Source organism: Strongylocentrotus purpuratus, unplaced genomic scaffold, assembly GCF_000002235.5.
Source record: "Strongylocentrotus purpuratus isolate Spur 01 unplaced genomic scaffold, Spur_5.0 spur5_scaffold_11, whole genome shotgun sequence".
NCBI classification, from domain to species: Eukaryota; Metazoa; Echinodermata; class Echinoidea; order Camarodonta; family Strongylocentrotidae; genus Strongylocentrotus; species Strongylocentrotus purpuratus.
This window is the reverse complement of record NW_022145596.1, coordinates 23,205,054-23,349,232: the sequence shown is the minus strand read 5'-3', so window position 1 is coordinate 23,349,232 and position 144,179 is coordinate 23,205,054. Positions and strand designations below refer to the sequence as shown.

At 36.9% G+C, this 144,179-nt stretch overlaps 10 protein-coding genes and 1 long non-coding RNA gene across 12 annotated transcripts in view; 10 read left to right on the top strand and 1 right to left on the bottom strand.

Moving 5' to 3' along the window:
• The first annotated feature begins 38,043 nt into the window (after positions 1-38,043).
• Positions 38,044-61,548, top strand: LOC757009. Its single transcript, XM_001197213.4, has 2 exons — positions 38,044-38,611; positions 58,993-61,548. The coding sequence occupies exons 1-2, from the start codon at positions 38,427-38,429 to the stop codon at positions 59,942-59,944; spliced, it is 1,137 nt and encodes a 378-aa protein (XP_001197213.2). The 5' UTR covers positions 38,044-38,426; the 3' UTR covers positions 59,945-61,548.
• Positions 61,549-63,817: 2,269 nt separating this feature from the next.
• On the top strand, positions 63,818-72,658 carry LOC587971 (aqualysin-1). The gene is made up of 8 exons (XM_787675.5): positions 63,818-63,966; positions 65,244-65,384; positions 66,259-66,391; positions 67,413-67,531; positions 68,095-68,236; positions 69,331-69,515; positions 70,284-70,455; positions 71,436-72,658. Exons 1-8 carry the CDS (start codon positions 63,859-63,861, stop codon positions 71,576-71,578), a joined length of 1,143 nt encoding a protein of 380 aa, XP_792768.3. The 5' UTR covers positions 63,818-63,858; the 3' UTR covers positions 71,579-72,658.
• Positions 72,659-73,215: 557 nt separating this feature from the next.
• On the top strand, positions 73,216-74,973 carry LOC115922295. The gene is made up of 3 exons (XR_004063409.1): positions 73,216-73,601; positions 74,032-74,158; positions 74,863-74,973. It is a non-coding gene; the product is annotated as an uncharacterized LOC115922295 (long non-coding RNA).
• Positions 74,974-76,221: 1,248 nt separating this feature from the next.
• LOC100888481 (aqualysin-1) lies at positions 76,222-81,566 on the top strand. Its single transcript, XM_011683232.2, has 6 exons — positions 76,222-76,379; positions 77,390-77,502; positions 78,241-78,382; positions 79,259-79,443; positions 80,511-80,682; positions 81,244-81,566. The coding sequence occupies exons 1-6, from the start codon at positions 76,274-76,276 to the stop codon at positions 81,375-81,377; spliced, it is 852 nt and encodes a 283-aa protein (XP_011681534.2). The 5' UTR covers positions 76,222-76,273; the 3' UTR covers positions 81,378-81,566.
• A 1,815-nt stretch (positions 81,567-83,381) lies between these two features.
• LOC100888410 (aqualysin-1) lies at positions 83,382-90,489 on the top strand. The gene is made up of 9 exons (XM_003729711.3): positions 83,382-83,551; positions 83,762-83,888; positions 84,751-84,891; positions 85,320-85,452; positions 86,303-86,415; positions 87,008-87,149; positions 87,722-87,906; positions 88,970-89,141; positions 90,033-90,489. Exons 2-9 carry the CDS (start codon positions 83,781-83,783, stop codon positions 90,164-90,166), a joined length of 1,128 nt encoding a protein of 375 aa, XP_003729759.1. The 5' UTR covers positions 83,382-83,551; positions 83,762-83,780; the 3' UTR covers positions 90,167-90,489.
• Positions 90,490-94,965: 4,476 nt separating this feature from the next.
• On the bottom strand, positions 94,966-95,706 carry LOC105446439 (salivary glue protein Sgs-3-like). The gene has a single exon (XM_011683301.1). The coding sequence runs from the start codon at positions 95,704-95,706 to the stop codon at positions 94,966-94,968; it is 741 nt and encodes a 246-aa protein (XP_011681603.1).
• A 9,003-nt stretch (positions 95,707-104,709) lies between these two features.
• Positions 104,710-113,971, top strand: LOC100893108 (endochitinase A). Its single transcript, XM_003731694.3, has 2 exons — positions 104,710-104,918; positions 112,384-113,971. Exon 2 carries the CDS (start codon positions 112,387-112,389, stop codon positions 113,401-113,403), a length of 1,017 nt encoding a protein of 338 aa, XP_003731742.1. The 5' UTR covers positions 104,710-104,918; positions 112,384-112,386; the 3' UTR covers positions 113,404-113,971.
• A 6,594-nt stretch (positions 113,972-120,565) lies between these two features.
• LOC105446442 (predicted GPI-anchored protein 58) lies at positions 120,566-121,138 on the top strand. The gene has a single exon (XM_030980200.1). It carries the CDS (start codon positions 120,566-120,568, stop codon positions 121,136-121,138), a length of 573 nt encoding a protein of 190 aa, XP_030836060.1.
• Positions 121,139-128,275: 7,137 nt separating this feature from the next.
• LOC105446444 (sporozoite surface protein 2-like) lies at positions 128,276-128,899 on the top strand. The gene has a single exon (XM_011683322.1). The coding sequence runs from the start codon at positions 128,276-128,278 to the stop codon at positions 128,897-128,899; it is 624 nt and encodes a 207-aa protein (XP_011681624.1).
• A 4,732-nt stretch (positions 128,900-133,631) lies between these two features.
• LOC115922116 (syndecan-3-like) lies at positions 133,632-134,087 on the top strand. The gene has a single exon (XM_030980199.1). It carries the CDS (start codon positions 133,632-133,634, stop codon positions 134,085-134,087), a length of 456 nt encoding a protein of 151 aa, XP_030836059.1.
• Positions 134,088-139,533: 5,446 nt separating this feature from the next.
• Positions 139,534-144,179, top strand: part of LOC577107 (WW domain-binding protein 4) — an 8,608-nt gene continuing 3,962 nt past the window's right edge. For both annotated transcript variants that reach the window (XM_011683253.2, XM_777357.5), the window contains exons 1-5: positions 139,534-139,593; positions 141,034-141,106; positions 141,800-141,934; positions 142,603-142,702; positions 144,103-144,179. The exon at positions 144,103-144,179 is cut by the window's right edge and continues 136 nt beyond it. In XM_011683253.2, the coding sequence (XP_011681555.1) occupies positions 139,592-139,593; positions 141,034-141,106; positions 141,800-141,934; positions 142,603-142,702; positions 144,103-144,179 (387 nt within the window). In that variant the 5' untranslated portion in view covers positions 139,534-139,591. The remainder of the gene's footprint in view (positions 139,594-141,033; positions 141,107-141,799; positions 141,935-142,602; positions 142,703-144,102) is intronic.

Genomic DNA, 144,179 nt, shown 5'->3' with positions numbered 1-144,179 from the left:
CAGTGTCTCACGCTTGAATATTCCACTTTTTAATATAATTTCCAACTTAACAGCGCTTGTGATTTGAGGATTTCAGAATATAAAATGGTCTGAATGAGAGAATAAATGCATTTCAGCTATTCAAGGATCTCACCTGGGTGTTCTTTATAATATTCCTAACAAACTAACTCGCAGGGGCCTAAAAAGCGGTAAATAGAAACGTGCTTCTTTAATTACATCGTCAACAACATTCCGATTTTTCTGGTGTAGTACACGACGGCATCTTTACTTCATTTACAAAACCTCCTTCGCCTGTAGAACTGTGTCAACATGTCATCAGCCCAGATGAGACCTCAGGGTCACGCTGCATTCTCATGAAGTGATACCACGATGAGGAGAAAAAGATGTGCAGTCGTCACCTGGGACTATTCTCGGCAGCCTCGGTCACATTAGAAACAAAAGACTGAGTAATTGGACTCGATGGGGATCTCGCCGCGACACAGCGTAACTACCATACCAACCGAAGATGTCGGGATCCGGGGTCGGGATCGTGTTGTATACATACATGGACCGGGTTATATTGACACAGTGTAGTTACTTGATTTACAGCAGTGGTGTTGCCCGTGACCCTGGTATCAAAATAGATTAAACCAAACCGAGGTAGACCAAAAATAGGGGAGCACGACGGCCAAGAGATATTCAGCAGTAGTCAAGGTAGTATACTGGAACATGAGCTTGAGGGCAAACGAAGGCTGAAAAGCTGTATTTCTTTTCGCGAACTAAAATGCTATTCAGCATACATGCATTTTACAAAAACAATGGTATTCCAATGAATTATTCCATTCTAAGGGAAGATGATGCTCCAATAAATACATACTTAGAACGTCTTGGGTAACGGCATGAACATGGCCTGGTCACGATGATACATATCCCAAACTCAGCTGAATGGAGCAAGCAACTGATTTCAACACATATATGTAAAGATGAAAACAGTTATCAAGTCGGCTACAGTTCTCACAACGGATGAAACCACGAAGAAACGTGAATAAGGGATATCATTTATTAATCCGATAGCAAATCCTTTGCGTCGAGATTAATATCACATGAAACAAAATATAGCGAAGTTCTTTACAGACCATGTACTTGGCTCAAAGGTGTCTGTTTAACGAGTAGGTATAAACACTATTGTCTGTTTGCATTCATTGCCATAAACGGACGTTTCGTTTTGAGATAAAGTGCCCTATACAAAAAATGTCACCGACGTAAACGTAGACATCCGTTGATTTTGCTGAGCCGTGAACGATTGCAGAGAACGAGAAAGATATCAATGGCCGCGTTCAAGTTGTTATTTCCTCATTGTCTATATTTCCTTCCTTTCTTGGCCCGAGTTGGTTCAGTTCATTCTCAAATACATAGTCACATTCACCATGCCTCCAATAATGTTTTATCAAATTGGGGCCACGACACAGCGTTATATATAAATCAATGCGATGTTGAACTTGAAGGGGAGAATAAGTTTGCGATTAGTCAGCAAAGTCTAGCTCCAGATGTAGAAGATTTAAAGAAATTCCCGGCTGGCCGAACGGTACTTCGATCATTGCCTCGAGCCGCCAGCTGCGAGCGCCCCAAGGAGTAGAGTGCCCCTCTCCAGGAATCAAACGCCAACATCCACTCGTGTTTTATGAGAGAAACATATGGATGCAGGAGAGAATCTGGCTCGAATGAGCGGTAGTAGTGGTGGCAGTGATGATGGATCGCAGATTGGTAATTCGGGAAGTCGTTTGCAGTCTGCGCATCACAGTTCCCTATGCGTCCAATGCGAGCTCCAACTCCGAGCCTCGCATGTGCAGACCACAACGCTAGCTGTTTCACTTTCGGCGATAGACGTGGAGTTATCAGTGGCGTAGCGATGGTTGAGGTTAAGGGGGGGGGGGGGCTGGGGCGGGGCAGGGATGAATCAACCGGGGATGGGAGAGGGGGGGGGGTCTGACTGAGGTCTCATCAATTTCTCTAACATTAAAGATAAACTTTAGTACTGGTAATGCGATTGCATTGTGAAAGAAAAGGTGTGAAAGGATCAGAAACAGTTGATCATGTAGCATGTAAGTATTGGTGTGCACTGCAAGGTTCTGGAGTCATCAAAATCATAATAAATTTGACCGAGTCTTGGTAAAGTAACAAGCACTCACATAGAAAGCTATATATGGGACGTCACACATGGTGTCGGGGCTAGTACTACCTTGATTTCCTTGTCTTTCTATGCTCATTACTCAGCCAGTATACATTTTCTTCCAGAATTGTTTGGCACATGTCATTTATTTGTAATCTTGAACATTCAGTGTAAGTTTCGTTAGATTCTGTAAGAATTATTATTATTATTTTACCAGTACTGGAGTTTATCTTTAATACTGATCCCAAAGAAACGATATCAAACGAGATGTAATCAGATAAAGCCTTCTGCGCGATATCAAATAGCTTTAATGCAATAAACAACTACTATTAGATTATTTATACACGTATCATTTACACATGGGACTGCACAATTAGGTTTAAAATCGTGAGAAAATTTCACTTTAAAAATTGTCATTGTCATGGGACTGTCGAGATGAATAGTATTTCTGAGTGAACATGATGAAGGTTAGAGCGAAGGGGGGGGGGGGGGAATTAACAAATAAATATATATATTACAAGTGTCTCTATCGAGCGATCTTCGTGGGATGGGTAACTATTTCTTACATCACAATACAATCTCATTTAGGTTACATGCTAAAGCCAGTACCCTCTGACTCTGTCGATTTCGAGACTGGTTTGCAAGAATAAGGAGGATTCCTAGCGAACTGCCAACCCCTCTCCTCTCCCCGATGCCCGACGGAGACCAGACGAAGGGGGCGTGGCCAACGGGACAATGCCCATAAAAGAGTGTTAGCTGGAAGAGCCTGTGGCTGCGAAGTACGAAGGCAAGGTCAAAATCGAAAGGCTGGCTAGCACCCTCCGAGGTAAGAAATCAAGGTCGTGTTACGAAAGCTGTGAATGGGTATCACAACCAATTTGAAGTAATCAAACTCACCGGGGAGGTGGGACCATTTAGTGCCTTTGTAGGCACTGGTATAAACTTACCCAGAAGTTCATCGAATTCGGTCTCCCTCGTCAGAGGTGGATCCAGGATTTTTGATACCGAAGGGGCGGGCGAGGAGCGTCCGCCGCATCATACTGCAAACATACATGGGCAGGATCATGGACCTTCAATTTCAGTGGCGTATAGTCCAGTCACTGAGCTGAGGGGGCACTGGCATCAACATTAGGAGGGGGGGGGGTGGGGGAGCATAAGAAAATTAATTGCCAATCTACTAAATCTAAAATGTTACTCATGAGGGGTGGGGGTGTGGAAGGGGTCCTATCGTTTTCTTTTTCTCTAATACTCCACTTCCGTTCCTTTTACTCTCATTTTCTACTATTCTTTCCCTTTCCTGTAGATTCAATGGTGGGGGTAGGTGTCTTCATTACTCCTGTAGCTTATCCACTGGTCATCTTAGCTCCATGGAGTAGAACTTTCATGAGAGGGGCTGGTCAGCAAAATACAAATCCTTGCTAATGTTTTAATGTGTGAGTTCTTAGAATTACAGGGGAAGGGAAGTATCCTTGTAATCCGTCTCTGCTACCAATGTTGAGTCACACACGTTTCCACTGTACAAACACCCTATTCAAACAGTATTAGTCGTAGTATTGTTCCATGATCTAATTGTGCTATGTCCTTTTCGTTTCTGGGTTTTCTCAGTTATGACGGAACAGATTTGTTTCATACAGGGTTGTATATAAGCATATTTGCAGTAATTCTATCAACATGGTGAATGTATAATTTAAAAAAAATCTTAAGGAAAAGTAGGACATTTTGCCATTTTGTGTTTGATTGATCGCACCTTCAAATATTTAAATAACTTTCTCATTTTTTAAATCGATTTTTACACAAACTTACACCGACATGTTTCTCTCGTTTAGCTTCTATGAAAACTAACTTGATATCTGAGTGGACACCCCCTTTAATACATGTACAAACTACATTCTGCGCGTTTACTTCCTCTCCATGCAAAAGACAGCATTTCCTAACTCTATCAAACATTTCCGCTTCAAAGTTGTTAAAGACATCTATGCTTTATCCAAAATTCACACAAAAAAGGAAAATATTCACGTCCCTTTAAAAAATGATGACAATCACGGAGTGTCTTGAATAAACATGGTTGTCTCGTAGAATGGGTGCACAACAAAAGGTCGTGTCGCACTCCACGTATCCAGAGTCAGCATAACAAGCGTTACACATCACCCCCATCTCGCCTCGCATGGTGCTAGAAGTCATTACGCACAATATCAAATCAAAATAAATTCATAACTTTTAGGACAATCAGGCCATTGTTCACGTGTGAGTATATTTTGACATGAAATGGTAGCTTGTTTATTGTCAAAATAAAATGACCCTCCTTAGTTTGGTTTGTATTTTAGGGAGTTCGGTCGTGTTTCCCCTCCATTTGTGCAATAACTGATGACGTTCTTTAGAATGCAATAAGCAATATAGCTGCCCATACTCAGACAACATGCTTCTTGGTCGATTTAGCATCTTTAGTTTCTTAAAGAAGATGTCGAGTCATAGATTGTGTGTGACCTAAATCCCGAATAAAAATCAGCAATACTTGGTATGAATTATATGAATAACAATAACATCCTAAAATGGGCACGTACAAATGTAGATGTAGGGCTATACTTGTCTAAAACTTTACAAAGGCTTAAAACTTTACAAAGGCTACGGTGACGTTTATGAAGTACAGTAAGTTGACAAGAATCATAATTTGTTTACCTATTGAAATAGAAGGTTGAGTTCTGGGCAGAGGTGAACAAATAATTTGTGAGCGATTTCATTGTTGTTATGCAAGTGTGGAAGAATATCAGAGAAACAATGTTCCTGAAAAGCATGGCTCTTCAAATGCCTTCATATTCTAAATATGACATGTAACAGCTTAAACATTTTGGCCTCATTTTATGCCACATGTTTGTGTAGTCCCATATACACCTTTATGTGCACAGTGCTTGTTACTTTTACCAAGACTGGGCCAAATTTCTTATCATTTTGATGATTCCAGGACCTTTCATTACACACCAATACTTATATGTTGCATGATCAACTTTTTCTGATCGTTTTCACACCGTTTCTTTCACAATGCAATCTGCGCATGACCTGGCACATGTATCACAAATCCTTTTTTCAATGACAAATGACAAAAATCAGTAACAAATCTGCTGATAACCAATCAGAAGCAAGGATTTCAGTAGCTTATAACAGAAACTGTCATTTGTCACTGATGACAACTTTTGTGAAACGCCCCTAGAACTCAACCTTCACACGATCACAACGACTTTCGAGAAATCCTCTCAAGGCAATATCAATAGCCTTGCCCTTCAGCTATCAAAGTGCGCAAACATTTCAAAGACGTATTACGCAATCTGAAAAGGATTTCTATTTCATAATAGGGTACAAATATTGCCGCCACACGACAACGACGTATTACGTAACAGGAACACGATTTGTCATCTCTCGAAACTCTTGTCTTCACAATCGTGTATATATAGAGAGGTATATGAACCTCGCAGGTATCACTTTTGAAATATACAGGTACCTGTTTTTAAATCAGTTTTACAAAAGTAATGTAAAAGCTAGGTTTCGAGAAGCCAGAAATCATAATGGTAGAAGTCGACATAAACTTTACCTTACAAAACGTTATTAATTTTTCAACAAACTTCACAGAAAGTTGCAGACATATTCAAAAATTCCAAACTTGTTAGAAATAAGTCGAGCATGTGAATTGTCCTATCACTATCATAACGATATAGGAGAGATCTCCATGGTCCTATTCAGCACGTATAGGGCCATACATACTGAATTACACGCATACATGTATACATGTACTCGTGTGTAAATACAAAATCTTAACCGAATCGAGTACAATGGTGAATAGTCGACATTTGGGTATTCATTTGAAAAATGGTGAAATATAAAGATGATTATACTGAATTGGGTTGATATTAAATTGACGCAGCTCGGAAACTAGAAATCTCAAACACAACAATTCAAGATAAAATTGAAATCGGGTCATGCGATTTCATTGTGAAAGATACTGCCTAGAAATGGAAGGAAAGGGTTGATAATATAGCACATGTTAAGGATTGGTGCCTAGTACGAGGATTTTGGAATCATCAAAATGATGGGAAATTTGCCAAGTCTTGTTGAAAGTCACATGCACCATACACGGAAATAAAAATGGGACTACAAGAACATGTGGCATGAACACCGTTGCGTTGTGGTCCACAATTCATAGCTGTCACTTGTCATAACTATTTCGAATATGATGGTATTTTGAGAGCCTTTCTTTTAAGGGGACATCTTTTCTATGACAGTCTTCGGCATTAACATGTAACAAGAATGGAAAGGCTAACAACTTATGTTTCATCTTTCTCAGACCTAGCCTTCTCGTTAACCACACGTATTGACAACACCGTCGCATTATGTCACGCCCCAGCTATTATATACATATGATAGCCGTGTGCGTCATTGTTAGTGTGATTGTGAGACTTATTTTTGATCTGTTATTATTGTATTTTGTTGTATGTTGGAAGCTTGTCGAAGGAAAATCAATCAATCAATCGACATTACCTGAACACGATTTCTGTAGGCAATAGTAACGCGCGTGCAGAGAATGGAATCTTCCATACTTAGATTACAAGAGTGAAAAAGCTCTCAAATTAATTGTCATCTTTTTAAAAGCCCAATCGTCTGCTTAACCACTAATGTCGACACCATCGTGGCATTATATCCCGCCCCAGCTATTATAATTAAAAAGGTGATCTATCGCCTCGTGCGCCATATTTATGACAAGTGGGAACATTACAATGGCATAACCATGAACCAGCACATGATTTTTGCAGGCAATGCAAGGGGATAGAGAATAGAATCTTCCACATAAACCGAGTGAAAAAATCTAACCAATTAATTTTCATCATTCTCAGAGACTCAGAACCTAATCGCCTTTTTAACCACTTATGTGGACACCGCTGTCGCATTATACGCCGCCCTACCCAGCTATTAATATATGCAGGTGATCTAGATTCTACACTATAGTCTTGTTCGTTATATTATGAAAATTGGGAATATTACAATGACACAAACTGAGCATGATTTATGCAGGCAATGCAAGGGAGTAGAGAATAGAATATGCCTTTAATTTGATTGTTTTAAAGTCTTTGAAATGGCGTTGGATAATTTTTCACCACATTCTTATTAGGGCCCAAGATATTATTTACTTTCCCGCGCGTGTGAAATTAAAACCTTTCCTAAAACAAAAGGCATTATCATCACACATGCTTGTCGAGCCGGAATTAATTGTGTATCTTAGGAGGCGCTTAACTTCGATTTATCTACTACCCCCCCCCCCCCGACGCCCATCATCCTGTCATCGTACCATCGGTATGTCACATGGTTTGAAATAGGTGGTCATGATTGTTTCAATTTGTTAGACTATTAATTAATCTATTGCCCCACACCGACCCCTCACCCCTGACGCCACTATCATCCTGTAATCATACTATCGATATATTATATCGTATGGTTTAGAATAGTTGTTCATGTTTGTTTTAATTTTTTCAGACTACCGGAAGATGGTTTGCCCTCCGCTGAATAGTAAATATAGACATAAGTAAAATGAGCAATAACGTGATCGCATGGACTTTCGAGAAATCAACACCCTATTGCACTGCTTCTAGAGTTTACATTTGGATTATGCTATTGACACATACAAAAGAGTTGCACAAGGCTTAATTTGCTTTCCTTAATATGTTGATTTTCCCAATGTCTTGGTGATCGTGTTAGCTATAATTATCTAGCAAGCGTAACAGATGAATTTCAACATAAGTTAAATGCGCCCTATCCTTTCCTTTCAAGAATGAAAATTTATATAAAAACACCCACGAAACTACCAGCGTGGCCACTAAAAATAAGCAGACCGTGACCACTTGTGTGCTATTGAAAGTCTGAAGGTGGAATTCTTCGGTTTGGAGAGCCACTTACGGACAATAATTGGTTAATAGGATCTTTTTTTTTTAAGACGCCATTGGTCACGATTGTTTACAGACAACAATTAAGGAGTTCTGGTAAAGCAATTATTTGTGATGTTTTTCCTTCATTTTATGTCAGTTTGAAAGAGAATAATGATAGACATGTCCACTTAAAAGAGGATTGCTCTTCAATTAAAATCCCACATAGGCCTATTCAAAATACGTCAAGAAATAGTTAGAGGCGTTTAGACCAAACCGTCACGCCAAGTCTGGGTGTAGTCCCAGAAATACATTTCAGTGTGCGGTCCATGTGCCTTTTCAATGAGAATGGGTACATTTCTTATTAATTTGATGATTCGCAAACATCTCACAGTACAAGTCTGTGCAGTGTGGTACTACAAAACCTTTTCCCCATTTCTTCTAGACATTTTCTTTCACAAGTATATGATCAAGGCCACGTAACATAAAACTTAGCAATGATTATGGAACGATTGATTATTTTGCGACTGAATGAACAAAGAGAACACTGTAATCAATCTCACTTGTTACGGTACCCACATTAGGGACCCGACATTAGGGACTTTTAGATTCGCACGAAGGCGATGGGGATTGCTACGGTCGACGTCCCTTTAATACACTGCCTTGAATGGACGTCACACGTATCAGTCCACGCAAATCTAAAAGTCCCTATTATCCATTATGTGCACCTCTAGAAATGGATTTTATGAGTGTTATGTGCCCTTTTATTTCGAAGATTTAGGCCTACACGACAATGAAGTCTGACAATGAATCGGTTAATAATGATACCCGCTTATAACTTATAGGACTTATATTTCAAAGACGGAAAAGGGGATTGCTTAGCTGTAACATTCCTGTATATTCTTCCTAAGGAGTTGGGTAATATAATAATTACACGCACATCCTACAGTTGAATAACAAAAAGCTAAACCGATAAACACGTCAATCATTGGTCCAACGCCAGTCGATTTGTTGGTTACTGTATCATTTTTCACAACAACAATGTTTGTCGTTTACAAAACGTATATACATTATACGGTATCATAAACATCAACATTAAACATGAGCAAGAACATAGTCGCGCATTAAGAGGTGATGATACAAAAGGGCTACAACCTAAGCATAGCTAAGCATGTAGTTTGATATGCTTGCAGCCCAGAGACATTAAGATCATAACAAACTATATCCAGCATTCCAGCTATCAATGGAATTGCCAACCATTTCACAGGTTATAGTAGGTTCAAACTTCAAGGAGGTTCAATCAAAATAAGTCGTGGCAGGTAAATGTTTCATAAATGTACAATGTTGAATTAGCAGGTACAAAGTAAGTACACCGTGTAACATACTGTACATAATTCAACAACATACAGTTTTTCGTTTGCTTAGCAACGATTTCACCTTTACTTTAGAATTCGCTTCCCAATATTTGTATTCATGTTGCAGATTAGTATTCCTTTCATGTTCCTCCCCTCTCTCTCCCTCTCACTCTTTCTTTCGTCTTTCTTTACATTCAGCCAGTCAGACTGTTTGTATTTCTGTCTGTCTTTCTGTCTAATGGCATACCTCTGTTGCTCTCTCCCTCTTTCTCTCCCCATCTGTTGTTCCATTTACATTCCACTTGTACGGATGTGAATCCAATATGGAAATGTTGTGCACATGCGAGCCATGTGCGGTTCATAGAAAATCAACCAACCATATCCGGTTCAACGTCACATTTGGCCCCAATCACGACAATACAAATCGTTTGAAATCATATTTGTTCATACTTTATGAGGGATTCAGGCGGCTTGTTCAGAACAGATGCCGTGGTCAAAAGTTCACTTCTTACCACCTGTTTCCCCTGCAGCATTATTTGAATTAATATTTCTCATCATTATGTGTATTTGGTTGAAATCGAACCGTTATACTCAAGTTCGATTATTTTATCCAAACATAATTAACATATCTCCAAACCTGATTAAAGCTCATCTTGATCTCTGGTATGGGCATCGTATACCGAGAGTAAATTTACTACCAATGATTATGAAGTTTGAGCACCTGACTAAACCAAGCTCTCATACCTCTGTTTATAATGATGTACAATTGTTCTGTGTTAAATTATTTTGTTTACTTTATCTAACTTTCTTCCTCTTCTTCTAATTGAACCTTTATTTCGTCTGTCCTTTTCATTCCCTGTCTGGTCCATTTCCTTGTGATTTTTTTTTGGCAGTACTATTTTGTATATTACTGTATTACATCGAACCATTTTTTGGGGGTAAATCTAATTTGTTTTAGTCTTTGGCTGCTACTTCGAATGGATGTTTTAATCAATGAACCAGTTCACATCAATTCAAATCAAAACTTGTGTTTCATGAAAAATATGGATTTCATCATTTGTGTTTGTTAGATAGTTTGTTTGTCATAATAAAAAATGACACGATTAGATGCAACTACATGGCTGCACATTCCTTAACTTAAAGATCACCCCCCCCCCCCCCCACCGTCATGTACAAACTTAGACATGTCACATACTGCCGCATTCCAATATAGATTTAACGAAATTGAAATGTCATTTTTTAAATAACTTTCAAATGAGAGTAAACTGTAACGTTACACCTACACGGTTAGCGGTACAAAGCTTTGTACATACAGGTGCCACGGTCAAGTTTGTTTAACATGCCATGCCTGCCGTGTGATGAAGGATAATTAGTATGTTAAAGGATCACGTGCACTCCACAGCGATTGGCTAATATTTCATTGATTTCTCTTTAGTTTTTAATAGGAAAGCACTCTAAAGCACAATTAATGTCCATTAATCAGCGATTGGCTGATATTCCACAGCTCCAGTCTCACCTCAGGTGCATTCCCCCTCTCCCTAATAGAAAAGCACTTTTGTATACATGTAAGAATAAAAAAAAACGCCGCTCAACGAATATCCAACTTACTTGCATCGACAGAGGGCGCTATGGCACATAACATTTGATGCAACAATGATTTCTTGCCAAGCATTCGTAGTCAGCTTAGCAAGTCACATTGTTTTTGCCATAATGACAAGAGCGAATGAGTATACCTATGTCCATTACAAATGAGGCGTCCGTATTCTTGCTGGGGTGACGTATGGCTGCGTCAAAAACTGGTGCTGCGTCATACGAGTGTACGTGCGCTATCGTAAAGAAAATGAATACAAAGAGAACCATGTGAACATTGCGTTGAATCACTGGCGCATGCACTAATTGGCCGTTATGAACATGATCAGCGTAAATAATAACGCATCAAAATGACGCTTCATGTGTAACAGGAATTAGATTCGAGGACAATGACGTACAGTAAAGACCTGGAAATTAAATACAAGACAACCGTAGAACAAAATGTATAGTAAAGATTATTTTGCGATGGTACGTAGATCGTGTCGATGGAGGCGCCTTGGTGGACAGCCGCCCTTTTGACTATTCCCTTCTTTTTTCAGATTTTAAAATTTGTTATGTAGCCCTGTGTTGTGCATATTCCATACTTTCGGTAGTGGATAGGAAAATAAAGAGAGAGAAGGGGGGGGGGGGTCCACATGAACACCTTTATTCATCCCGACACTAGTTTTGTTGTGTAATGCCTTATGAACGATGTCAGTTTCTAGTTGATGAATATTACGTTCCCAAGCGACATCGTGTGCCATAGAGGGCAAAATGATCAAGCACCAGTTTGATGTATTTTTAATAGATAGACGTTATTATATAAAACTTAAGAAACACATTTCCTGAATAATAATGGTTAAAGCCACACTGTACTACTTGTAGGTACTTGCTCCCTCTATATAGAAAGCAATGTCTAATCGGTGACCATAGGTCCCCCATGATCCTCTTTTTCTTATGTTAATTAAGAGCTGAGTTGATGAGATAACCACCTGTCCAATGATCTTGCAGGGGGATTAATCCCTCCTATAAACTAGTACAGATAGCAATTGTTTAAGGGATATATTTCGTGATTTGGATCTAGTTTGATTTAATATACATAAAGGCAGAATAAAATAAGGAGGAAATATCACTACCACCAAAAGGCGCTTCCTGGTACTATGAATAACGTGGGAAATGACGAACTTCTGGAAAATGAGAAAAGATAAAGTCACCGCAAACGATATCGAAGCAATCATCCAAAGAAGAACAAAATAATGGAAGTGTCAACGAAACCCTTGACCAAGAATAGAAGGCAAGAGGAAGCGGTTTCTTAGTCGACGGAAACAAGCGAAGTTGAAAAATAGAGAGGACAGGTGAATATCTGACACGAGGACTCTGGCAAGTTCACAATAAAGTGGATTTATTTCATACAAATATGGATCTCTGTCGATGAGCTGAAAGCATGAAAGTAACATATGGGAAACCATTATACATAGCTTGTAGAGCAGAAGGGGGGGGGGGGAGCAGAGTTGTGTCAAGGTAAAGTCGAGCTCCTTCGTCTAGTTCGGAGGTCAAATTCCCGGAGCGTTGAATTAGCGCCATTTCATAGAGATTATAATGGGAGGTAATGGCTGTTTCTCTCCTCGGGGACCTAGTGAAGAGGTAATCCATTATTGTTATCAATCATATGAATGAAGTACAATACTTGGAACTACTCGGAATACAGTCTGCACAGATTATTTGTTGTAATGTCGGGCAAGTCTGGGACAACCTATCAAGTTGTCAAGAACAACCCTTGTTTAAAAAGTATGCAAAACGTTTGAATATGTTACTAAACCGGTATATTGACACTGGGGTGAGTGCACACGTCTGTGTGTGTCACAACTGTCTCTCTGCATTAGCTATGGGTAGGGTGAAACTATGTGGTCACATCCATTTTAACCCAACGAACATACAATACTGTTTCACATTCATTCAATCAACGGATGATTCTAATGAGAGGAAATCAGTTGCGTGATGGTCACTACCTGTACGTAGACTCTCCATTCAGACCCTGTATCAACTGCAGAAGAGGGTGCTATGGTGGAACACACTGCTTGCTTGATTTCCAGGGGCGACAAAGCTCGGAGGTTGGAAAACACCGTATTTAGTTATTTACCCTAAAAGGGCGGGGGGGGGGGGGGGAGATGATAGGCCGGGAATATGGAAGGGGTTGTAGATAGTACGCCATCCACGGTACACATCTGGACAAAATGCCCTTCTTTATTTTTCCGCCTATCTGGTAGGGAGAAAATGGGTGCTGCAACACACCCTCTGCTCGCCCCTTCGATTCCGATGCCTAATTATTAAAATGGTTTAAATCCAGTCTTAATTCACTTGCTCCATTTGGGAAAGGGCAATTCTTTTAATGTCAATTGATTTGAATACACAGTGGCATTATTTTAGTCTCGCTCAAATTCTCATGAAAAGCCTTTGACATTAAAACCCTTGTTTAGTCAAAAAGCCCCAAGCCCCCCCCCCCCCCACCCTCTCCCCCTTCAAAACATACTGGCATATGCAAGCAAAATATCACTGCTTTTAGCCTAAATTCTGAGCGGAGTGCCCGACTTACAAGCAAAGTGGGTTCTACTTTCAGTTTCCCCAAAAGAAAGGCAAGAAGTTTATTTTTCCCAAACATGAAACATGACAATTTCGTCGAGGGTGAAAATAACTCCATGGCATCAGAAAAGAGGCTCATGACATTTGGACGAATAGGTCAGTCAACGAGGGATGTGGTCTCTGTAGTGTCGAGAGGAAATATTGGGAAATAATTTTCCCTTTCCTTTCGACGAACAAAAACAGAGACAACTCGGGTAATATGACAAAGAGAAATGTCGCACATATCAACGAATAGATCTATATTTGTTCCTGTAAAATGCACAAAAACGCATTTTATTTAACAATTAACGATCATTTGGTACTTAAATAGTTATATAACATGAAAAAGTAACAAATAGTAATAGCACAGTTTTCAATTATCAAATTGAATTTGAATAACACCTTATTCCAGTCGTTGCATATAGAGGTCTATGGTCGTAGTAACTTGAAAGTTGGTCATTACTAAATTGATCATTACTTAGATAAAGGCTTTCTAACAACTTCTGTCGAATTCCACTTTTATAATCAGACCTGGAATTAGAAACAAGTTACAAATTATATGGATTCGAAAAAGCATGAAAGTCTTTAAAAATCTTAAAGGGGAAGTCAACCCTGATATTAAGTTGGTTTTATAAGATAAGCAGACAAATGAGATCAACGGGTCCGTTAAAGTTTGAGCGAATTCCGATTAAAAAAAAGAAAGCTTTGATTTTTGTTAATCTTGCGATCAATCAAACACAAATTGGTAACGCTGTGTTGTATCGAGCTCCTATTCACTATGTACATGACCTTTCATTTTCTTCGTTATTGATGACGTAATATATTTTTTCCATGCATGAGTTGTATAGAAACATATTGGCAATACTTATACTTAAGCGTGCGTGCGTGACAAGAATTGACAACAGTAATTTACTTAAGAGAAAATAACATTTTCTTTTAACCACAGAGCAAATGGGAGGGGTGCTCGCATTATACGACACGGAGCTCTTATTTTTAATCAGAATTTGCTCAAACTCTCACCTGGTCCTCCTCTCTTTTGTCTGCTTTTATCAAAAACAACTAAATATCAGGGTGGACTTCCCCTTTAAAAAAATCCCTCCTTTTCTTTATTCCCCCCGCTGATACCTGAACTTGTCTGAGCTTCATCCTTATCCAACACTATCATCGTGTGAATGAAAACGTAAATAAAGAAAATAGTAGTCCTTAATTCAGTAATTAACCTCTCTAAAAATACGAAAAAGGGAAGCTGTCAATGTATATTTAGCATGCCCTCCAAATGCTATTATTCTAGGATATTGTTACTATTGAGCAATCAGTCGTTTGATTCTTAATTCAGATTTTCTCGTTTTATTTTCATTTTTATAACGGTTAAACACGAAACTAAAATGAATACTAACATAAAATGTTCAATTCAGCCCTATTTTCTATTTGTCGAGTCAATGAACTCCACGACACTAAAAGAGAAAGTATATGATCGTCCTTGAAAGTGTGCAATTTCCTGCTGTCTGAAAGATAATATTACAGGCGAACACATTCACTTCTTAAACAACCACTGATTACCTCGTTGCGTTCTAGTCCAGATGTACATGTGTAATTAATATATTTGCAAACTATACTCCTTTCTTAAAGCTATCAAGAACAATTGTTTTTACTTTGTTGGTAAACGTTTAGGGGTGCACTGCCTGTCGATAAACATCGCCAAGAACAGTACTTCAGGTTACTTTCCATGCATGGAGACATGAACATATTCAATTCTTGTAGAGTACCTACGTCCGTCATTATACGTGGCAGGTACGTGGTGTTCTGGCATTAAAACAGCTACCATAAAATTTAATAGAGATTCTCCCGATATCGATTTCAAACACCTGGGTGGAGAGTGGTTAACTGTGGATTAATGTACAATGTTTCTGGTAATCTGATTGGTACTGAAAAGTAACTGAATTCCACTCGAACTTCCGAAGTGTCTCAATTTCGAAACCGTACTCCTTGCCGTAACCATGGTAACATGGGAAACTAGAGCTCCTCACCCAGTACACCCCCTCTCTCTCTCTCTCTCTCTCTCACTCTCTCTCTTTCTCTCACACACACACACACACTCTCTCTCTTTCTCACTCTCACACACACACACACACACACTCTCTCTCTCTCTCTCTCTCTCTCACTCTCTCTCGATTTAATAGGGACTGCATGTCTCAACTGCATCTCCGTTACGAGCTGAAAAAATGAAAAATAAATTATTTGCAAATAATGAAGTCCCTTTAAAGGTGTGCTCGTCTCTTCTCACAAGTCACATTTTTTCCTTTTGATTTTGAATTGATTTTTTGTTTGTTTGTTGTGCTTTCTTTCCCCTCTCTCTATGTCGTCTGCACTTGCGCAGATGGCATACCATCGATGGAAGCTAAGATTCCACAAGAACGAAGAAAAATCAAATATTACCAGTTTTTTACACTGAAAAATATGAGGGGGAAAAGATGGTTGAAGTTGGTTGTTTACATAGAAAATAGGGAAATCGGTTGAGAAAAACAAGCATGTATTCGCGATTATCCCACTCTTTTCCTCAAAATATTTATTCAATTGGAAAGATAGCATCTTGACATAAAATATTATTACTACAAATATCCTCATTGCACTTTTTAAACAAATAAACATCTCAGATACTCGAGACGAACCATGGTAGAACCAAGGAGGATATTATTCTTTGGTAGTACCCTGGTAGAAGTAGAACTAAGCCAACATGTACAGGTCTAAATATTCACTTGTAGGCCAGGTTCACTGGATAAAAAAAGAGAACGCAAGCGAGAATTCTCGTTTTCTCAGATATGGAGCATAAATGTCTTCAGAGCTCAGAGTTCAACGATACATATCCCTAGGTATAGTGGCGTAAGGCGGGTCAATCCATTGACGAGGTACTGGCGCTATATGGGAGGGGGCAGGGTCCCCTGAAGGTCAAGATAGGTTTATATGTACCCATATTACGATAGGCCTATCAGTAGACACACGGAAGTCACTCTCATTTTCCGGTCACTAAATTCGTTAACGAGAATTCAGTAAAAGACAATGGAGTTTATATTAATCAACTAATCAAAATGTTCAGGAAGTACATGCGTATGTAGGCCCATTATGTAATGCAGCAACAGTAGCATACGTACATACATGTATGTGGAGCAGTATGTAGTGGAGTGCACAAATCCGTATTTATAGTCTAACAGTTCAGACCCTCTGTTTGGTGCATTACGACGATTGATGAGTAAATAGGTCCATGGTTTATCCTGCAACAAGTGAAAACTACTACAACCTACAAGTTGACTGTCCAGGCTACATCGTCCACTTCACATCTTTTTGGTTGGGCTTTGGATGGTTGTACAACTTTTCTACAGAGAAGTGGAAATCCGTACTGTTTATGAGTCTCATTACAGATGACAGGTACTCCGCTTTTGAGAAGATCCGCCCTTAAGAGTGGAATCCACTCTCCACAGAGTAATTCAATCCATTTGTTACTGTAGAGTGGACTCCAATTTTATATGGAGATAATTTAACTACAAAATTAAATGGCTCCCAATTCAACGAATCTTTAAAAGAGTGTACATTTACTTCCATGCCTCTAGAAGAGAAGCATCTGGAAGTAAGCGGTAACTTCAGTCCTATTATTCTGTTACATACATAATAAAGCTCTGTTTCATAGAATTTGTAATCAATAACAAGTTGCGTTACCTGTTCTGAGCTACTAAAATCGTGACATGTGATTGGTTGTAGAAATTTCGCTTTTGTTATTGATATCAGGTGTTATACGGAGCAGGCCCTCTGGTGAGTCATTTTTTTTTTATGAAAGAAGCGATTGGAAAATGTTCATGATGTACCAGAATTTGTGTAGACCGTTTTGGAATCTTTGAAAATGATAAAATAAGAAATTTGCTCCATAAAGCTGGAAGTCGCATGTACTGCACATACAAATAGGGTAGGTGTAGGGAATTGGAGATCGTAGGGAATTGGAGACCACCAAGCTTGAACCCATCACTGTCTGTCCGTGTTGGCAACACTAGTGTTTAACAACACTACTGCATGTATTCAATTAATTTCGAAGACTACAATGCGTTCTTTCTCCGAGAAAATTGGCAAAATTGACCAAGGTAAAGCAATTTTGATCGTAAAATTTTGCTCTGATATAAAAACACAATTTTCACTTAAGATTGTGGTGTATGCAGATATTTAGGGGTGGCTCTTAAAAAGTAGTTTTAAAAGGAAGTTTATGAGGTGTGCCATTGTGTGTTGTGAATGGGTGTTGCAATGCACATTATGAATGGTGTCTGATCAGAAATGTGTGTAGGCAATGGGGGACACGAGGTCCAAGATGGGGGTCGTTTGTTGTTTGCTTAAAGGTACTATGTCCCTTTTGCAGCCAACCTCAAATTCTGTAGAATTTTGCAGGAATTATGAATATGTCATGTATGTCCTATCTGTGAAATTTAAACGTTAGCAGTGTCCTAATATTCAAATTATGCAAGGAAACCCGATAACTTGCTAGACTTCACTGTCAGACACTATTGAGTGACTGACTGGCTTTTTTTCTTCTTTGGTAATAACTTAAATAAAATGAGCTGGAAAGGGTAAATGAGCTGTAAAGGGTACAAGAGCATTTGTCTACATCAATAACTCACTTCTTGTGATGGCAAACATTAAACTGATTGAATCTTTGCGCAGCATAAAACGTATGACCTTTCGGTACAATGGTCTGAATCAAGACTATTATTTATTGGCTCTATAGCCCCTACAGTGTAAGTCGATTTCATTTCATTTTTATTTTTTCAGTGAAAGTCGATTTCATTTCATTTCATTTTTATTTTTTCATTTCCAACAAAATACAATACATAATAACAAATACAATGTAAAATGTATATAAAACATAGTTACATTGGTAATAAACAAATCTTAATAATAATTTATACATTTTAGGAAGACAAAAAAGAAAACAAAAGAATTTTTAAAATTTAACTGCATTTATATTTTGAGGAAATGGAGAGGTCCACTGAAAAGCAAAGCTTGTAAATTGTGGACCCCTCAGATAATAATGAGTGTGAAAAAAATATGGAATACATAATCAATGAAAGAAGAATAGTGGCCAACAGAGAACTAGTTATTTGACAACTAATTGTCGTTATTTTCCCACTTTAAGACATTTTCAAGCCCCACCTTTTTTTAGGGAAGTTCTAAATTAGTATCTTTCAAATGCCGTTGGAATTTAACCTTTTTATTTTTTTGGCCTGCAAATGGGACATAGTACCTTTAAGGGTGTCCAATTCCCTACACCCACCCTATGTATATGGGACTACAGAAACATGCGGCATGACCGTTTGGTCCAAACACTTCAGTTTTTTTCTGGTCATATTTCGAATATGATGGCATTTGAAGAGCGTCATTTTAATTGGACATTTCAGTTATGATTTTCTTCCAAACTGATGTTTAAAAGCATGAAAAAGCTCACAAATTTATTCATTTCCTTTTGTTTGTTTTTCTTCTAGAACCCAACTTTCCCTTTAAACGGAATTCTCATACGTCACTCTGGCAGGCAAACGAGGAAGTCGCCAGCATAAGCTGTAAGTGGCTCACCATACTTCTCCTTGCTTTCCTTGGCAAGGAATATATATATAGGCCCCCTCTCTCTTCCGACTCTCTCTCTCTCTCTCTTTCATACTACATACTGTACGTACCAATTAAAAGTATTACAAAGTTTTGGGAAATTTAAAAAAAATGGGTGGATACAATTTTTATATACTTAGATGCCCCTGTGGATGTATTACAAACACTAGAATCTTTAGCCCCTAAAACACTTCCGCTTTCGAGAAAAATTGAATATAAAGATTTACCGGTGCTCCCGGTAAATTTTGATGAATTTCAAATAGCTCCTACGGCCGTACAATGGTAGCTGCGGCCATGAAAATCTGATAATAATAGTTGTGGTATATGATTTCCGAATAGAAATAGTTAATCGGTCGATTTTAGTCAATAAACATTGTTTCATAGCTTAATTAATATCTTGACCTTGAGAGGGAGCTATACAACAAAAAGTGTTTATTATTTACAATTTCATAACTGTAGACTCGATTTCGACCGTGACAACGATCAGTGAATATTATAGGATCGCATATGCTTCCAATATGTTCATTTGAACCAAATTCATGACCCCATACCAAAACTTTGTATTACCTTTAACCTATAAATCACCATTCAAGTCCAGAGACACTATTTAACCATGGACCTATCCACGATTTGTAAACACACTGTTTTCGTGAATGATGTAGGTAGGCCTAGATCTATCCGTGCATGTCTTGCGCACGCTTGATCTATTTATAATGTCATCACTGAATCACAGTGATATATATTTGTTAAGGTAATACAAACAATGAAACAAAGAACATAATTGGTTTGCTAGTTTGCAAGTTGCAACGATAAAAAAGAAAGTACGAAAGTGAGATGGTTTATGTCTGATGTAGATGTTAGATTAGATCTTAATACCTGTCACTTTTACTCGTACATGCACCATTTACACCTAACACCATGGTAACACACGTCGTCGGCCTACCTCTAAATAATTTGCAGTAAAACATTTACTAGTTTGTCACCAACTATCGTTTTTTCCTATATTATTCATATCATTTTCATATCATTTAGGACTACTGCCAAAGAACTAAGTGCATATAAAAGAGAGAAAGACAGAGAGCGAGAGGGAGAGGAGAGATATTGAGAAAAGGGTGAGAGAGACAACAACAAAAAAGATGGATAATGTGAGTGAGAGAGAGAGAGAGAGAGAAAGAGAGGAGGATAGAAAGAGACAGAGGGGGATGGGAGCAAGAGGTGGCGAAACAGAGAGAGAGAGAGAGAGAGAAAGAGAGAGAGAGAGAGAGCGAGAAATAGAGAAAAAGTATGAGAGCATCAATATTCTTAGCTATCTATTTTTAACAAAATACACATTATGTTTGATGGTCTGGAAGGGAGGCCAGACGCAGACGTTACTGAGGGCTATTTGATTTTGAGTTGACCTTCGTGTGTTGTGCCCGATTCAACGTTTTGTATATCAGCATGGACACTGTTGTTAGGTCCACGATATCATGCTGCAACGTGGCTAAACTTCCACTTGTATTTAACCGCCTCCCGGCTTCAAGAAAAACAAAACAGATTCAATTAACAGAACAGGCCTTACTTCTTCAATGCACTAGCTCCTGCACCTGATTCATTGAAAGCTGTTGATCTTCATACTGTTTGTTTTGTTGTTGTTGTCGTTGTGGTTGACGTAGTAGTTGTTGTAAGTAAGTTAAGAATCAGATTCAGATTCATCATTAACAGAACAGGCCCAATGAACTAGCTCCTGTTTCATTAAAGGAAACCAAAAACCTTCATACTAAGTTACTTTTATTGTAAAGTTTAAGATATTTGAAAAATATCAGTGACAATTTGAACAAAATCGGGCAAGGAATAAGGAAGTAAGAGCTTTTTTTAATGACTAGTCACTAGAGGGCGGTATTCAATTTGATGACATCATTTGTGGACAACTCTCCATGCCTTTTGTACATCAAATTTCATGTTTTTCCTTCTTTCTTGTGATTGAGATAATGTACTCCCCCGAAAGCAAGACATAGAATGCAAAATGATATGCTACTTCACATCTTATGAAGTCGGATCAAGAACACAAATAAATACGAAGAAAACAAAAAAATGGTGAAATTTTATGTACAAAAGGCATGGAGAGTTGTTCACAGATGATGTCATCAAATTGAATACCGCCCTCTAGTGACTATTCATTTCAAAAAGCTCTTATTTCCTTATTCCTTGCCCGATTTTGTTCAAATTTTCACTGATTTTATTCAAATCTTTTAAACTTTACAATAATAGTATGAAGGTTTTGGTTTCCTTTAACAGTTGTTGATCATCATACTGTGTGTTTTGTTGTTGTGGTTGATGTAGTACAGTAGTAGTTGTTGTTGCTAGTTAGTTTAGAAACAGATTCAGATTCATCACTGGCAGAAAAGGCCTTCATCAATGAACTAGCTCTTGTTTCATTGAAGGTTGTTGATCTTAATACTGTGTGTTTTGATGTTGTTGTTGTTGTGGTTGATATAGTTGTCGTTGCTGCTATATCGTACAGATTCAGACTCATCATGGACAGAACGGGCCTTATCAATGAACTACAAATGTAGCTCCTGTTTTATTTACAGTTGTTGATCTTCAAAATATGTCTTTTGTTTTTTGTTTTTGTTGTGGTCGATGTAGTAGTTGTTGTTGCTAGTTAGTTAAGAAACAGATTCAGGTTCATCATTAACAGAACAGGCCCTACTTCATGATCAATCATCAATTACCGAACTAACAAGCTCCTGTTTCATTGAAAGTTGTTGATCTTCATACTGTGTGTTTTGTTGTTGTTGTGGTTGATGTAGTAGTTGTTTTTGTTGTGTTTGATGTAGTAGTTGTTGTTGTGTTCGATGTAGTAGCTTTTGTTGTATTTGATGTAGTTGTTGTTGTTGTGTTTCATGTAGAAGTTGTTGTTGTGTTTGATGTAGTAGTTGTTGTTGTCGCTGGTTAGTTAATAGTTTTAACCCTAGTGGATTCATTTTGCATCCAGTTCCACCAGTGCTCTATTCCTTGATAATTATGATGCATTAAATTCCAAGTGCTTTTATTTTTAGGAAAGAAAATACACCCTCTATACAGAGAGGAACCTGCCATGGGTAGGGGTTGTCATGGCATAGTTGTGCTTGAAAACTATCGTTGAAGCAGATTGTCACCTGTCTTTTGGGAAATGGGTCACCGTGGCCCTCGTAAAAACAATGACTTACCTCAACTTTAATATGTCTCATCCTAGCAGAAAGCTGATTCCCATCACTCATAGATTCCACATCAAAGTTCATATCTGACTCTGGTGATAACAATGTCGATGTCATCAGCATACACGTCAAAGTTAGCAGACATAACCCACCGAGGAACATGCCCCTGGATCGCGTGTTTCGGAATAGTACTGCACCGCTTCGTATGAGCAGACGGCACGCCGAGTCCTCAGTTCCCGCCATAACTCCTTGACATATATATCTGATATGTTCCGTAATTCCACCCCCTGTTCCAAATGTTCCTCGACCTCCCCCTCCTCCTCCTCCCATTGTTCCATTCACAGTTTTTCTGGGATTCGGCTGCAGAAGATCGAACACACCACTGTCGGAAAAGTTTTGCTCCTCCGTGCCCGGGCTTGTAAAGTCCGCGCTCGTATCGAGCAATCGTGCATGAGAGTCGTTTTCATTGTTGTCCTCGCGGCACACTCTCTCCTCTTTCTCCATTTAAATCTCAGCGTTTACCTGTCTGTCACAATGCGGTCTGTTTCTCCATGGATGGCTTTTAAAACGGGTTGACACTGGATTGTTGTTAATCGAGAAATATCACTGTAAACAGCACAATAACACCGGTTTCATGACTAAGCCACATGACAGGATCCAATCTGAAAAGTTGAATTCCGTTTGTGTTGACACTCAGAACAACACAGCATGCACTTGCACTGATAATCGGGAATCCTGTTCGAAGTCTGAGTCGTTAGTTCGCAGTCAAGAACTTTCACTGATATTTTGGTTAATCATCCTCAATTTTGGATCATTGTTCAGAGAGTGAAGGTTCAAAAACATTATTTAAGATACCTACAACAACTTCACGTGTCAAAGGTCAACGGAAAACGTCACACAAATTGCACAAGAGAAAGTGGATGTCTTCCACTTGCCATTTCGAGTCAGGATATTTAGACTAGCGGGTGGCGAAGCCCGTGACCCCGTGCTCAACACGCTGACTTAGCGCAAAATTATTAGCACAGGATATCGTACGTTTGGTGTCCCCAAGTGCTTCTCAACAACTTTTCACGAAGGTCCTGTCTGCTCCAGCGTTGGAAAAGTTGACTCATGCTGTGCGTGAATACATATCTGCCCTGTTTCCGACTTTTCAATGACAATCTCACAACAGAAATGCAAAACTACTGTAATTCCGTACCGCTGTTCGTTTGTGAGCAGGTGTGGCCATTTTCTTCACTTATTTTTGGCTTGATTTTGTAGTAGGTCCATGATTTATCCATCACGAGCGCTCTCTCTCTCTCTCCATACTTAGCGTCAAACATACGTGACCCCTAGTTCTTGACACTGAGTGTCTGAATGTGGACCTCTTGTTTCCCCTTTTCTCTTTCTCCTAGCTGCCCCCCCCCCCCACACACACACACACACATATCCGTCTTCCACACCGTGATAATTATCAAAAGTACACCAGTGTATATATTCAAATTTTACATTCATGCGCATGGATATTATTTCAGGGGATGCTTTAGAAACTGTCAACGAAATCAACTCATATCGAATCAAATCAAAATAAAACAAAGCAAAGCAATTCCAACCCAATCAATTAGATCAATCTAAGCAACATAACCTAATCAAATAAATCCATTCAAATCAAATGAAATAACATCAAAACAAAACAAATAAAATAAAATAAAAACAAATCAAATCAAATCAAATCAAAACGAAACAAAATAAAATAAAATACATCAACTCAAAACAAAACAAAAGAAATGAGAGCAAGTCAAATCAAATCAAATCACATCGAGCGTTCAGTTCCAATTCAGACATAGTAAGGACTTTTAGATTCACACGAAGACAATGGGGATTGCTACGGTCGACGTCCTTTTAATGCACTGCCTTGAATGGACGTCACACGTATCAGTCCACGCAAATCTAAAAGTCCCTATTATGTGTGACTTGGACACCTCTGCTTTGACAAAGACATTAGTATGTACTTGTGAACAAGGAAAAAGGGACAAAATAAGAATAAAAGGATCAAGAAGAGAAACGAAGAAGAACTAAAAGTAGAAGAAGGGAAAAGCATTTAAAAAAAGAAACAAAGAGAGTTCAAAATGAATAGAAAATCTTCAGTTGTACAATAAACTCGTTTCAATATAATTATTAGCAACAATATTATTTTGCTCACTCTCCAAATAAAGTCGGGCGAGGTAAAGATGGCGCTATTCTGCTCCGCTTGATCTTATAGTACTGTACATATTGAACTCGATTACACTTTTCCAATCAACAGTGTTTCGTTGTTTAGGAGTAAAAGACGGGAGGGGTGGGTGAGGTGGAGCGGGAGGGATCCCGACTATTTTTTGTCATTACCATAATTAGGGGAACAATCACCTCCAGATTGGCGGAAATAAAATGACGTCAATCATACGCACTTTAATGCAATAAATAATTATGACACCAATGTTTGTTTGAGTTCAGCTTTGCAATCGAATGATTTTGTGCGATATTCAGACAGCTTTCATTTCAATAATTACAAATAGAAGGTCAAATGTTTGAACTATGATACAACTGGTCAGAGTGTCTTTCATGGCATTATACTTTTGAGCAATATAATTGGAGAAATACTGTATTTTTGTTTCATTTTCATAATCACATAAAATGGTAAGTTCCCCATGACACCAATAAACTTCGAACACGTTACGTGACGTAATAATTTCTATGTACAGGAGCATTAATGTTAAAGTTTGATATATTGTATTTGCAAAGATATTTAAGCAAATCTTAGACTTAGTGTAAAACCCAATACGGTGATATTAATATCATTTATGCCCAGACATATCGCTTTATAGCACCAATATTACTTCTAAGTTATTAATTTCCCATTTCACCAGTTTTAATTCTGAAGCATCACTTTCGTATTACATCAGTATTACTTCCGTGTTACACTAGAGTTACATTCAAAGTATTAATCTAATACTTCTAAAGTGCTGTACTTCTAAAATGTATTTATAAAGGAAGATTAGCTGGACGTATGAAGATGGCATCGGAAACATGTGCCCTCTCCGAAAGCTATCCGAAAAACAGTCGAGCGTCCTCTTGCGGGGTATCTTGCGGTAGGGTCCATGTGAATTCTTTGCAAGAATTGACGAGTGGGATTTATGATTTTCTTTAATGCTATTAAACACAAGTGCTTATTTCAATAATAGTGATACGCTCTACATAACCCCCCCCCCATCATTATTGTTATTATTATTATCATTATTATTATTACTACTATTATTAGGAGTAGTAGCATCAGAAGTAGCAGCAGCAGCAGTAGTAGTAGTAGTATTAGTAGTATAGTATATAGTAGAAGAAGTAGTAGTGGTGGTAGTAGTAGTATAAATAGTAGTAGTAGTAGTATTAATAATATCATTACCATTATTATTATTATTATCATCATTTACTTAATGGGTTCTTTTTTTACGCAATTACGTAAAAAATGGACGAACATGTGCAAACAACGAGATCCGAATATTCATGTAATTTATACAAGCTTTGGCTCGTCATTGCTGCAGTTAAACCATATAAAGCAGAAGTACATATTAAGAAATACATACATTCATTCCTTTACATGAAACAGCTATGAGATGCATAGAGTAAAATAATAATTATATCGATGTGTAACCTTAAAAATAGCCTAGATGAAATGAGATTTAAAGAAACGTGGCTTTAAAGGGATCCGGTAACTTTGTCTTAGATTCTGAAACAAAATTCTGGATTTAGCTCATGATACAATGATAATTATAAACCTTTAGGTCAGTCAGGAACCCCGTGACTTTTAGAAGCCGATCGCCTGCCTGATTATCAAGATATTTATGATTGGAATTACAAATTTTGAAAACCGTTCGACTGACGGTTTTCATAACACTACAGTCTATTGGGGAAAACGAGTATGGTAAAACCGGTCACTCAAAGATTTTTACTTTTTTGAGGCACTTCTTGATCATTTCGAAGCGCAATTTTTTAGGGCTTCAATATTACACCATATCACAGACATTGATAACACGTAGGGCCGTGTATCTCAGATTTAACATTGTTACACGATCCCTTTAAGTTTAGTGTCAAGAAATGACGTCAGTCATACGCACTTCAATGCAATAAATACGACACCGATGTTTGAGTTTAGCTTTGCAATCGAATGATTTTGTGTTATATTCAGACAGCTTTCTTTTACAAAATTCGTTTCAACTAAGATATGTAATCTTTTATGGCATTATACATCAGAGCAATAAAATTGAATAACTACTCTATTTGTGTTTCATTTTATAATCACAAAAAAAATCGGTTATTTCCTCGTGACACCAATAATCACTGAACACGTCACCGTCGTCACGTGACGTCATACATTATTATCTGTTCAGTTTGTACACGTGCAATTTACGAGGATCATCGTAAAGGAGATCAAAGTCCACCCCCCCCCCCTCACACCCGTTAATCTAGCCAAGGATTAACAAACAGCCGGCATTAGGTCATTAACACCTCTCTTAATCATCAATTCCGGAATTGGCGTAAGTCCAATATTTCCGTCTAAGTCGTTTTTTAAAAGGTTTTAATCAAGAAGCTATTTATGCCGATCGGAAGTGAATTTCTGAGTCTAGAGGAAATGGCTCCTGCGGAAATTATTATTGTCCACAAATTTCACGTAATCAAGATGCACCTGTGTCATTAATAGTGCGATTACAGGTCCGGAAGTATATAATGTGGGTGTATTGCATGTGTCGTGGTGTAGTGGTTCATTTCACTTGCCTCACAATCCAAAGGTTGAGGGTTCGAACCCCGGCCCGGCAATAACGTCCTTTGACAATACAATGATCCACATTTGCCTCCCTCCACCCAGGTGTAAATGGGTAGGCTACCTGGCAATTACTTGGGGTAATAATAATTTTAGTTTGATCAATCTGTGTAATAAGGAATAAATTAATAAATGATAGACAACAAACGTATCATATCAAGGAGTAATACTAGGCCTACATCGAAATGTTTGATCCAACATTCAGTCTTTGCTGCTTTCTAAAATAAGACTTACATTTTTTAGTAAGCAAAAATCTTATTAGCAGACCAATGTATTAATGATGCTCTTCATCGCATATTACATTCTAAATACTGTACACATTATAATACTCGTGTGATTCACCTTTGCTCCCAATCCACGAGTTTTCACGAGTTTTTATATGAAGGTGACCTTTCTAGACAGGTTCAAAACAGATGACTTGGACCGTTGTCATTAGACTTGCCGTATCACCTGAGAGCTACATCAATCCAGTTTAAAGGGAACCAAAACCTTCATACTAAGTTACTTTTATTGTAAAGTTTAAGATATTTGAATAAAATCAGTGAAAATTTGAACAAAATCGGGCAAGGAATAAGGAAGTTAAAGCTTTTTTAAATGACTAATTACTACAGGGCGATATTCAATTTGATGACATCATTTGTGGACAACTCTCCATGCCTTGTGTACATCAAATTTCATGTTTTTTCTTCTTTCTTGTGATTGAGATAACCTACTCCCCTGAAAGCAAGGTATAGAATGCAAAATGATATTGTACTTAACATGTTATGAAGTCGGATCAAGAACACAAATAAATACGAAGAAAACAAAAGAATTGTGAAATTTGATGTGCTTGCCCGATTTTGTTCAAATTTTCACTGATTTTATTCAAATATCTTAAACTTTACAATAAAAGTAAATTAGTATGAAAGTTTTGGTTCCCTTTAATTGCCACAATAGCAAACGACTATCAATATCAACAGACTAACCAAAGAACTACAATTAACTACCATTTAATCAGAAATAGTCAGACGCAAGGTGATAATTGCTCTTAATCCATTGCAATAAACATAGCCTCTTTGTTTGACCACCCTTTTTTTAAAAGAAGAGATAAACTATGGACCTTGGATAAACCAAGAGGTGACTGACAGTGTTTCGCAGGTGGCTTTAGAAACTGTCTATATGGAAGGGGTGAGGAAACGGTTACCATGGTTACTGCGGTCACGTGGTCTTCCTTTACAAGTAGCCCCTTTCCTGTACAGCATTTGACTGTTTTGGGGAATCTTCATTAATCGTATTCCAACGTGTAGTTACGCCTAATGCAGCGAAGGTTGATTACATCATTTTACTCTTTTTTCTTTTTTTTCTTTTTTTGTAGCAAAAATTATTACTGTATTGAACACGATCGCAAAGACTTTCGAAAAATCATTCCAAAACGAATTTCAATAACATAGTGAATAATTCGCATTGAGTTTATTGGTTTTACATTTCACATGCAGATTCAATACGGATAACAAAATATACATAAAAGACGTATTGTTTCATAATTTTAAAAAATCATGTTAGTAATTAAAGCCCCACTGCACTATTTATAGCTACTTGCGTCCTCTATATAGCAAACAATGCCTAATCGGTGCCTGTTGGTCTCCCATGATCCTCTTTTTCTTATGTTAATTGAGAGCTGATTTGATGAGATAACCACCTGTCAGTGACCTTGCAGGGAGGTCTAATCCCCCTGGCCAAACTAGTGCAGACTGTCTTTAAGACACTAATCAGACGACAAAATTATATATCACCAAATATGTTTGACAACTACTATTAAGTAACGGAAACCCAGACAAGAACATGACATAACTGTGAAATGTGCAGGAACCTATTGAAAAGCAGGATTATATCATAAATTTCATAGCATAAAATTCAGTAACGCGTACTACATATATTATATTGTAATTCACTATTAATGTCTATACAAATATTAAATCTACTGTGTTTTAACATTTTAGTTATTACCCTGTCCTTGACCCTTGGCTCTCCATGATATATAAGTGCACGTCATGTATAACCTCGTCCACCTGTGGAACTCTGAACTTATGAAGTTCAAAGTTCATTGTCGGGTTCATTGTCAGGTTCATTGTCTACGAGAGAGCTTCCCGAGGGGAATTGGAACAGGCTACTTTTTTCAAAGTACGAGTTCTTGTAGGGGTTCACTGCCACACGGGTTTCTGTCCGGTGCCAATAATTGCTTTGTCAGTTTAGAAGAGGCTCTCTGTCAACAGCCAAGTTAAATCTATCACCATGTTATAGGCCTATAGGCAGAAATCAGCGACCCGTTGTCTTTGTTCCCTCCTTTCTATTTCTATCCTTTGTCTTTGTGCTCCTTTGTCTCTTTGTCTGTCTCTCTGTCTCTCTCTCTCTCTTTCTCTCTCTCTCTCTCTCTCTCTCTCTCTCTCTCACACACTCTCTCTCTCTTTTTCTTTCTCTCTCTCTCTCTCTCTCTCTCTCGCTCTTCTCCGCTTTAGCTTTAATCTGGCTCTACGATCGTCATTAGACCCTTTAAATCTCGTTATTAATGAATGGAGAATGTTAACTGTCTTTCCGTATATAGCTATAAGGTTCATTATCATATTAATTTTTAAGGAGAAACGCGTTCTTTTGTTGACTTTTTTTTTTTGGGGGGGGGGGTTAAAATAGAAGATATTTATGTTTGAAAGCTACCACATAGATAGATTCACATTTATCTTCATTTCACCCTGATAGTCACAAGCCAAACTTGTTGATATACAGTCGATAAAGTGTCCCTGTATTCCACATTGCATTACCCATTCAAACTAAACTAAATTATTTTAAAGAGTTCTCCTTCATTAGAATCTTGTATTCTTACTTATACAATTGATACGTATGATCGATACAGTCACGTGCGTTTTTCTTAAATCTTTGAATCATATGTCCAAGAAAAATGGCTTTCCTGCGACAAAACTTGATCTCTTCTGATCCACGCAGTCGCTTTTAGTTTTTGTATACCGTAGTGTATAATTAATTGCATGTGTGTAGTTTAAGTTACAGATACACACATGCAAACTTCTTGAATATTTGCACAAATATATTGAAACAAAAATGCACTCTATGTTGAAAGAAGAGTCATTTCCTTCACAAATCTGTTGATAATCTTAGCCATACTAATAGTGTGAATTGTGAAACACATTCGAAGTTTGCTTTTCAAGATAATATAGCGGTTATGTGAGTCAAGCAGCTATCTGCAACCGAATCGAATCTGTACCCTCCCCTCCCCACCTCTTTCCCTCCCCCTTCCCTTTGGTTTCAATCCTTCCCCTTCCTCCCCCTCTCCCCTTTTCCACTCCTCAGGCAATGTTCTCAGTCCAAACCTTGTCTTATCTTAACCAATTCTCAATTTCTCCCTTCCTATTTTTAGCTGGGCCGCGCGCGCAGAGCCCGAGGTGCGATGAATCGGTAGTTTTTGATCCAGCGAAACGATTACAACTTAAAGAGGTATTTCCTGATGTTAGCCAACTCCTTGCAAGCAGCCTTCTCCCCAGTGACATGTCCCTCAAGACCCTTATGAGATCAATGATAACAACATTCGTTGTTTTTCGTCGTTTTCGGGAAGCTATGCCTACATACCCCGCTGCATACGAGTATAGATATGATGACAGTTTTCATAGAGCGAGGATAGTGGGACTTCATTCATCAGTAATTTCCATACGTTATACGAACAGAAGAAGTTGATTGCTTTCTCATTGTATGTTTTCAAAAATGCTGCTTTTTGTTTTTGTCGGTTTGTTAGTTTTCCTGTTTGTTTATGTGTTTATTGTTCCTATCTTTTATTTTAGTTCCCTATCAAAGTTCAGTGATCTGAATTTATTTGTAATACACTAACTGCACAATATTGACAGTTATTACCTTGGCTCAATGTATTACTAAATATTCTATAGAAGATTGTTGTAGATGGTTCTTTTTTGGGGGTCCAAAGATTAATTTACAACTTTGGGAGGATAAAGTCACCCATCCCCGTCAGAATGACTTTGCTTTTGCCGTCGCACCAACATTATTAAAAGCGAAGCCCGCCGCTTCCTGGCTTTGCATGTTTGAAATCTTTTGATATCAAGTTCATGAAAATAGGACATAGAGTTCAAAGTTTTATGATCTGGTGTGACCTCAAGTTAGGCGGGTAAACTTGTTGTTTGTTTGTGTACAAAACAGATGGAAAATGTATTTCCTAATGTACTGTGTGGTGTGTACAGCAGCTGTAATCTCTTGATAAAGCTGGAACTATCCATGTGTCTTCCGTGTTAGACTAAATGATTTATACAAAACCCTCAAATGATAATAAAATAAAATAAGTATTCGACATAACAGAGTATCATAGTTATGTCTGTTAAATCTACATAAAGAAAACCCACTGTAACTATTGACATAAGCAAATCGTATGATATTAAATTACGTTACATTACAGTTAATTACAACACACTACACTGCATTACCTAACATTGCATTGGAAATGAATGAAAACATATAACAAAAAGTAAAATAGCGATAGTTACATGAAAAAAAGGTGTAATAGGTGGAGGAAATGGCTGTTGGAAACCCAAGGACAAACAGACAAACAAAGAAAAATAAAAAAAATAGAAATAAACATAAATGAATAGAGAAAAAAACATATTCGTATATGGAATATGAATTCTTATTCATCATATGAAATGTACACGTCTACGCCTTTTATGTGAACGAATTCCATTACATGTACTGAAAAGAATGTTAACAGTGTTTTAAATGAAGATTAGTTTTCGTAACTATTAGTAGCTCTATACAGAGCGATTTTATTTTTCATTTCATTTCTTTTTCACATAATATATATTCTAGCGAAGATCGAGGCTCCGCATATCTTCTCGATCTAGCACGTGGGTCCCGGCACGTGAGCAGTAGCTCAACAACAAAAAAAAACTCAGTAAAAAAGGTTAAATGCCAAGGAATCTGAAACCAAAATGTTCAAACTTTAACCCTTTAATTAGCAAGGTCCACATAGCCTCAATGTATCTCGATATTATTAACAAAGGGCCGCGCTTATGAATTCTTTTTCAAGGTCATGGCTTTATAGATAAGCAAAAGATAAATATTTATGAAAAATAGAAAAAAAGAGAGACAAAAAAGGAAAATAGCTTCAGTAGCTTTTAAAGTTTAAAGAGGGTAAAAGTAGGAATTATCCGGGAACTGGTACATCATAAGCGTTTTCCCTCTAACTGCAGTGTGTCATCAAATTTACGATTAAAAAAAAACTAATAACTACATAAGAACTAAGTAAGTATGCCGAATTTTGCTAATCGTTATAACGGCTTCAACAGGAAACATATCGTGGAAAGTATGGCAATTGAAAGATGACCGTAATTCGATGGACGATAGATTTAACCCTGTTGGCTTTTTAAATTTTCATTTCTGTTTCTATAAAATAATGATACAATAGCAATGCAAATTATTCACTTGATGTTCATTTTTTATAATGGTATTAAATATTTACAGAGTTCTCAATGCTTAAGTAGCTAAGCGTTTTCAAAATTGTATTAAAATTGTATCGTTTTGAGACTCAATCAAGCACAAAACTTGTGCACCATCTCAAACCCTGAGCCGTTATTCCTACAGAATGGTTATAATGAATACATAGCAACATAATTATATAGCATATTATAACTTTGGTGAAATATTGTTTATTTTTAAAGTTGTTTCCTCGTTATATAGGGGACAATATAAGGCATGTAATTTGAAAGGATATCTGTTTCACAGCTGGAATTCGCCTTTCAAGTTATGATTTTCAGTTTAAGTTATTCCGCATTTTTGTTTAAGACATTCTTAATTCTTGATTTACGATTTATAATTTCCTTCTCTTAAAAAAAAAATATTTCCAAAGGTACAACAAAGAGAATATTATCAGTAAATATGTTATCTCTTTCATCAAGTGAGGGGGGAGGGGGGGGGAAGGGGTGGGTGAACATAATAATAAACTGAAAAAGCAGACAGCAAAAGAGAAAGAAACAAGTATCTCGTACTGAAGCATGTTGTAGTTGATAAGACAGTACAAGAATATGCACATGTCTGGTTTATATTTGCGAAAGTCTCATAACCCATAATCACTCATATTATCACGTGTGTTAGGGATGTGCGTCAACGTGCACCGTCCTGATAATACACCGCTTCCCGTTACTGGCGTAGCTCCAAGGGTAAGGGGTTGCCCCCTCCCCCTCCCCACTTGCTTCCCTATATCTTGCATTCAGCGCTGTCTTCCCATTTGTATCCAAGACTGAAAAGTATCATATTTCAGGGTGAATCGCTCTTGTCAACCCTGCTGTCATGAGAACTGGTAATAAAAACAGGTAGGCCTATAGCTATTGCCCCCTCCCCTTCCTCCCCCTCCTCTCTGTGATGCCCTGTTTTACCCATTGTACCATTACATATGTATCGTGTGTTGGAGGAAAAGACGTACACGACTCGAGGGCTTGTAAGTTGTATGGAGAAGATACAATAGAGAGTTGTCCTGATATGATCCAAAGTCGGCGTTGGAATTATTGCGTCACGTCAAAGACTTATGAATTTGACAGGTTTTACTTACGCCGACTTGCTAATAATAGTCACATTTGTACAGCGCGTTATATGACGTTTCTAAGCGCTTTGCATTATATGTTTTACTACCCCACTCATTTGATTCAATTGCTAATCCGTACATGTAGTGCACATGCTCCGCTCACTGGGGAGTATTCTTCCGGCCAGGCGCCATTTTACAAGCGCACACATCAACGTTCGTGCACCCATTTAAAACCTGGGTGGAGAGTGGCATATATAGATGATCCGTCGATATATCCACTAGACCACGACATCTCTGACTTATTAGTCAAATGAGTAAAACATTCATGATGATGGAATTAATGATGATGATGATGATGTCAATTATAAGGAGAATAATAATAATGATAACATTTATAATGATGATGATAAGTATAATATTGATGATTGTGATAATAATAATAATAATATTTATAACAATAATAATACTAATACCACTATTACTACTACTACTACTACTACTACTACTACTACTACTACTACTTCTACTTCTACTACTGCTACTGCTACTACTACTTCTACTACTACTACTACTACTACTACTACTACTACTACTACTACTAATAATAATAATAATAATAATAATAATAATAATAATAATAATAATGATAATAATAATAATAATAATAACAATAATAATAATAATAATAATAATAATAATAATAATGATAATAATAATGATGAAATAAAAATGAATAATAATATTGTAATATTGATAAAAATATTAACGACAATAATTGTAACAGTATTGGTATCTAGTTGAAATAAATATCGAAATGGAAATATAAAGACATCAAAATCACATGCTTGTACTTTGGATGCTTGATTTTAATAAACAAATTCTGACAGTTTTTGTTGTTGTCTGACCCTATAAAACATGTACAAGAGCATGTATGTAAACACAATATTATTTTGTTCTTTTGACAAACACACTTTTATAAAGTGTCACGGTGTTTTATACAGCGGTGGACTAGTCTAATTAATTTAAGTCTCGAAAATCAAATATTGCTTTTCTGTGTCACGTTTAACAAGATGTAATATAATTCTTTAATAATATTGTTTTTATTAATCATGTCACAACTCAGTATTAATAAAATATCACTTAAAAGGTTTTTTTTTTCTTTGCTAGTATATATCTATATCAACTGACATCTAGCAAATAGTCACGTGATAATGATATTGAAAATCATTAAAAAATCTAGAAATTGTAAGAAGATGTAGAGCAGTTGTCGAGGTTAATTCTTCAAAATGCAATTTATCTTCTAGGCTCATACAAGGCTGTTTCCACAAATAATTCACAGAAGGGGTTGAATATTTATCGTTTTAATTTTTAAATAAAAAGATATGAATAAGTTTGCGCTATTTGGGGAAACCTCACCACACGAAATAACTTTATTCATTCTGAGAGATTCCTATCTATTAATCTATAAGATTCCCAGACAAAGTATATGACAGAGGCATATAAAAGCAAGAATAATGTACATTTTTTCAGCACGACTAGGCATCGCCATTTTGTTGATATTAAAGATGATGTACTATGTGTAATCGTTTATCAAGTAAACGTATTTAAATGTATGGATGCGTCCTTCCCAGGTGTGTATGGGTAGAAATCATTTTATTCACCTATTATTAGCCTTTGTACTACAATTGCCAAAACGCAAACTGCGTAAATATGTTCATAGTGTAGGCTTCTCATAAATGAAATAGATTTGTCAACTGCTTTATTTTAGAATTTTTAAATGAATAAGTTACAAATGTTCCCCTGTTATATATTTTTCATCAGATATAATTTCTATCTTCTCAGCTATGATTTTTCCTCATTGAAAAACAAAGGTTTTTGTTATTGATTTACAAAGTCTCTCTGACTAAAGGTTGGTGCATAATACATGTAGAACTTCTTCTTCTTCTTCTTCTTCTTCCATTTTGAGTACAGACCTCTTTACAGAGTATTATCGTACTATACTGGGGTATGTGTGCAGGTGGACCACTGGTACGTCACATTTTCAGGAAAATGGCTGCGCCCATATAATGCTAAAAGGCATCACGTCATGCCAAGAATATCTTCATTTATATATCTCTTGTACATTTTCGTAAGGAATATTGTACCTCAAAGTACATGGAAACATCTCATTTTTCAGAATACCTACACTTGTTCTTTTGGGTAATGTTTCCTTTAAGTTGTTGATTCGAGTTAACATGCATACCAACTAATGAACATAATATTCTAGGTACTTTTTTTAAAATTCAGTTGAAATTCAAAAATACTCAAAATAACCTTTAAAGCTTATCTGCCGTAGTTTGCAGGAGGGATTAGACTGCCCTGCAAGGTCACTGGACAGGTGGTTATCTGACTTATCTCATCAACTCAGCTCTCAGTTAACATAAGAAAAAGAGGATCATGGGGGACCAATGGTCACCGATTAGGCATTGTTTGTTATAAAGAGGGCGCAAGTAGCTACAAGTAGTGCAGTGGGCCTTTAAACATCTATTTTCCCATTCTTGAGAGAAAAATCAATTCGATTTGGAATGCGCTCCAAAGATAAGAACAATGTCGCTCGCTGCCAATGTACATATTCATCTAATTACTAGTTTCATAACGACGGGAAAACTACTCTCAACTCGAATTGAAGTCATTCAATACAATCATGCTCCTAAGTGACTTTATCTTCGATTACCGAGCTAAATTGAAATGCCAGTAGATAAAGAGCAAATATAGGAATTCCCAACTTTCAGTTTCGTCGAGATTTGCGTCACAAGTATTCCAGTTTGCACCATAAATTCCCTATGTACATTTCTGCTTGACTTTTGATTTAGTTTCGAATTGTATGTTTGAATCGTTTGGTTACAATAATAAGTAGGTTAAAGAGTATCACCGGCTACAATGTATCTTAATTTGTATTTACTTATTGATTGATTTATCTTGACGATACACACTTTATTACGAAATTATCGGGGAGGTGCACCCCCCCCCCCTAACCCCACTCGGGAATCGACGACCCGGGCACATATTATTGCATTGTTGGTGGTAGGACATAGGTCCAGTACTGCAGTACACGCGATTTTATTAATCGTATCATTATACTCATAGTCGTAGGGTGGCACCCCTCTGACCCCTCTCTCTCTCTCTCTCTCTCTCTCTCTCTCTTTCTTTCTCTTTCTCTCTCTCTCTTTTTTTCTCTCTCGCTCTCTCTCTCTCTCTCTCTCTCTCTCTCTCTCTCTCTCTCTCTATATATATATCTCTCTTTGAAGGCCGTGATAACATTCCGCCCCATTTATTTCAAGTGATGATTCCGCCCTTATTTTCATTAGCCATTATCTCTGATGTCGTATTCATGCTTTTTATTTGCTGTGGCAAGAGTATTTTTATATATTCTATTTATCGACATAACCGTGTTCATGTTTTGGTTTTGTTAAAAATATAGAAAATCACGTTCAAGTTCAAGTTCAAGGTAGGATCGTAAGCATCTTTCCCTCCACAAACATCACAATTAACATTTTCTTTCTATACCTCTTCAACAAAATCGACTTAAAAGACGAGGAAAATAATATGTTTATAATCATTGATTTTTTTTTCTAAAATCTCCAATTCGTTTTTGTACATAAAATAATTTATACAAAACTGCAACATGATTATAACAAAGCTTTTTTTAAATCATTGAATAGACGAATATAAATACAACATAATTCATTGTTCATAATTTAAAAAAAGTATAGGACTAAAATACATCACAATCACATAATAGGAATATGTGACTGTACTACACAGTTATTTCATCCCCAAAACAAGAACAAGCATTGCTCTTTTCAGAATAAGAAAAAATAAATGAGTTTCATATTTCTCAACATGTTATTATACAGAATTGAAATTATAAGTTTTTTTTATAGTTTTTTTAAACACGATATATCCCAAAACCCTCTTCCTTCCTTTCCTCTTCTCTTACTCCTTGGACTTTAAGTAGGCCTTGTTCGATTAAATTGAACGTAAATATATTTTGATACACCTTTTTTCTGGTTCCAGCTCATTAAGATACCGGCTTTTTTTGTCACGAAAGAACAATCAATGACAATGACCGATGATCGAAGTGACGAATCAGTAAGCAGGACCATTCAACAACTTCCGTACGCATGCGCCTTCTTTGTCTTGTCGGTCCTTGCGTGGGAGGGGCGGGGCTTGAACCATGACAAAGACAATCACACGTTTGCGTTCCCTGTCAAAACTACTCTAGTTCGCCAGCGTCAAAGGGCGCACGTGGGACTATGAACAGTGGGCGCAGGTATATTAATACGAGCACAGTCGCGAGACACACAGGGATCAATATTTGAAAAGTAAACAACGATTAGCGGTATAAAAGCGCCAGATGGATACGGATGTAGTCTTATTAGTACGACTTCCTAAGCCAAAGGAAACTCGAGTTCAGAAATAGCTCGGGGTGCCAGCATCGTGAACAGACACCGCGTCCTAGCTATTCGCTGTATCGTCTGCTAGCGGATGAGTTGAACATTCTTGCCGCTTCTTTTCAGTGCCATAGTGGTGATATTTTTTAAATTTCTCTTCTCCATTCCTCGAAAACGAACTTGAATGCAACCATGGAGGGAGTTACTATGGAAAATCTTCTGGATATCTGTCTGTGTACCAGCCTGGCGATCAATTTCTCCGTGTTTTGCTATTTTTTCATCTTTGCTCTAGCGGATTTATTCGTGAAAACCTGCCACTCGTCAACCTCCCGTATGCAGTTGGCGCATAAACACTGCGCAGAGTTCATGAGGAATTTGTAAGTTCATGCAGCAGAATTAATCTTTTACATAATTTCAGACAAGATAACGGGGTCCTTGTGTTTAAAGACGGAACCCCAGCTGCCATCACCTTCTACCTAAGTAAATAATGGTACTTAAATACGAGCAGCTGTGTCAATTGGTGTCGTGTCACATAAATATTGACCACCGTTAACGATTGCCATAATACTGTATTGTTAAGACTGTAATTCACAAATGATCATTTTGTACTAAGATATCATTTAATTGCTTGTCCATCAATTCATTAATTCATTTATTCGGTGTTTGCTTTATCTTATCGATGTAGAAGTACTGTAGAGTTATCCCTTAAGTTTGAAATATAAATACGTGTGTATACAGTCACTGTTTTAATTCTACGTAGTTCGTGGCATAAGTTTATTAAACCCCTTTATGTTAATGAATTCACTTAATGTGAGACTTCTAGTAATGACTTTGGATGCATTTGCTGTTTAAAATATCAAGACCTGTAGTAAAGACATTAAAAGACCCATATCCATATCCCGTACCCTCCCCCCTTGCCATGGGTATCCAGGGCTTCTCCTATGTTCAACCACATAGATTGTTGTTGCAATGATCATTTCAATACATGTATACCGTTGTTAATTTGAAAAGTGCGCAATGAGGAGGGGATTCATTACGCTGTTAATTTTTTCCCTTTTTCATCTTTTTTTAAATCTTGTCCTAAACAAAAGCCCAATTTCGATCTTTTTCTGTCCAGCCATTTATCCTGCATCTTGTGTTTTGAACGGTATACTAGTAACCATTGTCTAGACAAATAGCCTTACAATATGTTTGGCTATTTTTTGTTGTTGCAAAGATCATTTCAATACATGTATACCGTTGGTAATTTTCAAAGTACGTAATGAGGAGTAGGTTAATTAAACTGTTAAAAAAAGTGCCGTCATAATTATTTCTTCTCCTTCTTCCATCTCTTCTTAAACAATAGTCCATTTTTTTAAATCTTCGCTTTTCTAGCCATTTATCTTGCATTCGTGGTTTTAAACGGTATAAGCATTTTTTGTTGTCGCAAAGATCATTTCAATACATGTATACTGTTAGTAATTTTTAAATTGTGCAATGATGACTAGGTTCGTTTAACTGTCAAATTTTGTTTCTTTCTTATTTTATTCTCTTTCTTCCGTCTCTTCTTAAACAACAGCCCAATTTTAATCTTTTCCTGTCTAGCCACTTATTTTGTACCTTGGGTTTTAAACGGTATGTTAAAGCATTGTCTAGAAAATTAGCCACAAACTACATACACAACAAACATTACAAGCTATTTTCTTTCCAGTGGCAGGTCCAGGATTTCTTAAAACGCGGGGATGTAAATCCCCCCCCCCCCCCCCCTTAAAAAAAAAAGAATCACTGACAAGCAAACAGAAAGGGGGTCCAGACCCGCTTGAACCCTCTGAATCAGACCCTGTTTTATATATTATGTTCGGTTTTGGTATTGAACGTTACACATGTCTACAATGATTTGATTGCAACATGGAACTTATTTACTGCTAATTTGTTCTCAAATCTTTTAATCTGTCTACCAGACACCGCAGTGAATGTTGAAACGGAAGCCGTTCCTTGATCTAAAAGTGTCTGCGCGAAATCGTATGGATTGATATTGCGAGACAACACGCGGTTCCTATCTATTCATTCACTCATCCGGTTATTATCATTAAATTCATTACAATAGTCACACGAGAATAACGTAGAAACATCTCTGATGGAAAAAATGTGTTTCATTTAATTTAAGCAATTAATAATTTATAAAAAGTTGTAGTTGTAACAAATATAGATTTATTTGAATAAGTTATAATGAGCTGTAGAAAATGTGTATTTTATTACGGTTAGACTTCCAACCAAACGAAGTGTCTTTTTTAAAACTTGTGGTACAGAAGCTGAACTTTTCCCCCTCTTTATATCTATATTGCCTTTTTTTTCTTTGAATCTTTATTTTTGTCTGTGTTCTTTATACAGGGTAGTCTCTTTAGAGGATAAATAAGTGCTTAGAAAAGGGCTCTGTTTCGCATAGTACAATATTGAAATACAATGTAAAGCCATAAACAAAATAAAGATACAATAAAATATTACAATACTTAATAGAGGCAAGGCAATGACAATTTAAAAAATATAGATTGAATTGATAGAGGGAAAAAAATACGATTCAGCTGAAATTTACTTTCATCAATACATATAAAATAGCACCTCTTTTATAAAAAGCTTTCAAAATTAACATGAAAGTTAAGAAAAACATTTTTTTACAATGTAACTTTTTAGCAATTCGTAATAAAGTAAATGTTTTTTATTAAATGGCAAAATTAATTTTGAAGAAAAAAAAATCAGCGGTAGTCTAGTTGATGGTGCCAGCAGACGACGGATCAATGCGTTAAAATCCTAGCTCCAAAACTATGATCCCTTGGCATAACATTTATCTACTCTTGCCACTCTTTCCCAAATGGGTATCTAGAAAGAATATATTGTTCATTTTTTCTCAACCCTATATGGCAGCGTGGTTCGATCTAGAATGATGATACTTAACTAGTAGGTGCCTTGAGCATCGTTTAGCGAGGATGTATAACGCATCATGAATATTATTTCTTGATTTTGATTTAATTTGTTTTATAGAGTTCTACATCATCTATTCAAAACACATATTCATGCGCATTAAAGGTATTACAAAGTTTTGGTATGGGGTCATGAATTTGGTTCAAATGAACATATTGGAAGCATATGCGATCATATAATATGCAGCGATCGTTTACGCGGTTCAAATCGAGTCTAAAGTTATGAAATTGTAAATAATAAACTTTTTATGTTGTATAGCTCCCTCTCAAGGTCAAGATATTAATTAAGCTATAAACAATGTGTGTGTATTGGGTTTTTACAGACGTGTATCAATCAGATATGATTATTTACGTCTGGGACCGACCTTTAAACGTCACCATCCGAAAGACGTGACTCAGTTTCGAACCTGCGTCCTCGGCTGAATCAGTTTGTAACTTCCACTTTTTAGCTGGATTACAGGCGCACGCCACAACGCCTAGTCACACACACACACACACATATAAACAATGTTTCTTGACTAAAATCGACCGATTAGCTATTTCCGTTTGGAAATTAATTATTACAACTACATATTCTGTGATTTTCATGGTCGCAGCTACCGTTGTACGGCCGTAGGAGCTATTTGAAATTTTTCAAATTTACCGGGAGCACCGGTAAATCTTTATATTCAATTTTTCTCGAAAGCAGAAGTGTTTTAGGGGCTAAAATTTCTAGTGCTTTTAATACATCCACAGGGGCATCCAAATATATCAAAATTATAAAGAATTACTATCCACCCATTTTTCAGAATTTCCCAAAACTTTGTAATACCTTTAATATGACATTAATATAATTTTTTCTTCAAAACAGAATGTAGAGCAGCGGTACTAATAAATGAAGAAATAGATTTACACGCTTAATGCAAAACCAACGTGATTTACATTAATGTAGATATGGGGGAGGAGGGGAATGCAGCGTAAGTATTAATGTTAATATCACCAGTATCTAGCTTAGAGAAACTACTTTCGGATAGTATTTAAAACATCCTTAAAAGGCATTTCAATCAATGAACAGTCGGCTTATCTAATGAATTAAAAGAATCCCCGACTTGATCATTACTGAAATATTTCATAAGTCGAGTTGCCAATTTGATGTTGTTAAGAATGGATGATCAATCTATCTTCAGGTGGAATCTGTTATGATCTGATTGAACGGAAACATCTGTTACCTGTGCTTTTCTTTTCCTCTTGTTTTGCCGATGTCATCCTAGCTCACAGGGGATTTTGTTTTTAATTCCGCGTGGTTCTGTTTTGCGAAATGGGAAGCTTAACATTAATGTTTTCAAAATGCTTGCTGAGTTGCTGTTCATGCTCGGGAGACTAAGCAGTTCCCTTAACACTCGTAATAACAAAAATCATGCATGTTAAAGATGAAGTTGAGTTCTGGTCATGCGATTGCATTGTAAAAGAAACGGTGTGGAATCGACCAGAAAAGGTTGATCATCTAGCATATAAGAATTTGTGTGTATTGCAAGGTTCTGGAATCATCAAAATGATAAGAAATTTGGCCAAGTCTCGGTAAAGTTACAAACACTGTACACAGAAAGATGTATATGGGACTACATGAACACTTGGCGTAAAAAACCGGCCCCCGAGTTATACGAACATGACATATTTAGAATAAGAATTAGGCATTTGAAGAGCCATGCTTTTCAGGGAAAATGTCTTACCTGATGTTCTTCCACACTTGCATAATAAGAATGATAAAGTTCACAAATTATTTTTCACCTCTTCCCAGAACTCAACCTTCTCTTTAACTCTTCAATATGGCGATGATGATAGTCGTGGCCATTGTCTGTGGGCATTGTTTTGTACACATAGTGGGGCAATAAATGCAAGATTTCGGTTTATAAACAACAAAAGCACAATTAGTTACCAACCTTTACCAAAGTATGGTAGGATATTGATTTATAAAAGGAGGCACATTCAAATAATTGAATTAAGAAAAATGGCCTCTACACGTATACATTTTGTTGTACGTACTTTTTTTTTTTTTTTTTTTTTTTTTTTTGGGGGGGGGGGGGCGGAATATATGCACTTTCATATCATATAATCCAAAAGTGTTAATGATAATGCAATCAATTGTCATATAGTTATTAATATGATACCTGTACAATCACTTTTAAGAATAATCAGGCAAATTTTTTGCCTTATTTGTTCTCATTGTTCATATTTGTCTGAATGAGAATCCATGAAAATTACAATTTTGTTTATTTTTTAATTATGAGAAATATCGTTTCGATTTTAGCATTTCCCCCTTTGCATTACAGTTACTGCATGGGTAACTATACGTTTTAAAGAAAACTCATGCCTAGTCGTACTAGAAAATGGTCAATAATCATATTTATCAGGATTCAGGAAAGACTTAACGTAAATCGAGGATTAACACATTTCGTCAACTCATATAGTCAGAGCATTGAAGAGACAGACATCGGATTTTGTTTATCAAATTTTATTTGAGGAAGCAGGATTGATGTCAGTCTAGCACTATTAAAGCGAGGTCATATAAGCCATCACCCACGCGTCTATTACGCCAGTGTCTTTTCCTGTCATTCCACCCTATACATGACATTAAAAGGCATGACAAAGACCTATCCACGACCAGACACTCAACGATCATACAGCTTTAAAAACTTGTCGCGTAATTTTACATTTCATTTTTAGTCAAAACCCCAAACTGAGTCTTAAAAAATCAGGACAAGATAGCCAAGGAGAGCATATATTTACTATGTTATTTCATTCTTGATAAACAATAATATCAGATGTAACATGGAACATTATTCATTAATACAAATTGGATGTAACAACGGTAATTTGACCCGCCTAACAGACGGACAACTCAACCAACAAACAAACGAACAAACAGACTGTCAAACACAAATTTACCATGTTCCTGGCATACATGTAACTTTGCTCAGAAACCGTTTAATCAAGCCTAGTAAGTTACACATGTATATAACATCTCATGACTGAGCTTGGCATTATAATCAACAACTTCCCTTTCCCTTGAACCGTAAATTAGTACACCTGTGATGGTACTTGTAGGTAGAAATAGGCATCTTAGTTAATTATGTCACACTATTTAAAACAAATACTGTTTTACCACAAAAGAAGGGGGAAAACAGTGATCCATTCATAACAAATGATTCATGGCATCTTGCCTATTTAAACTTTAAAGGGAAATTTTGTATTCTTTAATGCGGGACTGCACTACTTGTAGCTACTTGCGCCCCCTATGCAGTGCTTCCCAAAAAAAATCGAAACCGAGAATTATCGATGTTTTATCATAACTTTATAACAATTTTCATCAATAAATGACACATATTTGTAAAGCTTAGATCCTATCTTTCATTTGATGCAACTCACACTATGCATATTTCATGCATGAGTGATTAAAATCAATTTGAAGAAAATCATTTGGCGGACGGTATCTAAATTTCAAAGAGAATCTCACATTTCTAAAAAAAAGTTAATATTCTGCCCTTTCATATGACACGTCAATCAGGAAAAATGAGCTAGGAATAACAAAGTTCTGCCAGTGAAAACGAATTCGTTTACCAAAGATTATGGAAATGCAAGCATTAATTTAAACAAACAGAAGTTTATTATTCCTAGCTCATTTTTCCTGTTTGAGGTGTCATATCAAACTAGTGCAGATAGGCTTTTAAACAAAACAAAAGTTAACAGCCCTGAAACCTTAAGAAAAATCAGAGAAAGAAATGACTTAAATTTTGAAATCGAATAATGGGTAATAAAAGTAATCGATTTTCTTTAAATCGAGATCACTGAAAATGAGGAGACTCTTGAATTAATGGATCGTAATGTTTGGGTCATAAAAGGGAAAGTCCCTTGTTTGTTGCGTTTCACTTCTAAAATGTCAGGCAATAGGTCAGGGCTTCTCAAAGTCGGGACCGCAGTGCATGCCAATCCGGACCGACTGGGACAGAGTCTCCAATTGCCCTATTTTAAGGGAAATAACGAATTTGGATAGAGTCAAGGAATCTTAAAGGATTTTTTAAAGAAAAAATCAAAAGGAATGTAAGAAATCCTGGAAATTGATAATGTTCACTTTTTGAATCATTTTATTTAGTGTTTAGCTCTAGAAACTGTGACGGTTCCAGGTGATAGCTGAATCAGCCGCGGTCCCTTTTTATGGCGGCCTAAACAAATCAAAAAAGTGTGAGTTTTTAACAACCACTCCCGTAAACCTTTTATTTTTTACACACTTTCTTGCTGTCTGCTGCCTGGAGATCACTGGAGCGAAGAAAGGTAACAGTATAGCAAGAAGCCCCATTCAATGAAGGATTAATCCTTTTTATGCAGATGGACTGTTCTACCATTCTTGACCAGAAGTGCGTTTCAAAGTCAATGATGTGGGCATCATCCCATTGAATGTTCTGCCAAGTATTAGGGGCGTATTCTGCTACATGCTGCCCAATATGAGGGCTTTTTTGTGCCCTTTAAAAAGGGTATACAATAGAGTAGTGCAATTTAAATATCAAGGGACGGATTAGACTTAAATTCTAAAATGAATTGAAAGTGCTATGACTCTCAAGTGCGATATAAACTCTAATCCATCCCTGGAAATTTAAATTGTGATCCGCTTATTGTGTGCTCCTTTTAAAGAGCACAACAAGCCTGTAGAAATAACATTCCATCTCTTAAAATTGTCACTCTTCAGTATATACAAGCGTCTAGGGTTAGATTGTCTAAGTCTGAAACCTAATTGATTAATGCTTCAGTCATGCCCGGCTTTCCAGCAATCATATTGTATATTGAATTATACGATCGACCATAGGAATTTTCAGGCAAATAGGATCCCATGCTTTGGACCGTACAGCCTCTACAGAAATCACGTCTGGACCGTCCAAGAAAAAGTTTGAGAACCCCTACTGTACAATACACTAGATGATCAGCGGGATAATAATGGCGAAGCGAGCCATGCGCGTCACAGCGAGACATGTGTATAAATTATGAGCGCTAAAAAGAGGCCATTAAAATACATTATAGATCTGTACATGTCCTAACTTATTTCCTTTTCTTTTCTTTTTCCTTTTTTTGTCTCTTAATTTTTCTTCATGATAATCGCTAGTGCCACACTTAAACTGTCATAAGACTTGAGATACTTTATTGCAAGTAAAAGTTTTCATGAAAATAGAAAACAATTTTCTTCATGATTTTGAAATGATTGCCAAAATTAAGCTGGAGTACGGCCCTATCTCTAACCATTGGTATCTTTATAATCATGTTTCTATGGATATAGCGAAGTTGTTATTAACAGAATAACAGATAAGTGTTAGGAATAGGCAAAATATTAACATTTGATAAATAAATATAGGAAATGTGTGTTTCTGTTTTGAATAACAATTCAGAAACCTGACAGTTTTATAGCAGCCCAAATGTCGTCTTGGCGTTAATTTTCATAACAAATATATTTTAATGATTATGTGGATGTTGTTGGAGTAAAGCTAACTGACCAGATCAATTTAATTACCCGATGGAAATCTAAACATTTTCCTTGGCAATGTTTGCTACATGTCTTGTACAGTGTATATTTCTTTCTAAAAATATGAAATTTATTGATTATAAGAGCGAGCTCACATGTATACTGTTTACCAACGCCGTCGTTTAATTCACACAGCGTCTAATTCGCCAAATATATTACTTCGGTCTTATCATTATTTTCTCTAAACTTAACTGGCCGTTTCTAATTTCATTCTCAATTCAAATTGTTCTTCAATATATCTTCTGTTGTTGATCGCTTGGGATGAGAAGTGATCTGCGCTATAGAAAAATTAATGTTGAATTGAACCGATTGCTTATTTTAGTAAAGACAAACAAGGACAAACATTTAAAAATAAATAAATACCTCTACTTTATCCACTCAATCAACCTATACCTCTTTATAAACTACTTTTAGCGTTTAAACTAGTGGCATTCTACACCCGTTATAATTCCACGACATTCCGAAAAAAAGGAGAAATAGTCAATTGTGATTATTTTCCTCATCAATTTTACTTCTGTAAAGAATCTATCGAAAAGTCTGAAAACCAAATCTTTTCAAAACAAAAGAAACTATAAATAAATAACTTAACTCGGACCGGACACTACTCTCCGTATTGACCACGAAGATGGCTCATAGTTCTTGGCAAAGATCACATTCGGTTGACCGTGGGGTAATACTTTCTGATAATTAAGACTCGGCGAAGGACATGACGGGGGAAAAAGATTGAAATTGCCAGCTCCTTGGCAATTACTGTAGAAATTAGTATACTCTCTGAATGTACAGAAATGGAAAAACACTCTTTTTTTACGTTTTGGAGTGGAATTCCACTCTAACAAGAGTGAAATCCACTCCGAAAGAGTCATTCTTACCACTACGTTGGAGTGGATTCAACTCCAGGACGAAGTGATCACAGTCTAACATGACTAAAGTGAATAGAAAAAGAGCGGATTTTCACTCCTTTACGTTGGAAGAGTGTACTTAGAAAAGGAAACATATTTAGATATTTCATCTTGTTTGATTTAAATGATCAGATTTCCTTTTTAAAATGATAACATGATAATGACTAATAACTAAATGACACATGGATGGGCTTAAAAATGGATGGATAGTGCCTTACTCAGCTGTCTTAAATCACATCTGGTCTACCGAGAGGCCTAGTTGATGAATAGTTTTAAAGTGTACAAACAGACAAATAAACAAACAAACATACACAGAACAACATAAAAATCAACTTAAAATACTACAATACGAAAAACACTCTATGCATTGGTATAAAGACACAAGGTCATATGAGCGTGATGAGGATTAATGTCTTGCAAGAGCGTATCGACTTGGTTTCGAACCCAGGACCTCGGGGCCTTTTTTACGAGACCCACCGCTCTACACCCCTACCAAAATGAGCTATCAGTCATATTCATAATCCAAAATATCAGGACTCTAAGAAGTCATGTTTCGTTCCCTCAAGCATTGTTAAACATCGAATTAACACCGAACCTTAAGACTGCACAAAGCTCTCTGGCTTGCAGCTATGACTTTCATAACGAGGTAAATGAGGCAGGACGGGAGCACTAATCCGGGCCATACACTTGTGGTTTGTGATGCTGACGTGGGGATTTCCACTTCGACAGGATGCTAATTTTTATTTCTCCTTCTCTTTCCCCCTCATGACAGATGATATAATTCTTTGAGGTTTCTCAGGCTTCGAGCGGTTTTTGGATCAGTGTCACTAAGAGCCCCCCCCCCCCAACCGCCGATCCCCGCCCCTTTATTTCATTACTTACATGTATACCCTAGCCAATGATCTTCTGCCTGCGTGCGAGCGTCGGCCTCGGTTCGAAACTACCTGTTCGAACTCGCTAAGGGTTAAACAAAAAGTTCACTTTTTAATTGTCCCTAGAGTTTTACTTGTTGAGGTGCAATCCTAAACCATAAAGGATGCCTGGTAAAAGTTTACTCTCCTCAGAGGGGCAATATTGTCCCATCCAGACATTATCTTCAACCTTTCCGAGGTTCAAAGGTTCAAAGTGATAGTTCGATAGCTAGCGCACCTAAAATTGTACTACATGACTTTTGAGGCATTCCTAGACTTCAAACTCAAAGTTGAACTTCTTATTACGGTAATTTGAATCAACGATCTCCTGCATATACTTGCCGCTTGGCAAAAAAAAATTAATTTGTCTTCATGTCTTCATAATAATAATAATAATACATTTATAAAGCGCAGAAACTATCCAAAATTCATTATATATTCTACTGCGCTACAAAACATTCCGTATCAACCTTTAATGACTGAATGAACATGCACATTAATGCACATGCATATTTGTATTTTTTAAATGAAACTTCGGTGTGAAGTTAGGTTCGTTTGTTATCCGCCCCGATTTCTGTGTATAAATTGTTTATATTTTCATTAAGCACTTTTTTAGTTGCATATCAATGTTCCTAACATAATATTGTGTATTTGTAGCAGGACTCTTTTGTGCATTATGACTGATTCAAAAATATATATTATTCAGTTGAAAATATTCAAAATTTAGTTGAAAATCCATCAATTTTCTTTACCTTTATTTTTGGCTGGAAATGACCTGAGATATTAATTCATCCTCTTTCTCTCTTATTCATGTCCGAGGTCGGACACAATATTGACACCACCTTGTCCATCATGTGGTCAGCATTTGTGACCAATTATTGACAATTATTCCTTAAAAATAACTTAAGTACCAATACACGTCAATTGGAAAACCTTAACAACCAGCGGATGCTAGGTCTATCTGATGTAGTCTAGCTGATCTTGAAATCAAGGATTGAATAATTCATTTTTTTTAAACAGAATTTCAATCGAATATATGTCTAATTTCTGCCAAGATCTGTGCTTATAAATGGATGAAGTTCAAAAAGAAAATCAGAGAAATTGGCGAAAAGGATTGTTTTTTAAATACGTTGAAATCGATTTTTTTTTTTTTTTTTTTTAATCTTTGGATTCTAAAACAAAATGGCGGCTATTACATGTACCTCGAAATTGCATCACACGGAGAATAGATTTATCTTGCGGAACCACTTCGTAATTCATAATAGAATGAGAAAATATGGCGCCATAGAACTAAATTAATTTAAAAAAATACATTATAAACAATGTATGGGTCCGATGTAAAATCTGAATACTTGTGTACCAATCAATGAACCTGACGAACCCGGCCAATCTAAAATTGGGCGTAACAAAAATGGGCATACATTGTATTTTTCATCAGTTAAAATACTATGCTCTCATTGGGATTAAAATGTTTTCATGATCATGAAAATTGAACAAAATATGAACACATTTAGGTATAAAATTGCTCAAAGAGGATCAGACACAGGTATACACTGACAAAGACTGATTGAGGGGGGGGGGGGCTGAGAGCAAAACTGCTGCGATCGTCTTTTGAGGAAACTTCAAAGAATCGTATTAGTGGGCTGGATTTTTTAGAAATCCGAGAGGTTTTACGAAATCACGCTCCTGGAGCAAAATAAGAGAGGGAAAATTATGAACGGACCCCCACTCTTCGATACTCCTTGATCTACCCCGGGGACACATTACTATATTCTCATGTTGGCAACTATTCTCACCCAGTAGTACAAGAACGTGCTTCCGTAATATATTTTACTTGTCAATTTTGTGTCCTTTCTCCTGATATGAGGAAAATTAATCCCTGCCCCCCCCCCCCTTCTTCATTATTACCCCCATCACAATATTATCCTTCTGTCTATACCATTTTGTACAATATGTGTGAGGGAATTCTATATAATGTCATCGCAATGTATTTTTCTTTCGTTTCTACATATGTTATATTATTTAAAGTCATTTTAACCACCACTCATGTAAATTATTCTTTTAAACGGATGAAAATAATAACAATAATTATAATAGTGGATTCTTGTATAGCGTTCATATCTGTCATACTTGACACTCCTGGCGAGTATGTTTATTGTTATTTCTTATAAGTTTGATTGTGTACAATTCAACATTGTGTTGTGACGCATGATCTTTAAAAAAAAAATACTTTTCAATGAATTGGAAATAAACATTACTGACAGATTTGTACATGTGCATTTCCAAAATAACTTCAATCTTTAATGAAAACATTTAAATTAAAAAAAATGCTGAAGTACTTGCCTGCTCAGTTTCCTTATACATGATGATGTAGTCGAAACAAGATGATTACTGAAGATAAAGACATGTTTTCCTTCTGATTGCACCCCAGTAGAGACATGACCGTGAAGTTTCATCTCTCCCCAGCTCTACAAGTCTTTCCAATGCCCCCCCCCCCCCAATCGCATGCAGCAGGCGTCTCCACCGAGCCGAATTCCTTTTCATTTCCCGCCAATTACAAAGTGGTCATGTGACTTGGGGAAAAAGGCTTCCCGATGAAAGATCACTTAACTCTCGAAATGAAGCTTATTAGTGATGCAGAGGGTTTTGAATGTGTTTTTTTTTCTCGTTTTAATGTGAATGGTATTTGTTGCATAAAAATAGAAGATAAAGTTTCAATCCTTAAAATATTTCCTTCCATCTCGAAGTAATTAAACGTCTTTAGTCCAATAATTTCACCAAGTTAACCGTTCGTTTGATGCAATTGAATTTACAGCCATTAGTATATATATAAATAAAGAAACGAATATTATTGTTTTTATTATTAACATCATTGTTATTATTATCATCATTATCATAATCATCATATCGACTTACTGTAAAAGTTCCACCACCAATCCATTAATGATTAAAGCATGTCGTAACGTATGGGATACAGAGCTTTAACTACATGTAACTCAACATTCGGTCATGCGGATTATTCGCCAAATATATTGGGAAACATCTCTCTTTTTCAGTTTGATAAAAATAGAATACGGGCCGACAAATTTGTCTTGAATTTGAAGATTACAGTTGGCACCTGACTTCAAGATTGTGTACATTATGATTGTGTCTTCGATATTTTTGACAACAACAAATTACAATGTCATTAGGGCAACTGATAACTTGTGCGTGAGAAACTCAGTGGCAAAACGAAGGACAGTAAATATTTAAAGGCTATCTCTCATCAGAAATGAATCTCAACTAAAACCCAATTAAATCTCTTTCGGTTGGCCTCCATCTTAACTTTGATTTTCTTTTAGAGTAAACTAAAAACTTCTCTCTTATATCCTTAATATGTTTTTATAAATAGAGTGTAATACAATTTTTCGGTCTATAAGTCTCTACATACATCTAGGAGAATATATCACACAAAACATTTATTACATTTTTTAAAATCAGATTACTTATGAATTGATTTATTTCAATTTCCTTTCATGCGGTGAAATTCTATAACACCCTTTTCTCTCTCTCTCTCGCTCTCTCTCTCTCCCTCTCTCTCTGTCTCTCTGCCTGTCCCTTTCTTTGTCAATGTCACTCTCTGTCTCTGTGTGTCTCTCTTTCTCTCTCTCTCTCTCTCTCTCTCTCTGTTCTTCTCTCTATTCCCCCCTTTAATTCATTTTCACCTCTTTTTGTGGCTTTATTATGATAATGACTTTATGATATCAAGGACCTATTTGGGATTTTGGGCGTTTTCCGATACACCTTTTACCCCTGAAGTCACTCTGACTTATATTTAGGCATTAGTTTGGGTTCGCCTGGTATCTATATTGAGGAGTCTAGTCCTGAACTGTATGAAAAACATCAACAAGGCCTTTTGTTCATGCAGTGATGATGTACACGGACATTCAAAAGATGATACGTATGGCCTATGATTCACCGCTCTTGACGCACGTCGCACATATCGTTACCGTAATCATAGACAACCTTACTAGAAAAAACACATAATAAAATATAATTTATTAATGTACAAATACAATAGTGGCGACATCTACACATCGGAATTTGCCTGAGTCACACCGAGACGGAATGAATATCCCACTCTTTTGAGAAAAAAAGTCATTATCACTGAATAATTAGCGCTTTGTTTACGGACTTGTCTTTCGATTTGTACTCGCACACACGTGTCATTGATACGATGGTGTATGTATATTTACTAAGTAACGGATGTGGAAACAATCACATGTTTGTTGCTTAGGTGCATATAATAGTCGGCCATGTCCTCGCTTATCTTAAACTGATTCACGTCACCGTCATGACTAATTTTACTGGACTTTAAACCTCCTTCGATCATGTCATAAAAACCGTGAAATGAAAAACCCAAATTCATTACAACCGCAATTGCAATCGAATATACCTGTTATTGTGTGTTTTGTCACCTGCCAAATTCACCAAACGTAGGTGCAGGAATGTGTTCATGTCCTTTGTCATGAACTTGTGTTTCGATAAGGCACTATGTTAATATATTTGATTTTTATTTACAATAATCTTTTTTTTTCTGTCGACTAATCGTCATTTCTTCCTCCCTTTATTGGTAATGGTACTGATTCCAATTGCCATGTTTACAAATAATATGTAATTATATACAATTAAACGGTACGGTGTGGATATAATATATCAACCTGATTTTTCTACTATTAAAGTGTTGGTTGTTGATTATTTTTGCTAACTGAAAGTATATCTGAACTTGATAGCGGTCCTGATCCCTTCGTTTCGGGGTCAAGGCACACACAAACGATCCTCACTTGATCATGATGAATAAAATGATGAAACAGTCAGGATTTATACCATAACAAATTAGCAATCATCATCTTGGATTGTCACTTAACAGCTGCATTACTTTTACGAGATTTTGGCAACAAAAAGTGGGGCATTTACCAAGGCCTAAGTCGTTATGGGTCTGACGAACAAAAAATAAACATTCCATTATCAAGAAAAAGCAGCATAAACCAAGTGGAATCATAATTTTCTCATCACCTGAGTTTGCTTTCAAGTTGTTCCAATATTTTATTCGATACAAATAAAGGAAAAAGAATCAAGATGCCAAGGTTACGCAGGATGTCAAGGAAGTGCATCTTTGAACTTTGCCTCATCAAGTTGACACTGTTCCTGTTTCTTACTGTCATAAAAAGTCACCCAGAGAAGTCATTTGAATTGAGCATTTAATCACTTATATCCTTAAATTGTGCCTTTATTGCAGTTGTCTATCCGATGATAAATTCACGACATCAACGTTATCAAGTGGAATGTGTAGAAATGCGATATTAAACGCTGTCTATAATCAAATTGATATTGTTTTTTTTTTTTCTTACTCTTAACAGTTTGAAAACATCGTACACCAATCGATAAGCGATAACTAATACACCATGTTAACAAAATCCCAACATGCTTTAATAAGTTCTACTTGAAACAATGAAAACACATATGACTCATGTATTGTCAACACACACAAAGAAGGGCAGGGCCCTATAACTGTCAACACATTACAGAGATAGGGTCAAGGTAAAAGTTGTTGTTGGGTTTGAAACAATGAGGTTTATTTCGGTATAAATTTTCGGTGGATAAGGAATTTTTATATATCGATTTTATGTTAGTTATAATTCTGATTTTACCCCTCCGCCCCCAATAAAAGTACACAACATAAGTGTCACTGATAAACAAATGGGGTGAAGAAGTAGGGCCAAGGGAAAAGTGGTTGGGTTCTAAACAATAAGGTTTATTTCGGCATAAATTTCCGGGGGATAAGGAATTTTAAATATCAGTTTTATGTTAGTTAGTTATAATTCAGATTGTCCCCCCCCCCCAATAAATGTACACAACAACCTAACTGCCAATGGTATACAAATGGGGTGAAGAAACAGGGTCAAGGAAAAAGTTGTTTTGTTCGACACGATGAGGTATATTTCGACAAAAATTTTCAGTTGATAAGGAATTCTATATATCCACTTAATGAATAGTTATAAATCAGTTGTATTTACCCCTCCCCCTCCCCCAATAAATGTACAAAACTTACCTGTCACTGACAAACAAATATGAAATAGGGTGAAGAGAAAGGGTCAAGGGAAAAGTTATTTCGGCAGGGATTTCCAATGGATAAGGAATTTATATATCCACTTAATATTGGTCATAAATCAGTTTTTTTTTAAAGAGAAGGCACATTTTTCACCATCCAATACCCCCCCCCCCCCCCACACACACACACTCGCACCACGACAGATGTTCCTCTACGAGTAGGGTCACGTTGCACTCTACAACTGACTAATGATTAACGATTAATTACCTTTCAATGAAGCATACCATAAGTCATAGTAAACTATAGGTTCTGCCAAATTTGCTTCTGCCTTACCAAAACGAAAAAGAATATCTGCCTGTATAATGAAGGGCATATGCATATCAATGATTTAGTTCTACTACATAACATGTCCGACTGATCCTTAGCATGGAAACGATTCAGTGGACAAGGAAATTGTCCACAAGTACAAAAAAAACTCTTCGAACCAACATTTGAGGCTTTATCAGCCCTACATGTCCAAACTAGTCGAATTGTTAGGTCATGCTAAATGCCAATTACAACTAGCGACTAGCTATTTAAGTATTATCATAAGTTCATTGTCTTTCAATGACTTCCGTTATGGTATACAATGCCAGACGTTGTTGATTTCCTCCCGATAATTGTTTGCGTAAAAACTGCTACCCTAACTTTCCTTTTCATAAAGTGGATGATGCACCAATTCAACTGCTTTATGAATTATGTAGTATTTCGCCAACCGAGGTTTTGAAGGCAATTTAGGCCTTCTGTATATGCGCCACCAATGTTCGTTGTATACGATGCGTCATCTCATTTGCGTCATCGCCTGCGCTAATAGAGATTTTAAGGCAGTAGTACATGCGCCATCAACTGCCATTGTCCACCAGGCGTCCTTTTGATTGCGTCATCCCCTCCGCTGTTAAACCAAATCTATGAACCGATGAAGGTAATGGTGCATAAGCTCATTATTTCACGCAATACTTTGTTCATTTGGCTTTTACTTTGTGTGACGCTGTCACTCTCTCATGTTGCGTCAAAGACCGGGCAAGTCCCTGACGTAGTCCTACGTCACCAAAATGACGCTTCGTGTGCAAAAGGCGTTATTCATCAAGTGACGCTCCGTGTGCAAAGGATTTTATTCGTCAAGTGGTTCGAAATTAGTTTCTCGAGGGTCGGATTGCTCTTTAAAAATGTCAAAACACCGCTGAAGAGATTCCCTCAGAATCAAATTGAATAAGCTCGTTCCTTCTTGCTTGCAACGGTGCAAATCAAGATTCACACATGCATAACATACCGAAGCATTCCCCCTCCTACCCCTTCCCAAATATCAATCAACGCACTTCCATTAATTGAGTTCTCCTGATTGCATTCGTGGTTTATTCTTAGCTATTTTTCATAATTAGTGATTTGGATCAGGGACAAGGCGAATATTAAGAAATCCAGGTGCGCCTAGAGGGAAACAGATCACGAGCAATTAGTGTATCAAGCCTTATCACGCTGTATGCGAGGATTAGCGCGTTAAGTCGAAATGCGTGTGTTTATAGAGAATAATTAGTTGACGAGTCTCGTGTTCAGAAAGGACGATGTTGAATTTTCAAATAATTTGGCCTCTCTGCTAAATCTAAATTGGGCAAAAATAAATACGTAACGCGTGTACCTCCTCATTATCGTTAGACATCTGGGGGTAGATAACTTATGTTTCAAATTTGGGAAGAGGCTATACAAATCACCCCCCCCCCCCCTCTCCCCCTCTCCCCCTCCCTCCCCCTCCCCCTCCTCGCTCTCTCTCTCTCTCTCTCTCTCTCTCTCCCTCTCTCTCTTATTCTTACTTTTTCTCTCCCCACGTTGCTTCTAAGACACAAAATGTAAAGCATGTTATCATATTTTGTTGTTGTTATTGTGTATCAATATGGAGACTAAATTTTGCTGTCCATACGAAGTAATATAAAGTGTCACTCGTGAGAGGCAGTAAAGGGAAATGTTTGGGTAGGTACATGTACACGACCAGAGCCAATAACAGATCCGTGTCAGTTCATTGTAGGAACACTGTCACTCTTAGCTATATCTAGAAAGTATAGGATGTAAAAAAAAAAAAATATATATAGAGAAGTAACAAATATTTCCAGTATAAATACGAAAAGAATGGATGGAAATTCTATTTCAATGTGTTGTTCGAACATAGTCTATTCAATTCCATTTTGAGGATTGTTACAAGAGCATAATGTTTTAAAATGTTGGAGAAGAAGAGAAAATGTCTGTATATTATTAAGTTCTGTATAAACACGATTGGAGCTGAATCAGTAGAATTCATCAGCAACATATGACATCAACACGTTTCTACAGCGAGCTTTATTGAGAACATTTATCAGCAAGGGGCGCATTTATGTTTCAAAAAATGGAAAGAGAAATAGAGATAAAAAATAATGTCTGTATAAACACGACTGGGGTTGAGTCAGTGGAAATAATGAGCAGTATAAACGACACGAACCTGTCTCTGAAAGTTTTATTGAGAGGATAACAACTATCACCATTGGTGCAAAATAAAATGAACAGACACGGGGGAATTTAATGTCAGTATAAACACGTCCACTAGAGTCTATGTTATCGTATGAACACGGTCTCTGTGAGCTATATTGAGCAGATTCTCGGCAAGGGGTGCGATATGTTTTTAAAATTGATATCCTGAAACGCAGACGAGTCGGCGACACCGTGTATGTTTTACGTACGTAATAAGCCCACGTGAGCTCATGAAAAAATGATCATGACAATTATCTTGTAAAGCAACATATCGAAGTCGACATGCAACAAGATTTGAAGACAGGTTAAGTCCCGGTTTTGCCTGTGGGATGGTTTTATGGGGGGGGGGGGGGAGGGCCCGGGGGAGGGGTAGCTTGTTTCAAAGCCGAAGTGGCGCATTCATCATACTTTGATATTTAGGTGGTGACATAAAGTGGATATACAGTTCAGAACTAAATTATTCAAACACCTTGTAAATTTTGTGCTCTTTTATGTGTATGACCTAAGTCAAGAATGATAGATGGACTGGTTGAATTAGAGCCTTTGTTGAATACTTTTAGATGTACATGTACGCGTTAATATGTCACATTCTCAAGAATAATAAATAGGGACAAATCTATTTTTCAAACACTTAAAAATGACAAAACTTGGTGAACATGTACAATTTAGTCGTTTACTGCACTTGCACCAGTGTCGGCTAAAACTACATTATCAACACGGTGGCAAAGACTTTCAAGAACTCAACTCAAGGGCAATTTCAATACCGTATAGGGTACTGTATATCCCATAGAAACCGTGTTAGGATTACGTAATACCTCGTTGTAATGTTCACATTAGTCAATGGGTCATTGCCCTTGTTATTGAAATTGGCTTAGGTTCATTTTTCGAAAGTCTTTGTCATCGTTGTATTAATTGTCCCATATGACCAGTCGCCAATATTTGTATTTGAAAGCCACGCCTTCGCGTCAAGTAAACAAAAACAAAAACACGTTTGATCATGACTTGTAAAAGATTTTTTTGGCCGAGGAATTGCCAGGGCTAATTTTTTCCGTCAAGGGCACGCATCGGCCCTCGTTTGGACGAAATTAGACTGATTTCCTCTATTGGGTCTGTCATGTAATAACAATTAATTCTCACTGAGTTTAATGAGAGTGGCTATTTGATGTCACTCACGCAAGGGCGTTTCCTCTTTTACCGTCAATGTGATGATAGACAAGCTGTGTCCCTCCCATCTCCCTGGTCCTATACCGTGTAAGGAATTCACATGAGAAAGCCTTTTCCAAAGCCTCAAGTAAATTTCAATTTGAGATTCGAAATAGCGTGGACAAATGAGTGTTTGATGATTATTACGGGAAGCGTAGTAAGCAGATTTTGAATCGGGATCTCCTACCAGTTTGTCGGATGAAATGCAGGGTTTGATGTTAGACATCTTTTAAAGAAAGTCCTCCTGTATAATTTTCCAAAGATTAAATTGCAAAAGAAAACAACAACAACAACAACAACAAAAACAAGAAATAACCAAACAAAATCGGGGATATTGAGATGCAGAATATACAACAGTAACAATTGTGTATTTGCATAAGGAATATTCATCTTCTGTTTAAACATTTGAAGGAAAGTGCATTATACCGTGAGAGTTAGCAATTCATTCACAATCGCCCTGCAGTTATGACTAATTAACATTCTTTGTAATTTCTCACCCATGGGAAATGAAGTTAATTGATTCAGCATTTGCATTTTGAAATAATTTATGTCAAATATTTTAGAATAAATATTCCGGCTTAAAACTTACTGAATTGTATATTTCTTTCTTATCATTTCAGTTATCTCGAGAGTGTCTTCTACTCAGCTCAAGGCATTGCAGCCATAATCGTAACACTGGTCTTCCATGACTCTGTCCTTTCCTTCGAAACAGAGTTACCGCGTCCTGCCCAGCTCCTCCTTGCCGCATCCCTGGGTTTCCACGTCGTTGCCTTCTTCAGAGTAGCATTCCTTGGCAACAGTTGCATCGTTAAATACACGATTATGCTGATGCAGTTCATGGTGATCCTGACGGTTGTCGCAGTTCTGATTACCAAAGAAGACGCTCCGATGGGTATGATCTTGCTCGTGAGTGAAACGGACATGCTGTTTGCAAATGTTGGAAAACTGCACAAGGTCATTCGCCTCAAGGGCACCAGGAGGTACCGTGTCATCATCTACGTTGGAGCCTTCGCGACCGTCCTGTCCCGAGCCATCATTCCTCTTGGTTACCTTGCAATGGCTCTCCTAGAGGGAAGTCCTTTGAAGATGTCCATCTCGGCTACGACAGTTTTCTTCGTCGGACTCGTCGCATGCGGTGCCATCAATACGTGGAGGGTCAATTCGGCTGTTGCTCGCATCTGCAGGAAGGAGGAGAGGATCATCGAGGTAGCGCCTTACACCAACATGTCAGGAAGCTCCGCAGGACCTAAACCAGATGACATGGCAACATCCATCAGTGCCAACATCGAAATGCCACCATCTTACAACGAAGTCTTTGCAGCTGAGGATGCCACCGCAACTGCTGCTCCTGCTGCTGAAGGAGACCTAGCTGCTGCCTCCGGCCTCACCTTTACGAATCCAATGGCAGATTACATTGTCAATGATTCTCTTGCACATGTTGCTCTATCCGCAGGAAATACTGAAAACTCAAACCTGACAACCTTTATATCCATCGATTTAAGTGCTTCAGACCTCGAGAGGCAAAGAGAATCGGTTATGACGACAGACACTGAACTAAGTTGGTCAGGATGAACACATTTTGTGAATAGTTTGTAATTTATTTATTGTCGTATGAATGAGGAGTACGTAGCACAAAGAAGTGTCTTGCAATATCTAAACGGAATGGCTAACTTGCTATCAGATTACGACAAGTGATAATGACGATATCTTGCTATATATGTCAGCTATGATGAATTGAAATGTTTTTTTATGATTACGAATATAATTTAACGAAAGGAATGTTAATGACTGGAAACAAAAACAATCTTTTTCGATATAAACAACCAGTACTGAACCGTGAAGCTTTTCTCATACAAAACACAATTCCTGATCCAGTTTCAAGTATTGCTCTTGCTTGACCTTCTAACTGTCCATGGTTTTACAAGTCCGAAGATTCGTTAGACCGAAATTGAAAAGCTTTAGAGACCGGCTGTCTACGAGACTAAAAGACTTTATAGATTTGATTTGATTTGATTTGTCGAGCTCAAATATTCATAAAATAACAATAGAGTGGAGAAAAATCTACAACACGAGAAAATAAGTATTAATTTGACGGGAAGACCCATGAAAGCTTGAGAGCTTATTTTACAATGAGGTCCTATTTAGAGAATCATTTTTGAACAGGTTGAATGATTTGCATTATTTACAGATGTAGAATATTTACATCAATATTTAATAACATTGAGAATATCGCTTGAAACAAAGAAATTCTCAAGAACTTGACCTAGTATTCAAGAGGCTGAGTGTCACCGGACCGGAATGGTGACTTGAAAAGATGGAAGATCTAGAGGACCGAAAAGCAAAAATGAATCACCCGTCATCCGAAGCCCCTGATCATAGAATTTAGAAATCGCATTTTGTACAAACACGACACTGAACAAGTATTGAGGCTGGCCTTGTATACATGTAACAAACACGTGCACTAAATTGCAGATTTCTGAACCTTTAGAAAAATCAATGTATTTTCGTTTTGGGTTATTTTCTTTTTGGTGTAGCACATTTACAATATATCATGTAAGGGTTATTGCATGGTGATGGCATTATTTCTCATTTAATAGCACACAGATTTATATTTATGTTAGTTAAAATGTTATTTGTTAATTTGAGATGGTAAATAGTCCGATATCGTTTTTTAGAGGAACATGAAAATGTATTATTCTACTAAATTGATTAAGGGGCCAAACTTGCCTACACAACAATTGTGATATTATTTCTGAGTTCCAGTATTTTAAACTAAACTAAGTTTTACAGATTTGTAATCAAACTAGGAAGATTTATAGGAATCCTTCATCCTTTTCTTGCTATTATAGTTTCGTGGCATTTAAGTTCTTTACCAGTCATTATTTATATATTTATTTCTAACTAAAAAAATACCAAGTGGAATTTTTCTGTGGCAATACGCATGTCCATTGTGTTCAGGCATGAATATGCAGTTTATGCTACAGTGCTATCTCCTGCACTCCTTTCCATTTTTGGGAACAGATGATAATCTTCATGAAACACCTGTCAAATATGGGAATGTTTTTGGGATGAATTTTGTAAACAACTTTTAGTGTTACTATTCAATTTTATATCTGTTAAAGTTGACGTGCATGCATCTATTTTCACTCCTCTCCAGACGAATATTTGTTCATGTCTTACGCTCCCTCCGCCTTTTCTGTCCCTTAAATTTCTCCCTGAACCCCCCTCTCTCTCTCTCTCTCTCTCTCTCTCTCTCATTCTCTCTCACCTCTCTTTCTCTATTTCTTTTTTTATATCTCTCTCACAATGTTGTTTATTACAGTTATGATCTTTGATAATAAAACAAGAAGAAAACAAATTAAACCTTCAGTATCCTGGAAATTAATGATGTACTTTCGAGATAACATTCTGGATAAAGACGAATTAGTTTGATATATGGGCAAAGCAAAGTAATGCTGTAATGAGTGTATGGGGTATGTACCTAGAGGAACTTGAGAAAGGGTGGTGGGGGATGCAGAGAGAGAGAGAGAGAGAGATGGGGGGGGGGGGGCTTTGGACAAAGTCAGACTGTTAGAGGAGACAGATTTAGGGAAAGAAAGGGAAAGAGGAGACTTGGGAAGATTTAGAGAGAAAGAGGAGAGAGGGAAGACAGAGAAGAAATAAAGATAGATAGACAACTATAGAAAGATAGGTAGGTAGATAGGGAAAGATAGAGAGACGGAGAAAAAGAGGGAAAAAAAAAGAAAATGGGAAGGGAAGAGACAGAAAGGAGAACAAGTGAGAGAGAGATAAAGACATAGAGAGAGAGGCTAGAATGAGCAGGGGTTATTTTCAAACAGTGTAATCGAATAGACGATCAAAAAGTTTTGTTCGAATCCCTGAGACAGCAATAGCGTTTTTGGCAAAACATCATTTGCCACGCCCAGGTGAAGAAAAGTAGGTACGACAGGAAGTAATGCCCTAGCACCTTTTTAGGGCAGTGAGGCTGAAGCCAGAACATATATAATCATTGGCCCTTTAATGGCAAAATATAAGCAAATTACATTATAGTTTCATAATTTTCGTTCTCATAAGATATGCAAACTCTTTCATGAAGATTTATACACATTCATAGTAGGATAATGAGGATTTATTTGCATTTGATTTTTAGAGTTTTTAAAAATTTATAACAACCTTTTATGCATAAGGGCCTATTGTGAAATCCCTCCAAATGTTTTAACCCTACACATTTGGCCTTCTCACAATTAATTCTGACTTTAACACTATTAGAGTTCGATCTTATCTTATCTTTTAATGATTATCAGGATTATATCATCTTGGTATATACTCGTTATGAGTAGCAAGTGTTCATTTTCCCATGTCTTTTATGAAACGGATTAAGGGCCTTCGTGCGTTAATATAACGCAGATTAAAATGCGATGAGAACATTACCAAGAGAGATTCCTGCGAGGTAAGATTACTAATTATATAGTTCTTTCTTAGATTAACATATTCAATAGTTTACATTGTGTTGTCGTTCAGTGTTACATGTATCAACTATGGAGCTGACATCTCAAAACGTTTAATGTTTAAAGCTCACCAAGACGACAATTTTAGGTGAAATATTGACTTCATTCATCGGAGATATTGAATATGTTCGAAGACTACGTCAGGTTCTTTCGAGAAATAAAGTTAACGAAATTTAAAGTGATATGTTGATAATTCTGATTATCTACATCGATTTGAAACACAGGCGTGCACTAGTTATTAAACACACAAGATTCAGGTTTTATTGTTCATTGATTTCAATTTAGTTTCCCCTTTCAAACAGTTTTATATAAGAGCATTAACACGGTTGCTGGTGTTGCTGTTTCCAACTTAGCGCAATCGTGAAGACTTTCAAGAAATAAACCATACGTAATTTTTTTTTGTTAGCTTTAAAGATGAAGTTGAGTTCTGGTCATGCGATTGCGTTGTGAAAGAAACGTTGTGGAATCGATCAGAAAATATTGATCATCTATCATATCAGTATTGGTGTGTACTGCAAGGTTCTGAAATCATCGAAATGATAAGAAATTTGGGCCAGTCTTGGTAAAGTTGCAAGCACTATACACAGAAAGATGTATATGGGACTATACAAACATGTGGCGTAAAAATCCGTCCCGATTTTGATGATGTAATACATGCCATATTTAGAATATTAAGGCATTTGAAGAGCCATGCTTTTCAGGGAACATTTATTATCTGACGTACTTCCACACTTGCATAATACAATGATAACGCTCACAAATTATTTTTCACCTCTTCCCAGAAACCTTCTTTTTAATTGACCATCAACTTTTAAAACGTGCTAACATCATAGTGACATATTACGCAATTCAAACATGAGTTATTTAGGTACTACAATAATAGGATATTGAAATTTACTTTTATTTCTTGAGATTCTTCGCAATATTGTTCATTTTATTACGTTTGTTTGCAGCACGGTATATTAAACTATCACCACCATGAAGTTCGTTATCGCCACCATTCTGTTGGCAGCAACTGTGGCTGCAATACCAACCCTTAAAGAGCGACTTGCAACCATCGAGCATCGCTATATTGTAGTTTTTGAGGTGAGAGCGGTTCCAACAATTGTCATCATATTGCTTTTTGTTTGTTTAAGGTAGAGTTAATTTAAAGTTGTCTACGATGATTTCTATCGAGATTAGTGCTGTCTTAGTCTAATAATTACTCAGGATAATTGTATTTTCACTTGGGCGATGGGTGAATGCTTAGTAACACTAATAAATGACACTAACAATGTAGAGGGTATGTTTGAGTTTTATTTCATCTATTTATTTTATTTTATTTTATTTTATTTATTTATTGTTATTATTTGGAGGGAGGGAGTGCCGGGATGGTAACAGTAATACTACAGCAACACCATTTCTCTCAGTTCTACTACGACGATGATGATGACTACTACTTCTTCTTCCACTACTACTACTTCTTCTACTACTACTACTACTACTACTACTACTACTACTACTACTACTACTACTACTACTTCTACTACTACTACTACTACTACTACTACTACTACTACTACTACTACTACTACTACTACTACTACTGATACTACCAATATAGGTTTCCCCGTCTATTTACAAACTGTTTTCATTCAATTTCGTCCTGAACTTTCTAATCTTGCACATTTCATAGTAAATTTCGTCTTCGGTCATTCATTGGCGAACTTTGTCAAATAGCTTTCATCATTTTGCATCCAATTTTAAATCAAATTCGTCATCCTCGGCTGCCAACGTACAACTGCATAATTTAATTTCGTCATTTTGCAATTGAAAGCGTCATTGAAAGTCGTCACTCGTTCGTGTTAAGGTCATGTCTATGCACCGAATTCGACTGAATTTCGCTTGAAATTGATTACACAGAGACGAATTTGATTAATAAAACTAGAACTAAAATTATTAAATTCTGCAGCGGACCACCAAGTGAGACGAATTGGAACAAGCATTACGAACATTTATGGACTAATGTTGAAATTTATCGACCATTAACTAACTTGAACGACTAAATTTACTTTGACATTATTTTGAAAAATCTCGGATAACTTGGACAAAATAAATGGCACAAAGATGAATATGATTGACCAAAAGTGGTAAAACGGATACTGTCCTAAACTACGAATGTGCCACGACTTCTCATATTTCGAATTTGAGCACATTTTTACTATACTATTCTTCTAAACTGACATGAAAAGAATCCGAAATCTCACAACTCCTAAGTTCACCTCCACAAGAACCTACCTACCTCGTCATTCATGTTATTCAAATTTGGCTCTTAGAATAAGAATATAACAACCCTTAGAATGATATGTTCTCCCTTCCCATAGGACACTGTCGATGTCGACACCCTCGTCTCCAACCTCGAAGTCGACGTCGCTTCGGTGGCCGGCGAGTTCGAAATCACTCGTACATTCTACACGGCGCTGAAAGGCATTGCTGTCAAACTTGATGAGAGAGCTCTGAAACTGGTACAATAACTTTCATCTTATATATATTGCAAGTTTCATAATAGGAAAGTCCACGTATGTCACATACTTACCAAAGATGATTGAATTTCATTCTGGAACTTTGAACATAAGGTGACATAAAACAATCGTATCATCTGATATTTTGTAATTTTCAAGCTCTAGTACAGCTATCAAAGTCCGACTGGTCACGATAGCATCTTTGTATTCCATTTCTTTCCGCCTTTATGTAATCGGCCGTTTTGCAAGTGGAAAAGCGTAGATTTTCTTAATGTAGGCCTTGCATTGAATACAATCAATTCAAAGTCAATAGGTAAGAACATGAATCGAACATTTAAAGATTTTTTTTAATCCATCATATAAACGTATTTTCTTCGGCATTAAAGCATATTTTCGTTCGACAGCATTCTCCTCTTCCCCTATCCCCCTTTTAAATGGAATGTCTGCAGCTAGCTTATCATTCTCATCCTTCTTGCAACCTAAACCTTAAAAATGCAAGTAGATTTACAAATAAAATATGTGGCTTCATGCAGAAATAGTCATCGGTATGATATCGTTGGCTCAATCTCTCCTTTCTTTAATGTTTATATTATACTGAGGCCTCCGCTAGAGGGCGTATTTTTAAATCCGTTGTTGTTGCTGGCAAATTGGTAAGAGAAGTGAGAGGAAACACAGAATGAAAAAGAGAGAGAAAAAATATGTGTGAATTAAGAACTCAATGTCACTTTAACTAGGGCTATAAGTTCAGGCAACATGGCAAAATTATCAGTAAATTTTGCTCGTGAAAACTCAAAGAAAATGTTGTGGTGACGCCCCGGATCTCACCGCTACATGAACTTTTATCGTCTATTTGATTTCCCTTTTTCCAACTTTGCAGCTGAGAGTCGCACGAGGTGTTAAATACATCGAGAGCGATGCTATCGCCCGGGTCGACGCCGCCCCCGAGTCATGGGGTCTGGATAGGGTCGATCAGCGAGACCTGCCTCTAGATCAATCGTTCGAAATGCAAGGTATGGTATGGCTTAAAGGCATGCAGGGTATTTTATTGACACCGCCGCTACCACTTTTATCATGTATTTTTAATCGCGCCATCTTTCGGTGAAGGCATACTTTGAGCGACTTTTACGGTTTTTGTATACCTACATGTATGCTTCGTCATCGGCTGTTGCTCAGAATGATCGTTTACTGATTTTTGCATCATTTTACACAACAGCCTGATGAAGGGTATCCAGGGCAGCGAAGCGTCTTTCTAATTCGGTGGGGAGGGGGAGGGAGGGGGCAGCAACAAAAAAATGATACTATTCAGAAGGGGAAAAACGGGGTACTTACTAAGAGAAACCTCATAGCAAAAATACCCCATTTTTTAGACTATGGTATATATATCCCTTCATTGTCATTACTGCGATTAAATTATCAGGGATGAAACCAATATTTGTTTCTCTCTTTACCCGGCCTGATATACTGCTTAAGCATCGTACTTTGCAGTTGGGTTTGATGGTCTGAATATTCGTTTGCGAGTGAATTAAGGGAGCGAGCCAACATTTTAAGATTTGTAAGGTCGCAGTGCTGAAAATTACATCTTATAAAGAGGGGGAAAAACAACCTTGATGGGTTTTTAGTCCAATCTAATCCTGAAAGACCGAAAAGACCTTTAATAAGTAACATAATTATATCAACTATAAACGCGAGCGAGCTTTGGGGAAAATTAAAGAAAAGTCGCTTTATATTAGGGGCGCATATTATGGAGAAAGGGAAAGGGGCACTTTTGATGAGTAAAAAGAACATTTATTAATAAGTAAAAGGAGCTTGTCAAAGGTAAAAAGGAAAATTATGAGAGATGAAAATGGCACAAATGAGAATAGAAAAGGGGCACCTATCAGATTTTAATAGGGGAAGGGGCTCTTATTTTTTTAACGGGGGCAGGCTTATCACAATGAATAAGGGCGCTTCTTGTAAAAGAAAAAGGGGCACGTGCTGGCAATGATTAATTATATTGTTATTACGTCATATTTTTTTGACAATCTGTAATAGGGGACGGTACTGGCGTGACTGTCTATGTCTTGGATACCGGCATCAGAGAGACGCATGAAGACTTCGACGGAGGGAGGGCCAGGAGAGACCCAATGGACTTTGTAGATGACGGTTGGAATGTAAGAAAATTCAAAATGTACTTTTGCCAATTTGATTGTGCATGTAGGTCAGATGTGGCCCTTGACTGCTGCCATCCCAAACAAACACAACCTGGATAGTTATACCTTTTTTGATTAGGGGGTGTATTATTATTATCAGTAAGAGAAGGAGTTTTGCTGTATCTTTGATTTTCTACAGCTATAATTATTGTATCTTTCTATTCATTTGTTTATCTATATATAAATGTCTATCTTTCTATCCTTCTATCCATCTATTTACCTTTCCATCTTTATATCAATATATCTATCTTGCATACATCAGTAAATCCTGGTATTTTCTTTCTAACGTTACGAATATCATCAACAGTTGTAATAGGCCTATACCTGGCGATTCTATCAAGTTGATCACGTTGATAGGTTTATCATATAGAGCCAAATAGCATTGATAGCGAGAAAATGATCCTTGTGATGCTGATTTCCGTTTAGTTTTTTCGTTATCAAAGGTAACTTATGGATCTGCAAATAACGAAACATTTGATTTCCCCAATATTCATCTTTCTCTCTCCGTATTCCATCTAAAATAGGGAGCAGATTGCCACGGCCACGGCACTCACTGTGCAGGAACGGCAGCGGGCGGTATTCACGGTATTGCTCGTGGAGCCAACATTGTTTCTATTCGGCTTTTCGACTGCGGCGGTTTCGGATCAGCGTCGGATATTGTCTCAGGTAACGAGTACATTTCGTCTCAGGAATTGTATGTCACTTTCTACTGAAAAGAACTATTTTGGGGGGTTTAAACCCCACACATACACATAAAGGTGCCCAATGATTTAATCCTTGCTACATGTATATTTTGCACCTTTCTGCCATTTTATTCAATCATGTTGAAATCCCTTTTCGACCAATACTAAATCGGTTCTGAAGGAAAAAATTTACTATTTTAATGTTGACAATGACCAAAATGATGAAAACACTAGAAAGAAAGAAACTCCATCTAGGTTTAACAGTGTCTATATAACAAGTCTCCCTATTCTATAGGTAGGTTGTTGTTGTTGTTTTCGAGGGGGGGGGGGCTGACGGCCTCTTGCCCGAATGTCAACTACATGTTGCAATGTAGAAGAAAGGAGCAAACGAAATTTCGGGCACTTTTCCATAGTGTAAAATGTGATTTGTCTTCAAAACCTGCTAGACAAGGTTTATCAAAAACAAACAAACAAACACACATCTCGCTGCCACCCAAATATCCGAATATGAAGTGAACACCCTTTAATATTGGTGAGGATGGGGTGCAGCTCCCAACACCTGGGCCCTGTTTCATAAAACTTGTAATCAATAAGAAGTGCTAAATTTCTGTGACGTATCTACTCGAAGCCAATCAAAGGTAAGGATTATAGTAGCTAATAACAATTATCGTATCTTGTTATTGATAACAAGAAACGAGGTCCAGGGGGTGTTTCACAAAGATCCTAAGTTGAACTTAATTCTAATTTGGACTTTAATTTTTTTTGTAGCATTAACAAAAATTATATTCAAAGGCGAAAATTAAGGTATTTTATACTTTTTATAAATTCCACATCAAGAACATGAAATCTCACTGAAAATATGAACGATTTGAATCAACATTTGATGCCTTTTAATATAACTTTTACAAAAGATGCTAATGGCTTTCAATAATTCGAGATAAGCTCAACTTAGGATCTTTGTGAAAAAACCTGGTCTCTTGCGCCTCTGAGGCATATGCTGTAATTATCTATCTATCTATCTATCTATTTGCCTACATTAATCCATTTAACTTTATATCCATCTATCTATTTTTTCAGCCATCGATTATACAACTGCTACTGCTCAGCGTCCCGCTGTGATGTCCATGTCGTTCGGTGTAGTAAGACGAAACGCGATCGACGATGCGATTGAAGCGGCCAGTAACAGCCAGATCATTCCCGTAGCCGCGGCGGGTAACAGCGACAATGATGCCTGCACCTTTTCGCCAGCGGGGTCTCCAAAAGTAAGATTTTCCTTTGAATTATTGTCATGCTAATTTCTTAAAAGGTCATGAATCAATCATTAAATACTCATGATGAAGAATCGAGAAGCAGGAACAAAAATATTGAAGACTTTAGGATGAAAAAGGTGCCCCTCCCCCGCACTCCCCTCCCCCAAAAGAAGATAGTCCTGATTCAAGATTTGTTGAATCTATTTTTTGTTACATATTACGATACCGAATTCGACTAATAGATAATAAACCATTTATTATTGTTTTTCTCCCAATAAAATAAACTAATCTTACAATAAGTTCGTCATACTCTTTGACACTATCTTTCTGTGATTATGATAATTGAATGTATTTTTCCCCTCATAAGACGTTCATCAATTAATAGTAAGAATGATGATGTGATGATGTTTGTAAAAATTAGTTAGAATTACCTTTTATTCCAAGCGTAAAATAATTATGACGTTCTCTAATGTATATAGGATTATATCAATAAATCGGAATTCAACCCTCCCTTTCTCTTTCTCTCTCTACATCCTCTCCCACTTACCCTTCATCCATCCCTCCTTAATTTTTCTACATCCTTCTCTCTCCCTCCTTCTCTATCCCTCCTTTTTCTCTCTCTCTCCCACTCTCTCTTCCTCCCCCTTTCTCACTCTCCCACTATCTCTCTCTCTCTCCCACTCTCTCCCTCTTTCTCTCTCTCTCTCACACTCTATCTCCTCCTTCCCCACTCGATCCACCCTCCCCCATCTTCACCTCAATGCTATTCACACCCGACAGTCCTTCACCGTTGCAGCATCGGACATCAACGACAACCGGGCCTATTTCTCCAGCTTCGGAAGCTGCGTCCAACTCTTTGCTCCTGGTGTCGACATCACCAGTGCGTCTTCTGCTAGTGATGTAGCCACAGCTACCTGGAGTGGAACCAGCATGGCCTGTCCTCACGTCGCTGGTAAGAACAACGCCATCGAATCTCCTTCCACATAGAAAGAAATCAAGGGCCAATTAAATACATTATTGTATGTCCCATATAATTAATGTTCGAATTACGCAATACGTCACTGTCAAGGTCACATATTTCAATAGGAGACCATTAGACTTTGAATGGAATATGCAATTTTCGTAATGTAACCAAAATATGTATACATATTTTAATGGGTGACCATGAGACTTTTAATGGAATAGGCGATTTTCGTAATGTAAACAAATGTATGCTTATTTATTTGTGAAGCGCCTCGATACGTATTATTTTATTCACCTGTTACGAATAAATGTATGTCAAGAGTCAGAATGTCAGAATATTGCTAGGTAGCACAAACATTATGGATTGTCCTACCTTGCAACGCGTTATATATGCAATTTGCATTTTGACTATTTAGATACAATTATTCGTACCAGGTGAATGAAATGTATACATTTGGTTACACTATGAAAATGGCCTATTGCCTCAAGTTAATTTTTCTTCTTCTCCAAAATAGCTGCGATCATGTTGAAAAAGAGCTATGGTGATAATTTGTTGGATTGGTTATATTTGTTCATTTTTTAAAATCTATTTTGTTATCTGAGGCATGGATTCTTTTGAATTGTCATTGTATACAATGGACATATTATATGTGCCATCGGATCAAAGATTATTGGGATTTCGATTGGCTCAGTGGTTGACTAGAGATCTCGTAATAGGGGGGATCCCGGGTTCAAAACCAAGTCGATGCGCTCTTGTTCTTTGGTTAGGCGTTAATTCTTACAACCAAGTCCTTTGGAGAGGACTGAGAGATTTCACTCCCTTGCTTGCTTACATACAAGTAGACATATACCTTTTTTTAAGCAGTTAGTTTAAATAAGTTATCCATCATAAACATATCATAATGGTTATGACTATTCCACATTCCTCCTCATCTTCATCCTCGTCTTCTGTTCTCCTCTTACATACAGGTGTGGCCGCCGTCCATCTTGGTAACGGGGTCGCGCCTGAAGACATCCGAGACCGACTTGTGAACGACGCTTCCGTCAACAAGATCTACGATTCCGAAGACGGAACCCCAAACAAACTCCTTTACCTTGGTCCCTCAAACTGATACTAAGATGATTGTTGAGCCTAGGATAATATATTGAATTCATGAAATTGTTATGATGCATCGATATTTTAATCACGTGGATCCAATGTTTCCTATGAATTTGGAATAAATGTTTTTCCTACGTCTTTTAATAAAATGATTAATCAATAACGTTTCCAGAAGATATACGTATAACCAATAACAAACCATATTGTAACAATCATTTCATGAAAATAGGTTTTAAAAAAAAATTATTAAAACTTTATGGGCAACAGTGAAATTCATAAAAATCAGCTCATCCGATTATAAGACATGCTGCACACGAAACGAAATGTCAACTACGTCATCACCTGCGCTAATAAAATATGTGAGGGCAATTGACCCATTTACCAATTACTAACGCAATGTTTGCACTGTGTTCATTTTCAATAATCTTTTCTTATTGTATGATTTCATCCTGTTCCAGCTCGTCCAATATAGCACCCGGCATAGGCGCAGTCCTCCGTCAGGCAATTGACGCATGCCTCGTGTGCAACGGGCTCAATACCCACACTTGGTCAATTCAATTTGAATGAGAAAGAATCTAATAATGCATACACGTTGTATTGTCAACAACATCAGTTACACTTGTGTATTAAAGTCAGTGTCGTGTCCTTTCAGGGTTTCAGTGGTGTATCTAAAAGTTGATATAAAATGGAGGGAAAATCCTCCCCATACGCGTTTTGTTTCGAGTCTACTCCGCATGATATAGACCCAAAAGCGTCGGGGGTGGGGGGGGGGGGGAGATTCACGTGCTAAAAACGACTAGTTATGGTATTCCAAACACATAAATAACAATCATTTAATCAAAAGAAAATCAATTCATTTCGCACTATCAATTTAGTCATGTTTCGTCATATCTCATTATCAAAACATTTATTTTGATCTACATGTAATTTTCCAATTCATGCAATTCTCGTAAAGATATTTGTCTTCGTATCAATATTTACTTAATATGGTGATTATCCCTGTTTCACTTATCTATGGGTACGCCACTGGATTTGTGAAAGATAATGATCAGGGAATTAAAGAGATGATTGGTACTGCAAAGTCCAGAGCATAGCTTCCTATTGTCTTGCTCGGGCTTTACTTTTTGCGTTTTTATTCTGTGAGTGCAAAACGAAAAACTATACATGTAGTGTGTTTGTGCTTGTTGCTATTATTTGTTCAATAGACATATTCCTACTGGTGTTCTACAAAGGAAATACAATCTTTTCTTTCCTCTTTTCACCGAAACAAAATTGGTAATAATAAGTAATTGGATATTATGACGAGAAATCATTGCCAGTTATATTTCATTCGAATTTGAAACACATTTTGCAATAACATGATAAGATTGTATTTTTGTTTACATTCCCACATAAGAACAAATGCGCGATTATCACTCTGACACTCGACTAGAAACAAGGAAGGGTGTTTTTTTTAATGAACATAAAAGTCCCTTCATTGTCGTTGATATACTGGAGTGTTGGCTCAGTCAGTAGAGCGTCCGCCGCACAACCGGGAGGTCGTGGGTTCAAACCCCGGCCGCGTCATACCAAAAGACGTTAAAAGATGGGAGTTGTTGCTACCTTGTTAGGCGTTCAACAGTAAGGGATAGAGCAACGTCGATCTGGCGCTGCTCAGTGGCTGCTGGGCTCACGATCAATTGGGCAAAAAGAATTTCCGTTTGTAACCCATAACCAAATCCGTCGCTCATTACTCAGCAAAAAAAATCGATAACTTATCATGCTATTAAATACTAAATTTTCGTCATATAACTTCAAGAAACAATCATCGTTTTGGTCAAATCTGCGCACCTAATTACCTTTAATAGGGATTTGCTTTATCTAAAGGACCCTAAATATTATCTCAAGGAGTATGGGAATGCGAGCAAAGTCCGGATTGGATCCATCACCTCTCTCCTAATTGTGATTGTGTATCAATATAAATTGTGTATACAATCGCTAATATTTGTGTCTTCTAAACCAAGCGATCATTTAAACTGATTTCTTTCTTGGCAAAGGTAAGCATATTGTTGGGGTCACTTTTTTCCTTTTTATTGTGTGAAATACTGGCATTTGTATTTTTATCGGCTTTTATCGGGGTTTATAAGTCTCATTTAACACATAGCTCAGCCTTAGTAACGTGTGGGATAATATTGAAAAACAATACAGAAAAATTGCTATATTTCAAGTTGTATATTCTGTATCATGTAAGTGATTCACAATGAGACGGACAATGAACTGGAAACGTCTCGTTCGTTATCGTATAATGACTTATTATGACTAGCGTGCAGTGTATATTCACTAATACAATGCATTCCCAAACATGAACTAGTCGTATACTAATATTGTTTTTGGAATCAATGCTGTTATATCATAAATAATAGTGTCATAACAGTTACTATGTTCATTGTATACTACTTCTGTTTACAGTACCTTTTCTGTTTACAGTACCTTTTCCTACTGAACCATGAGAATCGGGATTTCCATTGCGTTGTTCCTGTCAGCACTGGGCCTGGTCCAGTGTATAGATAGCAGGATACAGACCATCCCAGACAGGTACATCGTGGTACTCAATGTAAGTATATTTACCATGGTAATAGAGGAACATCCCCGCATTTAGCTTGTCCAGGAAAGAGATACAAAAAGATGGTCAAAAAGGCAGCTCCTACATTGATGTTAACAATTTGATACTTAAAACATTGTAAAAACACCTTTTTGTGCTATTTCCACGCTTGTTAGGTTTAACCGACATCGCAAGAATTGTTTACTAAGAGGTGCATCCTGATGTATGACTTTAATGAACATTTGATTTGGTTTGGTGGTTTAGGAATTCACGAGAGAGTTGACTTTGTACATTTAATATATATTGCAATAGATCTTATAAATGAAACAATTAGGATTTTTTTTATTTGATATCCGATTGACACATCTTTGGGGGGATATTTATTGTTTCCCTTATTACAAGACCAATATATTATAAACTATAGAATATCTGATTCATGATTGCATTTATTACTAATGAAAATTATCTTTCTAGATCCAGAGACAGCTATGTATTTAGTCTTATGTTTGTTTTCGAGGACGTATAGCCATTTTGTAAAAAAATAGATTTCAAACACTCTAAATTATAATAATAACAATAATAATATTAATACAATATTTATAAAGCGCATAATAAACAAAAGTGTTCTATGCGCTGTACAAGCATGAATGACGAGAAATATTTCACATACATGTATAATATAATCGCATAATAAGAACTGTTATACATTTCTTTAGGATGGCGAGATACTGGACCCTCTGCTCACCCGAATACAGCAGAATATGGTTACTCGCTCGGGGAGGTTTTCTGTCTTTAGGAAATATTACAATGCACTGAATGGGTTCGCTGCAGAGATGTCTGAAGATGTTGCTGAAAGGGTGAGCATAGATTATTTGTTTGCGTCAAATATAACAATGATAATCATAATAATAATAGTAATAATACGAGTAATAATGATAATAATATTAATAATGATATTTATATTGATATACTAATAATAATGATAATAATAAAGATGAAAATGATGATGACAATAATAATAATTAAAAAAATAACCATAGTAACAATGATAATATTAATGATAATAATACAAATACACAATTAGTAACATTGATAAAGGGCTTTATGCTAGGTTTCCAAGTGATTTACATTGCAATTATTATAACTGGTTCTCTGGCCCTCCCTCCCCCCTCTCTCTCTCTCTCTCTCTCTCTCTCTCTCTATCCCCTTGTCTGTCATTTTCCAGACCTCTTCCGCTCTATTCATTCTCTCTTCCCCTCTTTTTGTACAAGTCCAAACTACTTTTCAAAAACAAAAGTAGTCACATTTTAGATTTTAATCTATCTGAGTATGGCAGGGACTTGAGACCCTCCTAGAACTCAGATTTTAGACTCAAGATTTATTTGGTTATTGGCCATGTAGCGCTCTCTCTGATTGCTCTTACCATGCTTACAGTAACCCTGACGGCGAGTTAGATGTTAAATGTCTCTAGCATAATCTAATTAATTAGATTCGCTTACCCAAATCAGATCTATCAGATTTTGGTCCTAATTACATCAGCTGGTGTGCAACTACCAATGTCATTTCTCTTTCTTCTCTGCAAGTCACTCTTCTGCTCTTCTATTGTTGTATCTAAGTTGAGGGCTGCGGACACCGCAAGCTACTTTGATTATTCTGTAGCCCTCCTGCATCTAATTTATGTTAATTATGCATTCAATATATTTGTTTAATTCGTATATTATCTGTATAAAATTATGTACACTTGAAATAGTGTATCAAACCATATTATGTTCATGAAAATGTATGATGAAAGAGAAAGAAAAAAGATGCAGAAACCAATAAATCAAATCAAATCAAATCAAATTATATAGGGAAGAGAAACACATACGAATCATAATCAAACTCGTAATTATTAGAGGCAACTTCCCCTTTCTTACCGTTATCCTGAATGAAAAAAATTAGTTCTTTTTTATGCATGATATATAGGTTCTTATCTCTATTTCGTGAGAAAAATGTCAATCGTAAAGATAATAATTGAGCCGGATCTAGATTCTGCTTAATCATGTTGAAAGTTTTGTAAACAGAGATAGGTGACATTTTACCTTGCTGTTTTTCGAAAAGGTCCTGGAACTGCCTGCCGTGAAGTACATGGAACAGGATACTATCGGCATCGTCGATGTCGCCTCATCATCATGGGGTCTTGATCGCATTGACCAGCACAACCTCCCCCTCGATGACGCTTTCAACATCGAAGGTAATGCTGGAATGTTGAAGGCAATTCAGCTACTTTTATTGTGGTTTATGGAATCGATAATGTGATGGGTTGTCAATTGAGTGATTCATACAGTGCTTGGGCAATCCTCTACAAGCATTTTATGAAAATAATTTAGATTGGTTGCTTTTATTCAAATCCCATGCACCAAAATATTGACATTTATTAAGATAATACATGTATAGAAGTTATACCACCCACCTAAATTTCAAATTAGAACACCTCGTCCATGGAGCCCATAAATATAATCATGACCATTGAAAGCAAATTGTGATAGTATTTCTTAGAGCGCAACACCGCGCAGCACCTGGCTTATACGAAGGTGCAGTTTTCGAAGAATTATTTTGTTGTTGTTGTTGTTGTTGTTGTTGTTGTTGTTGTTGTGTGTGTTTGTTTTTGTTTTTGTTTTTGTTTTTGTTTTTTTGGGGGGGGAGGTTGTTGGGGGAGAGGCTTTAGGAGTTTTGGGGCTTGGGGTTCATGCATTCACTGTTGAAGTGCCGCGCTTAAATTTATCTATAATCATGGAAAGTGGGGGAGGGAGCTTTTTGTGGGTAGGGGAGCGGCTTGACTTCCCATGCCCCCTCAAGAACTGCTTCTGTTGGCTTGCATAATTTACCATATATGCCATTAACTTTTCGTATATCCTTCCCCCCCCCCCAACAAAAAAAAAAAACCGGTTATAAATATGCGTATAACAGTACTTTCCATAATTCAGCTAATACTATGCAATGTTCTATTGTCATATTATTATTAGTAGTAGTAGTGTTATTATCAGCATTATTGTTATAATAATTAGTATTAATTTATTTAGTTGGCAATTTTAATTCATTAAAAGAAAATGAACATACAAATGACCGAACAAAATACGGCAATCATTTCACAGACACTGGTGCGCCAGACCAGGCGGCCTTCTATCCCACACCTGGCCGAGTGCACAAGTATCCAAACATTGATTTAAACTAAACCATAACTTAATTTGTGTTGGTATTAAGGTGACGGTGAGGGTGTGACCGTGTACGTGTTGGATACCGGAATTCGAGGTAGTCATGAAGAATTTGGAGGACGGGTTAGTCACGGCGGAGACTACGTCGACGACGGGTGGAACGTAAGTGAAATCTTCTTTAAAAAAAAGTAAATCCAACTTGGAATTTGAATTGATTAAGAAGAAGCACACTTTTGAAGGTATCTCAGTCTCCATCAAACACGATTTCTAAAACTTTTAAAAATCACTCTTACACAATTTCTATAGCCTTGCCTTTAAAGATGAAGTTGAGTTCTGGTCATGTGATTGCATTGTGAAAGAAACAGTGTGGATTAATTGACCAGAAAATCATCTAGCATATAAGAATTTGTGTGTATTGCAAGGTTCTGGAATCATCAAAATGATAAGAAATTTGGCCTAGTACACAGAAATTTGGCCCCTGTACACAGAAAGATGTATATGGGACTACACGAACACGTGGCGTAAAAATCCTACCCTGGATTTTTACGATGTTACATGACATATTTAGAAAATGAAGGCATTTAAAGAGCCATGCCTTTCAGGGAACATGTCTTTATCTGATGTTCTTCCACACTTGCATAATAAGAATGATAACGCTCACAAATTATTGTTCACCTCTTCCCAGAACTCAACCTTCTCTTTAAAATGAAACTGTTCGTAATCATTGATACCACTCTATTTCATATTTAAATTGCATCACGTGCTGATTTGTTTAAACTTCCTCTTAATCTTACAAGTGTTCATTGAGATGTATATGATAACTTATGAATGATATCAAATGAGCAGATACAAGAATATGAATAAAAGTGGCGGATAATTCTTTGTTTGCTTTTCAAAAAGGGCATTGATTGTCACGGACACGGGACCCACTGCGCGGGTACGGCAGCGGGAGGAATCCACGGTATTGCCAGGAAAGCCAATATTGTCTCAATCCGGCTCTTCAACTGTGCAGGTTCTGGCTCCGCGTCTGGCACTATTGCAGGTAAGAACTTGGTTTAGCTTAGAGAGGTAGCATGGGAAATACTGCTTGACGCCATCTACGTCTTCTATATGACAACTGCACGTTAAAGAATTGACTTAAAGATAAACTCCAGTACTGGTAAAAAAAAAAATTAATTCTCACAGAATCAAACGAAACTTACACTGAATGTTCAAGATTACAAATAAATGACATGTGCCAAACAATTTTGGAAGAAAATGTATACTGGCTGAGTAATGAGCATAGAAAGACAAGGAAACCAAGGTAGTACCATCCCCGACACGATGTGTGTTGTCCCATATATAGCTTTCTATGTGAGTGTTTGTTACTTTACCAAGACTCGGTCAAATTTATTATGATTTTGATGACTCCAGAACCTTGCAGTGCACACCAATACTTACATGCTACATGATCAACTGTTTCTGATCCTTTCACACCTTTTCTTTCACAATGCAATCGCATTACCAGTACTAAAGTTTAGCTTTAACTGGGTCAGCGCGTTAGCATACGCGAAACAGACCGGAGTTCTCCTCACGCTTCAGTTTCGCGTATGTTGCACGCACGTGAATACGTTGGCCTACTGCGGTCGCGTCGTCCGAAGTCGTACCCGAGTTTGAGTGGGCCCCGGGGAAGACCCATAGTCTCGTCATGCTACAGCCCCTTTAAGGAATACCACACAAATAGAGTTTATGACATGAATGTCAATCGCCTACCGTTAGGTTTAGTGTAAGGTAAAGGTTAAGGGTTAGGGTTAGCTAAGAAACCTAAGGCTTTTCACAATATTATGGCGCCTAGTTGACTTGTCAGAGTGCTCACGTTGAAATTTGTCTATGTTGTGTTTATTAAAGAAACAAACAATAATAATGATTTATGTTTCAGGCATCGACGAGGTAACTCGGACTGCCGTCCTCCCTGCTGTCATGTCCATGTCTTTCGGATTTTCGGTGACTCAGGCAATCGACGACGCTGTGGCTCGGGCCGTGGACGCCGGGGTCGTTGCCGCCGCATCAGCTGGTAACGATAACTCAGACGCCTGTCTTAAATCTCCTGCTCGGGAACCAAAGGTTAGTGATGTCCTGGTGACTTGGGGTGCGTTCAAGCGACACCTTTCCACCCTAGAAAAACTGTTTTCAAAAACGTTTAGTTTAAAACATGGTTGCGTTCAAGCGATTTTAAGTGATTTTTCGTCGGTCGTAAAAATATGTGTGTTTCAAAACGCAAACATGAAACGCTGAAAAAGATGCGTTTTGAATCGTGATTCTGCAGAATCACGGTTGCTAAAATTCGCTTGAACGCAACGGAGATCTTAATCATGATTCTATAACGTCATTATCGTGGCCTGCTTCCGGTCTAGCCGACAGTCGACCGTAAACAAAATTCCAAAAGCACGCCGGCGAAGTTGACCTATACTTCCTCGACCTGGGTCAACCTGCGCAGTGTGATGAGCAGTGGCTGGGCTTGAAATGAGCGAGAATCAGCGTTGATGAAAAATCGCTTGAACGCTTTCCCGCAGAAACCGTGTTTTAACGGCGTTTTGATTTTTGATTCATGTTTGTGATTCTAGCTTTAAAAAAATCTGTTGAACGCACCCATAAAGATGTGAAACGGCGTTCACACATGTCATGGTATAACCGTGTGGAAGGCGTCGAACCTATATACTTATGTATATATAGCTCATATTATCAAATGAGATTGAATTGACAAGGTGAATGGGAAATATACTTTTATGTGATATTAAAAGATTGACCCAGATGACAAATACCTATATTTAGGAGTCGACCCGGTGTCGGCCGACCCAGAGTCGATTACCATTGACTGTGGGGATTCCCAATTCCCGCATATGGTATAAACACTTCCAAATTTATTCTGTATTAATGGATCGTAATATATACGTGGATGCTAATCTGCTAGTTGATGCCATTCAAATTTAGATTAGTTTTTGATGTAATGCTAATGTAATATTATCGATATTTCGAAATTTACGAAATTGCTCATCGAAGGAGACAACGAGACGTAGACAGAGGGTTTAAGAAAAAAAATAGTGGGAAAGAGAAAGAAGGAATGTGAGCGGAGGGGATGGAACTCTCGAAAATTCGCTACGACTGTTATTCAAAATTTTTCAAATTGATAGGCAATCACTACTGGAGCAACGGATCGGGATGACAAGAGGGCGAGTTTCTCCAACTTTGGTTCTTGCGTAGACATCTTTGCCCCCGGTGTGGCTATCGTCAGTTCTTCAACTGCATCTGATAAAGCCATCGCTATATGGAGCGGCACAAGCATGGCTGCACCTCATGTTGCTGGTGAGTTTCAATTTAAAAACTCAACTCTCTGATAATTTTCAAAAAATAATTTGCTGTTGCCAGTTTAAAGTTGACATGCTTTACTGTTTCACCCTTAATACGTGTAATAAAATGATGGCGTGGATTTTAATCAAAATCATTGGTTGAAAGTGTGCACGTGACCAGGCATTTATTTTGCCTAATGCGTAATGTTGATAATGACCGGTAATTATAAAATGCTAAAGACCGGTCATTAGTAATATCATGTTATAAAACATCATTTTATAAAAAAAAATAAAACATCATCTTATAAAACCAATAATACAAATCATTTTGTTCGGCCATTGGAAAAGTTACCCACACTCTGTACCTTCGAAACAGTCCAAACACCCTCGGCTATCGCCTTGGGCGTGTAAGACTGTTCCAAAGGTACCGGTTGCGGTATATCATAACTGCGTACCGGTACACCGTAACTGCTTACCGGTATACTGTAGCTGCTTACCGGCATGGCTGCAAGAAGAAAAGCAAAGTGTGTTGTAAAACTGGACTTGAGATTAATTTAATTTTGTGTTCTCTCACCAGGTGCTGCCGCCATTCTCCTTGGGAAGGGAATTCCCCCTTCTGATGTCCTTGAGCATCTTCTTGAAGACGCATCGCAGAACGTTATCTATAACACCGACTTCCTCTCACCGAATCGACTCCTTTATCTTAACTAACCAGGATGACAACCCCGAATCCCGTGCGAAGAACACGGAAGATAATGACAAATAATTTTAAATTGCGGCTTAAAAAGAAAGGAGATCGAAGTGAAGTGCTGTTAATATTTTGGATTTATAAAACATGCTTTAAAAATACTATGTCCCTTTTGCAGCCAACGTCAAATTATGTAGAACTTTGAAGGAATTATGAATATGTCATGTATGTCCTCTCACAATATTTCCACGATATGCGCGTATCGCTATTATAAAGTATTCAAATTATGCAAGGAAACCCGTTTACCTTCTTGACTGATTCATAATATGAGATGTAACAGGTACATGAGCATTTGTCTACATCAATAACCGATTACTTGTATTGGCCAAAATTAAACTGATTGAATCTTTGTGCAGCACAAAACGTACAACCATTCGGTAAAAGGGCGTGAAAATCAGACTATTACTTAGGTGATTTCAATCACTAAAGTCGATTCGACAACTAATGGTCGTTATTTTCCCACTAAAAGCCGTTTTAAGCCCTTTTGTTTAGAGGGAATTTCTAAATAAGTATTGTCTTTCAAATGCCGTTGGAATTCAACCTTTTCATTTTTTGGTGCCTGCAAATGGGACATAGTACCTGTAACACAATTTGACATTCGCAACGGCACATCTTTAGTAAAAAAAAATATCGTAACTACCTATATACACACTGATGACGGTTTTCTTCTAATATACTAATAATTAGAAAATTGATTCTTGTAGTTGGTGGTGAATCATAAGTTTTTACTGTTGCCCGTGAAGGTGTAATAAATTGTTCTTACATTAAACAAAAACCTGAATAATTTTGATCATAGAATGTATTCTTGATAGACAAAGTTTATAACATCATCTCAGAACTGATACAAATCTGATTTCAGGAAGGACAAGAGAGTGGAAGTGACAGGGAGAGAAAGAGGGGGAAAGAGGGCAGGAGATAGAAAGAGAGAGAGAGAGAGAGAGAGAGAGAGAAAGAGGAAGAGAGAAAAAGTAAGAAAGAATTTGGGAATTTGCTTTATCTAAATGACCCTCAATACTATCTCAATGTGTATAAGATACGAGCAAAGTCCGAATTGGATCAATCCCCTCTGTCCAAATTGCGATTGTGTATCAACATAAATTGTGTACATAATCGCTAATTATTATTGTGTTTTCTAAACCAAGCGATCATTTAATCGGATTTCGTTCTTGGCAAAGGTAAGCATATATTTAGTCTTTTCTGCATTTCTTCTTGTTGTTGTAATACTGGCATTTGTAATTTAATATGAGTCTATCGGTTTTAGTCTGTTTTAGCATATACCATAATAACGTGTATGATAACATTGCAAAACAATACAGAAAATTGCTTAAAGTTATATATTGCTAATGCGCATTCTGTCTCATAGCAGTGATTCGCAATCACGGACAATCAACTCGAAAAGTCTCATTCGTTATCGTATTATGACTTTACTTGCGTGCAGTGTACATTCACCAAAGCTTTTGCAAACATGAACTATTCGTATACTAATATTGATTTGGATTCATTAGAGGTATATTATCATAACAATTACTATGTCATTTGCATTTTTATTGTATATTATATCAATTATCGTACTTATTGCAAGTGTACACACCAAGAAAACGAATAGTTTTACTAGAAAAGAGGTTTCCTACCGAATAGTTAATTTGTTATTGCTGACGTCACGAATAGTTCACCTTTTCCCGAGATCAGGGTACTATTCGTTCCCCCCCCCCTCCCTCCAAACTGGCAAACTTTAGCAAGTGTACGGGATTTCAAATGCCTCCACACGGCCAACACTAGTCCAGATTCAGTCCGTCCTTTCTTTTTATCCCCCACATACAGCGCGGTCTCTCCACTGATCGCGCAATCCCCAAATTTCCGTCGAGGTCCAGATTTAGAGGAACGGCTAGGTCTACTTTCAACGTTGAGGGTGTGTTATTTTATCAGCTGATTGGGTGCGCCAAACGAAAACGGTACAGAGGCTGGACTAGGCCAACACCCGATGTGTCACGGCGGTCAAGCATTGCATTTTACGATGTGCAATAACTGCACTACACCACTGCAGTACCTGTATATAGCGCCAGCAATAGCGTCCTTCAATGTTTCATTTCAGCCGTGAAATATTATTTCATTTTGCTTTTTTAAATGTGATCTGAATGTGAGTATACGGTACATGTTATTACAGAACTATCACAGGAATGATACAGATGGAAGGGATATAAAACAAATATACAATGACTCATTCTCGGAACAAGCTAAAACTATTCGCACTCAGGAACATTAGTACTTGATGTTCCTTCGATGCGAAAAGTTTTAGCTAGATCCTCCAGTGCCATTTTATATTTGTATACTATTTATTTTGTTACAGTACCTTTTTCTACTGAACCATGAGAATCGGGATTTCCATCGCGTTGTTCCTGTCTGTACTGGGCCTGGTTCAGTGTATAGATATCAGGATACAGACCATACCAGACAGGTACATCGTGGTACTCAATGTAAGTATATTTACCATGGTAATATAGAGGAACATTCCCGCATCTAGCTTGTCTAGATTGTCCTATGTAGATGTTAACCATTTTATACTTGTAAACTAATTGTAAAACACATATAGTGCTATTTCCATGCTTCACCAACAAAGCAACACGTTATAAACTAAAGGTGCTTCGTTATTAATGACTAAAAATAATGTTGAATTGGTTTGATTTATTTTATTCCTCATTCCAGTTTAAATATAATCAATCCTCGGTAACATAACAAACATAAATTACTTAAGTAATTTCTGACAATGAATCATAAATAAGCAAACTTATATAACAATTATTATAAAAAAAGAATAGATACATTTTCAAATAATCATATTTCATCAAACTTTATAACAAAAAATTGCGGAAGAAGGATTGCCTTAGCTAGCAAATATTAATTAAATTTTGATTTAGGAATTCACGAGAAAGTACAGTTTGCAATACATTTAATGAATGCTATAATTTTTTTTTTTCAGTTGACATCCGATTGACACATCTTTGTGGTAATATTTTTCCATTCTACATGTATTATTATTATTGTATAATAGACAGAATATTTCGAATCAAATTAATACACGATTACATTTTGGTTTCAGATCCATAGCAAGCTACCTATTTAGTCTTATGTTCATTTGCGAGCATGTAACAAAAAAGCTATATTGCAACGATTTTTAAATTTCAAGCATTCTTCATCATAATAAGATGGAAGCTTTCGACTTTTTGTTATGTATCTTATAATCTCTAAAAATCTCTTTATACTACTGAAATGATAATTAAGTGTATATTTTACCTCTTAATCATGACATTTATTTCAAACATATATACATTTCTTTAGGATGGCGAGATACTGGACCCTTTGCTCACCCGGATACAGCAGAATATGGTTCCTCGCTCGGGGAGGTTTTCTGTTTTTAGGAAATATTACAAAGCACTGAATGGGTTCGCTGCAGATATGTCTGAAGATGTTGCAGAAAGGGTAAGCATTAACAATTACATCCGCAAATATGATAATGATAACAATGACTTCAATAATGATAATAATAATAACAGTAATAATAATAGTGATGAATACAACAACAAAAAGGATAATAATAGTACTACTACTACTACTACTACTACTTCTACTGTTGCTGCTGCTGCTACTACTACTACTACTACTACTACTGCTACTACTACTACTACTACTACTACTATAATACATTTCTAATCACATTTATATAGCGTTCATTTAAATACTAAGGTTTTTTGCGCTTTACATTGCAATTATTAGTGCTGGTTCTCCTACCCCCCCCCCTCTCTCTCTCTCTCTCTCTCTAGCAATGTCTCTCTGGCAATCGTAAAGATAATCATTAAACCGGGTCTGGTTTAAATGGATAACATTTTACCTTGCTGTTTTTCCAAAAGGTACTGGAACTCCCTGCAGTGAAGTACATGGAACAGGATGCTATCGGCGTCGTCGATGTCGCCTCATCATCATGGGGTCTTGATCGCATTGATCAGCACGACCTCCCACTCGATGATGCTTTCAACATCGAAGGTAATGCTGGAATTTCGAAGGCGATTCGCCTACTTTAATTATTAGTATGAGCAATGGAGCCAGGTGGTGATGTGTCGTCAATTCATACAGTGATTGGGCAATCTTCTGCACGCATTTTATGAAAATAATTTTTATGAAACAACCCTTTAAGATTATAATTACAAATCTCATCCATGAAACCGCGTTTAAATATCTACATAGATATTTATCATGAACATTGAAATAATATGTGATTTGAATTCAGAGAGCGCAACGCCGCAGGAGGCATGACTTACACTGGAGCGCGTTTCCACATTTTTTTTCGGGGGAGGGCGGGAGGATAGGGGGCTTGGGAGCTTGCATTCTTGCATTCATTTAATTAATGTGCCTCACTTACAATAACTCACATGAATAATGAATTAAAGTGGGGGAGCTTGAAGATTTTTTGTTTGTGGGGGGGGGGGCGGCGGCTTGATTTTATATAGCATATTGTGTTCACCTGCTATCTATATTTCCATATTTGAATTATTTATTTTATATTTTATTTTTTCAAATAATTATTATTATTTTGTATTATTATAATTATTATTGGTTTTATTATTATTATTATTGTCATTATCGTTATCATTATTAACATATTTATTATGATCACAATTAACATAATTATTGTCATTACTATTTATTTCGCAATGTTAATACATCAAAAAAATAACATGGAAATAAGTAAACGCAAAATGGTGATAATTTCTTAGACGAAGGTGCACCGCCTGGGAAGGAATAAGCCCTTCGGCCTTCCTTCCCACAGCTGGTCTTGTGCACAAGACTAGCATCTTAACTTTAAACATCAAAATTTACTTTTGTTGGTATTAAGGTGACGGAGAGGGTGTGACTGTGTACGTGTTGGATACCGGAGTTCGAGATACTCATGAAGAATTTGGAGGACGGGTTAGTCACGGTGGAGACTACGTCGACGACGGATGGAACGTAAGTGAAATCTTCTTTAAAAAAAAATGTAAATCCAACTTGGCATTGATTTGATTGAGAAGAAAAAAAAAATTACACCAACTGAAATTAACTTGCGGAAATCTTCAAAAAATCATGCTAGCGCAATTCCTAGTCTTTCCGTTACCCAATGTGCTAATATTACAGTGACGTTTTACTTGCAATCTGAAAAGGTATGGGCAAGTTTTTATAGGATATAGAAATCGCTACTGAGTTGATTTTGGCTGAAGTCGTTGCATTTGGGTTATTGATCAATTTTTTTAATTTTTTTTAAATTCTAGATAGGAAAAACTATGTAGAATAATCAATTAATTATATCGCTTAAATTTAGATGAAAATGTTGTTAACATTGATACCGCTCTATGTTCTTGTCAGACGACATTGAGATATTTTAATTCAATCATGTTCTTGTTCTCTTTATATTTCTCGTAATATCACAAGCGTTCATTAACATTAAGTAAGGTCCTGGTAAATATGATAACTTATGGATGAAATAAAATGGACAGATACAAGAATGTGAATAAAAGTGGGGGAAATATTTCGTTTTTGCTTCCCCCCCCCCCCCAAAAAAAAGGGTATTGATTGTCACGGACACGGGACCCACTGCGCGGGTACGGCAGCGGGAGGAATCCACGGTATTGCCAGGAAAGCCAACATTGTCTCGATACGGCTCTTCAACTGTGCAGGTTCTGGTTCCGCGTCTGGCACTATTGCAGGTGAGAACTTGGCTTAACCACCAATAGAGTTAATGTATATGAATGTCCATCCCCAACCGTTATGTTTAGGGTGCGGTTGAGATTTAGGATTTAGGTTTAGGATTAGGGTTAAGGTTCGCTTAGAAATTGTAGCTACAATAGATCGATGGTTAACCAACGAAAGTCTGCTCAACTTTGGGGATAAACCTAATTTGATCCAGGTACTGTTTGAGATGGGTTTTTGTTCAAGGTCAACTAACTCTGGACACATGTCCATAGACAACTACAAGTGTAAAGTGATTTCCAAGCATAATATTATATCCCCATACCTAGAATCACTTAACAATCTCACTCGACTATTTAAGTCTTTCTTCAGAGCCACAAATACGTGTGAGCTCCTTATGTGAGTGGGACACCAAAAATGTTACAAAACGGGCCCTTATTTATGGAATTACCCATATCCACTAGCCCACAGCGGCTTATAGGGCGTAGTTGTTGAGTTGTCGAAGTACTTATGTATTTGAAATTTATATACAATGTATGGTTTATTAGATAAAGAAACAAATGAACTAATGATATGATTTATGTTTCAGGCATCGATGAGGTAGCTCAGAATGCCGTCCTCCCTGCTGTCATGTCCATGTCATTCCGATTTCTGGCGAATCAGGCGATCGACGACGCCGTGGCTCGGGCCGTCGACGCCGGGGTCGTTGCCGTCGCCGGAGCTGGTAACGAGAACATGGACACCTGCCTTTTCTCTCCTGCTCGGGAGCCAAAGGTTAGTAGTATATTGTATAGGTCTAATCATAAGACTACTGCAAGAATAAACTAGATTAATGAGTTTGTACCTGTCCAAACCGTCGGTAGAAAATTCCTATTGGACCTACATGAGTTTATATGAATGGGACTGAAATGATTGAACCAGTGCAATTCGTCCACTTTTTAGCCCAGTTGGGGAGTGATATAAATTGATATTATCTAAAGTTTTTGTTCAGTTAAACAAAAATGTAATTCTATAAAAAATGACAGGAACCCTTTTCTTCTTCCCAAATAACAGATTTTTTATCAACAGAATTAATATTTTCGAAGAAAAACGGAATTCACTTACTTTTCAAGGACTCTTGCAAAGGTTTGGCAATGACATTTTGTGATCGATTTACCCCCAAATTGACTAGCCTTGATTGCAGACACCTAAAAATCTATTTTTAGCTTAAAATTGATTTGATGAAAAAGCTCACAAGTATCGGTTTTTTGTTAAAACTGATTCGGCCTTAAAATTGATTTATGAAATAGAAATCGATTTTAGTTGATGAAACACCCCCTGGTGACATGAAGATGTGAAACTGCGTTCAAACACGACGCTGGAAAACCAACTTATAACCACCCAATTGAACAAGGTGGATGGGAAAGATACTTATGTGATATCAAAAGATTGACCAAGAGAAGAAATACTTACATTATTTTAGAAGTCAGATCGGGATCGGCTCACCCAAATTCGACTATCATGAATTAAATGTGGGCTTTCCTAATTCCTGCATATGGTATAAACACTTGCGAATCTATTCTATAAAAATGTATCGTAATAATATATATAGGTGAATGTTAATCAGCTAGTTGATGCCATTCAAATTCAAATGAGTTTTAGCTACAATGGCAATGTAGTATTTATAGGTATTTTGACATTTACGAAATTACGAATGAGACAGCGTGACGTAGACAAAGGGTTTAAGACAACGATGGAGGGAGAGAGAAAGAAGGAACGTGAGCGGAGGGGATGGAACTCTCGAATTAGGACTTTTATCAAAAAGATATTGTAAAATATTACTTTTTCAAATTGACAGGCAATCACTGCTGGAGCAACGGATCGGGATGACAAGAGGGCGAGTTTCTCCAACTTTGGTTCTTGCGTAGACATCTTTGCCCCCGGTGTGGCTATCGTCAGTTCTTCATCTGCATCCGATACGGCCATCGCTATATGGAGCGGTACAAGCATGGCCACTCCTCATGTTGCTGGTGAGTGTCAATTTAAGGCCCATCGCACGTCTTATAGCTACTTGCGCCCTCTATATAACAAACAATGCCTAATCGGTGATTTTTGGTCCCCCATGATCTTCTTTTTCTTATGTTAACTGAGAGCTGATTTGATGAGATAACTATCTGTCCAGTGACCTTGCAGGGAGGTCTAATCCATCCTGTACACGAGTACAGATGGGACATAAAACTCAACTCTCTGATAATATTGTACAGAATTTACTGTCACCAGTTTAAAGTTCACATGCTATACAATTTGATTGTCTGTTTTTATTCATATTTACTATCTTACCTTTGTATTTCAATGTTTTTATTTCTCTTTTAAAAAAATTATTATCATATATTTTGTTTTATTTGGTTACTGTAATAATTTTCTTGCACCCCGACATGTTTGGTTTTTACTGAATGTATGAATAAATACGATACAGTACATTCCGCGGAACTCGTATAAAAACAATTCCTTTTGTGTTATTAAAATGTTTTATTTCTCCAAACAGAAGCAGTAAGAAAATGAAAACTACATTATTCAGAAGTGAAATCAGTTAAAAGTCCAAATTAAATTCATGCTTAAAAAAAATATATAAACAGAAGAACAACATTCAAAATAAACATCATAACTGCACGATTCTACTTACAATAATTCGTAACTGCTTATCGGGGCAGTGGAACTGTTTCATCCCTAAAGAGTGTTATGCTTTCAATCTCACTGATACATGTGTATGCCTATTATTGCGGTATATTATATCTGCCAACCGGTTTACGGTACCTGCTTACCGGTATACCGTAGCTGCTTCCGGCATGACGGCAAGCAAAAAATGCATAGTATTTTAAAACTGGACTTCGAGATGTGTAATTTTGTTGTTCTCTCACCAGGTGCTGCTGCCATTCTCCTTGGTAAAGGAATTGCCGCTTCCGATGTCCTTCAGCAGCTTCTTCAAGACGCATCGCAGAACGTTATCTATAACACCGACTTTCTCTCCCCGAATCGACTTCTTTATCTCAACTAACCAGGATAAAAATTCAAAAATCCCGTTCGAAAAACACGGAAGATAATGAAAAATAATTTGTGATTGCTAACAAAGATAGAAGATCGAAGTGAAGTGTTGTTAATATTTTGGATCTATAACACACGCCTCAAACACAATGTGACAACTGAAACTAGTCATGTTTAGTCCGACAATATCATAACTATCTATATACACACTAACGAATGATTGCTTCCAATATACTAATAATTAGAACTTGATTCTTGTAAGTGAATGGCGAACCATAAGTCCATACTGTTGCCCGTGAAGTTGGAATAAATTGTTCGTACACCTGAAAAACTTGATATTTGTTATCATGAAATTTATTCTTGCTAGACAAAGCTTAAATCATCTCAGAACTGTGACATGGGTAGCAGTGTACACTGTGATTGCAAGAGAGACAAGAGAGTAGAATTCAAAGGGAGAGAGAGAAAACAAAAGGCAGACAGAGAGAGAGAGAGAGAGAGAGAGAGAGAGAGAGAGTGGGAAAAAGAGAGAAAGTAACAGAAAGAAAAAAGAGGGAGTGAGATAGGGAGACAGAGAGAGAGAGTGGGAGAAAGAGAGAGAGAGACAGAAAGAAAAAGAGGGAGTGAGAAAGGGAAAGCGAGAGAGAAATAACGGGGAGAGAGAGAAGGGGGAAAGAGATAGAGAGAGAAAGAAAGAGAGAGAGAAAGAGAGAGAGAGAGAGGGGAAGGGTGGACATAAGGGAGGGGGTCATTATTTGATATACCTACGTTATATTTCGAAATATACAGCAGAAATATTAGTGCCATATCCATGTCCCGTATCCTTCATACCAAATAATCCTTTCTTCAAACTATGATTCCACAAATTGATTCCACTTAATGATATGTGATATCATCATCATGAGTAGTTAAATGACGTCGATATGATATATACAATATAATCTTCTGTTTTTCAGGTATATAAGACAACTGTTTGAGTACTTATTGTGACGTCATCCAACCAATCTATCAGCATAATCAGTATGTAAATAATCGGAGGTTAGTACAATGCCTTCAGTTGAACGAAGTACTTCTAATGGCCCTACGATCAAACGGTCTTATCAGATTAAAGATTATCTTACAATAGCAACAAAAGATAAAGAAATAACAAAATACACTTCGTGGTTTATAAATATCACAGTGAGAATGATTAAACGAAATATTCTTTGAGATGATTATAAAGATTCACATTTGACATTTGATATACACTGTATGCCCTTTTCTTTTGACATTTGCGTATTTAGTATAGGATGAAATCGGTGTACCCTCCTGTCAGGCCAACTCCTTGCCAAATCGAAAGTCGCTAAAAAAATAGAAGGGGGCAACTTTACACAAGTGTTATATTTTGGTCATGATCATTTGGGGACGTTCACATCATACAGTTTCCTTCCTGGTTGATCAAGCTACGTAATCATTATTTTTTTTAAACCTAACATTGTACAATCACAAAATCTATTCTGGAATAGGTGACGAAATTATGAGTGTGTGTGGTATAATTCCTGCAAAAAAAGTTGCAAAAAATAAGATTGTTGTGTTCTTCTTCAGAATTAATTACATCATTTGTTTTGAGTCTTAAGTTTCGCAAGGTTCCACAGGGTGAGCTAAACACCTTCCCATTGACAATCAATGTATTTTTTTTCTTCTTTCAAATCACAATGATTGAATAACACAATTTATGGAAGGAAGAAAAATTGGGAACTATTGACGAAGTTAATGTTAGTTGCATCGTCCGATATGTGTGAATAAAAATGCTTATTAAAATTGAAGACATTTCATTATCTTTATTCAACATTTTGTAGGCTTAATCAATGTGTAAATCTCAAATGTCGCGCATATCGACAACTACACGTTTGCCATGAAGTTAACAAAATAATTCCAAAGATCTGTTGATGAAATGATTGTTACAACGTGACTTATTATTGATGGGCAAAGTTCTGAGAAGATATAAACTATACTTTCCAAGAATAAACAATATTGTGACAGACAATCATTTCAGGAATAGAGGTTAATCATTCCATCTTTATGGGCAACACTCACTTATTCACTACAACACTATATATCTCTTTTCATCCTTAATGAAACATGCAGGCTGTATAAATCCTCCGTTCATTGACATTCAAAATATGCTTAATCTGTTTAATATTTTCAACCCGGCGTAAGTTGCTTATAATAATGATCAAAACGGCAAACAACTTTAGGGGCACGTTGAATCTGCAAATTGTGTCAATTATTCATAATGTGCAGCGCCATCTATACGGAATTTATTGGCGACTCAGTCTGACAGTGTTGTTTGAATAGCGCCATCTAAAGATGTATACAACTGATACTTTTACAGGCAGCATTAGATTCAAAATCAGCAAAAATATAGTTCGTAGAAGAAGGCTTTTTGGCGGGGGCAGTTTCTGGATTCGAGGGAGGGGGCGGGTACGGAAGTGCCCTGTAACGATGCCCGATCTTTGTCTCCTGCCCAATATATAATATCTACATAAATATCAATGTGATACAGTAGAGTTAGTAAAAAAAAAACTTTAAATCTGCTCTTTTGAAATGTCATGGTTTATAAGGAGTTAACCAAAAAACTTCTTCGGTACCAAATTCTGGAAAAAAGATGAAAATAAAAAAGAGCAATAATCATTGAATGGCCAAAAACATGATGAAACCATGAAAGGGTAGGGGCGGTGAGGGTTGGGGTGCTGATAATCAGTACGGAAGAAGAGTTAGAGTGAACACCCGACTGAAGCAAAAGATTACATCAGAATTGGCTCACACACGTCGACAAATTGTTATCAGACACGCCTACTTTAGGGCTCTGAGCAATGTCAAGATCTGTTTAACCCTTTCATTCCCACTGTGCAGGCGTCTAACATATCGTCTCTTCACGCCTAACACTCAACGAACACATTCATCGACCATGTTTTTTCCCCAAAGTAGAAAAAGTAGGTCAACAAACTAATCTAACATGGCACACACCAATGATGCAGACCAATCAAAAGTAGTTTGATGCGCATGCGTAAATTATATATGATATCCATGTACAAGAATATCAAATCATGATCTTAAACTAAATATTTGTTATCAGCCGCGCCTGCTTACGGCTCTTTACAATATCAAGATTTGCTAACCCTTTCATTCCCTCTGTGGCGTCTAACATATTGTCTTTCACCCTTAACGCTTGACGAACACATTCATCGGCACAGATTGTTCCCCAAAGTAGAAAAAGTAGGTCAACAAACTAATCTAACATGGTACACACCAATGATGCAACCAATAAAAGTAATTTGATGCGCATGCGTAAATTCTATATGATATTCATGTACAAGAATATCAAATCATGATCTCTAACTAAATATTTGTTCTCCTTTTTGTTTATTATGCGCAATTTGTCATGTGCCCCTTTACGTGAATATCGTAACTCCGGCAACAGGCAAACAAATTCAACCAATTAAAATTCATTTGCTCCACGCAAGCATAGTGATTCGTTCTACTTAATATGCACCTTTCATCTGCCCATTCTGTTTGCAAATACTAAATCACTAATCAGCAAATAGTTTGATTTTAAATTATATTTTTCAAATGTAGCTCTATACAGGTCTGCGAAGCAAATTCAAGACACATGTCTCGTTAATATGTTTGGTCACAAAAATTGAAAATCTTTTTGAAAAGAAATCTCATCTCCATACTAAAAACCCCACGTTCGGGTTTTTCTTTTGCAAAGCAAAATTGAACAAAATAAGTGCGAAACTGATGTCAATCGTTCTAAAGTTCAGTGTCTACAAAAAATAATACCGTACATAAATTCAACAATTTACACAAATGATATAGTCGTATTGATTAATACGTAGGTTTTGCATTATCACTATCAACATATCATCCTCAACTACAAACATGTTCCAATATTAAAGTAACGAAATTTTTTGAGATTTACAATTTTAAAAATATATAACATAATTATAGATAACATCTAGACATTCGGTTTGTCAATTGCACATCATAATAACTTAGGCAATGTTTAATAATCATTGCGCGTTTCTCAAAATACTACTGTCGGTCCATTGGTTTTATATGAAACAAATCTGCAATGATTCTCTCTTCTTTACTTTTAAAAACTATGAAATTCTTTAAAAGATGCAAAGTTCCGTATCGTCAAATTAATGAATTAGTTGCCAAAGTCATTACTCTGACGAAATTGAGTGTTTTGCCTGAATCAGGTCTTTCCTGTTAGAGCAGCCTGGTATTTCAGGCATTAAGTCAATTTTCAATCTTTAACTGTGGTTATTAATACAAAATATGGAGTACCTAGGTGAACAGATATATAACTGGATACTTTGTTTCTGTTTTATTTTCAGAAGTAGTTCAAAGAACCTAGGCAATAGTTTTATTAATATGACGATATCAAATAACTACATGACTGTATATCATGTATTGCGGAGTTGAGTTTGAAAAAGAGAATTTTAATTCTATGCCACGTTCCGTTCAGTTCGGCCACGGTCTTGGTGAATAACGCAGAGCTCTCCATCCTTCATGAATTAGGTCCTACCATCTTACCAACATCCAGTCAAACCTGTCATCGCGGCCACCTCTCTATAAAGGTCATCTGTTTATATTGGTCACCCAAACTGCATCCCTTTAGAATGATGCATATGTGTTGAAGAACCTACCCCCAAAAGTCCACTTGTCTACTAGTTTTCTACAAAGGCCATCTTTAATTGTTTCACGTGAGTGGCATCAGTACGCAGGTTTGACCGTATTTGTATTTTACATGTATTTTGAATATGTTTAAGATTGGTCGTTATATGTGGGAGTAAGATGGGTCTTGTCGTTCACTCCGACTTCTTCACTAGACATGCTCTCTATTTCGATATCCGCATTGTTCACAGGAGTAACCGTTGAGGTACCTTTGGAGTGGTTCACAGCGTAACCAACACCACCTGCAATGACAGCAAGTCCTATCAACATACCAATGACGATTCCTGCTATAGCACCAGCCGAAAGTGACTCCTCAGGAGGGCTTGTTGTAAGATCTTTGGTAGACATCTCTTCGCGTTCAGTAGTCGTCGCTGAGGTTGTGGTGTTATCACTTGGATCAGGCGTTTCTGGTGACCCTGTTGAAGCATTTGGATCACGGGTTGATCCTGTTGATGTAGCTGTATTTTGATCAGTAGTTGCAGAATCCCCTGTTGGTCTACTTGTATCAGTAGTTGCAGAAACTCCCGTTGGTTTCGTTGTATCAGTAGTTGCAGAAACTCCCGTTGGTTTCGTTGTATCAGTAGTTGCAGAAACTCCCGTTGGTTTCGTTATATCAGTAGTTGCAGAAACTCCCGTTGGTTTCGTTGTATCAGTAGTTGCAGAAACTCCCGTTGGTTTCGTTGTGTCAGTAGTTGCAGAAACTCCCGTTGGTTTCGTTGTATCAGTAGTTGTAGAATCCCTTGTCCATGCACTCGTATAGGTTATTTCAGAATCTTCTGTCGGTGGGCTTTCATCGGTAGTTGCAGGTTCCGTTGTCGAAGTACTTACCATATTCGGTATGGAAATTGTTGATATTATCAGCAGAAAGACCAACCTATACGGTCCAACAAACAGACGGCGCGTCATTCTGTATTTGGAGAAAACACAATACTTCTAAATTGTAAAACAGAGATACCGGAGATGATACAGGTTGATAAACATATATCAGAACATTAGATTTCTTATGGTTTATTTATTCTGTCCATATAGCCAACTATATCTTTTCAGATATGTGAAAAACTGTATTGCAAGGATGTCACACCACTATCCCTATACCAAATGTGTGATATTAACACGATCTGAAAGACTTTAACTTCTGGAGGCAATTTCAATAAAAATTTTGTATATCCCGTAGAATTTACCTAAGTCATGGGTCATCGAAATGCTTCCGCAGTTCAGGGGGTAGTGGACAATGCTCTTGAAATTACTTTTGCTTGATTTCTCCAAAGCCGTTGCGATCGTTTTACACAGGAAACTAACGAAATCATAGGACTGAATTGCTTGGTCTAACGGAACCATCAAGAATTACAAAATATTCACAGATTATTATTTCTCGTTTGTTGCCATAGCATCGTAATATTTGGCATAAACATATTGTAATGTTCTATGCACACTATATAAAAACAACTACTTAGGAAGGCTAACCCTCCTTAAAAATTCTGCAAATTATGTGAGACTCCTTTTTTTATAATTGATTTAGCAACGCCCCTGTGTCCGATATTGTTCAGTGGAACAGTGAGTAATAAATTGTGAATGGATTTACCAAAAAAAATGTAATGCTACGAAAAACATGAAAGTACATGTACATAAATAAGTGTAATGTCAATTATATGCGAGTTTGCCAAAGTAAGTTAATGTACATATTTTGAAGAGAACAGAAAAAGAGGGGAAAAATATTTAAATTCAAGATTCCAAGTACCAGAGCATAAATATGTATATCGTCAATTATAAATTTATTTCTCTGAATTTACTTCATTTTCATAAAACAATGAGTATTCCGTAGAATTACATGGAAAATTACAAGAATTGGATATGGCTGGGAACAACTGAAAAGGGGCTATTTTTTTTATAATCAAATAATTTCCAACTTAATCATTCTATAAAAATTATCAGTAATTATTTAACGGTAAACTTTAACCACAAGTATAAAAATGTGATCGCCATTTGATTTATGTAGAGAAATAATGAGTAATTCAATACCTTAAAACTCAAAGAGAAGGGGAGGGCATTCGATATATTTGTAAGAGCCTTGTTGTTTTCCGTATTTGAATCAGTTTCATGTGGATGTCCTGAATTTGGAAGTTGATGATTTGAAGGTGAAATATTTTATTATTGATTGTTTATGTCTGATTGATTTAAATAATTTCTGGATTGGTTAAATTTATTCTGAAAACTAAATACGGATTTTCGATGTATTTCTGATTTGTTAAAATAAAAAAGCTAGAGACCTAAGACAAAATATACGAATAGATTTAAAGGGCTAAAGGAGACCCTATAAGAGAGCGTGAAAGAGAAAAGCAGAAAGTTTATAGCCAAACCATCTTTCTTTCTAAATCATTAAAAGTACTACCTGACGAAACTTACCTTGTAAGGATTGCGGTTGCTTTTAATGATATGTCCAGAATAAGTTAAGTCCGATTCGTATTTAAGATGAGGTACTGCAAATGAGCTCGATCCGAATGAAATTAAACCTCAGTGATTCTCCGTCAAATCCGAAATATTTCCTGGGCGTCACAACTTTATTCAACATGGACAAATAATGCTGACCAATGAAATGAACGAAACTAATCGATTTTATTCATGTATTACTAGTTGGGCCTACTCAAAGGAAATCATACTTAATTAATAATTATCCAAATTATTCTTTGTTTTCCATTGACTTAAACCGTGTAACTACATGTAAGTTCAAGTGCTTTTGGTGACAGTTTTGGATATCTCTGTTTACCTACGAGGTTCATTAACTGTGACAATGTGATTTAATTATGAGAAAGACAAATAGTCAAGATAAGAATAAGATACAAAAAGTGGATTGTTGATTGTTGCTTTTTGCGACTCTACTCAGCATGAGAAATATACGGACATTATGATAGTGTGCGCGGATCCAGGATTTTCCAATAGGGGGGGGGGGGGGGGGGGGAGGGGGGCCGGAAATTAAAAAAATTGCGCAGACCGTTCTTTCAACTTAACATACCAATACTGTCAAGGCACAATTTCGAAAAGGGGGCAGACTCACGTCAAGTCTATTGTCCGATATCAACATTCTCCGTTTTTAAATTATAATTTCAGCGCAGAAGCTTTAACGCTTCATCAAATTATTAGAGAAAGAATACGATTCATTCTACCATTCTCGACTTTTAATCCTTGTTTGGAATTCAATTTCCACGGCCCGCGCGAAGTGCGGAAGCTTTGACGTTTCATTAAAATATTTGAGAAAGAAGACGATTCGTTCAACCATTCTCGACTTTTAATCCTTGTTTGAATTCAGTTTCCCCCCTCCCGCACGAAGCGCGGAAGCTTTGACGTTTCATTAAATTATTAGAGAATGAAGACGATTCGTTCTACCATTCTCGACTTTTAATCTTTGTTTGGAATTCAGTTTCCACGGCCCTCGCGAAGCGCGGAAGCTTTGACATTTCATTAAAATATTCGAGAAAGAAGACGATTCGTTTTACCATTCTCGACTTTTAATCCTTGATTGGAATTCAGTTTCCACGGCCCGCACAAAGCGCGGAAGCTTTCACGTTTCATTAAAGTATTTGAGAAAGAAGACGATTCGTTCAACCATTTTCGACTCTTAATCCTTGTTTGAATTCAGTTCCCCCCCCCCTCCCGAGCTAAGCGCGGAAGCTTTAACGTTTCATTAGATTATTCGAGAAAGAAGACGATCCGTTCAACCATTTTCGACTCTTAATCCTTTTTTGAATTCAGTTTCCCCCCTCCCGAGCGAAGAACGGAAGCTTTAACGTTTCATTAAATTATTCGAGAAAGAAGACGAATCGTTCAACCATTTTCGACTCTTAATCCTTGTTTGAATTCAGTTTCCCCCCCTCCCGAGCTAAGCGCGGAAGCTTTAACGTTTCATTAAAATATTCGAGAAAGAAGACGATTCGTTTTACCATTCTCGACTTTTAATCCTTGATTGGAATTCAGTTTCCACGGCCCGCACAAAGCGCGGAAGCTTTCACGTTTCATTAAAGTATTTGAGAAAGAAGACGATTCGTTCAACCATTTTCGACTCTTAATCCTTTTTTGAATTCAGTTTCCCCCCTCCCGAGCGAAGAACGGAAGCTTTAACGTTTCATTAAATTATTCGAGAAAGAAGACGAATCGTTCAACCATTTTCGACTCTTAATCCTTGTTTGAATTCAGTTCCCCCCCCCCCCCCTCCCGAGCTAAGCGCGGAAGCTTTAACGTTTCATTAGATTATTCGAGAAAGAAGACGATCCGTTCAACCATTTTCGACTCTTAATCCTTGTTTGAATTTAGTTTCCCCCCTCCCGAGCGAAGAACGGAAGCTTTAACGTTTCATTAAAATATTCGAGAAAGAAGACGAATCGTTCAACCATTTTCGACTCTTAATCCTTGTTTGAATTTAGTTTCCCCCCTCCCGAGCGAAGAACGGAAGCTTTAACGTTTCATTAAATTATTCGAGAAAGAAGACGAATCGTTCAACCATTTTCGACTCTTAATCCTTGTTTGAATTCAGTTTCCCCCCTCCCGAGCGAAGAACGGAAGCTTTAACGTTTCATTAAATTATTCGAGAAAGAAGACGAATCGTTCAACCATTTTCGACTCTTAATCCTTGTTTGAATTCAGTTTCACCTCTCCCGAGCGAAGCGCGAAAGCTTTGACGTTTCATTAAATCATTAGAAAAAGAAGACGATTCGGTGTACCGTTCTTGACTTGTCAGATTTTTCAAAAATGTTTCTAACTCTGTCCTCTTACTTTTGTTAGGGGGTGACTGCCCCCACCACTCCCCGGGTTTTAAAAGGAAAACGAAACAAATGTGTGATAGCACACAATTATTATGTAAGTAGAAATGAAGAAAAAAAAAAGATCTATTACCCCAACCATGGATATATCAGGGCCGGGAGCGTGGTCGGAATGTCATTTCATAGTTTTGTGTTATTGGGCGCGGGGGCGTAGCGACCAACCGAGATTTTGCAATGTTGAATGCTAAAATTATGCATTGTAGAAAATTCCTAAGCCAAATATGTACGTTCTTTCCGCTATATTTCTTTCTAGCTATATTTCTAAATTTCCTGGTGGACCTGTCCCCCAATCGGACCCAGGATCGCCGCACTGTCCATGATTACTACTAACATGAGTTCAAATACAAGCAGTAGCGAGTTGGCACGAGCTGAAGCCAAATGAAGGGCAAAATAAGAGTTGTGAAGCGGCCCCTCTGCCGTTAATTTAAAAGTTGAGTATATAAGCTTCTATTTAAAAGACATCCAAAATATTGTGCCCTTTCTAAATTTCTCACAAAAAAGTGATGACCTTTGTAACGCAGAGGCTGTTTTTAACGTTTAACTTCGAATCCGCGGCTCGAGATTTTATGCGGCCGGCCCCTCTATTCAATTTCTCAAGCCTTCTGAAAAGACCCCAAATCTACCGATTACAGTTTTTCCCTTATTCGTCGTTACTGTCACTTAGCGCCATTTCCTTGTCTTTTTCCCTTTTCACCCGAATTTTCTCTCCCCCCCCCCCCCACACACTCAGTGTTATTTAGGGTACGCGTATGCACGTTCCCTCTCTTTGTAAGCACCCCTATCTCCGGTGTGTAAAGTCAGTACGGGCCGGATTTTTGTGTATTACGGGCCGGACTTTCTTGCGTGGAAAGTACCCCTTTATATACCGGAGATTTTTAGAAGCGACCTTTGAGTGGGAGGGGGCCGGGCTTTCTTCTTTTTCTTTTCTCCTTTTCTCCTTTTCTCCTTCTCTCTCTCTCTCTCTCTCTCTCTCTTTGTTTCTTTTCTCTTCTCCTTTTTTTTCTCTTCTCCTTACTTTTTTTCTTCTTTTCTTCCTCTTTTTTCCTCACCTTTTTTTGCGCCGCCAATAGGGGGGCCGCGGCCGTATCGGCCCCCTTGAATCCACCACTGGTACCCTCTCCCTTATGGGTGATAGGAACAAATCTGATTGATGCCATGCATGCGTTTTCGCACGACGCGTCAACTGTTTGCGTTATTAACTGCGCCAATCGAGTACATAAAGGCAATCCGGCCCTACGCCAGTGATTTCATGAGATATCGGCACTGATAATTTAGCGATCACCTATCTGTACCATATCACCCTGACGAGGGGCGTCACATGCCAAGCTAGTCGCTGACGCTATCCTACGTCAGGCAAATAACGCCTCGTGTGCAACGCCCAATATCCAACAATCAGGCTAGGCTCATGGACAAAACGCAGTAAAGATCTGGAGTTCGATCTCTACAGCTGTGAACATTTTTCTTTCTGAAATCCTCGTAGGGGTTCGAATATGTCGTCTGGAATAACGGACGCTAAGAGAGGCGACGTTTTCTCTTTTAAAGCGTTTAGAAGCGCAGAGCTTCTATGGGATTCATCACCCTCTGGCCCCAACCATTTACCCAACCTGTTCACGCTCACGCTTTGCGCTCCCAACATCTTACCCTATCTGATCTTAGTACAGGTGCATTGTAAAGATGTTAGTGTCTGCTTTCCAATCATACCGTGATAAAAATTTGTAGAGCACTGGGGTTCCAACCTTACCCTGCAGCAGCACTATCCTCCCCTGGCAAGACAAAACCATGTTCATCTACAGTTACCAAACTTGAGCTAGATGTGGCAAGTGGGTATCTGGTAGGATTTAGTCCTTGAAAGCACTGATTTGCTGGGGCTAAGCCGGGGTAATAGTAGCCTTTTGACAAGGCCTCGTGACTCTGGCTATTTTCCACCTCAATCAGCGGCTGAGATGATAGAGACCTGTGGTAAACGCGCGATCGAGTGGTGTTAGCCGCGAGGCCTTCTGGATTCTGGCTTTTACTACTCTGCATGACTTATTCATGAATTTCGATTTATTGACCAATCAGAATGGCCATCTCCCAGTTGGCTTCTTTAGTGATTCGTTCATCATCAAAACATGTAAGAAAAGGTAAAAGACGTAAACGAGTTTTGCTTATGACATGAACATATGAACGATTAATACAAAATATCACATCCAAATCCATTCTACATGCAAAATTACAATTAAATAGGAAGCATTTGATGACTTGAGCTAACAATTGTAAGAGAGATAATTGGACTTTCCCTGTACATAAAACGAATCAGTCCAACCCGTTTTCGTTCAATGTCACAGGTATTTGTACTACGTAGAGTTTACTGTGTGCGTGATGGATACTATATGCTGACGTCAAGCTATGATACGTTCGTTGATTGAACGCTACCATTTCGGTATAGGACTCCAGTCGGAAACAAAGGTTAACATAATAAATCCAAACCAGATTACTAAAGGCCTCTTGGCTGAAGCCACTCGCTCTGGCGCGCGTTCACTCGGGTTTTAGCGATTTGTCTCCTTTTAGTCCTTCGGCGTCTATCAGACATGAGGCCTTGTCTAAAGGCTAGGGTAGTAGTAACATCTAAACCCTTTTGCAAGCGATTAGAGACGATATCGTTAATGTGACATGCGCTGTACAAGAACAGCATATTTTTATTATCGTTATAAACAAATCTTGACAAGCTATCATTTTTTATTTCAGTTGCCCAGAAGGCTATATTTATCAATTCCAATTCAAGGATATAAATGCCCAGACCAGGTACAGCACAATCTCTAGGAACAGACGTATTAACTTAAATTAGGGTACAATTAATATGATTAACCTTGATATAGGCTAATTTTACCGTCAATGTCTCATATCCTGTGACATAAACTGGCGATGCAACGACCTCCTCGTTTTCAACATAACTATTCTTGATATGAAATGGTTGGACAAGATGCAATAACATATTTTTGTTAAAGAAATTTTGAACACGATCGCTGATTTAAACACGCAATCCAACATTGCAGTGTTCACTCATTTCATTTGGTGGTGAGCGAGGCTGTTAACATTTCCTGGGGTTGGTTTTGGGGGTTTCAATTTTTTTAGCCCCACGAAGAGTTTATTGGCCATGCCGAAAAATCTCTTGCAGGCGCTTATGTGTTCCGCATGCCTTCATAATACGTGCAGATCCTTGCGTCCGACGCAAGGACTTTTTAAATACAATCCATCGCTGAGCAGAGGCCGAGAGATGCACTGTCAGCTGTAACCAAAGCTTAAATTTAGGTATTATTGAACAACCCGGTGTTATGGATAGACGCACCATGTAAAAGCAAAACTTGTTGATATTTGTATTTAAAAAAATAAAACGTCATTATATAGCGTAGGGACAAATTTGTGCGTGTGTGCTTGCGCGCGTATGTGTGTGTGGGTGTGCGTGCGTGCGTGTGTGTCACATATTCAAAATAGGTCCTAATATGTCCAGTGCAGACGAAATGTATAATTTCATAAACTTAAATGCCCCTTTGAACTGATGTGCTGACAACCATCGCATGAATTAAATTAAAGCTAATTAGGCTGTGAGATTATGCAAAACTGTCGAATTGAAAATTCTTTATTAACAATGTCATACACTTGAACATCATGGACGTTTAATCTACACACATTTCAATGTATGCTTGCTCATTAATCATACGAATAAACTGTATGCCCTTTGTATTTTTTCACTTGCTTGGACTCTCAGAGGCTGTTCACACTGCAATGAGATAGCGCGGTCTATCGTAGCACCCCTTTTTTTCTAGCGCGCGCTAGACCGCGCTCTCTCTCGTGGACCACCCCCAAGAGGTGCTCCAGTGCCACGCCGTTTCGGCTCGCCGTGGCTCGCTGTTGGGCGGACCGAAACGACATTGTACCTTCCAAACCGCAGAGATAGCGCGGTCTAGCGCGCGCTATCTCTGCCGGTGTGAACAGCCTCTGAGACACTGAAAATATGGTCGTGGAGTAAACATAGGGTCCAAAGTCTGATTTATTGATCACTGCACTGATGAAGTACTTTCTTAATTAGGTATACAGCACAGTCTAGTTAATCATTAAGCCTCTTTATAATCCAGAACAATGGTTGGTCTGAGCAGTACCGTCAATGCTTTCTGCCTCTGATAATGTTACCATGGACACAATGGGTGCCTTTATTTCGGCATCGCTTTATTTATTAAAATTCCTGAGTTGTCTGTATAGGTGCCACAATGGCCTTTCTTCAAATTCATGCTCAAAATTGTTTGACTTTATTTCATCTCGTGGTATTTCTTCTAACTGAAAAAGTTTTACGCTTATCCTATGTTAATTTGTTTCTTTTCCCCCCTTCCAATCCTCGTTATTCCTGTATAAATTGCTCATTATGGAGTAGAGACAGTGCACAAAACTATACTTGAATCTCGAACAGGGAAAATAGCACACTTTTTAGTGGTTAGGTCATTACCATAGAACTGTTAAAACACAAATTGAAGTATAACAGAAATTGAGTAACGGTAAAACTTGTAGAAGTAGTAGGAGTAGGAGTAGTAGTAATACAAGTAGCAGTAGTAGTAATATCAGCAGAAGTAATGGTGCTAGTAGTAGTAGTAGGGATAGTAAAGTAGTAGTAGTAGCAGTAGTAGTAGTAGTAGTAGTAGTAGGGATAGTAGTAGTAGTAGTAGTAGTACTTTTATTAGTAGTAGTAATAATAGTATTACAGGTAGTAGTACTATCAGCAACAGTAGTAGCAGACTTAGCTGAAGCAAAAATATCCGGTATGTATGATGGAAGTCTTAATAAGAGCGTATGTCAAAATCTAGTGGTTATTATTGCATTGGTGGTCATTTGCAATTACATACGCTAGCGTCAACCGCATGAAGTCTCATAGCCACCTTCAAACACCCCATAAAACAAAGGCGAGCCACACAGCTACCAAATTATCCTGCATGACTACTATATAGTAAGCAAGCAAGCGACAACGTCGCCATAGCAGCCCGAATGGATATAAACACATAAAAAAGACTTTGGACACCAGAGCACTTCAAGTTATCAAGGACCTAATTCTAAGGCTCGATAGCTTTTTAATGTGTCAGCATCACGTAGGACTGTTATCTTTCCTTCAGGATTCTAAGCAAGAAGTCATCAATCTTAAGAAGTGAACCTCCTCTGAAACATCATTTACGCAATTGAAGCAGGGATAATTCGCAAAACATCTTGGTAAGATAAGCACTTATTTGGGTATTTTCCGTTTTCATAATGATTATGGTCAAGCTGGGGATGGGTCATGTAGGGATGGTTACATTTCTACACCAGAATTGTCCTTCTCCTGGTAGTTTTCGAGCTGTCCATACACATCGTTTTTGCCATTTTTTTTAGGGGGAATCTTTTGGAATTGACTTTTAATAATAATAGACAAAAATGGATTTAAAAAAAACATCTAAATGGACCATTTCGATTTTGTGGAAATAGATATCTCAGGATGGATACAGTTAACGAATAATTTTATTTTCCGTCTTCCTAGGTTTGAGGTGTGGGATTTTGGAGGTTGTCAAATTGTTTCTCCCGAGAATTCTAGCCTTAAATATATAACATTAAAAAACGATACAATTAAATTCATATCTATTTTAAAAATGTTCCAAATATATTATTTCGAGATCATTGGAGATGATTTTAAAAGGAGATGAATTTTATGCCAAAAATCAATCTTATACGAATGATTTACGTTTCAAAAACCGAGTACGCACTATTGAGGATTTTGGTAAAACTTTTGCAGCTACCTTAGTTTTCAAAATGTTAAAGAGGATAATTGCCTCTTATTTCCAATATATTTGATTTGAAACAATGTCCACATTGAAGTAGGGGCAGGGGAAAATGCTTTATTTTAAGTTTTTTGTCGGTAGATCTGAAATGCCGATGAACCAAAACAATGCCATGAAAATACTGACAGCAAGCGTGATCATGGTGATAAAATGACGAAAGTGGTAGAAATACCACCTATTAATGTTATATTGTGATATATTTCCTCAACTGGCTCGCTTCGATTGCTCGCCCAAATATATTTTAGTTTTAGTAAAGTGTCAGTCCATTTGATCGAATTATTATAATTTGACATAAGTTGCAAAAACCACTTGAAAACTGTGACATTCTCTAAATGAGATGTTTTTAAAAAGTATGTAATTTCTTTAATGTCGAGGTGTGAACATCTTAAATCTTTGCAAAGGTTATCTAAATATATGCAATGTATTTCTAAATCATATATATTATGATAAACTTTCAGAAGGCTGGCAGAATTGCTAAAAGTTTAGAGGCCAAATATGTGATGTATTGGCATCGGTACCAAGAGAAACCAAAGTATATACCTGTAAATGAAATTAAACTTTCCAATTATGTTGGACTGTACAGATGATATTTTTGCTGTTATGATGTATTTCAAAAAGACCAGTTAAATGTTTACCAACAAAATAATCGATTTACAGACACCAAGTCTAAGTACTCTTTTTTGCCTAACAAAAGTGGGAATATCTTTAAAACTCGCTCGCTTTGCGCGATTATAATGCTGTTTAATCGTTCAATAATCTAGTCTGTATGGTTGGTACTAATGTTTTAGGAATTTCGTAGACAACTAACAAGTAAAATATAAGGTGGTCCACCGGCAACACTTACTTACATTAAACTAGAACAAAATATTAAGAATAAAATTTGAAATTTTTTTAATAACATTTACACCAAACTAAGACGTGACAATATTTTTCGCTCTTATGTGGCGAATAGTATTTAGGAGATTAAAAGCTGAAAATTTGGGACAGAGGCATTAATTCCTTTAATAGAGATATTCCATGAACACCTAAGATTGCCATATACATCATCATATTCGTTTTCCTTGTCATCGTCATCTTCATCATTGCCATCATCATCATTCGATCATTTGATTAGTATCATTTTAATGCAACATTAACTTGATTTCTCTAAGTAAATTTTGTGTGTTGCCACTGAATAGACATCAATTATTTAGAAAAATTAGAGGCACCTCTTACAGACAGACAGGAACATGTTGATGAAGCTTGGAAATATTCATCGACCATATATATATATATATATATATATATATATATATATAGTAGATTTTAATCACAACAAAAAATAAATTGAAAACATTGCGGGAACAAAATTCTGGACTTTACAAAAACATTCATAGATATATGTATCAGGTTCCCTTCTCCTATGTTCTCCTTCTTAAATTATTCTGTTTTATGCTTTACTTTATACGCTATTTATGATTACCAAATGCTATTTTATCAGGGAAGCTGAAAAAACCTTTACGTTTTCTTCTACAGCTGTGCCCAATTTAGCTCTGTCATTATTTACATAAAATATAAATATATATCATGTTTATGTCATTCAAATTGATTTATGCGCAAAATAGCATGCTTTTAATTAATATATTTTTACAATGTTTTATACAAAGTTTGAATCTAAATTAGAGTATGATAGGCATCCATGTTTGTCTCTCCAGTATCAAGAGCAGTCATTTGCTAAATGGAAATTGAAACAGGTGACTTTCTTCACAGATATATTTACATATATAACAAGGGCATCGCTAAGACCATTTTAAATGGGGTGTCGGACCAATTAGGATTAGGTCTAGGAAATTCCTAAAACATTAGTACCAACCATACAGACTAGATTATTGAACCAATCTAACGAGCAAAAAATCATTTCAAACGTCATTTTTCTCATTTGCCGGTTAGGCTCTAAAAATAAATCAAACTGAATTAAACTGGATCATCTTAATACCCCACCCCCCCCCCCCCCTCTCTCCCATCGTCCTCCAGCAGCATACGTGTCTGTTTGCATTGTGATGATATGATTGCATGCGCGTATCAAGGTTGGTGAATTTGATTATCAACACTTGATTAGTTTATCATAAGCCTTATTCTCAATTATCATATCTCACGTTTGAAGAGCTATTGTTATAGTAGTAAAAATCATGAAATTGGGTATTGTATGGAGTGTACTTCATATCATGCACGTTTCATAAAGAGATTACTAGATTTATCTCAGCTTTATTTGCAGTACCGACCTGTATAATGTCATAAGCAAATATTGTGCCAGTTCCTTTTTCGTTTGCTCATATTCTTAATATGCTGAATGGATCTAGAATTTTTAAATTTTGATTTTGATGTATTTACATTTATAGTAGTAGAGAGAAAAAAATATTTTTCTATAAAACAGCGTGAACTATATAAGTACAAAAGAATATATTTTAATCAACTTCATTATAAAATACTCAATTGATAGAAACATATACCTTAATTAATTATGATATTATGATATACAATCAAGATGAAATTTTATACTCATGAGCTTACTTTAATATTTTATAACGTAATGATTTAATTGTATGTAGAACATTGTTATCCATATAATCATGTTTCAAACTCGACAGTTTCTTAGACGTTGTGTTCATTTTTTCCTATCATTGTTATTTATCTGTTTGCCTTTTAATTGTAATTGAAATCCAACCTCAAGTGTTGGTTGCAACACAGAAATAATACGGAATGTTAGATTTGAAAAAGAGAAAGAAAAACCCGCCCTTGTACACGGTCATACCAGAGAGCTCAAACTGGTCATTGATAAAAAGGGAAAGTGAATTTTATACTGTCTTTTTATTTTGAAACGATATCGAGGATAACAATCCTTAATCATCTATCTCCCCCCCCCCCAAAAAAAAACAATACACGTCTGCCTCTCATGCTTTATATATATATATATATATATATATATATATATCTTAATCTTACTCTCTTTCTCTTTCAACTTCTTGCTCTCCTGACGTTTACTTCCTGCCCTAATTTCTCCAAGTTTGCATACTAGCGTTATTTAGTCGGTCCTGCAAGAAGGCGGTATAAAAATAGATAAATTTCTCAGATGAGAAATATGCTTTGACGTGAGTCCAATTCTTTGTCCCAATGTAACTACTCAATCCATAATTTATTTATTTGTATATCTCCGTTATATTGCCCAAGTTTTATACGGAGCAAAGTGTAACAGAAAAAGATATCGTAAAGGATTTCCATGACTTCGGCCGTCGATATTGAGGCCAAGGACACTCTTTATAGAAATTCCTAGAGAATATGTAGGGAATGATGCAGCATTTGGAATTTATCCCACTCTTCTCGTGGCACTAATTATCCAACAGTCAAAATTGAATTGCTTTCGTTACGATTAGTTGAGACACAATCATAATTTCAAAGTTGTTGTATTATATTCACGAATCCAGGCGTTCTACTAAAAGCACATGGTAGATCGTGTAGGTTTGGTTTGGTTAGGGATATTTCCTTGTCAAAAACATATATTCATACATATGAAAAAAAAAAAAAAAAATGACAATTTCTTTTCAAAATACGGGTGGATCAAGAGGTTCAGGGCCATTAATTCAATGGCTCTGTTCTTCTGAGAGGTCGAGAACAAGAACAACAACAAAAAAAAAAAAAAAAAAAAGAATTAATGGAATAAGAGCGTTTTTGACAATTTAAGGCTAATTTATCAACAAAGATAAGATCGTTGTGAGTCTATTTCAATATATGCTGCAAAGCCAAAATGAGAACTGCTAAACAATATATGAGATCATTGTGTCCCCCCCCCCCCCAACCACAACAGCTGCACTAGGGCTGCAAGAGATTGTTTGCCGCACACCATTTAATCATTATAACATTATCATAGTTTACAATCACATTATCTACATTTAGTCACCGTTTTATCAGGGAGGTGAGACCCTGGTTTTATTCAAAGTTGTTCTATTTAAAGATACACATCAGTTGTTTGAGAGGTAAACGTTTAGTCTCCTACAATCAAGACCGAGTTTCGTTTAATGTTCAAGTGTAAAGTTTATGATAAAGAAAAAGTTGAGTACCGGTCATGCGATTACATTGTGAACTAAATGGGTTAAAGCAAGTAGGAAATGTTGACTATATAGTACATAAAAAGTGATTTATTCTGTGAGGGATAGACTGGATCATAATAAAATAAATCTTGCTGGAGATGACTGAAATTGTTATTTAGGGCTAACGTGGCTTGACAGTTTGGTCTAAACTTTTTTTCCCGCCATATTTCGAATATAAGTCCAATGGAAGAGCAATCCATTATAGGAATTCTATGAAAATGTTTCCAAAACAGACATATAAAGAATAATCAAGCTCATATATTAATATTCATCTTTACAATTAATCAACTTTATTTTTAAAGACCATCATTGATTACTGTTCTTGAGGTGGGCCCTTAAATTTCTCTCTTTTGTATCTTTCCTAATCGAGTGTCATAGATTATGAATTAATACAAAAGACAATGATATTTATTTAATCTAACGAAACGATTCCGTACCGACCTTCAAATTTATGAGCCTGTGTTATCATTAACAAATTAAAATATAAATTCACCCATTTAACAAATAATTACATGTTCAGACATGATTTTTTTTATTCCCCCTATGTCTTATCAAATATATCATCCCAGAAACATGTGGCACCAGCTTCACAAAAAAAGTCGTCATTCGGCCAACCATTTCTAGAAACTTTTTTTTTTTGGTTAAAGTCCAGTCATTCCCGCAGAAACGTTTATTTCTTACTCCAAAAAATCCATGAAAGAATAAAGGTAGATAAGAAAATATCATCTAGATAGCAATTAATTAATTATTAATTATAAATTATCTGTTACTGTAAACATTTTACCAGTATATGATACAGTTTTTACAGAATTTCTAGTAAGTGGCTGTCAGTTTATGATCATTAACCATATCATTCCTTCAAAGATAGGAAGGTTGATTAGGAGCATTTAACCTTTTGTGTTCAGTTACAAATCTCTTTTGTTTTGGGCTTTATATAAAGACTAAGTTATTTTTCAGACCAGCCTTAGAATTATTAATTTGAAGGCTTTGTGCTACTTTTAACCGCTCCGATCTGATCTGGAAATCAACCGAAGTAAATATATTTGTAGCTCACCAATCGATGAGCATATTCCTAACAAAAATTCATTACCAAAAAGAATCCCCCTTTCTCTATAACTACATAGGTGTTTAGATGTCTCGTAGTGGAGTGGTGAACACTCGACCAGAGGTACGCAGGTCATGGGTTCGAACCTCGTCACTTTTAATCTATATTGCTTCTTTTTACCAGATTGTATTAATGGGCACCTACCCTGACTATTCAACGTACTGCAATGCCCCAATTGCAGACAGGGTGCACCGTGTTTGTGGAATAAGATCGAAGTAACATTATATGTCAATACATTATTGAGTTAATTCAGAAGATCATTCTAATTTGAGATAAGTTAAGTTGTGCGACAGTTCATTTAAGGTCTTCTAAAGTTTACTGGAGCCGCGGGGGAGCGTTTCCGTAGATAAAAATCTCGTTTTATTTGGTGGCATTTGCGTGTTTGTTTGCCCATTGCTAAGATACTATCTATCAAAGGTCTATAGTATTTGGTTGTTGATCAATTTGAAGACGTCTTCGTGGTTCTGCATTAGCTTACCTTTCAATAGAAAACCATAGGTTTATGTGATAATAGCTTTCATGGTTATGTTCGGAGCATCAAGAAAATGCGTTAACTCATGTAACAAATATTGTTTATCATTATTTATGTGTTCTCCTGGTAACATAACAAAAAGAAAGGCGACAGCAGAAGAGAAGTTATACATAAAATATGCAATAACATTACGGGATGCTAATTTTATTCTCTCTATCTACTCTCATGACTCTCAAATACGGAATACTATAATATGCAGAATACACAGCAGCAAAATACAAGGGTTGAGGGGAGAATAGAAAGATTTGAAAAAGTTCGGTCAATTAACAAAAGGCCTACTTAAAATGAAGACGTAATAATGCAATATGATCAAATTTTATTCATCGTTGTCTGGATTTCGCGCGGAGCGTTTAATATGTTCAGGGAGATTGGTACTATAGATCCTCATATAGAAGACAGAATATTGCATATTCGAATGCAATATTCTGCCGATTTGTATGTATGTGCCATAGTGTATGTGACTGTATGAGTGCGTGTACAATGAACAGGTCCATACTAACTTTGTCTTCTATATGTATTGAAGGTCCTTTCCATTCCTTTTCGTTGACTCGCACTTTGACTTAAAATGTGCATATGTATACAGTGCGTATCAAAAAAGGTTTCCTCGTCTTTGGTAGCTTTTAATTAAAAAGTTATAACATATGTGAGCTTGAATAATATTTTACTGTCAAGAAGAACGAATTTCCTGCCTAATGCTACCATTTTCACGATTGTTCTGCCAAGGATGACAAAACAGCAAGCTTAAAAAAGTATTTTCAAAACCCGCTTGTACCAGGGGACAGTCGATTCATGTTTGCCTATTCTCGTCCTCTATTTACGTCCATGTTGTATCATACAGTGTGCTGTTTGAAAGGGAGGTGGGGTACATATTACTTTTGATGTTTTAACCCACTCCACAATATTGTATTTATTACAGGACCGCTGATGGCCACTTTCCCTCACGTCAAAAATATGATAGATAGTTTAAATCCGACTATCAAAAGCTAACAAATTTTAAGGTAACTACTACCAAATGCCTTTTTACATGTTATAAAGAACTTAAAGGCAGAGCATATTAATTTATGTGTTTCTCTTTCTCTCCCTTTCTTACCCTTTCAAATAGAACATGGCTTCTTCCACAACGATCGCTGTTCTTTGCTTCGGGATCTGCATCAGTGTCCTGCTGTCACAAAGTAATCTGTGTAAAGCTCAAACTACTACGGGTCTGGACACGGCCACATACACATATACAGATTTAGTAACAGATGGAGATATCCTAACCACTAGTGAACCTGGCATGACAACCACATTGGATGCCATATCAACAGCAGCTCCTGGCAGAAGTACACAAACAACGCCGCAAACATCTGATCCAGGTGTGACAACAGGAACACCAGAAACCCCTGATCCAAGCGCACCAACCGTAGTACTAGAAACTCTTGTTCCAAGTGCATCAACAACGGAAACAGAAACTCTTGATCCTACTGCACCAACAACGGCATCAGAAACTCCTGGTCCAAGTGCATCCACAGCAGCAGCATCAGAAACCCCTGATCCAAGCGCATCCACAGCAGCATTAGAAACCCTTGATCCAAGCGCACCAACAGCAGCATCAGAAACCCCTGATCCAAGTGCACCAACAGCAGCATCAGAAACCCCTGCTCCAAGTGCACCAACAGCAGCATCAGGAACCCCTGAACTAAGCGGATCAACAGTAGTACTAGAAACTCTTGATCCAAGTGCACCAACAACGGCACTAGAAACCCTTGATCCAAGTGCGCCAACAGCAGCACAAGGAACCCCTGATCCAAGTGCACCAACAGCTGCATCAGAAACCCCTGCTCCAAGCGCTTCATCAACCACAGAAAGAGAAGAAGAAGGAACGACACCCCCAGTCACAACAAGTCCCCCAGAGGAAGGTCTTTCGGCTGGTGCTATCGCAGGAATTGTCATTGGTTCGGTAGTGGGAGTGTCTCTTATTGCAGGTGGTATTGGTTTCGCCGTGTTTCACTTCAAGAAAGCCTCACAGGTTACTCCGATGAGCAACGATATCGAGATAGCGAATATATCTACGGACAATATTGATGATGTAAACGACAAGACAAAGCTAACTCCCCCGGATAATGGTCAATCCCAGGCGTAATTTCAAGAATGACATGACTGTGAGATACTGCCTATATGTAATTCAATTTCAATTCGTAACTTGATTTGTTATTGTTCTCATAGAAATATTAGGCAAAAAAGAAAATTGAAAGTATTGGCTTTCAAGAATCTGTCACCTTAAGTTCGGCAACAAGGTGGACTTCTTGTGATTTTTTTTGTCTCAGCGCAGTATATTTCACTGGCAAAAGCATAGTTAGAGACTATATATAAATGAATGCACCGACCATGACTACAATTGATATTATCATAAAAAAGTATAATACAAATTGTTTGTTTAAATAGCTTCTTTCGATCGCAAGAAGAAAATCGCTAGCTTGATATGGGAGCAAGAGGCATCATTCCTTCCTGGCAAAATAGTGCTTATAGTAGTACGTCTGTGTGATGTAAATCAATTATTCATCTATTGCCAATAAAATCTATATGCAATGTGATTGTTCATAAACTAAAACTAAAACAAATCTAGATTTATCATCATCATTCTGTACATTAAGACAAATACATTTCTATGATAAAGCTGCAATGATAATAATAAATGCTTTTCATATTAATATTTGTTTCCCTTGGATTTAACAGCCCTATTATGTAGAAGTTATTTCGGTCTTTCTTGTAAATATGAAATTGTATTTTATGGTATGACGTCATGAAATCATGCGGTAAGAGATATATGTATATATTTGTAGCATTGTATGCCCATAAGTGCCACCAATGTCATTATAAAGAAAGATATAAAAATGATTTGTTAGGTTATAAATTAAATGTATAAAGCAAATATGATATTCAGATTAGTATGTACAACCTGCTAAACAACCTGCAAACATTGCACAGTTAGAACGTACAGCTGCGTCATGCAAACTTATCATTTAGATGATTACTACAACAAAAGAATAGCTTTGTTACTCTTAAACCAGGGGATGTACCATTGTTGCTTTTACTTCCTTTGTTTTTGTTTGCTGACAAGCCAGAGAAAAATAGCATTTAACGACTTCAAAGTGGTGGAGTGTGACGTCATCAAAAATCTATTTTTAGAATTTCTCAATTTTTTCTTCATTTTCCGAAAGAGCATAAAAAATAATGTCCAAATGTCGAAAACCAATTTAAAGCGTATCTGCCATAGTTTACAGGAGGGATTAGACTGCCCTGCAAGGTCACTGGACAGGTGGTTATCTCATCAACTCAGCTCTCAGTTAACATAACAAAAAGAGGATCATGGGGGACCAATGGTCACCGATTAGGCATGGTTTGTTATATAGAGGGCGCAAGTAGCTACAAGTAGTGCAGTGGGCCTTTAATATGTTAGGTATTGGCTGAGATATAACCATCTGAATACATATATTTCCTATAGGAACTCAGTGTTATATGCTCTGGCTCCTAACGGTTAGGAGCCAGAGCATATATGTATTCAGATGGTTATATCTCAGCTAATACGTAATATATTAAATTGGTTTTCGACATTTGGACATTATTTTTGATGCTCTTTCGGAAAAGAAAAAAAAAAATAGAGAAATTCTAAAAATAGATTTTTATGACGTCACAGCTTCGATACTCTTATTTCAAATACAGTGTACATAAAATCATTGTGAATAATTCTGCCAAATCAGGGGAGCGGCATCGACCCTGTATCGCCGCCCCTCTTTTAGACACATTTTGTACCCCCAAAATGTATTCAAAGGATCGTTCTTTCATATGCATTGTGTCTGCTCGTATTTTTATTCTTAAAAAATTACAAATTTTAATAATAATTCACGTGTTTATATTAAGACCTACATCGTGTTTATTCCTCGTGGATGCAAAAAAAAATCTTAGCCAACTATAAAACTAGCAAAAGGGCATTTTGAGACGACATGACGTTCAGCAGTTCATAATAATTGTGATTGATAGGGGTCTGAAATGTTGATTTTCTTTAAAAGCATTGTTAAACCTATGTTTCCAGTTTTACAAATCTGAGTGGCATGGCCCTACGTGTTATCAGTCTGTGTGATATAGCAGGGGCGTACGCAGGATTTTTTCAAGGGGGGGGGGGTTTAAAATATTTTGCTCCCGAAAATTTGAAAATCGCGCCGGCCGAAAAGTCGCTCAGTGGGGGGAGGGGGGGGGGGGGGGGGGGGGGGGGGGGGGGGGGGGGGGGGGGGGGTAAGCGGACACTTTTTTTTTTTTTTTGGTCTCGAAATTTCAAAATTTGACATTTTTCTTCGTTGAGGGGGGGGGGGGTAGGGTCACCTTCTTTAGGTTAGCCGTGGGTATAATTTCTTTTTTTTCTTTTTTTTTTTTTTAATTAAAAAAAAAAAATTCAAAGGGTGGGGGGATTTTAGGTTTTTTTAGGGGGGTTTACATACATAAAAATACCAAAGGGGGGGTTGAATCCCCAAACCCCCCCCCCTGCGTACGCCCCTGTGATATAGTATAATATTGAAGCCCTAACAAATTGCGCTTCAAAATTACCATTAAGTGCCTCAAAAAGTTAAAATCATTAAGTGGTCGGTTTTACCATATAAAAAAAAAATTCAAAGGGGGGGGGGGATTTTAGTTTTTTTTAGGGGGGTTTACATACATAAAAATACCAAAGGGGGGGTTTGAATCCCCAAACCCCCCCCCCCCCCTGCGTACGCCCCTGTGATATAGTATAATATTGAAGCCCTAACAAATTGCGCTTCAAAATTACCATTAAGTGCCTCAAAAAGTTAAAATCATTAAGTGGTCGGTTTTACCATACTCATTTTTCCCAATAGACTGTAGTGTAATAAAAACTTTTTGGCAAACAGTATTTGAAATTTCGAATTCCAGTCATTAATATCTTGATAATCAGACAGGCGATCGGCTTCTAAAAGTCATGGATTCCTGAATCCTGACTGACCTAAAGGTTATAATGATGATTTCAGCATTAGGTGAATCCAGGATTTTGTTTAGAATCTGAGATAAATAAACCCAATCCCTTTAATATAAATTCATCCATAAGCACACCTTGAGATACAATCAAAGATCATAAATATTGTTATCATGAATGTTTGTCCACTTTCCTTGCATTAACAACGATACAAATGAGGAATGTAATATAAGGCTTTTAACAATACATACAACGATGTATCATATTTACTTGTTCACACCGTTTTTGTGATATGAATAAATTTCCTATGGAGCGTGAGTTTAACTGTTATTGTCTATGTTTCGTATCTTCATTACATTTTTTGTTGCTATGGAGCTCAGGAGAAAAAATTAGTTGTAAACTGTAGCCAATTGTAACTCGTACACAGAGCTCGTTGGTGCCACAAATTGCTCGAAGGTTAATGACCAAAATATTGTTTCCTTCAGTAAGAGATGAAAGTTATAATGCCACAATAAGCTTTGTCACAAAGCTCTCCCCTCTTCGAAATATCTGTTCTCGCGCGGAATTTCCAAATTCTAAAGTTCCTATTATGATATTTTTAGATTTGTCGATTCACCCTACCCCCCATGTCTACCATAGATAAGATATCTTTACGTCTTCTCACCAAGTAGTACACCAATAACGATTTTTTTTTTTGTCTTATAAATCATTAACTAACATGTACTCTACCCTCGCAATGATCATTAAGGCTTTTGAAAAAAATACTTCAGAATATTAATTTAGGGGGAGTGTTATGGTTGTTGTCATGGTTATTAATGTTATACGTCATCAGAATACGCCAATCTATATAAAAACAACCCTTCCTTCCGAACGAATCACTAAGATTGAACTCGCAGGCTTACATGGTCGTCCGAAATTTAATTTTACGGCCTCGTATAATTTTCAATTCCCAGAGGACTGTTTTATTTTGGAATACATTACCAACAAATATCAGAGGTAAGTTTAAATATCAGTGCTATCCTGACGCATCTTAAAGTTTAACATCTCAAGTTCTAGTTCTAGCCACAAAGAACTCATTTTTAACTAATCATTTGAATCAAATTAACAAAATATATTCATCAAATTTGAAGAACAAAATGTTTGCCTCTCTAGGTTACAATCTTCACGAAAAATATAAGTTGAAAAATGGGTTGGTGTAATAACCACGAAATCATCCATCAATTTTAGATGAGAGTATGAATAGATGAGCGACGATCATACTATCAAAATTAAGGGACAAAATAAGGTAAAATACATTTTCGATTGTCTGAAGGGTCTTCCAAACAGATACATCGTGTTTCCCGACTTTTATTTTTTAATGACAGCCCGTCCTCCCCACCCCACCCGAACTCTTACTTACATTTTTATTTAAAAGAAAAATGAAAGGTTTTTGCATTATTCGTCTCGATTATTATTCGTAAAAGAAAGTTCGTTTAAGTACGCCACTTTTGAATAAATATTTAAGGCAAAATAGAGAAAACAACATTGACAGCCAATGGGAAAAATACCTCTTTCAAAAAACAAAAAAAAGTCTCTTTCCTTTTTATTGCTATTTGTAAAAATATACAGGAGTATGAATACAAAATAACAATTCTGTATCTTAGGGTTCCATTATCTATAATCTATATACGTCGGAGCCACGAGTTTTTGTCTTAACCAATTCTCTTTACGCTGGCACCTGAATTAAAATTTAAGACTCAATGCAAGATGTGTATTCTTCAAATAAGTTGGCGTAGTATTTTTATCCATGGTAATTCTCTAAAAACGAAACTCGTCCAAGAATATGGGTACACCCTTTAAAATATTAATTGAAACAAAGTGAAAACGAAAACAGTAAACCGAGAGATTTGTTTGGATGTAAAAGAGGCTACGATATAAATTATTTTTAAATTGTATTTTTTGTCTACTTTGGGTAACGGCTTTAGCAGCGCAAAATATGGATATACCAAGTCGATTGTCCCCATAATTATAACTAATTTGATAGAATTTAGGATATTAAGATAGTTGAACATTTGATACGGAGGTCCGTCTTCCAATGTAAGCTTTATATTTTTGGCGGGCCGCATCGAGTCGGCTGGGGGCCACTTATTAAGAACCAGCATTTAGAGAAATGCCCTTCAATTTGTGAATCAATTTTTAAGAGAATAATAGGTCTCATTATGCGAATGATAAATTATTCTCATGTAAATCATTCAACCATGCCGAATATCCAAACCATAGTAACTGTTAGTTAATTAATCAATCAACTCACTTATTATACTTATTAATAATCTCTTCTTCCTCTAGACTGACACATCTGTGCAACAATATCATTGTTTCTCTTTCTCTCCTTTCTGTCTCGTCTACCCCCTCACTCTCTCTCTCTGTTTCTCCTTATGTTATTATATGACTATGATATACACGAATTTTTGGTCATTTTATTTTGACAGGGAAGCCCTCTCAGTTATACAACAAAACTGCAAAAGGGGCTCTGTATCAAAATAATCCAAAAAATATTTACAAAACATATAAACATATATAAGTTATAATGAGCACACAAATTAAACAAGATATAATGTTAAAATGAGTGGGGGATATAATACTCATGTTCATATAAGTATCAAGTATAATTTAAATTATGTGAGGGAAGGAGTTCGTAGTGTTCTTTAAATGAATCCAGTGAGTTTAATAAACGTAAAAAATGCATTCCATATAATGGAGCCTTGGTAACAGAAAGATCTTTTGAAGTGCTCGGTTCTGTGTTATCAATGTATGTACAGATTTGTAATTTTTGGGGGGTGATTTTGCTTTGTATTCTTCATGCAATTCAGCCCTTGTGCTGCTATGTGAATTCTTTTGAATGAATCCCAATTCAATTCAATTCAATTTAATTCAAATAAACTGCCGAATTTATCCCGGGTTCGACGCCAAATTAGCCTAACATGTCTTTTACGTTCACATCATCGAATAAACGTGCTCTTCTAAATCATTAACGCACGATTTAGCATGTGGTTTAGCTCTGCTACAACTGCCCCATACTCACTTGAAGGGGCGAAGGGGAACCTTTGCCATCCCACACAGATACACAAATATTTAATTGGTTAGAGTTTTTCCCAAATTTAGTGAGGTTTCCAAACAAATTGTGGGTCATCATTGTTACATTGCCCATGAACATGTTGAATTGCAAAAGATATGGATTTTTTTTTAAAGCATTTTTTGCTAAATCATAATGGAACCTTTCATGGAAGCTAGGGTGACACTCAATGCCTTAAACAAATATTTCAAAAATGATTGCAATGCAAGGTTCAATAGCGAGGTGACGTATTCTCATCCGCATTTGAGCACACAAAAATTCGGTCCCAAAAGATCGATGGCTGTTCTTTTTGTCATCAAAAGGTACATCTTTATCATATTAAACGCTTCACAAAGGGTACGATATCCATGTAGGTCCATCTTCTGAACAATTAATGCTCACAAGGCGGCATTCTAGCAAATTAAATAAAAACAATTAAAACAAGTATAGGAGACCGGCCTTCAAAAAAGTAAACAACAGACATAAGATGTTAGAGAAAAAGTCCATTATACCTGAACCACTTTAATGGGCATAGGGGCAAAATTTTGGATGAGGGCGGATCAACTTTTTTATGAATATTGTGGACGAGCAATTTTGACATTGCCTGAAAAGGTAACATTCACTTTCAATCTTTACTGTACGAAGAATCACTTGACTTGAGGAAGTCTACATAAGTCAATGAAAGGTTGCCTTATAAGTCGTTAGGTTGGTAGAAGTCTACATTACATGTATCTACCCCCCTTCACATTCTGTGGGGTGGAAAACTTTTACCAAATTGATGGTAAAGCTGTTGATTGTCTGGTTCTCAAAATTCTTTCTTATATTTTCTTTCTCTCCTTTTCCTAGTACGGAATGGCCCAACTACCAGAGATGAGGCTGCACGAGCTGATCGTTTTGTTTATTATAACAATAATTAACAGACCGATAGTGATAACTGCCAATTCCACCGTGTTAACTTTGTCGACAACAGATGCTATTAGAACGGTTACTATAACAGACTTTCTAAGCTCAGATACGCTCACGACAATGCAAGTTACTACATCATCGCCAGCGAGTGCTACCCAGAGCATGACCACTTTATCAGATCCGTCAACAACTGAATTACACACCACTGGCGTAGCCACACCGGAAACAACTTCTAATCCAGGTACACCAGTAACCCATGATACAAACGCAACAACAACAGCAACATATAATCATACAAGTGCACTAACAACAGGACTAGCATCCATGTCAACTCCAGATCCAACTGTACCGGCAGCAACATTATCAACCGTAGCATCTGGCAGAAGTGCACCAACAACACCACTAGGAGCATCTGATCCAGGTGTGATAACAGGAACACAAGAAACTATAGGTCCAAGTGCAACAACTTCAGGGACAACCCTCGATCCGAGTGCATCAACAGTAGCATCCGAAACTCCTGATCTAAGTGCACCAACAGCATCAGGAACCCCCGATCCAAGTGCACCCACAGTGGCACCAGAAACCCCTGATCCAAGTGCACCAACAGTGGCACCAGAAACCCCTGATCCTAGTGTATCAACAGTGGCACAAGAAACCCCTGATCCTAGTGTATCAACAGTGGCACCAGGATCCCCTGATCCAAGTGCACCAACAGTGGCTCCAGAAACCCCTGATCCAAGTGCTCCCACTGTGGCACCAGAAACCCCTGATCCAAATGCACCAACAGTGGCACCAGAAACTCCTGATCCTAGTGTATCAACAGTGGCACAAGAAAACCTGATCCAAGTGCACCAACAGTGGCACCAGAAACCCCTGATCCAAGTGCACCTACAGTGACATTAGAAACCCCTGATCCAAGTGCTCCCACAGCAGCACCAGAAACTCCTGATCCGAGTGCGCCAACAGCAGCACCAGAAACCCCTGATCCAAGTGCTCCAACAGCAGCACAAGAAACCCCTGATCCTAGTCTATCAACGATGACTACTACACGTGAAGAGTCTACTACAGCGAAGGATCCTACCACAAATCCCCTTGAGGAGCCACTATCCGGTGGTGCTATCGCAGGAATTGTCATCGGGTCATTAGTAGGAGCTGCTGCCATCGCAGGTGGTATTGGATTTGCTTTGTATTATTTCAAATACATGAAAGGTGGTGCCACAGTTACTCCGAGCGATCATGCTAATGGCGATATGAACATGACGGGTATGGAGGAAGGATCGATGACAACAGGAGCTGCTAATGCAGGTGACAATTCTAATCTGATTGACGAGAATTCCGGGAAGTGAATTTAATAGCAACATTCGTCTCTTTTAGGGCCAATATATATATAAATTTAACACAGAGTTGACGCTCTTTTAAAGTGGAGTATTAACGATCAGGTAGAGCGTAAATTGGCGTGGGGTCTAGGGCCTGAGCTCCGGCAGGGGGTCAAGGGGCTGAGGCCCCGGAAGCTCTGGGTTTTTAGGCATTAAATTACGGTCAGAAAAGCATATTTAGATACCTTACTTGTGACACTGGCAGGTCACTAATTGGCGGGGGAGTCCAGGGGCAGAGCCCCGGAAGCTCAGAGTTTTTTAGGTATTTAATTACGATTAGATGAACATCCAGGGGCCCTCTTTAAGGCCGTTGATGTGGTCCAGGGGGCAGAGCCCCTGAAAGCTCGGAGTTTTTAGGTATTTAATTACGGTTAGTTGAGCATCCAGGGGACCGCCTTAGGGCCCTTGGTGGGGTCCGGGGGCAGAGCTCCCGTAAGCTCTGGGGTTTAAGGCATTCGATTAGGGTTAGATGAGCATATTTTGATAGCTCATTTGTGACACTGGCAGGTCACTTATCTTTCCCTTCTCTCTCCTTCTTTCTTTTTATCTGAACATAATATTTCAAAAAGTGAGAGGGGCTCGAGCCCCCGAGCCTAGTGGTTCAGCAGGCTCTAACATGAAGGCTTTTTAATAAGCATAATTTTCGCCCTACTGTTAATTTGGGAAATTCTAATTTTCCAACAAACGCATAAAAATGTATGACTTCCAAAAAAAATGAGAAAAATACCGGAAATTAATTTGTCATTTTAGTAACATTTGTAAATAAGTGGTATCGAATAAGAAATACCCCCCCCATTAGTACACCAGCGTTCAGGGGCTCATGTCTTCTCACCCCTATAACAAAAAACACAAACGCTTTTCCATCCTCTCACAATATTTCCACGAAATGCGCGTATCGATATATAAAAACGTATAAAAACTTCCATTGGTATTATATAGATGGCATGCGGAATGTTTAGGAAATTTAATTCCTGTTAACATTCCTTTTCTTTGAATGGAATTTTGTATGTGATTTTTTTGGAAGGGGGCGTTTGGCGTTTTGGGCGTTTGGTAAAACGCATTTTTGCCCCCCCCCCCCCCCCCCCATTTCCGGCGCCTAGGCATGGTAATCGATTCTGCACACTAAAAAATAAACAGTGCTTGGTCGGTACATAGCCTTTATGCCATGTTGAGGTGGGGATTCGAGATTCGAGATTTTATAATAAAAGTATTTCTAAATCATTTCCAGGTGGTTTTTATGTGGAAAATTTATAATGTCTCATATTAACAAGCCTTTAGTATGACAGTTTTATGTCCTTAATTGTTGCACTAGGATTGCTTTCATTTTAATAGTGTGTGAAAGTTAAAAAAAATAATAACCTTGTGCTTGCTTATTACGAATATGTGTTTATTAGCCTAAGTTAAGTTAAGGTATGTGATAATTCTATAAGCTATAGTATGTCTGACTATTTTAAATATGTCATGTTATAATGTAAGACGTTATTAATGTATCCACAAATCAACTATTATATATTGTACCCTCCTGTTGCCAATTTGATGTTATTATATTGTAATGATTTTTATAAGATAGATCTTTATTTCATACATGAAAAGCTATCAAATATTTTATTGTCTTTCAAATAAGGTTTGTTTGTACATAGTTATTTGAGTAACAAAGAGATTATTGTATTGTTATAAAAATTGCATGATGATGATAAGGATTTATGATGTGTAGACCATGTACTTGATTTGCGTCACAAATATATTATTTCACTTTTATAGTGGCAAAATTATTTGATGTTTCGTAATTAATGATGATAAACAGGCTTCTTTTATTCAATCGGGTCTACGAGTCGGGACGGTTATTCGGGCTACACTATATTTTGTAAAACAGGCCCCTGTTATTCACGAAATGTCGGGTAAACTGATTGGAAATAATTCCTTTCCTTTTCCAATAATGATGGTTCTTGAGTTAAAGATAATTTGTTTACATGTACATTATTATTAGAATAGAACCACAAATATTAGTGGCAAAAATAATATATTCTGACTGGTTTCCGAACAAAATTGAAAAGTAACAAAATGAGTTGTGAAAACATACAATAACGTTGTTGTTGCTGCGATTTTTTAGTTTTTAGGCGTGTATCATTCAGTTGTTAATATTCACGCCTATCGTATCCACCTGTTACGGACTGTGTAGATCACTAGCCTTTTTACGAACTGTAATGGATATTATTATGAATAATCGCGGAAGAGGTTTACGGTACACCATGTGTAAAGTCCTAGAAGGACTAAGGAAAATGGATAGAAATAGAAGTGAAATGGAAAGGCGAGAAAGTGGAGGTTGGAAGGAAGAGTATCTTTCGGAAGTGAGATACTATTATGAATGTTATTGAGCTGTCGTTTTATCAAGCAATCTGCTTCTATACAATAACAGTCCTTCCTGCGCAAATCATTTTTAATGTTTGAGGAAATTTAGTATTTATGACCGTTTATCATTTCGTTTTTGAAAATAAGAATTATTATATGCTTCAATGTCAGCAAAAGTACTTATTTTACTTTGTATTATTAGTGTTATCGAAAAGCTGTGTACTTACATGAATGCGGAAGAGAGTCAAATCAATTCAAAAAGATGTTTAGCTCGTATTCGAAAGTGTCAGGTCGAGACGCAATTACGCATAGGAAAGTCCGAACATTACAGTGACGTAATCAAAACGTTATTTTGGATTACATGGTGGCTCAGTGGTTAGAGCGCCCGCCTCATGTACGGGAGGTCGTGGGTTCGAACCCCGGCCGAGTCATACCAAAGACTTAAAACAATGGGACCTTCCGCCTTCTAGCTATAGGCGCTCAGCATATTAGATTGGAGAAGGGTAGTAATAATAACATATTATGTTATGCAGGGCCCGCTGGAAGAGCAGTTTCATAAACTGAAGTGGCTACCCTGGGTAAATAGAACGTTATTTTCATTATTATTTATTTGTCGAAAAATTTTGCGATCGTGTTATAAAATTGTCAAATAATTATAATTTGCTGCTTAAAAAATGTTATCTAATGTCTACAAATATATAAATATATATTTTTTAATAATACAGTTGAACCAAAATATTCATGTGACAGCTATTCGGATAATCCGTACATGTTTTCCGACTGTCAAGTGTATATATCTGAAAGGAAGATAAAATAAACTAGCTGCACTGGGTCAAATTGTAAATAATTTTGTTTCAAATAATTGTCATATTATCTTAATTTTCCTAATTTTTCCTATTATTTGTTTCACATCAGGATGAATCACATTTAAAGCTGAGCGAGTCATTTCATTTATTGTACAATTTGTATTTAGGTTGGAATATAAGATTATGTTGCAGTGTATAATATGAGAAGAGCAAATAAACAGAGATTGACTTATGTATACATTAACGAGAATTTGGTTGCTTTATTTTTTTTGTAAATTATTCACTAAAAATTGTTATTTCTTATAGGCGTGCAAGGCTCATTTATACGGTCACACAACCAGAAAAACCTTGTACGTTGCTATTTCATTTGATTTATTTTCATTTCCGAACATAAAATAGACAATACAACATGTTGACACGTGCGGCGTATGGTTGGAAATAAGTTTAAACAAACTTTCAATGAATGTGATCGCGTGACCGGTAATTAAACTTTACCTTTGACATTGTTAACATTTTTAGAAATGACAGTTGAAAAAGAAATGTTGAAAATTCGTCTGCAATCCACATACATATGAAGAAAAAAAATTAAAAAATGATATGATGTTTTCATGTTTGAGGAATTAATAGGGAAAAAAGAATCAATGTAAGAGATACTGAATGAAAGTGGGTTGTCGGTCAAATGAATCCTCTGAGGCAAAATACAAGAATACCTACAAAGCCGCCATTGTCAATCGTATGGCTAGTCAAAGGATGTTGGACCGATGTTCCTGTCGGTATCGTGATCCTTAAAGAATGGACAGACGTCCTACCTCTCACGAGATCACCATTTTCGATCCATCTGGGTGTCAGTCTAACCGGATGTATACATTTTTAAAGGTTCATGACTTTATTGATATTTCTGAGATGTATTACCGGTTCTAATTGTTTGTTTAGGTAGGTTTGCCCTTTGCTTAAAGGTGTGGATATTTATCCCTTCGGAACGACATAAATTAAACAAACAAGTCGGGTGCAGGCAGGTTGTACAAATTCTATCATATTTCATCTGCCTTGATACATTATCCCTTATAAAGATATGGCATTGATACTATAACCCAATTATTAGCACCAATAAAAAAAATATTTAGAAATGTTATCGCATGCTTTATTATTAGCACATACTTGTATAAAAGCGGTTTACCAATTTAGTGTTTTTTTACAACAGTTCCACAGGAGTGTTTTGGCAATTGTTATGGTGATGTTTATCTCACGTGACCGAATCATAAATGTACCACACACATATCGCCCTGCTCTCACCAAGAATCCCTCAGTTTGGATTATATGGTTGTCTGACACGTTTTGTTTTTTGTGTCTCATCCGATAAAATACACTACATCAAGAGGATTTCTCTAGTTTCGAATACATCAAGATAAAGGTAAGTTTGAACTAGTAGTAGGTCTTATCCATCGTGAAAAGAGAGCAATATGGGATATTAAATGACATTTTTGCACCTGAAATAGGATTATTCCTTTTGAGAGTGTTTTAAATTTGAATATATTTACAATTGACAGGTATTTTATCTTGATTATTGAGAACGTAATACAAAGCAAAAACACAGAATTATTTTATTATAATTAATTAATTATAACATTATTCATAATTTCTAATTATGAAATAAATACCCGAAAAAATATTACTCCCCCAAAATGAAGGGTAAAACTAAAGTGACGGTATGTTGCAAACATTGACACCATAATCCTTGTCTTAACCTTAAAGTGTCGTCAAAGATTAGCTCCTGCTTATTTGATTGAAATGCTTACCTCAGATCTTCAGTTCTTCTCAAAAGTGTCATTACTACCCCTCAAATAAACACAAAGTTGTATAGGTCAGGATCTTTTTCAAAAGGTTCTACCAGAAGAGCTTTTGAATAAATTGCCAGAAATTATTTTAAAAACGTGATATAGGTGACTATAAGTTTCAAGTTTCAAGTTACGTCTTGCACTTTATAAGCACCGTTTTTTATTATTATTATTACTATTCAAAAACAATTTCCAATGTTAACTAATTACTTCAGTAAGTATGTTGAGCGTATTTTTACCTTCAAACCGTTTTTAATAAATTTATTTCTCTCTATTGCAGCGCATAGGAAGATATTTGTGATAATATGTCCGGTAAAAGTTGTTTATGTTATTATTAATATTATCCCAAGCTGTGTCTCTCTCAAATTAACCTCCAAATGGACACTTCGATTAAGGTTTTCATTCGAATGCAAAATATAATTTGTTTTCAAGAATTATTCTTCCCCTTAAGAGGGATAACTCTCAAAGAAAGTTCGTGAATGAAAAAAGTTAATACTGAGGTATTCCATTTAAAAGAATTCTTTAACCGAAAGACAAAATGATCACACCGCGAAAATGTGCAGAAAATGAACCGTCAGAAGATGGAGGGAGTGTCCTTGAGACTGACATGTCGGTCTTCTGGGCCGTCGGGTATCAAGACTGTACCCACAGTGAACAATAGATACACGGCCGATTACAAAGGGTGTCAAATGTCAAATCAAGGTTTTAAGCACACTTGATTAACTGTCAACAAATTATGTCAAGCATAGATTACCAATTACTCGCAAGATGCAATTGTTGCATGATCACAATGACTGATCATGTTCAATGCAACCCTATGATTGAGATATAGAAGTTTGAACTATACGGACCAGAAAAGGGTCAATTGATGCCTACTGCTTTGTGCAAAAATGCACGTGTGGCAAATGAGCTACCGTGCAGAGGGGCGACGAAAGCAACCGAAGTGTTAAGTTTCTGTATATGAAAACATGGAGATACATTTACAGGTACCTGTTCGACCTACATGATCATTAGGGTGCATGTGCTTAGTAAATACGTTGACTTTGTCACTCATCATTCGAACAACTAAAGCAGCACGCAGCAAAACGTAGGATCCTATAGTTGTGTTGAGATAGTAAATTCTCTAATGTCTCCATTTTGTAAATTCGTATTCAATCTCTTTCTCAATACAGAATGGCGCGACTATTGGAGAAAAGGCAGCATGGCGTGGTCGTTTTGTTTGTTATAACAGTAATTTACAAATCGATCATGATAACTGCTCAAACAACCTCTCCATCAAGTGCAGCAACGGTAATTACAGAATTGGATACAGCACCTTTTGGTAGCACAGATACATCATTCACAACAGATGTAACAACGGCTCACCGGAGCGGCACCACTGCATCAAATTCTGCAACAGCCGTACTATCAACGACAAGCGCAAGTACATTGCCAACGACTACAGCGGATCCTTTCACGTTTTTGTCAACCACTGCAACTGCCATAACAATGACACAAACAGATCCAAACACAGGTACAACAGTCACAATGGCTCTAGATAGAAGTACATCGAAAGTCGTAACTTCTGTTTCGGGACAACGTACAACAGCGCCAGTGACAGTTGATACAAATGAATCAACGACACCAACAGATATTGACAGGACCACTGATCAACATACTTCAACAACAATGTCTGCAAACCCTGACACCAGTGAGGCGGTCCTAGTAACAGAAACTGTTGATCCAAGTGATCCGAATTCACCAACAGTAACACAAGAAACTCCTGATCCAAGCGTACCAACAGCAGCACAAGAAACTCCTGATCCAAACGCGCCAACAGCAACACAAGAAACTCTTGATTCAAGTGCACCAACAGCAGCACAAAAAACTCCTGATCCAAACGCGCCAACAGTAACACAAGAAACTCCTGATCCAAACGCGCCAACTGCAGCACAAGAAACTCTTGATCCAAGCGCACCAACAGCAGCACAAGAAACTCGTGATCCAAGTGCATCAACGATGACTACTAGACGGGAAGAGATGTCTACTGAAGCGAAAGACACAACCATAAGCCCTTCTGAGGAGCCGATCTCGGCTGGTGCTCTCGCAGGAATCATCATAGGATCATTAGTAGGAGCTGCTGCCATCGCAGGAGGTGTTGGATACGCTTTGTATCATGGCAAATATATGAAAGGTGGGGCCACAGTTAATCCGAGCGATCAGGGGAATCGTAATATTAACATGGTGGGTATGGAGGAAGCTGCTAATGCAGGAGACAATTATAACCTGATTGGCGAGAATTCCGGGAAGTGACCTTGATAGCAACATTCGTCTGATTTGGAGCTCAAAATGGTGTTAACGCTCTTCAGACTTATATCGCGGTCACGCGGTGGTTTGTTCGTCTGCCAGTGTTTATGTCGTTAATTGTTGCACTAGGATCATTGACATTTTAATAGTGTGTAAAAGTAAAAAAAAAAAAAAAAAAAAAAAAAAAAAAAAAAAAACCTTGTCCATCCTTATCATTTACAAATATGTGTTTCTTAAAGATATTACAAAGTTTTGGGAAATTTTGAAAAATGGGTGGATAGTGATTCTTTACAATTTTGATATATTTGGATGCCCCAGTGGATGTATTAAAAACACGAGCAATTTTAGCCCCTAAAACACTTCTGCTTTCGAGAAAAATTGAATACAAAGATTTACCGGTGCTCCCGGTAAATTTTGATGAATTTCAAATAGCTCCTACGGCCGTACAATGGTAGCTGCGACCATGAAAATCTCAGAGTATGTAGTTGTGGTATATAATTTCCGAACGACAATAACTATCTTGACCTTGAGAGGGGGCTATTCAACATAAAATGTTTATTATTTACATTTCATAACTTTAGAGTCGATTTCGACCGCGACAACGATCACTGAATATTGTAGGATCGTATATGCTTCCAATATGTTCATTTGAACCAAATTCATGACCCCATACCAAAACTTTGTATTACCTTTAAGCTAAGTTAAGTAAAGTATGTGATAAAGCTGTAAGCTATAATATGTCTGATTAATTTCAAATCTGTCATGATATAATGTAAGAAATTAGTAATGTATACACACATCAATAATTTGATATCGTACCCTCCTGTTGCCAATTTGTTGTTATTATATTGAGACGAATTATATTAAAGGTAGATCTTTATTTCATACATAAAAAATTATCAAATATTTTATTGTCTGGCAAACTGATTGTGTTTTTAAGGTATACCCTGTGTACATAGTTATTTGAGTTACAAGGAGGTTACTTGTATTGTTTCAAAATTGTTTGATATTTCTTTTAAAGTAGCATGATGATGATAAGGATTTGTGATGTGTAAACCATGTGCTAAATTCGAGTCACAAATATATTTGATTATTTGATGTTTCGTTATTGATGAAGATACAGGCTTCTTTTGTTCAATCGGGTCTTCGCGTCGGGACCGTTAGTCGGGCTAAATTATATTTTGTGAAAACAGGCCCCTGTTCTTCACGAAATGGTGGGTAAACTAAATGCAAATAATCACGGATGGTCCTTGAGATAAAGATAACTATTTTTACATGTACATAATGTACATTATATGTCTATAATGTTCTTTCGGTAACTGTGTTAATTTATTATGGGCGTTCCCAACTCAAGCTACGCTTTCCGGGTTTTCGCCTCCTTCCGTATCTGAATTAATTACTGTATACTCTATGTTGAAATAATTGTTACATATATCATGTATATATACATTGTGTTTTATATTGTGCTGTTGAGAAGGAAATAAATGTTAATAAATACAAATACAAATACAAAATACATTATTACTAGAATATAACAACGAATATTAGCGGCTAAAGTAGTAAATTCTGATTGGTTTCCGAACAAAATTAAACAGCAACAAACAAAAATGTGAAAACTTGTCTATACAATAACGTTGTTGTTGCTGCTGTTTTTTAAAATAGTATTTAGGCGTCTGTCATTTGGTTGTAAATATTTACGCCTATCGTATGAAATGTAAACTCTTTATATTTTTATACAATAATGAGAGCAAAGAAAAACGAAAGATCAACCAAATGCAATGATGATAGGCTTGTCCATGACGCATTGAAAAGTCCGAATATTAGAGTGACCAAGATTTCTTTGGGTTTACAAAAGGGCTAAATCGCCCTTTAGTTGATTTATCGAAAGTCTTCGCGATCGTGTTATAAACTGCCGTAAACGTATAATTTGCCGCTTAAAAATATTAACTGATATCTAAGATATTTGAAGAAAATGTTTTTAATAATATATTTGTACCAAAGCATTCATGTGCCATTTCTTTGGATGATCCTTAATTTTGTTCCGACGTTCAAGTATATATATTTGAAAGAGGGAAAACAAATTAATCTTGCTCCACTGGGTCAGATTGTAAATTATTTGTTTGTGAAAATTGTCATATTATCTTAATTTTTCCTAATTTCTCCTATTATTTTTATATTTTTTAAGATCACATCAGGTTGTTTGACATTTAAAGCTGAGCGAGCCATTTTATTTTTTGTACAATTTGTATTTAGGTTGGAATATAAGATTATGTTGCAGTGAATAATGTGAGAAGAGCAAATAAACATATATTGACTCATGTATACCATCAACGAGAATTTGTTTGCTTTATTTCTTTGTAATTCATTCACTAAAAATGATTATTTCTTATGGGATGCAAAGATCGTTTATATGGTCACACAACCAGAAAAACCTTGTCTGTTGCTTTTTTATTTGATTTATTTTTATTTCAGAACATAAAGAATAAACAATACAACATTTTGACATGTTCAAGGCATGGTTGATATTCAGTTTAAACAAGTTGTTCATAAATGCAATCCCATGACCAGTTATTCAACTTTACCTTTCACATTGTTAAATTTTGTAGAAATGACAATTGAGAAAGAAATGTTGAAAGTTCGACTGCAATCCATATCTATGGAAAAATATAAAAAATTAAAAAATTAAAAAATGTTCATGTTTGAGGAATTCAAAGAAAAGAAAGCATTAATGTGAGAGAGAGAGGAACAAAAGTGGGTTGTGGTCAAATAAACCCTCTGAAGAAAAATACAAGAATATTTACAAGGCCGCCATTGTCAATCATGTGAGTTGTCACAGGTTGTTGATCCGATGTTCCCGTCAGTATCGTGGTCCTTAAAGAAAGTGACTTGGTAACATTGTTGAAGGTTGGTGAAAGAAATTGCTTAATCTACTGTACTAACCCTCTGACATGCAAAAAATCCTGAAAAAATTCTCAATCCACGAAGATATCTAGGCCTATGGTTTTCTTTGAAGGCGTCGCTGTGCAATACCCTCTAACCGTAGTTAACAGTAAATTCTCCCAACCATTTTCGAATTTTCCCAACCGTTTTTCCATGAAAAAAATGACATAAACCAGGCTATTAAAATCTGTCAACACTTATTGTCTGAAATGGTATGTAGAGCCAATTTATTGCTTTGTGACGATTTAAATTCACCTAAAGTGTAATTAAATTGTAATAAAATAGTTGAGGGAATTAAGGAATCGATCAGATCAGTTTTTCCCAATTTGTATAATTAATAATGGTCCGTTTTCACTCATATTTACAGATTATCTTTACATCTCTCATTGAAGTCACTACCTTAGCACCACCAACTCTCATCTGAGCAATGTTACCAAGTCCCTTTAAAGAAAGGAACAGACGTCCTGCCACTCACGAGATCAACATTTTAGGTGTTTGCCTCTTTGGGTGTATTCCCTTTTAAAGATTTATGACTTTCTTGGTATTTATCAGAGGTATTACCGGATTATAATTGTTTGTTTAGGTAGGTTTGCCCTTTGCTTAAAGGTGTGGTTATTTATCCCTTCAGAAAGAAATAAATTAAACAAACAAGTCATGTACAGGCATGTTTTACAACTCCTATAATATTTCATCTGCCTTGCTACATTTTCCCTCGTGAAGATTTGTCTTTGATACTATAACCCAATTATTGGTACCAATAAAAATAACAGTATGTTATCGCATGCTTTATTATGAGCACATCCATGCATAAGATCGGTTTACAAACTAAGTCTTTTATTACAACAGTTTTTCAGGCGTGCTGTGGTAGTTGTTATGGTGCTGTTTATTTATTGTGACCGAATCAAAAAGGTACCACACCTACATTGCCCTGCTCTCACCAAGAATCCCTCAGATTGGATTGATATGGTTGTCTGACACGTTTTGGTTTTTGTTTCTCATCCGATACAATACACAACATCAAGAGCATTTCTTTAGTTTGGAATACATCAACATAAAAATTAAAAAAGGTAAGTTTGCACTAGTAGTAATTCTTGTCCATCATGAAAATGGAGTGAAGCGGAGAACTTAATGACATTTTTTGCACAAGGAAATAAAATGAATATTTCCCAGAGTGTTTTTCATTTGTGAATCTACGATTAATAGGTACTCTAGATTGACTATTGAGAACGTAACACAAAGCAAAGACACACAATTACTTTAAAGAAAATTTAAAGAAATAAGATTGAAAAGTTGTTGACTTTTCGATGTTATAAACTCCTGAAGAAAAACAATCATAAAAGGAGTTGGTGAAAATAATTATAACATTGTTCATAAATTCTAATTAGAAAAAGAAAAAACAGCGATGTGGAGAATTTAATGATATTTTTGCACCTAAAAATTAGAGAATTTCTTTTGACATTGTTTTTCATTTGAATATATCTACAATTCATAGGCATTAACAAAAATATACAGGGCGTGTTTCACTTTGCCCCGCGTTCCACTTTGCCCCGGGCTCCACCGCTTGGTAAATACGTTGACTTCGACACTCATCATTCGAACAACTGAAGCAGCACGCAGCACAACGTAGGATTTTATCATATTCATCCTTTAGTTGTGTTGAGATAGTTAATTCTATGAAATATCCATTCTGTAAATTCGTATTTAATCTTGTTCTCAATACAGAATGGCGCAATTATTGGAGAACAGGCAGCATGGCGTGGTAGCTTTGTTCGTTATAACCATAATTTACAAATCGATCATGATAACTGCTCAAACAACAAGTGCAGCAACGGTAATTACAGATTTGGAAACAGCACCTTTTCGGAGCACAGATACACCATTTACAACAGTACTGTCAACCACAGGCGCAAGTACACAGGTGAACACTGACATCATCGAGACAGCCCTTATAACAGAAACTGTTGATCCAAGTGCACCAACAGTTGCACCAGAAACCCCTGATCCAAGTACATCAACGGTGACTACTAGACGGGAAGAGATGTCTACTAAAGCGAAGGTTCCTACTACTAGCCCTCCTGAGCCTGAGCCACTCTCGGCTGGTGCTCTCGCAGGAATTGTCGTCGGGTCAATAGTAGGAGCTGCTGCCATCGCAGGTGGAGTTGGATACGCTTTGTATCGTTACAAACACGGCAAAGGTGGCGCCGACGTAACGGGTGTCAGTGGGAAAATGAACATGGTAAAAATCCAAGAATAAAGGAGCTGTTTATATGAACATGATAATTCCAATGCGATCAATTGATTCGAAGAACAGTGCTTGTATATGATAACTACAACAGAATTATAGTTACGAAATTGTGTTGGGTTCTTGTATATCGCCCATGTCCACAATACAAATTATGATTATGTCCCTCCAATAGTACCCCGGCTTTAACTTGACTACCAATATGTGCACATTTTGATTGGAATCATGCCAGGCATCCATTTCCGACACTTGGAACGAGAGTGGCGAATATGTATAAATACCTTGCCAAATAATATCAGTACTATACTGGGATTAAATTCGAAGCCCAAGTCAATCACGGCATAATATCCCAATGCAACCAATGAAAAGCTTTACCATATAACAAACAGAGTTAGACACAAATTCGAAAAACTGAGCACAGAAAACGGCGTAAACAATACAATGCGAGGCAGTTTGTATTTGAAAGCAGGGGCGGATCTAGCTTTTTGCTAAGGGGGAGGGAGGGGGTTGACCCAACCCAATGATGATGCAGAGCAATATTATTTCATAATGACGATGCAGAGCATCGTCCACGAGCCGCAAAGCGGCGATGCGATTTTCTTTTGGCTATTTTGGATCCCTGTAAGTGATGTTTTCCTGGCATCTACTTACATACTTACATTTTGTTGTTGTTGCTATTTTGAACCCCCATAAGTTTTGTTTTCCTGGCATCTACTAACATCTACTGACCCTGTGTGGGTTTGGACAAATAATGGCGTTTTTCTATGAACATCACAATTTCAAGTGGCAGCCCAAGGGGGGAATGGGGGTTAAACCCCCTACCCCCCCCCCCGTAGATCCGCCCATGAAAAGGCATGGGGAGAATCTTACAAAGTCAACCTACCGCTCATATAATATATAATTATATATATATATGCTATCGGTTAAAAACCTTCAAAGTCCTTGAACGATTCGTCATAAAATATGAATTTTACATGGCAAAATGTGAAATACTGCAATTATATCCGCAGCATTTATTTGTTTTAAACATATGTCAACACCAGAGCGGCAACGCCAAATCTTTCCCTTTTACACAGCCTCGCATTGAACGATGTTGGTTTCATTATGCGTTATAAGCCGTTACCGGGATATTTGCCTGTGCTTGGTTATCCGAAGGTGTGACTCACATAAATGTGACTCCATAAATTGAATAAAATAAATATAATTTTATAATGTAAGCAGTAATAAATGTACCCATTTATATGTACGTTTATACATGTTCTTCCTCATTCATTAATGCTGTTATGAGTTTATGCTCGTGATTTTGTCATTATTATTATTATCATTATATATATATTTGTTCTGTTAAAAACTATTGTTCCTCATTATGTTTAAAGGTAAAGACCAGTTATGGTCATGCGATTGCATTGTGAAAGAAACGTTGTGGAATCGATCAGAAAAGGTTGATCATCTAGCATCTAGCATCTGCAAGGTTCTGGAATCATCAAAATGATAAGAAATTTGGCCCATTCTTCGTAAAGTTACAAGCACTGTACACAGAAAGATGTATATGGGACTACCCTATATCTCTCACAGACCATGAGAGAAACAAATTTACCAAATATATGAATTAGTAGGCGGTTTCCCGGCAAATTTTTTATCATCATGTATTAGTCAAAACATATTCTTTCACATGATTGGTAATGAGAGCTTCCATTTCATTTTTTGAAATTGGGGCGTTTCCAATATTGGTTTTTACCTTTAATGCTGTTATGAGTTTATGCTCGTGATTTTGTCATTATTATTATTATCATTATATATATATATTTGTTCTGTTAAAAATTATTGTTCCTCATTATGTTTAACAGGGCCTCATGGAAGAGCACCATAATTGGTGATAATGAGTAACCCTGTCTAAATATCATAAATAAATAACTAAATCCTCTGTGATTGCGTACGCTACTGCTACTATTTTTATCGCTGCTGTTGAAGGATATTTGTCAACTTATATATTCCATATTTATTCAGTTCATGTACAATAGCAGTATTTTACTGCCTGATGAATCAAACTTATATGATAAAGGAACAGACGATGTAGGCTCACTTGTAGATTTCTTTATATGTTTACTTTAAGTCGATGCTATTGTTTGAGCATTAGCACAAATATGGAGATTATAATGAGGATTGAGGACGTATACTTGGAAGCGAATGAAGAGAACAAGGACAAATTATAAAATGGTAAATGGAGTCGTACTGGCATGCATGCACGTATAGCTAAAGCCTAGGGTTCTGGTATTTGTAGTAGTAGTAGTAGTAGTAGAATGGTTTATTAGAACAACTGCAAAATGATAGCCCGAGAGCTAAATGACATTGCAAGTGTTACACACTCAGATTTAAAAAAACATTTTAACCAAACTTAGATCTACACTGTAGACAAGTACAAATAATACACAGTAAAATAGATTACAACTTATTACATATTACATGCTTGCAAAAAATTTGAAGTTACAAATAGTATAAATTCGTCATTATTATTATCTTTTTTAATTATTGTTAAGTGAGGAATATTCATATTTCAAATATGAATTGAGGCTGATTTATTGAGTTTATGACAAGTAAATATCTTTTGTTTTCGAATGTTGTAATACACATACATAATTTTATCACATTGTCACCTCCTGTTTTGTATGTATGGTGTGTATGTATTATGTGTGTAAATAAAAGTTTCATTATTTTTATTATGTATAATTTTGCTTGTTTAGCTGTAAATGGTAGAAGAGAAAGAAACAAGAATCAATTTTTAAAATTACAATTTCTTGCATACACAATGTGCCAAAGATACGCGTCCCAGTTATATATATATACGTACATATGTATTTATATATTTATATATACCTGTGATCCGTCTATGTTTTCCTATGGTTTTACTGTGAATTTTTGAAAGTAAAGTTAAATTAACAAGATAAACTGAACCCTCTTCTAATATATATATATTTTTGAATGTTCAGCAGATTGTTAGTATCATATTCATTCATTCATATTTGTCTTAAATTCTCAAGATATTGCGGCAATTGAACGCAATCAGCATGACTATCATTGCAAGTTTACCCGGTCATTTAGTTTTGTGAATTATTTATTCAGGCTGTAACATATAACATAAAACTTATGATTATGGAAAGAATAAACGATCAGAAATTGATAAACCTAATTGAAAATAAATCATACTTATAGGCATACTGGCCAGAGAAGTGTCAGTTTTAAATGTGTTATTCTCGAATACTAAATTTGGAAATTTCACCCGTGAGATATTCCTGATTAATAGAGAAAAGTTGTGAGAAAAAGAAAGGAATGAGCAGGAGAAAGGGGGAGAGAGAGAGAGAAAGAGAGAGGGAGAGAAAGAGAGAGAGAGAAGAAGAAGAAGAAGAAGAGAGAGAAAGACAAGGGAAAAGAAGAGATGAAGAGAGAGAGAGAGAGGGGAGAGAGAAGAGAGAGAGAGAGAGAGAGAGGGGGGGGGGGGGGGGGGGGGGGGGGGGGGGGGGAGAGAGAGACGGGGATGAGGGAGTGAAGGGGAGAAAGAGAAAAATAATTGAGGGTAAATGGTTAGAGTTGGTTCTCAAATAAAACGATTGTCTGAATATTATGATACTTCCCCCTTACCTGCAGTACACTATAGCATTCGTCTATTATCAATCGTTAGTTTTTCTTAGCTTGGATGACGAATTTATAGGGGGTTTCGAATTATTACTTACCAACAATGTAATTAGGATAAGACGAATATAACTCATAATTAAAAAACAAATGAAGAGAGATATCGAGGTATTCAAACGTGACTGTATTTGTAAACGACATGGCTTTTATATATTGGTCACATGAAATATCCCGATTATGACTAGCATGACAAGTGAGTAATCAAGTACATGATGTTATTTTTTTTAACCGTTGAATGTTGTCTGATCGTGACGACCATTATTGATTAGCTTTTTATAGAATCACAATAATGATGCAATGTGTGAAATGATTAAAGTTGTCAGATGATTGGCTGTACTTAATGACGCAGATGGCGTATGACATATCTCCATGTAGAGATCCTATATTTGTATATGTATGCATGACGTAGATGGACTTTGACATATCTCCACGGATCCTGAATTTTTATTTATGCATGTCTCAAAGTAATAGAGTTTTGTCTGTGCAGTGGTAGAGTAAAGGGTTACTCTAGCTTGCCCTCCTTTGTCTCTCTCCCTTCTTCCTTCCTTCCTTCCCCCTCCCTCCATCCCTCCATCCCTCCCTCCCTCCCCCTCTCTCTCTCTATCTCTCTCTCTCTCTCTTTCCTCTTGCTCCCCACCTCGCTCTTTCCTCCTTCCCTCACATTCCCCTCCTCCCCTCTCTCCTCTATCTCTCTCGATCTACATACACGCATGCATACACACATTCAAGTTCATTACATGTAATGATTAAAACAATTGGAATAAAAATCCTGAGAGTTCACTGCTTATAAAATGTATCCGTCACTCCTCCATTTTGCTCTCTCCTTCTCTCTCTCTCTCTCTCTCTCTCTCTCTCTCTCTCTCTCTCTCTCTCTCTCTCTGTGTCCACAAAATATCCACAAAATAAAAGCAGAGAATATAAGATGAACAGGTGAAAGTTTGCGATTAAATGGAGAAATTTATTAATTCATTTTTGAAGTTGCGATCAATCAAGCACAAATTGGCAATACTTTGACGTATCTTGCGCGCTCCTCTCCAGTTCGCTCTGCACATACATTTTCAAAAACTTTCATTTATTTGATTATTGGTGATGGAATAAATGTATTTCATACAGGTGATGTATAGAAACATATCTGTAAAAATAAATTTAGGCTGCATGTATGATTTTAAAACTTTCTTGAGGGAAAATATAATTACCGATTTTCTTTTAAAGTACAGCGTAAATGGAAGGGGAGAATCGCCAATTTGTATATAAATGATCGAAAGATAAACAAATGCATAACTTTTCTTTTTTTTAAATGGGAATGTTCTCAATATTTTCCCTGACCTGCCTTTCGTATCAGGGTGGGTTTTCCCTTTAGACAGGGATGTAACCCCCCCCCCCCCTCCTCCCGGCAACAGCCTGGAAGGACGGAAGACGTTCTTCATGTTGATTCTTACCGTAATCACTGGCGGAAATATTTTCCCAGCCTATCTAATATTTCTAGATTGTACTTGATTTCATACGCCCCCTTTCGATGCATATCCTAGAATCATTTAATTTAAAACAAATACACTAACTATACAATTTAAAAAATTAAATAAAAAATTGTAGTCAGATGGTGAGGGGGGGGGGACGGCTCGGGGGGGGGGGGGGGGGGGGGGGTTGCATTCATCTTGTACACGTGCCTCCTTTAAATTAATTTATAACATTCCGGTGTGGAAACCCCGCTCTCCATCCGCAAATTGTTACAATTCTCCATTCCATTGTAGTTTTTTCCTTTTTATTTGTATTGTTAACGCTACCTTAGACGTAAGCCGAAACAACGAAGCTGTGTCTCTATTCTAACCATGTAAGTTTGTTGATTTGTATGCTTATTTAGTATCTGGAATGAATTCATTGATTATAGCTTGCATCAAGCAATATTTATAAAAACAACCTCAGTATCTTTTATATGAAATTTTGCATTTAGACAAACTTACGTACCTTTATTTTTCCGGAGGCTTTCACTTCGGTCCCGTATCATTCAATTTGATGTGTGCATATTTTCATATTCCTTAAGCTTAGCCTAGACTCTAAGCTAAGCCTTGGTTTTGCCTTCCGCCGGTCGGCCCTACGGTGACCAAGAGGGCTGCCTGGCTGTTTTTGCTGATCGGGAACACGCCCAGAAAGTTTGAAGTTCAACGTTAATCAAACTCGATGACAACATCGCGCAATTTTTATTTGTCTGAGTTCATGAGAGAGTCGAATCAGTCGATGCTAATCATGCGTAGCGCGTATTGACCTCTAGGCTCTTGCACTGCACTGCATGTTAATACTTATAGGCAGCATTTAAATACGTGAATGGTCAATACCCTCATAAAACACAGATGCACACAATCATGTCGATGCGGCTGATTGGCAAGTTTGACAGTGGACTCACAATTTGAATTCTTTAATTATACATCAAAAAATGTATTTTACTGATATTATATTTAGGTGTCATCAATCGTCACTAAAGTACCAGTATTGAGTGAAATCAGTTGAGTTTTGTACAGTGGTGTTAATAATACACAGCCAGGATAGAATGCACCTACATGTATGTGTGGTAATCGGTCCATGTTCCACTGATGGCGATGTTCGCACGATCATCGCCCAAATTTTTTAAACAAATTTTCTAATAACATTTATTTTCCGCCTGCCGATCCACCACCGGCCATCCCGAACGGGCGATGCGCGGTGCCTGGTCAACCCAGGCCCGGCTGATTTTCAATTTTATTTCCATTTCCATTTTATTTTCATGAAAATTAGATCTATCATCTAGCATCTTTCCAATCGTCATTTTTTTCAAAATCAAACTGCACTTTTGTCTAGACTCTAGATTTAGGAAAAATTGAGGGCACACTTGTATTGTAGCTGGATTCCGGAGAAAATAGCTAGTAATTAGTCTCCCTGTTGAGTGTTCTGTGTCACTATCTTAGCACTATCTTCTTAATTCTCCTGTAGTGCTGTACCGTTGCGGTGTACAAAACAGGCAGATTTTGTGGTGCTCATTTGGTGCTGACTTTATGAAAAAAGCTATCAACTGTAAAAAGACGCTATTGTAATTATCATGTACCATTGCGGCGTACAAAAAAGGCAGATTTTGTGGTGCTCATTACATGCTGACTAATGAAGAAGCCATCTATTTAGTTTAAAAAGACATGTTGCTGAAAGCTGATAACGTTTTTGTTTAATTTTATGAAACCAAAAGTGAAGTAATCTAATGGTCTCTTAGTTTAATTCATCTTTATTCTTCCCTTTTATCTATTAGGACTGAATTTTGGAAGTCAAATCCAAGAAAGTTTTGTGACTTTTGCAAGTGTTGGTATGCAGATAACAAATCGGTAAGTTTTTGAAGTCTGTGGTGGTGGGACTACCTTTAAAAGTGAGTGGGCCTGGCCAGTGAAGAAGTAAGTTGAAAATGTATTATCCTAGAATAATATCAAGCATAATGTTATACCTCCCAGAGGGATGGGGGGGGGGGGGGAAGGGGTAGGGAGGGTCAAAACCCCTTACTGGAAAATGAAAAATTGATGACTGGCCTTCCCCACTCTTTTTTTGTATACAGCGTGAGCCAAAAAAAAAGTTTACACCTAGAAAATTGCTAATTATTTTAGAAATAATCTATGAACAGTAAATTATTATACATCTTTGGAAGCGCTTAGTGATTCTAATAAGCGTTATATAGAAACTGAGTATTATTATTATTATTATTATTATCTTATGAAAGAGTGTTTTATCCTAAAACATTTAGTATCATTTTTGTGTGGAATGTGTTCACGCTTGCCTTCGTACTAAGATATCTTTGATGGAAAACATTCACTTTCCTTGCGATGGCGATAGAATCCTTCTTTGTTTGCTTTCATAAATGGCAGTTGCTATTTTGAGAATCTGAGTTTGATGTTGGTGCTAATGGAGGCTGATGACCAAGAGGAGCACATTCTTTGGGATACTGCTGCTGCCTTGTCTATTCTACTCTTGTCATATTTTTTGTAAAATTCTATGAAAATATAATAATCTTCTTTATTTCACTTCAGAGTAAGGAGTTCCATGAGAGAGGGAAGAGACACAAGGAGAATGTGGAGGTCAAGATTGCAGAGCTGCGGAAGAAAGGGCAGAAGCAATATGAAACCAATCAGAAACTTGATGGCTACCTCAAACAGATGGAGGAGGTATGCAAATGAAAAGCATCACTTTGAGTTTGAGCCCCCCTTGTAAATACTTAATTGTAGCTTTGCAAATTGCACATGTAGTAGTATGAAAAACTACATCTATCACAACTATCTTTAATATATGGGGTGTTGTAGACTGAATCTAGTTGTGCTCCTATAGCATATATATACCGGTATGATATATTCTGTATAAGATGTAGGGCTGATGTATGTACTTTCATTAAGACACATTTAGGACAGTGAATACTTTATATGACATTTCAATGCTCAAAAAGATGATGTTCATAATATGTCGTTCATTGAAATTCAGAATTCATGTATTTTAGGGTTGCATGCTCTTAAATTTATCCATTTCTGAATTATGATTATTTTAAGTTCTTCAACTCTTTGTACAGGATGCTATGAAAGCTTTCAAGATACATGTACTTTGAGAAACATTTAAGACAGTCCATAAATTAAATGACATTTCACTGCTTAAAAAGATAATATTCATAATACGTCGTTCATTGAAATTTAGAATTCATTTATTTCAGGGTCTCATGTGCTTGAATTTATCTATTTCTGAATTATTATTATTTCAACTCTCTTTACAGGATGATAATGTGTCGTTCATTGAAATTCTGAATTCATGTATTTCTGAATTATGATTATTTCAACTGTTTGTACAGGATGCTTTGAAAGCTTTCAAGAAGGACGTTGAATCGAATCCTGACCTGATGCCAGAGTACAAGGTGGCTCTCGTGGAACACAGAGTAAAACAACAGGAAGGTAAGTTATAGCAGTGCTACTACATCACATTGGGTGGTATTCTCGAAAACGGACTAACTTTAGTCCATGGTTTAGTCCATGGACTAAGTATGGAATGCCAAGTGTCCATATGAATATATTTTGAATAATTTGATATGTCCCTAAATTACCATGATAACATAATTATATCGTAGTTATATTTTTGTTTATTAATGATGTTATTATATTTTATTTTTAATTTAGTCACAGATTAAATTATTCAAAAACATATTCATATGGTCACTTGGCATCCCATACTTAGTCGGTGGATTAAACCATGGACTAAAGTTAGTCCACTTTCGATAATACCACCCATTTAGTCTGCTCGATTTAGCTTTTGCGAGATGAAAATATAATTTTTTTTTTCTTCAAAAAGTCATTTGCAAGCAAGTTTAAAGTGTACTAATCACCAAAACATATTTTGCTGTGTATGTAAGAGGTGTTGGTCTGCTAAATTAATCATATGCACCCTGCCTCTGGTATCAACTGCCCCGGAACACCCGTACATCACCCACACTAGACGCCTTTAAAGAGAAGGTTGAGTTCTGGTCATGCGATTGCATTGTGAAAGAAACATTGTGGAATCGATCAGAAAAGAATTGATCATCTAGCATATAAGTATTTATGTGTATTGCAAGGTTCTGGCATCATCAAAATGCTAAGCAATTTGGCACAGTCTAGGTAAAGTTACAAGCACTGTACACAGAAAGATGTATATGATTAAACGAACACGTGGCGAAAAAATCCGTCCTGATTTTGATGATGTTACATGCCATATTTAGAATATTAATGCATTTGAAGGACCATGTTTTTCAGGGAACATGTTTTATCTGATGTTCTTCCACACTTGCATAGCACAATGATAACGCTCACAAATTATTTGTCACCTCTTCCCAGAACTCAACCTTCAAGCACTTCAAGACATAATTTGTTAACCGATTTTCCCACCTTTATACCATGTAAAGCACTGTGAACCCATTGTGTGAGAGCACTACATAAATGAATATTTCATTATTATTATTATTAAAATAACAAAGGGATATTGCAAGTTCGAATATGTTCTCAATTCACAAAAAAAAAGATTTGCGACTATAATTCATAGTGCCTGTATGCACCTGTGCCAGAATGTAGCCTGTGCAGAACCCAAGTCTGTTTTGGGTTTTTTGTGGGGTTCGAAGATGTACATGCAAGATGGGCTTCGATACACTTGCTTGACACATATCCACAATGGTACCGACCTTTAGGTCCAAGATCAGATGCTCTGCATGGTGAGCCACTCTGCTAAGCACACTACTTAGCACACATGTATTTTAACTGTAGTGAAATCTTTGAAGGTTCATATATTGGTCTCTCCACATTTCAAACATGTTTCCTTATTAAAGGGGACCCAACAGCTCTACAGGGGAGCAGATACCAGCCAGGCCCGCCAGGGGGGACGTCAGCGGGGATGTCAGGTACC

What these genes read in the sequence shown, in the direction of transcription:
- LOC587971 (XM_787675.5), top strand. Translation starts at nt 63,859, where the DNA reads ATGAAGTTCGTTATCGCCACCATTCTGTTGGCAGCAACTGTGGCTGCA. An exon ending in TCAATCGTTCGAAATGCAAG is followed by an intron (nt 66,392 to 67,412) that starts GTATGGTATGGC and finishes AATCTGTAATAG; the next exon opens with GGGACGGTACTGGCGTGACT. An exon ending in GGCCTGTCCTCACGTCGCTG is followed by an intron (nt 70,456 to 71,435) that starts GTAAGAACAACG and finishes TCTTACATACAG; the next exon opens with GTGTGGCCGCCGTCCATCTT.
- LOC100888410 (XM_003729711.3), top strand. Translation starts at nt 83,781, where the DNA reads ATGAGAATCGGGATTTCCATCGCGTTGTTCCTGTCTGTACTGGGCCTG. An exon ending in CTCCTGCTCGGGAGCCAAAG is followed by an intron (nt 87,907 to 88,969) that starts GTTAGTAGTATA and finishes TCAAATTGACAG; the next exon opens with GCAATCACTGCTGGAGCAAC. An exon ending in GGCCACTCCTCATGTTGCTG is followed by an intron (nt 89,142 to 90,032) that starts GTGAGTGTCAAT and finishes TTCTCTCACCAG; the next exon opens with GTGCTGCTGCCATTCTCCTT.
- LOC115922116 (XM_030980199.1), top strand. Translation starts at nt 133,632, where the DNA reads ATGATAACTGCTCAAACAACAAGTGCAGCAACGGTAATTACAGATTTG.
- LOC757009 (XM_001197213.4), top strand. Translation starts at nt 38,427, where the DNA reads ATGGAGGGAGTTACTATGGAAAATCTTCTGGATATCTGTCTGTGTACC. An exon ending in GCAGAGTTCATGAGGAATTT is followed by an intron (nt 38,612 to 58,992) that starts GTAAGTTCATGC and finishes TTATCATTTCAG; the next exon opens with TTATCTCGAGAGTGTCTTCT.
- LOC105446442 (XM_030980200.1), top strand. Translation starts at nt 120,566, where the DNA reads ATGTCAACTCCAGATCCAACTGTACCGGCAGCAACATTATCAACCGTA.
- LOC100888481 (XM_011683232.2), top strand. Translation starts at nt 76,274, where the DNA reads ATGGAACAGGATACTATCGGCATCGTCGATGTCGCCTCATCATCATGG. An exon ending in TGACGCTTTCAACATCGAAG is followed by an intron (nt 76,380 to 77,389) that starts GTAATGCTGGAA and finishes GTTGGTATTAAG; the next exon opens with GTGACGGTGAGGGTGTGACC. An exon ending in CTCCTGCTCGGGAACCAAAG is followed by an intron (nt 79,444 to 80,510) that starts GTTAGTGATGTC and finishes TCAAATTGATAG; the next exon opens with GCAATCACTACTGGAGCAAC.
- LOC105446444 (XM_011683322.1), top strand. Translation starts at nt 128,276, where the DNA reads ATGTCTGCAAACCCTGACACCAGTGAGGCGGTCCTAGTAACAGAAACT.
- LOC100893108 (XM_003731694.3), top strand. Translation starts at nt 112,387, where the DNA reads ATGGCTTCTTCCACAACGATCGCTGTTCTTTGCTTCGGGATCTGCATC.
- LOC105446439 (XM_011683301.1), bottom strand. Translation starts at nt 95,706, where the DNA reads ATGGTAAGTACTTCGACAACGGAACCTGCAACTACCGATGAAAGCCCA.